General features: G+C 33.5%; 1 protein-coding gene across 1 annotated transcript; it reads left to right on the top strand.

The window, feature by feature from the left end:
* The first annotated feature begins 23002 nt into the window (after positions 1-23002).
* On the top strand, positions 23003-122553 carry LOC147067189 (uncharacterized). Its single transcript, XM_085954896.1, has 18 exons — positions 23003-23057; positions 26412-26560; positions 28118-28260; positions 34393-34494; positions 37819-37953; positions 47532-47654; positions 67616-67759; positions 68142-68285; positions 68447-68578; positions 74144-74338; positions 74835-75020; positions 77098-77274; positions 85048-85282; positions 99667-99829; positions 116195-116355; positions 117549-117624; positions 120506-120673; positions 121221-122553. The coding sequence occupies exons 2-18, from the start codon at positions 26426-26428 to the stop codon at positions 121364-121366; spliced, it is 2565 nt and encodes an 854-aa protein (XP_085811022.1). The 5' UTR covers positions 23003-23057; positions 26412-26425; the 3' UTR covers positions 121367-122553.
* The last annotated feature ends 21626 nt before the right edge of the window (positions 122554-144179 follow it).

Here is a 144179-nt window from a genome sequence, read left to right as displayed (position 1 = left end):
CTTCCCAATTCTGTAAATTATATGATTATTTTTTAATTGTGTTATTTAGTATCATTACCTATATAAAATGTTATCAGACAAATGCTCCCATCCCGTAGCACATTTGGAGCCGAAAACTAGTGTCAGCAAAATGACGTGTGGTCTGACGTATATTTTTTATTTTAGTGGTTTGGAAAGGTGCTACAAATGGCAGGTAATTATTGACACAATGTTTTCATAGGTTGTCAGTGTTTATTATCTATTGAATTTTCTGTGGATTCTACCATAATAATGCTAGAATCAACAGAAAATTCACATTACGTCATGGTAATGTGTTTCAAGCATAATACCCCGTTGACACGTTGATACCGTCTAAACCATGGCATCCTCAGAGGATCCAAGGCCATGAGGCCTGAATCATCATTGGGCTGATTCATGCAAACATGAACAGATCGACTGCGAAGCAAATTTCTAGCCCGTAAGCAAATAGTAATTATTAATATCATTTTTTAATATTATTACCTACATTAGCCTTCATCCAATTTTGACCAATAGGTATTAAAATCGTACACTTACCTACATAAATATTGAAAGCAAAGTTCCCAGCCATACAATGTACCTAGCACCTAGAATATCTGATTTGAGATTACCTACTTTAAAAAAATATGTATTTGTACCTAGTTCAAATAATTCAAAATATGTACCTACCTAGCAAAGACATACAGCCTTTTCAAAGCAGGTACTTAAAAAAGGTCTAGCTGACTATTTCTGTAGTGAGCGAAATTCTCAGAAATAAGCCAGGTACATAATATGCAGAGTGTTTTTGTCATTTTTCAGAGATAGAATTGTGAATTGTTTGTTGGGTATTATTACTACCTACTCTGCCCTACCAACCCCTAATAGGGTCATTCGGGTTTTGGTCTCTGCGGACGTCGGCTGTGGCGCCGCGCTCCCGGCGTCACCGCCATTTTAAATTTAATTATTTTTTTTTTTAAATATTTTTTGTTAAATATTTTGTACGCTGTACTTTATTGTATTTATATTCCGAACAATAAACGCCCTGTTTTCGCCTGTACTTCCGCGTTGTCAATCAACACAAACATGTCCCCGAAAGAAGCAGACGATACCACCGTGACTTGACATGACATTGCATCATCAGGGGGGTCCAGTCCAGCGCATATACCTACCCCCCCCCCCCTTTCGGAGGTGACAATGGCCCCCAAGGCGTGGGGCATACGCCTTCTGATCGTGATCGTCTACGATTAGGAGGTAGGCGGAATTTTTTTCGCCCGAATCCAAGCCCTGAGAAGCGATTGATTGACAACCGGAAGAGAGAGCAGCGTGTGGAATTGTGTGAAACAGTACAGCGTCCAGAGGCTCGACCTCTGGTGGCGCTCAACTTGCAAGCAAGCAGAATCATCAAGCCTTCAAGATGCCGCCTGTCATGGATCCGCCGCAGTTGGGAAACTATCGCCGGCCGACTCATCGCGCATCATCAGTAATCACGCACGAGGATGCTGCCGAATAACAGCACGCCAGACCATTTCAAAACCAAGGACTCTCGATGTTTCCCCGACCAGCTGTATCATCAGTCGACCCTGGCCCACGGACGGATACGTCGAGGAAGTTCCTGGCTCCAACTGTCTGCGAGCCTTGGAATCAGCCCTGGCCCAGACACGGGACACCAAAGTGCGTAGTCGACGCCACCGGCGCGTCATCTACCACACTTCAGAAGAGCCAAGCAGCCTTCTTCAGCAGAGAAAAGCAGCCTCCAGCAGCAAAGCGAGCAGCCTAGCAGCATCCTCAACCAGCCGTAGCATAGCGTCATAGGTTAGGTAGTTTCAAATAGTGTGTGTGTTTGAATGTGGTGTAAAGTCAGTTTAAATATACAACATTTTAGCGTCAGTTTATACCTAGTAACCTAAGCCTGTGTAAAAAAAACTTTAGCCTGTGTAATTACGTGTTAGCATAGTTTTTTTTTTCATGTAAAATTGCCTGTCAGTGTATGTAACTGGAGGCATGGCAAGCAAGCAATCAAAAAGTGGTCGCGTGGTATGCATCTAGGTGAAGTGTCGTTCGATCTTCGGACCGGCGTGAAGACAGGCTGGGCGCAACGCCCTCCTCTTTCAGCATCCTTACGGTAGGTCCGGAAAACTGTGGAGTCACTGACCACGAGGCGTCAAAGTGCTGTATTCCCAGTTTGACCGGCCACCGACGGTTCGGAGGGGCTTCGATCCTTTAACGCAGGAGATGCAACCACCCACATATCAAGCCGCCGCATTGTCCAGTTACACACGCTAAAAACTTTGAATCGTGGTCGATCTTAATCGGCCCAATTACGGTTCAGGGCCTTTCCCAGAGAGGTCGCTTGATACCGTCTAAACCATGGCATCCTCAGAGGATCCAAGGCCATGAGGCCTGAATCATCATTGGGCTGATTCATGCAAACATGAACAGATCGACTGCGAAGCAAATTTCTAGCCCGTAAGCAAATAGTAATTATTAATATCATTTTTTAATATTATTACCTACATTAGCCTTCATCCAATTTTGACCAATAGGTATTAAATTCGTACACTTACCTACATAAATATTGAAAGCAAAGTTCCCAGCCATACAATGTACCTAGCACCTAGAATATCTGATTTGAGATTACCTACTTTAAAAAAATATGTATTTGTACCTAGTTCAAATAATTCAAAATATGTACCTACCTAGCAAAGACATACAGCCTTTTCAAAGCAGGTACCTAAAAAAGGTCTAGCTGACTATTTCTGTAGTGAGCGAAATTCTCAGAAATAAGCCAGGTACATAATATGCAGAGTGTTTTTGTCATTTTTCAGAGATAGAATTGTGAATTGTTTGTTGGGTATTATTACTACCTACTCTGCCCTACCAACCCCTAATAGGGTCATTCGGGTTTTGGTCTCTGCGGACGTCGGCTGTGGCGCCGCGCTCCCGGCGTCACCGCCATTTTAAATTTAATTATTTTTTTTTTAAATATTTTTTGTTAAATATTTTGTACGCTGTACTTTATTGTATTTATATTCCGAACAATAAACGCCCTGTTTTCGCCTGTACTTCCGCGTTGTCAATCAACACAAACATGTCCCCGAAAGAAGCAGACGATACCACCGTGACTTGACATGACATTGCATCATCAGGGGGGTCCAGTCCAGCGCATATACCTACCCCCCCCCCCCCCTTTCGGAGGTGACAACGTGCATGGATTCACTGCTGGCATGACCACGATCACGACCATAACAAGAAAATGTAAGTGTAGGTGAACATGTATTATCCTGCAGTTGCATGCATGAATCAAAAAAGTTCGAAAGCTTATGAATTTTCATGTGACAGTTGGGTTTTCTTCGATCTGCGCCTGCGCAGTAGAACGTTAGTGGCGAACCCGAGAGACTCATTTTGAGGTTAACCGAATTTTACGACCTGTCAAATAGTATCTACTGGAGGTGAGTTAGAAATACTGTCACCAGTTTGTGTACTGAAGTCTCGGCATGTACTACCCATACTCAATATGTGTGGCCCAATAAACTTGTTCGAAGTTCGAACGCATGCAATGAGATCATTGCCGCGACTCGCTAGTTGGTACTGTTGGTAGAATTTCAATACTATTGACATTAAATGCGCACAAGCGAGATAGCATAATATACGTATGTCTAGCTGTGATATACTCAACTGTCATTGCACTCCCTTTCTTCCCAGTTGTAAAGTTGGTATAGTGAAGGACAGAAATGGTGACATGTTCGTTTTATGGTAATAATATGGAGTTAGTTTTAGTTCCAGTTGAGTATGAGACTTATATCGAGTTGACGTCAGTCTCAAGTCCTGGAATAGGTACTAGTGCTCGAGTAAGTATTCACGCGTTTATCTGGTTTCATCATGTCGAGTTTCTCGATTCTTTAGGTAATTGGAACTTATAAACTGAATTAAAATTTTATGCGTGATTGTGTAAATGGATAATAATTATATAAACAATTTGTATAAAAATGGCTTTTAAAAAATCAAGTACGCCAAACACTCTATATAATATCCCAAATACTAGTAAGTATTTTGGAATAAGTTTCGATACAAAGTATTTTTTTATACTTGTAGTTAGTTTACTTAGTCTTTAAAATCGACCAGTTTTCCTACCTCTAGTATCTACCATAAAATGACAACATCGCATCTCACTTACTATTGAAGAATGAGATTAGAGAGAAAGTCAGGACTTTTACATGTAAACAGTTATTGTCACGATAGTTTATACACACTATTGCTGCCAGTAAACCCATGCACTATTAGTAACGTTTTCTCCAGCTTTACTTTTATGAAGGTTTTCTTAAACATCGTTGTATGTTATTAATCTTATGTGAGCGTCCGCCGTAGTAGATCAGTATTAAAAAATGTGAACACGGCATACTTACACATGATTCAACATTCAACACGGTGCATATAGAATTAATGCTGTGTGATAAAAACATGGAAAAAGCTACGATTTTACCATTTAATAATAATTATATTATAAAAAAAATATGATCATCCAATTTTAATTTATGATTAGGATCTACAAAAAATGTTAAAACATATATATAATAGAGGCGTAGAGTTACTAAACCCTCTCTACAGCACTTTTTTGAGTTTTGAGTAAATCACGAAAAACTGTTTTGGGCGTATTATGATGATTTAAGTGTAATTTTAGATGTTATATTTCTTCCGTTACATATGGAAAAGTATAATAAAATGTCAAATCCAATGTATAAGCCGTACTTATTCAAATAAATGCATTTTAATTATCCCAAGAGCGGTTTTTATCAGTCGCTACCTGACAGAGTGGCGTTTGACGTGGAATTTTTTAAAAAGAGCGGTGTTTGGTGCACAGTGATACATTGTTGACAGGAGATGATAGTTCAGTAGCGGTCCGTATTTATTTTAATTATGTAATATATTTTCGAATTTACTTTGTCTAGAAAATATTTTGTAGCCATTCTTACCTACAGCCAGCTGTATAATTTTCGCATTGCACCTACATATTTAGCTGTTATAGATGTTATATTTTTTAAAAATAGTGGTATGTACTTTTTTTGAAAATAAATTGCTTTTTGTTGGTATAAAGCATTAATATTTATTTAGAATAACAATAACACATTTAATAATATAAATACCATAAATGAAAAAACCCAGCGGAATTAAGTATGGCCTTTAACTAACTAATCACCCCATTACTTGTGACTCAAATTCCATGAAAGTGGGAAACCCACCATTACCTACCAACCTATTCATTAAATGTAAAAATAAAATGATAATATTTTTAAGCAATATTATTTAAGTAGGTATAATCTACTTATTAGATATTAGATATTTTATAGAATTAAATTCAGAAAACCAAATCTGACAAAATTTACGATTATTTTTTAAAACAGTTTTTTTTCGATTATCTCAGAATATGACTCAAACCACATAGGAGGTATTTAAAATACAGCGACGTTATTTAGTTCATTAAATGTGCATATCGGATGACAATATAAGATGCTTCTGTTCTAGTCGGTTATTTGGAATACAGCTGCAAACACATTTTGAAAATACCCTATAAACTGGATTATTTGTTAGTTTGGGTTTGGTAAGGTTAGGTTAGGCATGGTTAGGTTAACCCAGGGGTCGGCAAACTCTTGGACCAAAAGAGCCAAATATGAGTAGCTGAATGGTTAAGAAAAAATTCAAGAGCCATACATATAGGCATTTGTATGTAGAAAAATTTTATTTGTCGACTTTTGCAATGGGCGGATTTAAAACAACAACAATCATACCTTTGGGCATCAACCATCACGGAGGAAAAATTAGGCTCGCGATAATGTCATTATATAATATAATAAGTGAACAAATAATGACAAAAAATTCAAATTGTGAATTTTGCAAAAGGTTTTTTAAAAATTGTGATTTGGGAATATGGCAAAGAGCCGCACGCCAATACCTAAAGAGTCGCATGTGGCTCGCGAGCCACGGTTTGCCGACCCCTGGGTTAACCTAACAAATAATCCAGTATATCGGCTATTTTCAAAATGTGTTTGCCACTGTATTCCACATAACGAACCTGTACCGATGCTTCATATTATTAATTCTGTGGCGTTATGGCAGAAGTTGATATGTCCGTTTTTTGTCATTTTGGGTTTATTAGGTATTTAGGTTCGTCGAAAAAAAATAACGATTAAGCGTAAGGAGCAACAAGAATTAAAGTGCCGAGGGAAGCAGTATGTAAACCGGAAAGGGAATATGGTTGCTGCTAAAACATTCAAACCAATAGATGAATGTTGCAGAAAAAAATGTCACATGTTGTGTTCTTCTCGTGATCAAAAACAGATTTTTGACAGTTTTTATACGAAAACTTGGGATGTACAAAATCAGATCATCAGCAGTGGAATAGCAATTGCCAAGAAGAAAGAAGAAAGAAAAGGAAGATCTGTAAATGGCGGAGAGCATTCCCGTAATATTATGGCTACATATTTCGTTCAGGCAAGTGGTAGTCGAATTGTTGTGTGTAAAAAAATGTATCAATGCATTTAAGGAATCTCTCATGGGAAAATAGATATAGCACTCAAAAAGGTTAAGGGTTCAGGTAATATTATACCTGATGGTGACAACCAAGGAAAACACGAACCTTTCAATAAAATGTTAAAATGTATGAATTATTCAAAGATGAAAAATTGAAAGATCAAGATTCAATATTAAATGTGGATCCTATGATTTGTTCAAAATAGTTTTCAAGGAAACTGAATACAAATTCAAGCAACCTAAGCTTGATACTTGTAAAACATGCGACAGTTTTTCTTAAAACTAAAACTATGCAAAGTTCAAGCAGAATGCGAACTTTTGGAAATAGACTTCAATAGTCATAAAATCACGGCAGATTTAGGGTACAATACAAAGAAACAAGATAAAATCTTTGCAGAAGAAAATCAGAACACCAGAGTTTTGGTTTTCGACCTACAGAAGGCATCACCATCACTAACATCGAACGTAGCATTTTACAAACGATTGTTTTCCACATATAATTTAACGATAAGGGACTGCTCTGTCGAAAGCAACACAGAATATTACATGTGGCATGAAGCAATAGGTAAAAGAGGATCCGACGATATTGCGTCATGCTTGTACAAAAAAATTAAAAATTTACCAGTAAGTGTCACCCGAATTGTAAGCTATTCGGATACGTGCGGTGGCCAAAACCGTAACATTAATATGGCTGCGATGTTTAGTCTGGTAACAAGTTGTCACGATTCAATAGAAATAAATTGACCAGAAATTTCTTTTACCTGGCCACACCCACTTGGAATGTGACGTGGATCATTCTCGGATTGAAAGGGCCAAAAAACTTTGTGATATTCCCATTATGATTCCCAGAGACTGGTTTCAACTTGTTCAACAGTGAGAGGAAAAAAATTTTTTACAGTTATTGAGATGACTCAAGATGATTTCTGGGCTTTTTCAAATATTTTCCGATCTTGTCTTATAAAAAAAACTATCGATGTTGACGGCCAAAAAGTTAACTGGATGAAAATAAGGTGGATAAGGTACGAGAAAACATTAATTGGTGTTTTTAGTTTCAAGTACACATTAGATGAGTCTGAGCCATTCAGAACATTAGATTTGCGACGAAGTAAAAGAGGCAGACCTATTAATGTGAATTGGTCTTTAGAAAAGCGTACGTGTTTGAACATGTACCGTTTAAAAAAAAATAAAAAAAATTTCGGTTAGGTACATGTTCAAACACGCGCGTTAACATGATCTTACTCCCAACTTCAATTTTAGTTTATCAATTTATGGCTACGGCCGTATGTTGTAGCTAAACCACTGGAGAATGAGAAAAGAAATGGCGTATTTCAAAAAAACACTACCTTATTCTTAGGTCAATAATTATTATAAAGCAATCATTATTCGTAGTATGTTTATCACACTTGAATGGTCAAAGACAAAGCTTATAATTAGTATATTTAGAATTATCTTCAAATGTGTTAATTTTGCCCATTTTTTGAATAATAAAATGCCTAATAATTGTCAAATTTGGATCACAGAGATTATCAATATAATTTTTTATCGTAAATATTTTACAAAAATAATCTCGTCATAAATTATACTAATGGTTTTATAAATGCGTTTAAAATTTAATAAAGGTAAAAAATCTTAACACCGCATCACATTCATGTACTGAAATATGACTATAATCTAAAAGATTAGAGCGAGAGGATTAAAAGAACACTATTTTATGTAATAAAAATACTTTTTGCAGTCATCAAATGTTTAAAATAATTAATATAAATGATAACAAGGCTTCAAAATTATATAAATAGATTATCTAGAACGTTTAAGGAATGTCCAGGATCATGGTTTGAAAATGCAATAAAAGCTCCATTTTGACTTACGCTGAGCATGTCCGCCCTTAATAATTGCTTAAAGAGGTCAATACAATATTGATAATAATCAATACTGTGGCATAATAACAGCAACTAAGCGATTTTAATATATTTAAAAAATAATACATACATCCATTTTGAAGATATTATAATTAAGTACCTACCTACTCTGATCTTACAAAAAAAGGTTATAAAGGTTACAAAAATAGGCCCGGCGAGGCGAGTTGACCAGATAAGTGAGATAAACACACATCACAAATTTGCTTTCATAGTAAAAAAAAGTCGGCTGCGGCGCTATTTTCATTCAATAATATTATTATTTAAAGTTACATCGTTATACGATACAATTTTTAAAACCAAAGATCCTAGCCTGGGGGCCCGCTTCAAGATGTGGGGCCCATGGTCCAGATGTATCAATATGTCAAAAAGTAACTGTTGCATTAACGCAAACGACATTCACTTTTGTCACGGTGACGCCTAAAACAACTCTCAGAGCCCGGTTGGGAATAACTGATCTATACTATTAATAAAACTGGAGCAGTGCTCGAAATGGAAAATTTCACGAACAGGAACGCTGTATAATTTTCCGAAACTAAGTACTTATGCTAATCCTTTCTTTACGTACGTACGTACTTTTGATATAAAAATGCAACAATAAACTTTAAACTTCTTACGTGGATTTATATTGGGCAGGTTGGTAAGGATTGTCAGCGCCGCAGGCGAAATAATCTTGTTTTAACAAAGTATACCGTCAAAAATTGTATTATTCTTTATTTTTACTTTATCTACCACTATAACCAGTGCATGATACCTCTACCACCACTCGTCACTGATTATAACTTACTGTCTCATTTGGGATAGATAAGTTTGTAATTAATTAGTCATAACAAACAACATATCCACATAAGTACCTTATAGATTCAAATTTAAAAAATATTTACGTACTTATAGAAAATTTTACAAATTCCATTTAAATACGAGCACAGAATATCAAACATCAAGAAATAGTATTAAAATAGTGTTTAAAAAATAAAGAAATAGTATTAGAAAAAACAGTAAGTGCCTACCTATACCAAGAATTTATAAAATAGCGTTCACATAAACTCGTTCTCACGCAGGTGGAATATACGATTATCCGAAGCGATTTGGTTGAACATAGTTATTTCCTGCCCAATTATCATTAGCAATTATTGCACCTTGGCAGAACAAACAACTTAGATTATCAAGAAAGTTATTAAATAATATATAATAAAATCAATACTAAGTACCAATAATTTTCCTCATGCAGAGTTCTCATTTGTACTGGGTAGATATAAGTTGGAAAAACTACGTAGCCAAAATACCTAGCTCTCTTTTTAACTTTCAGAATACAGTATGTAAGCATACGTCTTGAGAAATCAATCGGATAAAACCATGGATAGTATCCACTATCCACACAGCTTTAAAGGATTCTCAAAGATTTATTTTGAACCTTCTCCACTATAAGGGGCATAAGGCCGTACCTACATCTAATAAAAGTTTCAAGTCATCCAAACAACGTAAACATAGCATTATTTGTAATTAAATTACCAATGGTGTGTCATTTTCATTTATATAAGATAAAACATGACGGAAGGTGAAACTCAGGTTGCTAAGCGCGATTCTTATAGAATAATATAAAATTGTCATTAATTAGTACCTACTATATTCAACATTATAAGGACTAATATTGTATTGTATGCATGTTATGTTACAATGGTGATGCTTTGGTTACCATTATTGTAATATACATCTACCACCGTATTTATTTAATAATCTATGACTAACACCACCTAAGATAATTAGATGTCCGCACTGGACACATAGGTACCTAATTTGTTAGTACCTACTTATTCTAAACGATTCAATCTATGTTGTTTGTCCTTCCCTACTCACATTATTATTGCCATGGAAATGATAATAGGTACCTACATACAATACAGATATTATGATAGTCGTACATTTTTATTAAAGGATATTCCTATATTTTTTTTAAACAAATTTACAAACAAAAATTAAGTAAAAGTTCTCTCCACACTACCTATGTATTATTTCTATTATTTTTAAAGTCACAAGCTACAATGCATGTAATAATAATTGTAATACAATAGGAACGTCCCAAATAAATAAACGGCGTGCATTTTTGAAGCAAGTATTAATAGACAATTTTGAAAAGTTTTTAAATAACAACTGTCAGAATTTTAAATGAATGGTAAGTATTTATTTCAAGTATCGGTATAAGTCCGCCAGTTTTAATGTTGAATGTAAAATATTCGTACAGCAAGAAATAATATTCAAAAATCAGTAGTAAAAATAAATAATCATTATTTAAATGACATGGGCCAATAGATAAAACCAACATCCATTATTATTTTGATAGTATGAAAAGTAAAAAACATTCAATGGGGCGTACGGCATTTTAGGGTTACCATTATCGCATATAAAGTATATTAGTCTATGCATTCATGAATATCGGTAAGAACAAACTATTTATGATTACATTATTATTAAAAGAAGATCAACTAAGAAGTCGCACAAGTGCAGAAAAAAGAGCTAGATAGACATTTCACACAATAAATGTGAATAACCTCAAAGCTTAAATTAATAATTGATCAAAAATATAGGTAATCTAGGTAGGTACTACAAATATTACAGAAATCATATTAATAATTGTTTTTAAACTAAGTACCTACATTTTTATTACATATTATTGTCTAATTTTATAAAAAAATGAATCTCAGTTTGGGAACAACAATAATTGATAGTATGATATTAAATTTATCTCAATTAAAATTGTATGCTAAATTAATTAGTTAGGGTTCGTGGATTTTTTATAATTTCACATGTTTTGGACTCATCACTACAAAAAAGGTTTTTTTTGACGTCTTTTAAAATTACTAATTTTAAGTACCTAAGTATATTAATTATTTATATATGTATATTATTATTTTTACTATTAGTGTAAATGCAGAATCAGATAATATTTTAATATTGTCAATTTATTATAGTATGTAATGTAAACAAGACCATGAAATTTATTGCCAGCGCTCCATTAGCGAGCCAAAAGTCCGAGGACAATAAATCGTCCGATTTGTCTTTTCTCTGATACTGATCAACGAACGAATAAAAAAGTCGAGCTGTCAAAAGTCAAATGTTGCGATTATCGGAATGTCTTCCAATAATCCTAAAATTTTGTGTTATTTATATGTAGACTTGCATAAAATAATATAACAGTAAAAACAACACAAATGTTTTCTTTTATGAATTTCATTTTCTAATGTGTGAATTAACAAATTAATCAATAAAAATGTTTAAAACAATAACAATTTTTTTTGTTCCGAATGATTGCGTATTAATGACAAATCGAATTTACGTAGTGATTGACGGACGAATTCTGGCAACTCGGAGAGTAAAATATCAAACATGTTTGAAATCCAACGAGAATTTTCAATAGCCTGGCGACACTGTTTGTTTGTTTACAAGCAAACCGTTCTTGTCCTACGCACTCCTTTCAATTTCAAATTCTTTCTTTCTTTTACCATCCTGCTAGCGACGTGTCGTGTTGTCAATTATTTTGATTGCTGAGTAAAATACTTAGATATACTATTATATATATTCACATTGATCGATAGTGGTCGTTTTTAGTAATATGTTGTATGTAATTGATACGTAGTTGAAGGAAACGTCTTATTCTGTCATATGTTTGTTAGGTACCATTGATTATTATTGTGAATTTATGAACATAAGAAATGTATTTATTGTAAACAACTGAAGTCTGTCTTATTATTTAATTCTGGTATTAAAAATAATATGTAATAAACACTATACAAGTCTGAAGTATGTCTTGTTATTATTGCAAAGTTGAAAATATATATAATAGACACTACAATTATCTCACAAGGTAAGGTTACATATATCTTCTAAGTGCGATTTGATCAAGAACAGCTACCTACAACTGATGGTTCGGAATGTGCAGTTAAGTTACAGCTGATAGTTAAAATGAAATAGTATCTTAAAAGCACTAGAAGCTTGCTCAGGAGACTGACATTGCATCATTGAGCCATTTTATAGATACACAAATGCTGCTACACTGAATGGGCGTAAGGCATGAAATAATAGAGAAATACTATTCTAATAGTACAATCTGTTCTGGAGAGCCAGATAGAAAGAACAATACTATCCTGCTAAATTTATCATAATAAGGAAGCTACTAAATAAGTTATTTCAGTAAAAGAAAAAATCTGTCCAAAATAGATTTTATTCTGACAAATTGATATTAATACTTACCATTAATTATTTAAATAATTCCCGAAAATTATTTAAATAATTCCCTATAATAATTTAAATACTTCCATTGTTATATTATAATACTTACCAATAATCATTTTTTACTTGCTGTTCATATTAAATAGTTCCCACTTTTTTAATAAAATACTTGTTTGTTTTTTTATTAAAATACTTGCTCTTAATGCATATATATACTTACCCAATAATTTGAAGCCTAAATAAACTCTGCAGAAGGCTATTCAATATTTTCTGCCCAAACCATCAATGGCCCAAACACATTTTTGTAGAAAAAATCATTCATTATTCATTGTGAAAATTGGGGTTTACGACTTATCATAAATATTTTTTTAACACAAGTCAAGTTGTTGAGATGATAATAATTATTGAATCACAGAACAGATGTTGCCACTGTATTGTCCACCGGAAAGAATTCCTAATGTTTTAGCAGATTTACACGAAGTACCTACTACGTAATTAAGCCTTCATTATTTTTATAAATATCCACAAAATTATCAAATTGTGCGTGTGGCCAGAATTATCTTAAATCAGTTTGGATACCAGCGACAATAGTATATAGGTATATAATATGTAATAATATAATTATGTAAAAATGGCGAATTTGTATCCCACAGGAAAGTACTTATTAAAAACGATAATTGTAAGGGTGATTATCCACTTAGTGTAACGAAGAAAAAGCGAATTTAACATAATAGACTTTTTAAAATATTATATTATAAAGCCTATTACAAGGAAAGTATTCATCCACAGGTAATTAATAAATAAATGTCAAAGGTTAAAAATTCTCCTCCTGTAATAGTATTTTGGTTAATTCGCCATTTTTACAATACACCGACGATATAAAGGTATTCGTATCGCCTGCTGAGAATTTTAACTAACTTTTAAGAGAACAAATTGTTATTAAAAAATATGTTCAACACAAAGTTAAAATTAAAACACAAAACTTACCAGAAGCAACAAAATTCACTTACAAAAAAGTATACTCATCAAGACCTATGGCAAATAAATGAATGAATGTAGTAGTTATATCACAAGATTTATTGTACTATAGTCGCAATTCAACAATAATGTAAATTACAAAACAAATGTAAACATCGTAAAAAGAGGGGTTTACGACACGTCATAAGCTTTTTTTAACAAAAGTTAATTGTTGAGATGAATACCATCAGTTGCCACTTCAATGGTTATTGGAGTGAATTCCTAATGTAATGTAATGTGGTTTTAGCAGATTTACACGAATTACCTACTACTTTATTATACTCGTACCTTCATTATTTTTATAAATAACCACTCAATATCATTTTTTAAATGATCAAATTGTGTAGGTATGTGGCCAGCGTTACGTTACCTGCGACAAAATATTTTTCAATAGTTTCGGTTAACACGTTTCGCCTGATGACATTTTTGACCAACTTTTAGAACAATTTTTTATTAAAAAATCAAGTTAAACACACAGTTAAAATTAAAACACAAAACTTACTAGAATGTAGCAAAAAAACACCAAACTAATAATATAAACAATTTTGTTTAGAAACGTATTTATATCTTAAATAATACAAAATATTTTAAAAGGCAACTAATAGGAATATTATAGCGGATTGCACGAGTCAAATTATCAAACTTTTTTGTACTAATTTAACCATCGAAAACACAATTCATTCACCCGAAAATAAATGGCGAAGTAATAATTTTTGTCACTCCGAATAAAATAATATAATAAATTAGTAGGTAAGTAAATTAACAATGCGTAAGTCAAAGGCAAGATTGTATTGAGATTTGAAATGTTTCATCCTTTAGAAATTATTAAACAATGTATACTTTATTTTTTAAGAGTTTTCAAATAGTGTCAGGAAGGCACATTTTTTTGGGTAATAAAGTAATTTACGCTTGCAGCTGGTTGTTTCTTGTTATTTAGACAATGCATTTAGGCATGGACATATCGACACAAAATAAGAAGGTTGAAAGAAATTTAGGGATGTCATAATTTTTATTTTTAACCCTTGCACGCCCGGCATAACATAACTTCGTTAATTTTTAATTTTGAGAAAAACTTTAAAAGATACATTCATATATAATTATCTCAATCTAACGAACCGCAACGCAATTTTAAATGAATCCACGAGCCGGAACGGTATATTTTGGAATTCCACGAACCACAACGGCGCTCCGGTGCGTTCCTGTCCATTCCGAGCGCTGAACTGGAGTGTCTGTCAAACTGTTATAATCAGAAAATTTCTGGGCCAGAAATATGATATAATATTGTTACCTCCGAAAGGGGGGGGGGGTGTAGGTAAATGCGCTGGACCCCCCTGATGATGAATGTCACGGTGATATCGTCTGCTTCTTCTTTCGGGAACATGTTTATGTTGATTGACAACGCGGAAGTACAGGCGAAAACAGGGCGTTTATTCTTCGGAATATAAATACAATAAAGTACAGCGTACAAAAATTTTAACAAAAATATTTAAAAAAAAAAAAAAAATTAAAATGGCGGTGACGCCGGCGAGCGCGGCGCCACAGCCGACGTCACGCTCGAGAGTCCGAAAACCGAATGGGGATGAATAATCCCTTTTTGGAGAGCAGGTCAACTCTAGGCAAGAATAAAATAAAACAAATTCTGTCACTCAAAAATGACAAAAACACTCTGCATATTATGTACCTGGCTTATTTCTGAGAATTTCACTCACAACAGAAATAGTCAGTCAGACCTTTTTTAGGTACCTGCTTTGAAAGGGACTGCATTTCTTTGCTAGGTAGGTACATATTTTGAAATATTTGAACTAGGTACAAATACATATTTTTTCAAAGTAATCTCAAATCAGATATTCTAGGTGCTAGGTACATTGTATGGCTGGGAACTTTGCTTTCAATATTTATGTAGGTAAGTGTACGAATTTAATACCTATTGGTCAAAATTGGATGAAGGCTAATGTAGGTAATAATATTAAAAAATGATATTAATAATTACTATTTGCTTACGGGCTAGAAATTTGCCTCGCAGTCGATCTGTTCATGTTTGCATGAATCAGCCCAATGATGATTCAGGCCTCATGGCCTTGGATCCTCTGAGGATGCCATGGTTTAGCTGGTATCAATATAATATAAAATATTTTTTTCACTTATGAATTTCTCATATTCTGTTCAAAATTAAAGTCGAGATCTTTCTAGGTAAATATTTAGAGAAAAATTCCATTCTGGAATTATTTAAAGAATTCTGTCCAAAATCGACAACTTTACATATTTTTAAGCTCTTTACCAGCATATTGTGCAAAAATGCTAGGTCCTCTCCAGCTCTTGAAATGGACCACCGAAGTGCAGCTTCTATTCGTGAAATCTTCGGGATTATCACTACACCTAGTGAAAAACTTAAATATTGCTTTCCGATTCGTGAATTGTTAAAAAGTAATAAAATTAATTTACTTGAAATTTATACAAAACTTTATTAATATTTATGACGAGGACGTCGACAACATTATGCTCTAACTTGCCAACATTATACCACACGTTTAATGACTGCTATTCCATTTGACCATCTAAGCTTGGCAGCCATAACATTATAACAAAACATCAAATCTGTACACTTTATTATATTAATTAATAATTACATATATAAGTAAATATGTTATTATTTTCTTGTATGATTATAATTAAGTTTTGATGTCTTTTTGATCATTTGGTCTATAAATATATATTTAATAATGATGATGAAACCTTATATCTTTTTCTTTAAAGTGGTTTCATCAAAATGCATTTTGTCCCTAATGAGTCATTTCAAAATGTATTTTGTCCACATAGTTAAATCAAAACAAACTTTGTCCATAATAATTATATAATTAATATTTCCTAAAATAAAATAAAATTCACCATTTTGATCTTCTATTATTGTTATGAGACTAATAAGATCATATGGGCCTCCATAGAGTGGAGGTTTGTATTAACAGATTTATGGTTTTTTACGAGAAATGGATGTTAGCCACTTACTCAACCTATTTGGTCCATACTCTGAGTCAAACACAGATTGAAAAACAATATGTGTACCTGCCAGACCCAAGATTCGAACCTGGGACCCACGAAGTTATAAGCCGCTTTTATAGCTAAACAACTTAAGCACGGACCTGTGCGGAAGCACACCTCCTTTCCCGCGCATAGAGTAGGGACCAATAGGGATGGTTACTTAGTACATCCCTGACCTTGGCCATAATAACGTCAGTACGTGTCTTAAACGTAAAAGTCTTTACCTTTACATGATACAATAGTATATTCACAGTTTTACGATGAATAGGTACTCCGTCTCGATCGGGGTATTACAAAAAGCCTTTTCCAAAAACAAGCATGACAAATTATTGCTTTTAATGTGACCGAATATAAAAGTGATGAAAAAACAGTACAATTTGAAATATAATATTGTTAAATCGGCAAACGATGCAACTATACTACCTACCCGTAAATAAAAATAAACAGTGAAACAACACAAGTTTTACGTTTTCTTTTATGAATTTCATAAATACAAATAAAAAAAATAATTCATAAATCTCTCATTTTATAATGTGTAAATTAACAAATTAATCAATAAAAATATTTAAAACAATTACAGATTTTTTTCGGTCCGAATGATTGCGTATTTAAGGGCGACCCACATTGAAGTGCATGTCACAGTGCTTGTCGCCTGCGTCACGGGCTGCCGCTACGGGGAAAAAAGTATGTAATGTTGTTGTTTTTGGTGTTTAAAATGTTATCAGACTGATGCTCCCATCCCGTAACACATTTTGAACCTTTAAACGAACATTGTCAGTTGGCAAAATCTGCCGTAATCACTAAAACAACAATGAGGGCAGTTCACGTTGAACTGCACTGCATCGGCACCTGCATGATTCAATGAACGACAATTGAACGTTTTTACAGTGGTGGCTCGTGGATAATATATCTGGGGGTGCTGCGGTTGAATAAAAAAAAAGTTTATTTCGATTATATTTTACTATTAACATCTAAATCAAATATAAATTATTAATTATATGAAGTAATTAAAATAAAGAACTTGGCATAAATTGCTTGCAAAAATAAATTTTAACAATGTTAATAAACCATTAAAGCTATATTTCTTTCCTCCGCTGTCGTGCGCGTGCTCACGTACGAACGCAGAAACGGCGAAATACTATCGGGCTGCCATTACCAATCAAGCTACCAGCTGTGTGCCTCGCTACCTGCACCCCTACTTCACCCTTTCGAGCATATTCGTTTGAAAACGGTACTGCAGTACCGTGGTGTATGATAATTATTGGATGTATCGGTGCGCGGGCGAGCTTAATTCACGCTTAAATAATATTGATATTTTCATATAATATACATAAATTTATGTATATTATAATATTACATTTTTCTCAATTTGCTTGGGGGTGCTGCAGTTCCGCAGTGCATAAGGACGAGCCGCCACTGCGTTTTTATCATATTATTCCACATGCCAAAACTTTTCGTCTATCACGTCAAACTGATGTTTTTTTTTTTGTTTTTAGCAGTTGGCACGAGGGAATCCAATCCCGAGCCAAATTTTTGATCCTAGGATTTAGGATTACAATTTAACGATCCCGGGATTGGCATTTTTTCGATAGGTAATATAAAATTTTTATATATCCAAAAAACATTGATCAAATCAGTCAAAAATAAATCTAGTATAATTAAATTTATACTATTTAAGATATTATTTATTGTTAATATTGTGCACGTTCACTCTTGGAAATACATAGGTTTAACGGAGTAAATAATATTGTAATATAAATAATATAAATATAAACAGTTTTATTTATAAATCTTTTCCATTTTGATTAATTTATGTGAAAAAATAAAATGAATTGGCAACACATCTTCATTCAAACTCAGTTTATTTCTAATGTAGTTATATGTCATTAAAAGTATTTTTCTGTTATATTTTCGTTTTTATTTTATTTTCCATAAAAAAATGATTAAAAAAATCAATCTCGAAAGTTTCGGGATTATGTTTACCAATCCCGGGATTCATAGGTATCGAAAATAGTCCGGGATCCCGGGATTGGAATCCCTCAAAGAAATTGAAGAGAGGAGTCCAATCTCTTTGGAATCCCAAGTTGGCACTGTGTATTTTCTATAAGAATTTTGTCTATATCCATGATGGGTTCTTTTCAAAGTATTATCTATGAATGTCATGTCGCAGAGTGCTGCCAAATCAAAATTTGAAATTTCAGTAGTATGTGGAAAAAAAGGGGAATATATTCGCACAATTGAAGAGACTGTTTTCACAAAGCGCTGACAACATTTAAAAAGATGTTCGTCACATAGGAAATGGATGGTATTCACAAATCAACTACAACTCTCAAATGATCGATTTGCACTAAGGAAAAAGTAGTCTTCACGTATCAATATACTATTGTAACTAATTAATTGTAAATGAACACAGACACTAAGCAAAATAGGTTTAATGATTTTATACAATATTTTGGCAAAACATAAGTACTTACCTATGTATTAGGTACCTACTTTCAGATTCAAATAATACTATAAGTACCTATTTAAAAAGTGACGTTAATTAAAACTTAGGTAATTGTGCCGCATATGCCGTCATGAGCTTTTATGATTTGTTTTACGAAAACAGTTTATTCCATGTAGACAATTATAATAAATACCTTTTTCTGTCTGGGCATAGGTTTTTCAATCCAATTATTAATAATTGTTAATTTAAAATTTGAAATGCATCATTATCACAAACTAAGATTATATATATATTTTTTTTTAGAATTATTAATAACCATGTCCTTGCTTTTTCGTACAAGGTGGTTGTTGTTAGTAATTTTGAACAATCACAAACACCCAGGCTTTGAGAAAAACACATAAATGTTTTGTCACGACCGGGAATCGAACCCAGGAACTCTCGGGTGGAAGGCGAGCGCCTTACCAATTTCACCACGAGAGCCGCCAACTAAGATTATATTAGGTAATATTAGGTTGGGGTAGGTTAGGTTAGGTTAGGTTGGATTAGGTTGGGTTACCCTCAGGTCCCTAGTTGAAATTGACGTCCCAGCAAACCTCATAAGAATAATTGAGAGCTTCTTCTCCGAGAGAGTTCTTGAATACGAATGCAGTGGCAAGAAGTGCCAGCGAAGTGTATCGGCGGGTGTTCCACAGGGCTCAGTTCTTGGGCCAGCCCTGTGGAATGCAATGTACGATGGCCTGCTGAAGGTGAACATGCCCGAAGAAGCGCGCCTGGTGGCCTTCGCTGATGATGTGGCAATCCTCGTCACAGCCAAGAGGACAGAATCCCTACGTCTCGCCGGAGAAGAAGCCATCAGGCGGGTTAAGGGATGGCTGGACAGCAACGGGTTGCAGCTTGCAGTCCACAAAACGGAAGCCGTTTTCTTCACCAGGCGAAGGAAACTGTTGCCACCCAAACTTGAAGTCGACAACTTTGTGGTGCCGTTTTCCAGGTCACTGCGGTACCTCGGAGTGCAGATCGACGACAAGTTGCGGTTCACCGAGCACGTTGAAAAGGCGGCCTCAAAAGCGACCGCCATAGCAGAAGACCTTGCCAGGCTGATGCCCAACACCGGTGGACCAAAACATAAAAGACGGAAGCTCTACTCCGAGGTGGTCCACTCTGTCCTACTGTACGGCGCCCCAATATGGGCCGACGCCACCAAAAAAGAACGGACAAAACTCACCTGGCAAGGGTGCAAAGACGAAGCGCACTGAGAGTCGCCTCAGCATACCGCACGGTCTCGGGAGATGCCATACTGGTGCTGACTGCCATCCCGCCCATTGACCTGCTCGCTGCCGAAAGGCAGGCGGTGTACAATGGGCAGAAAAGAGTCGATGCCAGGGAACTGACGATGCAAAAATGGCAAGAAAAGTGGGACGCTTCCGCAAAAGGCCGGTGGACGCATCGGCTCATTGGTGAGCTCATGGCTTGGTGCCAGCGGAAACACGGCGAGCTGTGTTACCACCTTACGCAGCTACTCACAGGGCACGGTTGCTTTGGAAGTTATCTTCACAAAATAGGGAAAGAAGTGACCTGCGAGTGCCACCACTGCGGAAGCATTAAAGATGACGCCGAACACACCCTGTTTGCATGCCCTGCATGGGAGGAAGCCAGAAACAGTCTTAAAAGCAAAGTCGGCGAGGAAGCAATGACGCTGACAAAAATGGTTCCTTCCATGCTGGAAAACGCTGCATCATGGTCGGCGTGGGTGGAGTTTGCATCGTCAGTGATGCAGAGCAAGGAAGAGGAGGAAAGATCCTGGCGAGGGGAGAAAGAGTAGCGGCATAATATAATGCAAGGTCATAGCTGCCCTCCTGAAGCAATGCATAAAAGCGGATTCCGGGAGGGCAGCTGGGAAGAGGAGGGGGGTTTTAGTGGGTAAGAATCCCACACTACTACCAGTCAGTCGCCGCTGACTGCTGGTGGTGTCTTAAGAAATTTCCCCCCGCCACAAAAAAAAAGGTTGGATTAGGTTAGTTAGGTTAAGGTAAATTAGGTTACATTAGGTTAGGTTTAGTTAAAAAAATATACTTATACAATTTCATGACGGCATCTGCGCCACATTTACCAAAATTTATATCGATGAACCGAAAAAGATATACCTAGGTGGTGTTATTTGGTTGTAGATTTACATCAAATAATAATTTTATATGAACGATAGCAGCACGAATATATACATATTTATATTACTGCGTTAAACATTAATTATATTGACACCTAACCATCATTTTTGCGATTGCCTTCTAATAAATTGTATTGCTGCTACATCTCTTAGTTTGACATTTGTGAATTTCTACCTTTTCTTTGTGCGATATATTATTTATCGGTGAAAACAATTTTACAAATGTGTGCAGTTGTCAAAATTGAGTGAATTTATATTTACAATGAGTGATTTATGATTTTTGTTTTGTGAAACAAACTATTTTATGTGATTTCATTTATTTATTTGTGAAATCATTTATTTTGTGTGAAAACTACTTTCCAAATGTTAAAGTTATTTTTTTTTGTGAATTTTGATTATTGCATTGTGCGATTAATTCCCACCCAAAAAAAAATCAGTAGATTCGACAAAATATCAGATTTCTGTTTCTCAATAATAATTTTTCTCGTCCTAATTATTTAGACGAGAAAAATTTCGCCGCGGGCCGCAGGTTCCCTATTTTTCATAGATGACTCGTTTTTTCTAGGAGAAATATTTCGCCACGGGCCGCAGGTTGCCAATTTTTCGTAGTCGACTCGTTTTTTAGGAAAAAATTTCCATATTCCAATTGCAGTAGGTACCTGTATGGATTGGTATACATGGCTATTTTTTGAGACTCTTTTGACTGGACCTTCCATACCGATGCGGGTGCTTTTTTCGGGATATTTTGACGGGGTAAATGCGAATGGATAGCAGTGTTGGTGACAAATTGCATCAATGAAAAATTAATTATATTATTGATATATTTGAATGCTCGATACTGAAACGTCAAACAATCGCAGCGCTCCATATTGAACTTTGTAAGATAATAACTTAATTCCCTTCCGAAATCTGTGCGTCGCGAATAATTAGCTGTCGACAGCTTTTCCAATTCTCGCTTCTTCCATTATTCGCTGCAAATTCGCACTCAAGACGCAAGGCGGTCGCGCAAGCGTGCTCTGTCCCGTAAGCGAATACGAGCTTGATTGGCGAATATTCGCTTTGGTGTGTGGACTGCATTAATGTTAAATCCGAATTTACATAGTGATCAACGGACGAAGTCTGGCAACTCGGAAAGTAAAATATCAAACATGTTTGAAATCCAACGAGCCTGGTCTGCGGATTAAAAAGTCTGCAGATCTGGGGTGCTCCACGCGAAAAACAATCTGAAGACTATCGTCTGACTTGCGTGCCAAATGGAGCGCTGGCAATAGACTAATTTTGTCTCTGATGTCACGTGATAGTCAACCAATGCACCAGTGCATCGCGCTCAATTTAAATAATTTACATAGTGATCGACGGACGAAGTCTGGCAACTCGGAGAGTATGCCAGGGCTCCATTGGCGAGCGAAAAGTCCGAGGACAATAAATCGTCTAACTTGCGTGCCAATGGAGCGCCGGCATTAGATTCTATTGTACACAATTTACGATACCTTATTATTACTATACTAGAGTCGAGATTCTCAGAGTAATCGGCTGGCTCTGCTGGGGGAAACAGAGATATAAGATAATTAATTATTGAATTACTGAATTTTTTTTTCAAATTCTACTGAAATTTTGACCTGGCAGCATTGGCTGGTAGCATCAGCATCCATCAACCGACAGCCGCCAACCGCCATTATCAGACTGAGTCAAAACAACCTGGTTGTTTATGTTTGTACACAGCGAATTGGTAAGTCATTTTGTTTTTCATTGTCTATCCATAGTATTTTATTTTTATTGCGTGAGGTGAATGATTCTGATGAGATTCTTCTCAGTTATAGATTATTTATTGTATGTATCCTACCCTGTTAAAAATTTTCATGGTTGCATCTTGATCTTACTAAACAACCTCCACGTGTTTTTGTCTGAATATTCCGTATTTTCAACCCTAATTTCGATATAGAGCCCAATATAGAAGATTTTCCCATTACTTTCATGCCGAAACACAGTTCCCTCGCTGTTTTTTTGGTAAACTTACCACACGCTCCCTTTTGAAGGGACGTCACGAAATGCCGCCAGATTGCCATTTTGTCTGTAATTTTCCCATCATTGTATCTATACTATATTTAAGATAATTTTATAGTACTACTTATCGTCATTTTGGTTTAGATGTTTTGAGATAAAAAAAAACCTAACATCTACTTATTTTTGAGTTCCAGTAGATTGTGTTAGGTTTTGGTTTTTCGTCACACAAACGGCATGGAGTACCTACAATAAAATTAGGTAGGTACCAAAACCTAACAACTCAGGCCAGGCACGCACTGATGACTTTTGTCACGGTGACAGATTCATTGCTGTCTTCCAATTGAGCGCGCGCACAGTGACTAAACTGTCACCCGTCGCGCTTTCATTCTAGCAATGGATTTCGTAGAGGCGGCAATGATTTTGGCTCTTATAATCAGACATAGAAAAAATGCACGAAAGAGACGTTATTGGGTACATCCCATTAGTAATGAGAGGCTAGGTACTCAAGAGAGAGTTTTACACTTTATACTAGGACCTCCGAACCTATCCTGAAAAGTTTTTTTGGATATCTTCGCATGAGTGTCAACAGTTTTGATGAGCTATTACAACTTTTGAGGCCTGGAATAACTTATCAAAATACAAACATGCGTATGGCTACTCCACCAGAGGAACGACTTGTAACTTTAAGTTTAAAAAAAGCTAGAAAATATAATTATAAAACACAAAAATCCTGTTGGCAAATAGGTACCTACTGCATAATATATATTTTTTTAATCATTAATAATCACGTCGTGACTTTTTGTACGCGGTGGTTGTTGGTAGTTTTGAACAATCACAAACACCCAAGCTTTTAAAAAAACACAATTATCCTCACCCGGATTTGAACCCAGAACTCTCGGGTGGAAGGCCAGCGCCTTACGCACTGCACCACGAGAGCCACCTACTGCATAATATTAAGTTAACTGCATAAACACCTAGTTCAATAAAATGCCAGTTACACAACCAACAAATAAATTTGTATTTCAAAATGAAGAGCAAGAGAACACTAAAAGATTCAGACAAATGTATTTTAAAACAAAAATCAATAAGCTTATGTACCTACCGCTATTATTAAATATGGAATTTTCTTAAGTTTATTTGACTGTTTTAGCAATGTTGTGTTTAAAAGGCAAAGTTGTAGCATTTTACAGTATTAGGAACTTTAATGCCATTTGTATGTCCTCCCGTCGCAGCGTAGTGTGTTGAACAGAGCGACGGACACGTTGCTGAGTGATAACTTGTCTCCCGTGTGCGGGCGCCCATATAAAAGTACAGACACGGTGACTTTTTCGTCACTCAAAAGTCGTCGGTTGGAGGAACTAAAAAGTTACCCCAATGTCACGTCGCTTCGTGCGTGCACCTCCATATACTGCAATGTATTTTGACACAGCGACGAAACTGTCACCGTGACAAAAGTCACCCGTGCGCACCTGTGCTTACTGTAACTCAAAAATAAGTAGGTTTTGGTTTGGTTTTTGTTCTCAAAACATCTCAACAGCAATGACAACGTTTCCCAAACTTTCATCTGTGTGCCCCTTCTATAATTTTCGTAGATAGTACCCCTCAACAAAAAAAGTTGTATATAAGTAGCTTACTTTGATAACAGTTAAAATATATTTATTTATTCCCTTTTTAGTACCTACATAAACAAAATAATAATAAACGAAAAATAAAATTCATTCATAATAAAATATAATACCATATTCATCACACAATATCAATATAATCAAAGTTATATAATAAATAACATTCATTATAATCAATGAGAAGGATGAAATTGTTTATGTTAAGATGACATATCGTGTAGTTATTAATTTTAATCTGAGATGCGGTTCTACATCCACAAGCCTGTTCCCTTTTTTTGACTTAATGTTTACAAAATATGCTGAAAAACCAACTTCACTTCTTGTTGCACCAGGCGCAGCTAAAGCCCGGTGCAGCGCGTATCCCCACCATACTCTCCCCGTACCCCAGGGTGTACGCGTACTACTCTTTGGGAACCACTGAGCTATAGTATGCAGTGGTTTTCTGCCAATGAGATTTTATATCATTTTGATGCAGAGTTTTCCAAACTGAAGGTGGGCAATGTACGATTTTCGCTTGTTGGTCTGATTACATAATTATGTCAAACACCATAATGTAGCTTCACAGTAGTCAGTAGTAGTAATATTTCTATCACTAAGCGCTTCCTAAAACTTTCTCTGTTGCATTCATGTGCCAGTTTTATTCAAGCATTTGAAGCATTGCAATCATCAAATTTTCTGTTTTTTCATGTGGATTATCAATAATTGCACAATAATTTCAGTTCCACCGGTGATTGTATTAAGTTTTATAACATTTTATGTTGAAACTGTTTTTCAAACTTCCATCCAAATTCTCTGTTTTTTCAACTGACAAGGTGAATTTGAGTGTTCGTTTCTGGAGTCTCACATTAATTCATACGCCTACATGCATTTCACACGAAATAAATTAATGTACACGTGAAAATTCTGACCTATTTGACATTTTGTTATTCATAAATGAAGACATCAATAAATATGAAATATAGCAAATTAGGGTCTCACTTGCCAGAAATCTTACCTTGAAGATGCAGAAATTGATAGCTTTTTGGATGCTGCATGACACGATCACAGTATTCCAGCTTTCTAGATTGTACTTCTCGATAATTTTTTCATTTTTTCATCCTTGACATTCGTAACTTTGTCTTTCGCTGATAGCGGAGCATGTGTCTATCACCCACATTTTGAAAGCTTATATTTTCTGAGTGTTTCTGTGAGTCCACACCCTAATCCCTATAACAAGACCGTAATTACCAGTGTTTTGTCTAGGTCGTGAAGTGTGTTTTTAAATGTCTTTAAGAATATAAGTTGATATCTGGCGGCTACCAAAAATATTATAATTTATAGTTCCACACCCCTCGAAAGAACGTACACATGATATTCTTGGATTGAAGCACTAATAAGTTTCCATATTATACTGACTGATTATGACTGAATTTCACTCTGCCTATGTGTATTTAGACTACGCTTTGTTTTTACAGGTAAAATAACTAAAATGGCTTCTTTGCAATTAAGCATGATGGACTCTGTAAAAAATATTCTAGATGGGCCCACGTTCGAAGAAAATACCTTAAAGGCTATGAAGTCGTTAATTAATATAATTAATGATTCACAGGATAAAAGCTATGAAGTAAGTACTCGTTGATTAGCAAATAATATTATCTCCATATTTATACATTCAATAATTGCTATAACTAATCTCACGTCTATGTTGGCTTATAATTAGGCTTACCATAATTATGAAACTAAACCGGGACAGGAACGGGGTGGGGTATAGGACAAAGAAACAAATTTGACCACCAAAAATTGTTTACTTACCTATTAAAAGTATGTACAAAAGAAGAATGCAGGTCTGGTGCAGCCGAAATTAAAGTTATTTTATTAATTTATTGTACCAGTCATACTTCTCGTTGCAATGAACTTTTTTTGCACCTTCCCTGCTGTCTCATCACTTATACGCTACTACGGCCAATCATGACAATTTATTATTGACAATCAAACAGCCGGGACAAAATTCCAAACCGGTCGGGACGCCGGGATCAATGTATGAAAGCCTATTTATAATGTCATGGAACCTGGGTATGACAAATTCACATGATCTTCTACATCTGATTGGACCTAATAGGTTAAGCCACGTTGACACGATCCAAGTACACTTGGACCGAGCGCCATCCAAGCGCACTCGTACGGAACATCTTCATACAAATTACTCCATTTTATGATCCTCTTAGTATCAAACATGATGACGCATAATATCACCAATATGTTAATCACCCAGTCTTGCACGTAAGCATATACTGTCGAACAAGTTCTTCTTGGCTACGTGTTACAGCTGTGAACTAACAAGCTCCTCCTATTTAGTTGACGACAGCGCCTTCCGGCTTGTGCCTAAATCTTCTTGTTAGACAGTAGGTAAGAAATGAAACCATTCCACTTTGGACGTGGACACAGTCCTGCACACTCATTCTGAGGCATAACAGAGATTATTATTTTACACATTTATTACCAATTGAATTACAATTTAAGTTTTCGAGTAAAATGGTTATATTATATTTTTCATGTAAACCGTTTTTGATTCACATGTTTGTAAATGGTTTTTTTTTGCTCGCGAATAGTTGACATTTTCGAGTAATTATGTTATTCCATGAGATATAAGAAGATGCTATGAGGTACCTACATTGAGTTGAAATTTATAATTTAATAACGTTTCACCGTATTGTGTTATTATGGCTCTCAATAGTTTTTGTTATTTAAATTATTAAATGAATATTTCTGCATTTTCGGAAAGGTTATTTTTCGATTATATAATTATATCAAAATAATGGTTGCTTTGAAAAAAAAATGAACCGAGAATTAGTTTTAATGGTTCACAATATAATTAATTTAATATTATAGACATTTTGTAATTGTGCACCCTGTGATTAGAAAACATTACTGATGTATTAATTTACCTATACAGTGGTCAGTATATCTGATTAGCTCTGTCACGTAATGAGATGGGGAATACAAAAAAACATGATCATAAATTGTTTACAATTTACATAGATGTGCTAAGAATTTACTGTACTTTATTACTATTTAAAATACTGTACCCAGAGTGATGCAAATTGGCTGGGCATATTATGTAGTTTATGAATCATATTTACAATATTTGTAATCTATCTGTCAATTTGTGTTCAATATCTAGATGTCAATACCCTCCGAAGACTTGATGTCGTGTTCAGTGTGTCAGAATCCTGTCACCAGGCGCTGCGTGAGGTGTGCTATGCCGTATTGCTCGTCTGCCTGCCGAGAGAAAGACTGGATGGGCATACATCACTTTATTTGTTTGTATGTACCATTATAATACAGCCCGTTACTTGAAATGTCAACACTCATCACGAATGATGTATTATTAAAAACTATTTTTAATAGTTCTTAGCATGACATGGTCCGCCATTACTGTATTAGTTGATATAGCAGTCTGAGTTAAGATTAATGGAATACTCACATCATGCTCACTCAAATGTGCTTGGCTAACATAATTTTTTGGAGAGAGTGATTTAGTGGGGCGAGGGGGGCATGCAAATATTTTTTTTGTGACATTAACTGTTTACACACAAAAATGGTGAATGTTGTGTAAATCTCATTTAAGTGTCAGTGAGATGTATTTATTGTTACGTGCATATTTTGTGCGGCGTTGTGTAATTTGTCTATTTTTCTGCCATTATCGTCAATATTGTTCAACGTTGTAGTTTTAACAAGAAATAAATGCATATTTCCTCACCAATTACTATGAAAATATAATCTAAAAGCACTTCACTGTTTCTTATCGGTCAAGACTAAAATAGAAAACTAATATTATTGTCAATTGTTTTTTGACATGTCAGATTATTTTCAAATTTAGAATTTGCGGAAATCCAATAAAACATTGAACAATGATGTGACATTTATATAGTACTAGCAGAGCCAGCTGGAGGTTGCCAGTCTGTCTAGCTAGGTCTTGCAGACGGCTTGGCGGTGTTGGATATTAATATAATTGTGAAGTATGCATAGACGGCGCCAAAGTTTTCCCTTTGGGATGGATTTTTATTCACCTCAGACAGTTTGACATTTCGCTGATTTGTCAGTTTTACGATTTGCAAGTCTTCACTGCCAATATAAATTTGGCCTTCACAATATCATCTGATACCACTTCAGACTGATGGACCTAGCAGAACAGCTGGCAATCGCCGATTGCTACCACTGACATTTTTATAGAATATACCTAATATGTTTATATATTCCACCTTTTCATTCATACTTATTCGTTTTCGTTGAACCAAGAAAACATATTACACATGTTGTTGGTTAGTTTTTTATAATTCATTAAACCCTGCCTCAACCAAACAATAGTAGTAAACAATATTATTCTATCTATATCCAAAATGATGGATGATTTAATGGCATAATTTTAAATATTTTATAGACAGATGCGTATTATGGCTTGCTTTTCCCAGGGTTTAATTGAATTTTAAAAACTAACCAACACCATCTGTAAATTGTAGTCTTAGTTCAATGTAAACAAATACGTATAACTAACAAAGTTTAGTCTTTACTATCTATGGTGGATCCACCCTACCTCCACCCATCGCGACTGCAGGATAGTCTTATTTTTCATACATTTTAGATTATTGCGTTATAATACGTTTTATTTATTCAATGGGGGAAGATCCTAATGGTACGTTTACATTTGACACTAATATCGTCATATTTATGTATGACACCATATTCACCAAGTGTAAACAGTGATTATATTTGTACCAGCCACTTATTTTGCGTGTGTCGACACTCACCTGTCACTTATTCAATCTACTTATATACGCAAATGTAAACACCGCGTATTCGACAATTCCGAACTTGCCGCGATATATCACCGAAGTTGGACTACCGTCTACTTTTATATCAAGTACCTGACACATTATTCGTAGTTTGACAGGTACCTAGTGAATTGCATAGGTATATTTCTAAAACAACGGACAATCAATTATCATAGGTACACCATGAATGTATGCCCAAAGTTTACGTTAATAAATGTACCTACTGTAGCGATCTGTCAAAAATCATAGACAGTGAGAAATAAATCGGATATGCCGTGTTCTATGGATTTTGTTTGAAAATAAAATATCGCTTGTTCTCGGCACATACGATTAATTCTGATGCACTCTGTGAAGAAAAAATGCGCTTCAAATGGTATTACCTAATTCATTTTGGCCCACACCTGCACTTGTATTACGATAATATTATATTGAATATGCATGAATATGCAATGACGATCAAGTGGTAGATATCGCAATGTTACTGTTAATCGTTCTTCTACACTTATTGCATTTCTGAATTGTGTGTCTTGTTTTTTGGCAAAAGGTCCAATCTTGCAAACTAAAGTTCACAAATTGAGTTGGATCTTCGATTTTAAACTCTGACATTAAACGGAAGGCACAAAGTTCTTCTCGTCGCTGAATCCATTCCCGCACCCATCTAGACCATTTTTTCCTCCTTTTTGTTGCCAAAAGACTTAAAATAATAACACTCGCTGCTTTCTTTTTTAACATTCCCATATTGACAACTGACATAACGTTTTTGAGAAGTATACAAAATAAGTGTCCGAATAAATTACAATACCATATGTAAACACCGCATATATTTATTCCAATGTTGCCATTGAATAAAGTGTCGAGACTTTATTTCAACGAGAAGTATACCAGAATTTTATGTCAGATCCATGCAGGTGTAAACAGTAAGTGAATTTTTATGTCAGACACATAAAATAAGTATATCGGTATAAGTGTCAGATGTAAACTTACCATAATAGATTGATAAAAAATGTAAAAACTATTTCTCATAAGTCTTTTAAGATACTCGTAATTACCACTTTGAAGGGGTGTGTCCATATGCTTTGCTTAGGAGCCAAAATGGTATTTTATTTTAAAATTCGTAAGTACTATTACTACTGAATTAATAAATTGCAACATGTTAAATTTATTATTTAACAAATTATCTGGGTGGGTATTTTGTCGAAATCCGACTGCGTGTGTGTATTTGTATAAAAAAACAGACACGACAGTACAAATAAATATATTTTCGAAATTATAGTATAGATATGAGTTTTCTATGTATATTCATTACTTAGATATAGAATAATAGGGATTTTTAATATTACTATCAATAAATTCATAAACTTCAGACTTAATATAAGAAATTACATTATAATGACATATTATATTATACGTCATGCTTCAAATACGGTATCACAAACTTCCATATAAAATAGATAGTTTTCCTGATACAGTAATTGTATTATTTTTACATTTAGGTAGGTAAATGAAATTCATGTGACGTTTAATACAAGTAATTAATAATTCATGGTGTTTATTTTTATTGATAATAACTTTATAAAATTACGGTAACCCATCTCCCTATTTTATATCGTAAGTAACTATTAATACTCAATGGTAATATTTATTAATAATAATTAAATTGCAATAATGTTTCTTCTTTATGGTAAATAATGACTTTACGAATGTTGCTAGCTATTTTATCGTTTATAAGCTCTGAATAAAATACATTGTTATAGGCAAACAATAATACAATAGTCAATTATGACCATTTTACGCCATAATTAGGTACAATAAGTCAGTGACCTACTATTTTTTCCATTTCTGTACGTGCTAAAAATAGTAACATTTTTAATTCCTCAGCCAGATACAGTAAAACCTCATTAGTAAGAACCCTGATAATTTGAAATTTTCGCGAAAAAAAGTCCTTTTAACATTATTTTCATATAAAATCACACCTTTAATTCGAACTGATTTCAGAGTCCTGGCATATAAAAATATTCAATAAATCGTAATATAGTACACTATTTCATGAGTCAGTCATTGAAAATTGTGACAGACTTTTCTTAAAACTTCAAAAATTACTTATTTTATGAAGGTAATAACAACAAGGTAATACACCCACGATGGCCGCGTGGCTTAAGTGCCGGTTTATAGTATCGAGGGTCCCAGGTTCGAATCCTTGGTCTGACAATTACACATATTGTTTTTCAATTTGTGTATGAGTCAGAGTATGGACCTAATAGGTTGAGCAAGTGGCTGACATCCATTTCTCGTAAAAATAAAATCTGTTAATACAAACCTCCACTCTGTGGAGACCCATATGATCATATTAGGATCGGACATGGAATAATAAAAATAAAATAAAAAAATAAAAATAATCCTGACATGGTATTTCCACAGATTTTAATTTGAAAGAATTGTATCTGAAATTTGGTAGGCACATTTATGATCGGAAAAAAAATAAAAATTTTAATATTGTCCCCTTACCTAATTATGTCCGTCCTACATTTCATATTTCGTAATTCGATTTTTTTTTCGATTTTCGGTCCCATGGAATTTGTATTAACGAGGTTTTACTGTAATTTGTCAAATAATACGTTTAGCATGTTGGGATTTATTCTTTAGTATATTATATTAACTCATTTAGTGCTAACGCGATTGGCGCGTTTGCAGTAGTTGGCCATTAGATATAATTAACATGATATTTAAATGTGGTAATTAAATGTAATTAACTGGTCAGCAGTGAATGTATTCAGTAGAGCAGAGCGGGGTCACTTGATCATGATTTTGCTCAAAGCAGTATAGCTTCTAATTAATGAAGAAATAAGAAATGATATCTTTTAAACCAGTTAAGTTGTTTATTTGGTCATGTAACTTCATCAAAAAACTGTAACAAAGACGATGTTTGCAAGACTAAATTTACATTAATGTCACAAATGAGCCACCCAATGGGGTCAGTTGAGCCAGTGGGCGTAGAAAGGTTTTTTTCATCAGAGCAATATAAAATACAAACAAAATCTTTCTTAAATCCTTAATCCAAGTTATTAGAAAACAATAGGAACAATAGGTACTTCTTCTTCTTTTGGAGATTTTTAGTTTTCTTAACAGGTCGTGTCTCTTCATCAGATTCAGAGGAACTCTTCAAAATAGCTTTCTTCACTGTCAGTTTCTTCGACTTTACTATTTTCTTGCTACCCTCACTTTTCCGTTTACTTTGTTCTGCAGCAAGCTGGTCCTTCTCAGGTGTATCTGTTACTTTCAGGTGTACGTTTGTTATGGCTCAAATGACCCCTTCCCCAAATTATTACTAATTGGATTGAGCCACCCAAAGACTATTGAAAATAGATTATTTTTGATACTGTCATCGCATAAACACATTATTTTTAAATCAAAATACATTTACTTGATTGCCGTAACACCACAGACATGTGCTTGAGAGTCTTGAGACCAAAAAGTATGAGGAACTGCTTTCTTTACTTTTGGCGTGAAAATAGTAACATCGCACGTTCACAGTCACATCGAACACCGGACGGTGACTGATGCAATTGCGAATTGGCTGTCTACCCCTCCCGCTTTGTTCGGAATCCACCGCTTGTATTTATAATGCAGCATAAGAGTGATACTAAGGGTGGCTCAGGTGACCCCGTGGCTCAAATGGCTCTGCCCTACTTACTAATTTTAAAATAACATACCATTTTTACTCCTAAACAAAGCATATGAACACACCCCTTCAGAGTGGTAATTAACTTAACCCTTTCAAAGCGTTACAAATACCGGTTTAATGTATAGGTAAACTTCACCACATGAGTATATTATTATCATGTTGAATTAAACAAGTAATTACGATTTTATCAACTGAATACAACATTTGTTTATTGCATCTGATCATTTTAACTTCACCTGAGAAAATACCCATTCGGTACAGCAACAATTAGATGTTGTTATGTAAATAAGCGAGAGTCTTTGTCTCTTCTGATTGGGTTTTTTAATAATTTTCGAACAACTCAATTTTTTTGGCTCCCTGAATAATTTGTTTAGTAATCGTGAATTTAGTTGTCCCACGCTGGACAATCTATTTTTGCATAAAAGGTGGAATGTCCCGCAGAAATCGGTACGTCTGGCAACGCTGTGTACTTCTAGAAATAGTTTTTTTTTAATTGTCTTAATTAACGCAATATTTGTTGATCGTTAACTTGTCTATCGGCTCACTTGGTATATTGAGTAGATCGCGGAATATTTTCAAGATATTAAAAATAGCATATGATATATTATGAATGTACAAACATGATTTTTAAAACCTTTCTATGTTTTTGAAAGCAATAGCTACTAAAAAAAGGCTGATTCTGAATGAAATTTTCTGGATTAATAAGAAAAAAAGTTGGAAGGATGACTAAAAAAAATTGAAAGGAAAGAAAAAGTGTTCAGATTGTTCGAAAATCATCCCAGGTACCCAGGATCACTGCACTGGAAAGATAGGGTTAAAATTCAATGGATTAACGCAGAACAATGTATACGAGTAAAAGTATACATTTAGTTAATGTCCTTTTCACACAGTATTGTCTAATGGGAATAAATATTTATTCATAATATGTTGTATTAATTTCAGTCCTGAGAAGACAGATGCCAAACTTAATACTTTAAGTCCTTCGCAGAGGGAAAAATTTCATGTCTTACTGAATACCAATGTTATGCCGTCTCTTCATGCCCGGTAAGTGAAATTTTACAATATTTTAATTGTCCGTCCCAGGAAACATAAAATGAATGGGAACTGGCTTACCCTACTGGGTAGGGATTCCAATCCCGGGATTGGTAAACATAATCCTGAAACTTTAGACATTGATTTTTTTTTATCAATTTTTATGGAAAATAAAATAAAAACGAAAATATAACAGAAAAGATACTTTTAATAACATATAACTACATTAGAAATAAACTGAGTTTGAATGAAGTTTGATTTATTACCCATGTGTTGCCAATTCATTTTATTTTTCACATAAATTAATAAAAATGAGAAAGATTGAAAAAACAATGCTTCGCACTTTTAACAAAGTGATTCCATCATGATTTCATACGTTTTACGACAGTTTCATATTTGGCTGACTAATTAGATTTATGAATCAGAAAGGCCATCAACCATGAATTACTTTACTATTTTTAATCTCATTAACCCATTCATAAGTCTTTACTATCAGAAACGGCAATCTCATATAATAAATGTAAACACTAAACACAATATTGATTCTATGAAATTTTATAAATGAAAATCGTTTAGATTTGTACAGTATAACCTCGTTAATAAGAACACGGGTAATTCGAAATTCGCCGTACTTCGAAATTACACGTACACGAAAAAAAAGTCCCTTGGAACATTATTTTCATATAAAACCATACCTTTAATTGGAATTTCATAATTCGAATTGGCATATAAAAATATTCAATAAATCGTAAAAAAGTACACTATTTCATGAGCCAGTCATTGAAAATTGTGACAGACTTTTCTTAACCTTTTTATCGCGACGTAATTTCGCTCATGTACTTGTTCGGGCGCGCTGCGATTTTTACGATTCATAAGTCTTACCGAAACGTCATTAAAAATGTACCTAAAAATCCACTGAGTGGCTCTAGCTATTATAAAACATTCCTTTTAATTTTACAGCATGTGAAAATAAACAAAAAGATCGTAAATTAAGCAACAGAGCTTTAAGAAATTCTGTCATACATAATAAAGCATGCTTGGAGTACATACCGCAGAGTGAAGCGGCCTCTTATGATACCCGATAAGTGGTAGACACTTGCGCCAATGATTATTGTTCACACTTTTTTAACACCAACACAGAACGCACACAATCGTTATTGTTATTTTATTTCCTTACATCTTGGTCTCATATTTCAGTCACACCTAATTAATGTTTATGGCTTAACTATATTTCAAAAATTGATTTTGTCATGGTAGTCATAAAAACAGGGCACAGAGCATAAAGCGACATCACATGCTTCACACATAATGTTCGTCATTTTTCTTTTTTTATCTTTAGTAGTTGAAGCAATACACACACACGACATCTTCGATATGGTTTTGGTTTATTTACTGTTGGAGGAATTTTACGGGGTAAATGTTTTAGGAGTTCTGTTTTTAAAATTCTTTTTGGGTTATTAGCTACTCGAGTGGTTTGTGATGTCGATGGTCTTGAGGCACTGCCATATGTTTCGATTAATTGTCGGATTACGTTTAATTGAAATTCAGCTAAACTAATTTTTTTACCGGTGATTACTTTGTAAAGAATGCTACTATTTAATAAAAATAACTCTATGATGTGGAATCCAACCTTTTTATACCACTTAATAATGGATCAGCACTCTAATGTTCTTCAATTGTGAGATGGCGATTTCTTGTCATCAACATTGATACAGCATAAAATACATACATCTCTTCTGGGCATGTATCATACCAGGCATGGATCCTTGCATTCGGAGTGTGGGCCTGTGTGTTGAGCATATGGTTGTGGTAATTATTTGTGTGGTTAACTATGGTATTCATTATTGTTTTGTTAAGAAAATGACGAAAAAATTCCATTTCTGTGGAATTTTCATTGAGCTGTACACTAGGGTTAACGCCTGAGTTGAAACTATCAAAATCGTATGTGATCGGCACGAAGGGACCCGCAGTCCACGATTGGAGTAAACTATCTGGTGCTGCACTGGTAGACGGTTCAGCCACTCCTTCATCACTGTCTACATTGGAAGGTTCGTCAACATCGTCGGGATGTTCTACTAGCGCAGCTTCTTCATTATCACTTTCCATCTCATAGTCCGAATCCAAGCATTCAACATCAGGGATAGACATTTTTATTTAAACACTAAATATACTATTATAACTTAACAGTTTTGAGGAAAGTTTTAATTCACTACACAATAATATTAAATTTTAATCTTAGTTCTTTATTCGACTGAAATAAAAAGAATTTTAATCATCACTTTCCTTGAAATAAAAATGAGTGGCCGTGAATTTTGAAAATCTATTTTACAGTTTTTAATTTAAATTTAAATATTTTACTGATTATTATTTACCTATTCTCAATTTTTCGTATGTATTTCCATACAGTACAAAAGATTTATTATAGGAATTTTAAATTATTTATGTGTTAATAATTTCGTTTTCACTTCACAGCCACTGATTTTATTCATAAAATCACGTTTCATTTAAAGAATTAACGCACATAATTAATTAATAACAGAATGGCGCATCAATAATAATTTTATAGAAAACCGTAAAAAACTTTGAAATTTATCAATCACGACACGAAAGCAATCGACTGTCGAAAATTATCACCGCACTAGCCGATTTCATGTATGAGATCATTAACATCAATTCGCGCCGGCGCAAATTGCGCAAAGCAACTAGCGGTAAATTTTGAAACCAATCATTGGAAATCTGTTTTACTCCAATATCGACAGGGTATGTGTCTTTGCTTAATTTCGAATTATCTAAAAAGTCTTATTGAAAAAAAATCACAGATGTCAGTAAAGGAATAACCCAGCTAGTTTTTCAAACAAATTTCGACTGTATTACTCGCCGAATTACGAAAATACGGAGGTAGAAACTTATGGGCACTTCTGGATGCCCTTAGCGGCGAACGGTTTAACTATCATGGGCATTTCTAGATGCCGTTAGCGGGAGGAGGGTTAAAACATAAATTACTTATTTTAAGAAGGTAATAAAAATAATCCTGACATTTTATGACCCATTAACACACACAGAACGGAAATTTGGTAGGCACATCTATGATCGTAAACAATATTAATGAAAATAAAAAAATTTTAATTTTAATATTTTTCCCCATGCATTTTATAATTTGTAATTCGAATTTTTTTTCGATTTTCGTTCCCATTGAATTTGTATTAACTAGGTTTTACTGTATCTAGATTGATAACATTTTTTGATTATTTGAATCTAAGCACCTTTTATAATTTTCACAAAATGTTTATCAACCTTTGTGGTGACCTAGTGTAGAACCTCTCTTCTTCTTTTCAGCTCTGAAGTGAAAGGAAACGATCATGACTTTTCATCAATGAACAGTAAACCGCAGATGTCGACCGATAGCGGTATCTCTCCTGAACCAGAAAATTATGCATCTTCGAAATGCAAAAAAACCATCAAAAAAGACTTGTAAGTATTTCTTAGGACTATTTAACCGGATAACTGCCGCCAGCGTCTTAGCATGCTTTTCTATTTCGAGAACAGTGGGCCAGCCAGGCAAAATGCGCATGCAAAGACGCTCCACTTGAAACGCAATATATCGGCCAAGGTCAATGTTTTGAATAATTCAATCACTTTGCCCACACAGCGACATCTCTTAGGATCATGGTGTAATACTTACATTTGACATTTTCTATAGGTATTACCATCAACGAAACGTCAATTTTAAATAAAGCTTTCTTGGGTTACCGAAACGCGTCGCTAGTAGGGTTGTGCCATGGATCCGATATTTATCAAATCACACGCTGGGATTCCCATTTACTTATAGTAGATGCAATCGAAATTATGGTTCGCTTATGCATACGAGAAACGGGGAATTCTGTGATTCCTGAATATACCCTGCTATGTACTCAATAGGAGTGACACATCTTGGAATACATACCAGTTGAATATTCGTAGTCGTATTTGACGTATCTAATTCGGTTTTGCGGCTGAAATATTTTCATTTTACAATTCATTTCTTTTATGATAGTTTTATAATAATTACTGTTGGACTTTTGGCATTTTTATTCGTAATTTTCATGTACGATTTCATAAGTTTTAAACCTTCGTAATCTGTGTTGTGTGTAAGTAATTGTTTATTTTACATGATATTATTGTCAGGACTTATTTTGTTCGCATAGTGTTTAACTTATTTGACTTTTTTGTGTTATATACGAGGGTGGGTCAATAATTCCTCAGAAAAAAGCATTAACAGTTTTTTTTTTTTTTTTTTTTTTTTTTTTTTTTTTTTTTTTTTTTTTATTTCTCAACATAATCTCCTTGGAGCTCAATACACTTGGTTAGACGTTTCTCAATATTTTTAAACCGTCAGAAAAATAAGTTTTCGGAAGGTCCTCAAAATAAGCATTTGTCCGATCGATGACTTCTTCATTAAAAAAAAAACTTTGTCCACTTAGCCATTTTTTTAAGTTTGGGAAAAGGAAAAAGTCACTGGGGGCTAAATCTGGCGAATACGGTGGGTGGTCGACCAATTCGAACTTCAATTCTTCAATTTTAGCCATTGATCGTAAACATGTGTGAACACGGGCATTGTCCTGATAAAAGAGGATTTTTTTCCTGTTTAACCTATTCCTCGCGCGCGTCATGTAGAGATGCCGGTGATCGCCGTATACGTGAGCCGCGAGCGTCGCCTAGAGGTGACAGTATGTTTCTACTGCTGTATTTTCGTTATTTGGTAAGCAACAGAGACGAAATTTGTTTTACGAACATGCTTCATTATTATTCTACTGACATCTGTTGATTTCTGTCATCCAAACATTATGAAATAGTTCGTAATATAGCAAAGACTCGACCCATATCGACTTCCTTCAAAATACAAATAATTAGTTTTGTCGATTCAAATATCTCCGCTAGTTGGTTGCGTAATATGCGCAGGCGCGTGATATCATTTCCGAATCCGGCTTTGTTTGGAATAGTGCGGTGATACTATTTCAACAGTGTGTGTCTGGTTTCGTACGGTTATCGATACCATTCAGTTTCGGCTTTTATAAAATTACTTTGAATACGCGATTCTGTGATTAAGTGTAATTATTTTAATCATAATATTGGAGATTTCATGCATTTTACCCATTGAAATTAGTGTAAAATGTGATTAAGTAGTATTTTAAATTTCAATAATATAATTTCGAGTTCACAGATTCTTCATATATATTTTTATATACATTTGCAATAGTGACAATAAGTTCGTGTAGGTACATTGTGTAGTGAAATATTTAAAGTTAATTTTTGTACATTGCGATCAAAATGTCTGCGCGTGATAGTGTATCCGATGAGGAAGCCCAAGAATCCATTGAATACTTGGATTCCGATTATGAAATGGAAACTGATGATGAAGGAGAAACAGGGCTGGCAGAACCACACAATATTGACGACCCTTCTGATGTTGACCATAATGTGGGAGAGGCTTCCACTTCCACCTCTGGACATGAAGCACCAGAGGCTTCCACTTCCACCTCTGGACATGAAGCACTAGAGGCTTCCACTTCCACCTCTGGACATGAAGCACCAGAGGCTCCACGTCAACCGTGGACCGCGGGACAATTTGTGCCAATTGTGTATGACTTTGACAGTTTTAACACTGGTGTTAATCCAAGTGTAGGCTTGAATGAGAATTCAAGTGAAATGGAGTTTTTCACACACTTTTTAAATGAAGATATAATGGGTAAAATAGTGAACTTTACCAACGGCTATCACGATCATCTGACCAACACACAAGTCCACACACCTAACGCCCGAATTCATAACTGGTATGATACTTCCATAAGCGAATTGTACATATTTTACGCTGTTACCCTATTGATGACGAGAAACCGCCGTCTTACAATAGAGGAACACTGGAGTACCGACCCTTTGTTAAATGCAAAAATTTTTAGCCAAACGATGGTCAGAGATCGTTATGAGCTAATTTTGCAAATGCTTCACTACTCTGACAGTGAAACCCCTGCCGGTGATAGACTTTACAAAATTAGAACACTTCTCGACCACTGCAGAAATTTGTTCAAAGACTCGATGTTGCCGAATGAAAACCTCTGTATAGATGAAAGTATTATAGTATTTAAAGGACGACTTATATTTAAGCAGTTTATACCTTCAAAAAGACATAGGTTTGGGATTAAGTTATTTGTGATTTGTGATGTTGAAACTGGATATATTTTAGATTTTATAATTTATTGTGGCGACGGAACGGAAATTACCGATAGTGAAAAGTTGGGTGTGTCTGGGGCTGTTGTGACCACATTGATGAGGGACTATTTTGGCAAAGGCCATAAACTTTTTTGCGACAATTGGTACAGCAGCCCAGAATTATTTGAACATTTGTTTAAACAAAAAACAAATGCGTGCGGGACAGTTCGCAGCAATCGGAAGCAAATGCCGAAAATTCAAAAATTAAAAAAGGGTGAAATAAAATCTTTAAACCGACACCCTTTGCTTGTGTTGAAATGGCATGACAAAAGGGAGGTACACATGATAACTACCATGCACGACGACTCAATGGTGCCCACACATAAAACCAATAGAGCCACAGGACTACCCATTATAAAACCGAAGTGCGTTGTTGATTACAACAAAAACATGGGTTCTGTCGATAAAGTTGACATGATGTTGAGTAGTCTGTCGTGCATGCGAAAAACAATTAAGTGGTACAAAAAAGTTGGTTTCCACATCATTGATTTATTTTTATTAAATGCTAGTATTATTTACACAGTCATAACCGGTAAAAAAACTTCTTTGGCCGATTTTCAGATTAAAGTAATTCGTCAATTAATAGAAAAATATGGTAGTGCCTCAAAACCTTCAACATCATTAAATATACTTCTTCCAGCAATAATCCAAAAAGAATGTTAAAAACCGAACTTTTAAAACATTTGCCACGTCAAGTTCCCCCAACTGAGAAAAAAGTCAAAGCATTTAGGCGGTGTCGGGTATGTTCCCAATCTACCATTAAAAATACAAAAAGAAAAATGACAAATATTATGTGTCGAGAATGTGATGTAGCTTTGTGCCCTCAGCCCTGTTTTTACGATTACCATGAAACTATTAAATTTTAAATTCTTGTCCGATAAAATTTTATGTTAAGTGTTTTGAAATAACCCCTCAATAATAAATAAAGTGATTTCGTAATATTTTTTATGTGCTCTGTAAAATATTAATGTGTTCTGTGTTTGAAGTGGGGTTCCCACATATCGTGCCCTAATAAACTTGTCATCGGCGCAAGTGTCCATGCCACTTGAAGTACGACAGTGGCCACCTGGTATGTACCTATGCATGGTTTTTTTACTATGGGACGTGTTTGTTCAAGCTCTATCGCCTCATTTAAGTCGTATTTGTTTATTTTTAGATGTTGTAAAATTATTAGGAATGTATATTTATCGGTTCTACTGCTTCTCGAATTTTTAATGACAGTTTTTAACGAGTTATGATATGATTTATGATTCGTAAAAATCACGCCGCCGACAAATGATATACATTGGGGCGACCATTGGCGCGACGAAAAGGTTAAATGAGGCCGTTTTTCTTCAATTTTGTTTTTTAGCTGGTCCAATAAAGATGCATAATAATCCCCTGTTATTGTTTTTCCTTTTTCCAAATAGTCAACGAAAATAATTCCACGTGCATCCCAAAATACAGTAGCCATAACCTTACCAGCTGATTTTACGGTTTTCGCCTTCTTTGGACATGGTTCGCCTTTCGCAATCCACTGCTTTGACTGTTCTTTCGTCTCGGGAGTATAGTGGTGTATCCATGTTTCATCTACAGTCACAAAGCGACGAAAAAATTCATCCGGATTGCGTTGCATGAGCGACAACAGGGCTTTAGAGGCCACCACCCTATTGCGTTTATTGTCGACTGTGAGCAAACGCGGCACCACCCATCTTGCAGAAATTTTTTTCATGCCCAATTTGTCATGTAAAATAGAAATGACGCTACCTTTTGAGATCCCTGTAACCTCAATTATCTCACTCAACTTTAATCTTCGGTCACTTAACACCATATCGTGGATTTTATTGATCATTTCTGGTGTAGTCACCTCTACAGGACGTCCTGAGCGTGGTTCATCCTTTGTTGATGAACGACCACGTTTAAATTCATTTAACCAGTTATAAATAGTTGCAAGTGAAGGAGCAGATGTGCCGTGAACTAAATCCAACTCATTTTTTATTTCCTTTGCTGTTAACCCTTTTATATTAAAATGTTTAATAACAGCTCTAAACTCTATTTTCTCCATTTTTGTAAACAAGCAAATTTTTTTTTTTAAATGTACGAGAAACACAACAATCCAACCAATCTGATTGAAACTTCGCAGCATACTGAATCGGTAGTGCCGCTGCATGAAAACAAACCGCTTACAGTACTAGTCGCGCCACCTGTCGGCTTTTCTAAGGACTTATTGACCCACCCTCGTATTTTTATAATAAGTCAGTTTCTGGGATATTTGAAATTTTTTACATATAGGCAAATCTTTTGATCATCTTCCTAATGAAAAAGGAAGGAACACAAAGTATGAGTGCAAACAGTGTAAAGTGGCGCTCTGCGTTGAACCTTTTTTTGAGACATACCACACGATAGAAGACTATTAATTTTTTTTTTAATTCGTTATATTTTTATATGGTTTTAAGATTAAAGTAGCATATTATTGTGGAATTACTTCTCATACATTGTCACGTTCTCATCTTTACTGTGTAAGTGTTGTGACAACCCTGACGTTTTGTGAAACATTAAGTTTGATTTATTTGGATAAATGGCGGCAATTTGGTAAGTCTATATGATATAGTATTAAGGTTTATTTTTTCAAAGAAAATCGTGACCCTCCGTATATGGCCATACTAATACCTCTTGGCATAGAATAGGTTATTAAAATATGGGACAATGTTTAACACGTTCACTGCAAATAAAATATCTGCATATTGACGGTTTTTGGCATTTGGCAAGTTCAATCTTTGGCCATCATATAGGTCAGTGCTCCGCAACCGGTGTGCCGTGAGACAATGCTAGGTGTGCCGCAGTGCATTGCTCAAAAAAAATACAAATAATTTTGTATATTATACAATACAGGAGGACCTCGACTTTCGTACATAATTGGTTCCTGAAAGTGTGTGCGAATGTTAAATGTTCGAAAGTAGAGGGAAGTAAAAAAAAAATTAAATTGTGTGTATTTTAAAATATTTATTTATCAAGTAAATATAAGATGTTTAGGAGACATGTCGAGTGCTTAAAGTCAGACAACGTTATCTACAAAAAGTGTTTTTTTTTTTTTGAGATAACGTTATTTTACATTTAACCCGGCCGCCGCGTCAGTTTCAATATGAAAGAAGCCCGCTCTGCGGTAAGGTTTTTCTAAATGCTGTGCTTCGCTGTATTATGATAAATACGGCAATTAAAAATAGCTGGTATAACTGTTATCATGCCTAGATACATAAGGTTCGAAGTGCCACAATAAAAAATAGAATCGATTGTTGAATTTAGCTGTGTTTACTTCAATAAAATCATTGATAGTCCCTTGTATTGAAAAATCAAGGAGCCATGTTTGATGACGTAGACACGCTTGTGCGCCCATAAAAATTAATAAATCACTCACTATAATATTTTACTCATGTTAGAAACACTTAAAAATGCCATTAAAAATATTGAAAATAATAGCTTTTATGTGTGTGTCGCATATTATTACATGTTTTATGGTTCGCGTAAAGTTGAGTCCACACTGGTTGAAATATTATAATGTCTTTTGTTATTTTTTGAGTCAAATTTGGATTTTTACTAGATTAAACTTTTCAGTTTTATTGAGCATTGTGTTATGTTAGTGATTGTCGTTTTATGTTTTATAAAAAAAACAATATTTATTTTGTAAAATCTGCGTAATTTTTTCTAAGTGCTATAAAAACATTTTTTGCGTGAGGTTTTAAAATTTTATAAACATTAAATTGCATGCAAAGATAGTATGTAATATAGTTGAAAAGTCAATATTCCATGATTTGTATTTTATATTATGTTGTATACCCGTGTGTTTTTTTTATACTTACGTTTATTTATACGTTTTATATATTCCTTCATAGTAATTCGTAATTTATTGGTAAAACTCGCAATCGTCCTAACTAAAATATAATAATATATTATATTTTTTCATTCCGTGTGGACGCATCTTTACAAATATTTACGACTTTCAATAATGAGCTCGATTTATGACTTTCAAACAATTGGGGTGACACATGATGACATGACCATGAGTAATAAAAATAAATGACATAATCCAGAACACAAGTTCAAGTACATATTTAGAAATATTTCGACGACACATTATTTATTGTTGGCGCACACTCAACTCGAATGAAAATATTTTGTATGCCTAGTGCGCAGGCGCTGTAAAATACCGCGTAGATTTGAACTGATGCAATCGTACCGGCGAATCTCAATAGATCGAGAGGGTTCGAAAGATCGATGATTATGAACATATTTTTGACAAAGTTATATAGGTGGAAGTAGGCGGATGGATCGCGCTATTTTTTAATAAAATTCTCAATGCCGCATGAAAAATATTTCTTGCGTTATCCACAGGTCAAGGTTTGCGTATCTGACTGCTATACGGTCGCCCATGTGTTACGTACTAGCCGTATCCTACTGGAATACGGTCGCCGGGAAAGGGTTAAGGCTACATGATAGTCAAACAACGTTATGTCAATCTTTTCTAATTTCTTATTAAATCGTCAGTAAAGTTTAACGCTAACTACATAAGTTACCCTTGTTTTCATATTTTTTTAAAAACTATCCCTATAAATTTTAACATCATTATAAGCAAGATAAATGTACAATACACAATAAATTATAAAATATTAACATTAGGTTTTAAATAAACATTTCCCTTGTTGAGTTGCAAGAATCTAAAATAACGATTTTTGGCTCTCCTGTAAAGTTGCACTTTTGTAGATAGTGTTGTTTGACACTAAGCCCTCGATGTTTAAGTGGGGTTTGCGGAAGTTTCCCTTAGACAGTTATCAAGAATTAACTGTTTGCCACTCTTCTTTTTCTTATTTTAAATAAAATATTTTTAATGGTAAATTATTAACTTTACAATATTGCTTAACTGCTGACACAAAATGTTAAGTGAACCATTCCCGAAATATTAACGCAGTAACCAGGCTTTTTATTTGATTACCAAATGACTGGAAGCAATTCTTTATCTTTCCCTTTCAATGCAATTAACATTGGCATCAATTTTAAATCACCAGCTAAGTTTCCACCAAGAAGCAATGTCAATCGGTTTTTATGCCCAGGGGCAACTGATTCTTCCTTAGATAAGAATGTATGACTAGGCATTTTTTTCCATAATAAACCTGTCTCATCTACATTAAATATTTGGCTAGAGGAATATTCTCCATCTTCAATAATTTTGGATTATGAGGAAATAAATTCTTTTGCAGCATCTTTATCCGCATCAGCCGATTCTCCAGTGAATTTAATATAAACCAACCGTTACTTGCTTGAAAAATCATGTTAGAATCTTCTTTTAATCTAGCCTTCCAATCTTTGTGCAAACTAAGAGCCTTCGCTTGAATAATTGAAATACTTAGGACATCTTTTTGATGTTGGTCATCGACCCATGATGACAAAGATTTTTCCATTTCATCCATAACTATGCCGTGTCTTTTGGAAACAATCTTTAAAGATATGTTTCCACAATTATCACGACATATTATCGTAGACCTGTTTGTATCATACGAACGTCCGATTGATTCATTGATATACTACTGGATGAATCATATGCTTCTTAAAATGACGCCCGATTTTCAGCGACTCGGCCAGTGTTAAAACTTACTGTTTTAATATCAGCGGACTTAACTCGATATAAACTCACTTAATATTTGTCTCGAAAACGACCGGGCAATAATTATGAGTAAGCCCGATCTAGCTTGCATCTTATTCTAACTAATAGTCAGTGCATGACGATTTGCTCTGTCCGCTCAGACATGAATTTTTGGTAGCTTGCAAGCTTTGGGTTGCAGACACCCTTAGGGTCACTATTCCAAGAACGCAAATTAAGTTTTACAGCCAGGGCAATACGGGTGAAATTCGGGAATCTATTTAAACGGTCTTAACGCATTATACCTACAAGGAAATATTATAAAACGATATTCGTAATATCTTCTTTTGTGGTACATTTTTAAAATGACACTTGTATGGGAACTCCTCATCTAGTAGTATATCAATGGATTGATGCAAAAGATTCATCGCTATCAGAACGTCTAATAATTTCCATCTTTGTCTCGATTGTGTGAAGTAAGAGTCCTTGATTTCTTTTTGTTTGTGTCAACACTGCAGTTTTTCCGTTTCTCACTCTCTAAACCTATCCTAGCTAGCTCACAAGCAAAGTGACGGGTGTGAGCAGGATGCAAGAAATGCACTTGCTTGTGAGCGAGCAAGAGAGATGGGGATATCTTTACCCAACAGCGCGACGTTTTAAAAAAACGATTTTTTTTAAATGTGCGAAATAGTGAATTGTGTGATAGTCAAACGTCCGAAAGTCGAGGTCCGCCTGTACTTACTTAATAGTGAAATTTGCGTGCATGGCTGGTAATATATTTGAGCACCTGCATGAACTTAATAAAACAATGCACGGTCAGAATGAAAATATATTGACTTGCTGCAAAAGAAATTTCATCATTACTTTAATACAATCAATACGACTGGCCTGGGGTCCTCCTTCAGGATGTGGGGTCCATGTTTGGGTGTACAAATTGTTTTATCTGAGGTGTGCCGTGGGTGAGAAAAGGTTGCAGAGCACTAATATAGGTAACTAAAATATCCATGTAAATACATATTATCTAATGCAAAAATTTTCAAAAACCGTTTTAGGGGGATTTGAAACCAGGCGCTTCATATCTGAACTGATAACATTTTTTGATTATTTGAATCTAAGCACCTTTTATAATTTTCACAAATTGTTTATCAACCTTTGTGATGACCTAGTGTAGAACCTCTTTTCTTCTTTTCAGCTCTAAAGGGAAAGGAAACAATCATTTCACCAGTAAACCGCAGATGTCGACCGATGGTGGTACCTCTCATGAACCGGAAAATCATGCATCTTCGAAAGGCAAAAAAACCTTCAATAATGACTTGTAAGTATTGATTAGGACTATTTAAAATATGGCACAATGTTTAACACATTCACTGCGAATAAAATATCTCTGCGTATTGATGGTTTTTGGGTTTTTTTAAAGTTCAATCTTTGGCCATCATATAGGTAACAAAAATATCCATCTGAATTTTTTAAAAAATTTTCAAAAACCGTTTATGGGGAATTTGAAACCATGCGCTTCATATCTAGATTCAGTGGTGGCTCAATGACTTTCTAGGTGGTGGGGTTTAGCCATTATTACTAAATATACATACCTACCTACTGTACAACAAGATCTTCTTGGCTTCATGTTAAAACTGTGAACTAACAAGCTCCTCCTATTTAGTTGACGACAGCGACTTCCGGCTATTGCCTAAATCTTTGTGTTGGACAGTACTTTCTCATATTATACATTATGTACCAAGCTACTTATAATAATATTATAATTTTATAAATTAGGAAATGAGTAATTTTTCAGAATAAATAATATCGTCAGTATAGTGGCAAAAGGCGTTAGTCAAAAAACCTTGTTTGGAGATAATCGTCTTTTTCTAAATTCAAGAAATTGAAACCTCTCTATTTAAATAGTTTAAACATTTTTACCTAAACTTGCTACTTTATGATATTCGGTAATCATTTATGAATTCGATTTGAGTATTGTCAAGTCTTTTTTATAGTAATAATAATTAGTTTTTTGAGTTTATTTACAAAAAGGTGAATTAACGTTTTTTGCCACAACGATTTTTGAGTTAATAGAATAGTCAAACATAAAATGTTATAGTTGAGTAGTAATACATTGGACTCTAATAACAATAGAAACTGGCCAATTTAAAACAGAAATAATATTAGGTAGGTGGATACTATTAGGTAATAATATTAGGTAGGTATAGAAGTAATTTGATATTTTTGTAAGTAAGATTAGTAATAATCTTGTTTCAAATTATGATACTTTTCATCTTTATTAAATTATTAAACATAAATTTGTGTAGCTAAGTACTAGGTAAAAATAATAAAAAGAATACATTTTTATTTAATTTATTCATCAGAACATTGGATTAGAGGTGGATAAACGGTATGGGGATGATGATTACACAAAAATAATTTATGAAAACAATTAAAATTAACAATCACCCTATAAAATTAATTAAGAAAACTTAAAATATAATTAAGAGATCATTTCCGCTTCATCATAGCCAACCTCGAAGGGTTCGAGAACAGTATTTAATTTATTTATTAGAAACATCAGATAACAGGTGGATAAACGGTATGGAGATTTAAGAAAGAAATTTGGCAAATACTTTCTTTTAATTCAATTTGATAAAAGTGGTATGATTTTGAGTCCTTGCGCAGTTTGCAGTCAGCAATTCGTACCCTTTGGGTTTTTGGAGCAGCACTGTCTGCATTCCTTAAAATAAAATCCTCTTTGCGCTCAAAGCTCTTTCTTCGTATTCTTTGGCCATATCCGGCCCTTAATTGGAGCATATTGACACCACGCGGCGCCTCCAAGAATCCTTGTCGCTCGCCAGTCTTTTTGCTCCGTTCCAGGTCAAACCAGCATCCAGTAGCTCCGCCGTAAACACTCTATAGATAGTATTTAGCGGCCTTCCAGGACGCCGGAGTCAGGTCGCCTTGAAGAACAGGCAAGCCAAGTTGAGGTTCTCTTCTGGCATCCGCAGCACGTGGCCGACCCAGGTCCAACGTCGTCTCTTCACTCTCAGCGTGATGAGAAGCTGTTTGGTGCATTCTCTTATCTCCTCGATCCTAAAGTCATACCACCCACACACCCAGTATTCATCGCAAACATCTGTTTTCGAAGCTCAGTATACGGTTGCTCTGAGCCTTCGTAAGGTGCCATGATTCGCTACCGTAAAGCAGCACCTTCAGAATGCAAGCGTCAAATAGGCGGCATTTGGTTTTGACCGAGTACAATCGTGAGTCCCAGACATTATTAATATTGTCTCCATCCACAACATCACTTTGGTGTGCATCATCTAAAATATAAATAAAACATATGCATTAGTAAGACATAAAAATACGCCATAGAAACGTGATATCAGTACACAAATAATCAATAATTGTAGAGCAAACTTAATTTTGAGGTTATGTTGAATTAAGATGCTTACCTTTTACATGCTCCCTTATTTTATTCTGTTGCCCATACAGAAACATAATATTTTCCAATCTTAAATTATACACGTCGATAAAAACGATTATACAACAGATTACAAGCACAATTGTAGAAGATATGAGATATATAAATACGCGCGAAACGTCAACATTCAGAACCAACTGTCAAATGGTTGCAAGCTGTGTGTGGCATAAACAATAAGTCAATATAAATAACGGACAAGTGACTAGAAGCTTGAAGCCAAATAACGTTAAGTCATCTTATTGTTATTTGCCACTATAAAGTATGAAAGAAAGTGACTTAATACGTATTGAATTCTTTAAATTATGTCACAACTACATGGACTTTGGCGGAGCTTGTTTTTTCAGACGATAGAGCGTGTTAAACTTTATCATTCTGCATTCATAACTCAAATCAGCCAATTTTTGACTTATCGTCTTCTGCCACTATACCGACGATATGATTATCTGAGTCGTTACTTAATCACATCTAAACAGCGTGCTTAAAATTTTAAACTTAAATAAGAATTATTAACCCAATGCTTACGGGCCCTTTTCATTAATTTTTTAATTAACATGTTTATTTGCATTTGAAAAGCAATTAGAAAAAACACAATTTTGTGCGGCCCGTAAGCATTGGGTTAATATAGATAATAAATTAATTTAGAACAATGACACATAGAGAGCGTTTTTACTCATATAGGGGTTATTTGATTTGCTCCCCAGTATGCGTACACTAACATTCACATCCTTTGTAGAACGAGATTTGTACCGCGGTGACGGCATGGAACTGAATGACCCCGCTCAGCAAAAAATAGATGCCATAGCTTTCTTAATTTGTACATAGCAACGTAAAATAGGGCATATTTAATTTAATTAATTATTTTAATAATGTGTATTTATCATTATGCTATTACATAATTTACAATCATTGGTTTATTTTTTTGTATAATAATAATGAATATCTCATGAAATTGCGATGTGTTTAGATTGATAAAATTAATTTAATAGTTCATTTAACATGTTGTATACGGGGAAGTTCCTTAAAAATTGTTGACTGCCGCAGGCACGAAATAACGGATTGCATCAACCACAAGTGGGTAATGTCAATAAACTTCAAGCTATGGAATGCATACAAATAAAATAAAAGTTTTTACATCAAAATAATTTATAGAGGAAAGGAAAGTGTGGTGACTATACTGTTTATTTACAATGTCATAAAATATTTGCGTCGGGAGATGGAGATGCTTCACAGAAGCTTTTTCAACCATAAATCATGAATAAAAATGTGATTAAAACACTCACCCAGTCAAAATTAGCTCCCAATGATGATATACACTCAATATATTACGAAATTCACATTTTCGTTATATTGTTCTATAGCTTTTTTATGATACTAATTAATTTTATATGCCTTCTAATATAATAAGTTGTAAAATTTGTTAAATCTATACATTCAATAATTTTTCATTCAAAACATTTAACAACATGAAGCGGAATTTTGCATTGTTTGCACATGAACGCACTTAGTTTTCGTATTTTTAGTTTCGTACAAACCCGACAATTATGTCTCACTAAGAGCGCGATGCTCAATCGTCTGTCATAAATAAAATTTATTTACAACAAAACACTATCCAGAAAGCGTTTCATAGTTATATCGAGTTGTCTATGGTCCACCAGATCTGCAATAGCTTCGTTCTGTTTTTCTATTGAAAATAATACCATATATAAAAATTCTCTTTTTCATAATTTAGGTAAATTATTTTGTAATAATTGTTAAATGATGACAAAAATATGAAAAATATACAAAATAAATTCAATAACTATAAATACACAATTAATATTTAATTAAAATGATTAAATGTCTCCGCAATTAGTGAATAATATAAGTTATTTTTTGACCCATGTTTTTCCCGATACGGTAACACTTGCCCTTGAAATGTCAGATGGTGTCATTTACAATTATTACAAATATGCTATGATGTGAATAATTATATAGAACTAGCTGAGCCAGCTGGCTCTCGCCAGTCTGTCTCGCTAAGTCTTGGAGACAGTTTTTCGTCATAATGACTTGGTGTTTGATTTTAATATAATAATTGTAAAGTGTGTAGACGGCGCCATAGTTTTCCCTTCGGGATGGATTTTCATTCACGTCAGACAGTTGAAAATTTAGCTGATTGCTACCACTGTCATTTTAATTTTAATACAATATATGTGTAGGTGTGCATTTAAATATGATAAATAATTATACATCTCAATCGTGATTATCATAAATAGCGATCCAATATAACGCGAATATTAATCTTTTCGGGTCCCATTTACATAATAGAAAAAGGCAGCATAAAAAATAAATTTAAACATTATTTTGTTTCATTGTCTATAAATACTTGGAGCCATAGAAATAATATTTTAAAAATCATATTTTGATTTAAAAATTAACCTTAACCCGGCACCTGCCTCAAAAATCGTATGACGCACCATAACTACGCATGAATTTCATTATCGTCTTTGTTCTATACTAAAAAAAGCAATAAAAAATATGTCACAGCTCCAGTCGAGAACCCAAAACCATTAAAATAATTTCGACACACTAAAAAACCGTAATAAATCAGTTATAATATCAGAAACACTCGAACAAACGAATGCTATCCAAATTTGAAAGAACTCACCGTAAGACGCCATTTTGTAGCCAATAGTTAGAGCTCTGCGCGGTGTGTACTATTTCGACACTTGTGCATTACGTTCCCACGAATTGAAGTGTTACTAATTTTCAAGTGCATATCGATAAATCACATATTAATGTCTTCGGGTTGAGTCGTAAACAAATATAAAGGGGACCCTTTTAATATATTTAAACTTTATTGAATATTATTGATAAATTAACACGAACTCAGATATTAAAAAAAAAACAAATACAATAATAAACCTATTTTAAAATTCTTTTGACGTGTGATATATTTTAAAGCAAGGTGACAGACATAACGCAACATCACACGTTGGGCACATATAGCGAGAGAGTTTTGTTTTTTTCGGATTTTTTTTAGAATTCCCGCATACGAAACATCTCCTTCTAGGCTTATCGGTATTTTGTGTCGGTAAAATGTATTCTGGCAAATGTCCCGTTGCACTTTTGGGCAATAATCGTACGGGATTATCGCTAGTTGACGCTGTCGGCTTGGGCAGGGGTGCATTTGAAATTCTCACACAATGTTCACTAATTGTTTTATTACACAGAGTTGAAAATCGCCCAATGTTTTTTTGTCACATTTAATAAATTTATATAAATAAAAAGCATTTAATAAATATAAGTCGATCATGTGGAATGCGACCTTTTTATACCACTTGATCGACTTTCTCATACACGACAAGTTGCTAAGCATCATGTCGGACTTATCTACCGTACCCATATTTTTGTTATAATCTATAACACATTTTGGTTTTTCGATGTTTTCGCCAGTTCTATAGTTCACTTTTCCCGTTGGTCCAAATGATGCATCGTGGAGGGTGGATAGCATGTGAACATCCCTCCTATCGTGCCATTTCAGAGCCAAAAGTGGACTATTGTACTTAGACTCGGTATCTCCCTTTTTCAGTTTGCTGAACTCTGGCATATCTTTACGATTTTTTCTCACTGTACCGCAAGCATTCGTTTTGTGAGAGTGAAGGTATTTAAAAAGCGCCGGACTCGAATACCAGTTATCACACCATAAGGTGTGACCTTTCCCGATGTAGTCTTTCATTAGCGTTGTCACTACCGCACCGGAAATACCGAGATTTTCATTGTCTTGTATGTCAGTCCCTTCCCCACAATAAATTATAAAGTCAATAATATATCCTGTCATTACGTCACACATCACAAACATTTTTATTCCAAATCGATGTCTTTTGGAAGGAATGAATTGTTTAAAAATTAATCTACCCTTAAACACGATTATGCTCTCATCTATGCAAAGATTCTGATACGGTATCATCGTTTCCCTAAAAATTGTTCTTGTGTGTTCTAACAGTAATCTAATTTTAGCTAGTCTATCATTTGAGGCGGTCACACTAGGATCAGAAAAATGAAGCATTTGTAAAATAAGTTGGTATCGATTTCTAGCCATTATTTTCCCAAAAATGTCTGCATGCAGGTAAGGATCGGTACTCCAATGTTCCTCTATCGACGTGTGCTTATTTCGAGTCATCAGCATTGATACGGCAAAAAATGTATACAACTCCGGCACTGACGTGTCTGTCCAATTGTGTGATCGCGATTTCGGTCCAAGGTCTCCCGCACTGTACGAATGGTTAAAAAATGTATTCGTTTGGTTCACTATTTCCGACATTATATTTTTATTCAAAAAATGTTCAAAGAAAAGACATTCGGGAGAGGATTCGTTCAAGTCGTTCGATGTCACGCCAGATCGACAATCATTGAATTCGTGAACTATTGGAATATACGGGCCAGTTCTCCACGACCGCAAAAATTCAATTGGCTCGTCAGAGTCCGTATCGTCGACGTCATGATCAGTCTCATGCTGTTCCAATTCCTCTTCCGACATATCATAATCTGAGTCCAATTCCTCATTAGTACGCACATTTTCTTCCTCCATATTTACGCACTATAAAACTATGAAATGTTTTTAAAATGTTTAACTACAGTATTAGGGAACGCCAAATCACAGAAACCATTAAACTCACACACAATAGTTATTGATATCAGTATTAATTTTCACATTCACTAAAATGGGACACGGTAGACAGTACAAAAAGTATTTTAAAAATCGCGGTAAAATAAAATCATACGTTCAATAGTTAATCATGCCAGTTTTAATGTGATAAGTACACCAGACAGCAAAAAAAGTATTTATCAACGATTGCGGTAAATATTCAACTTGTATGCGATAAATACAATCCCGCGCAATGGCCCGCTCGGTTGAAAGTCTGTCGTATACTGCGCAGTCGCGGCGCGCAGTTCAAACTGATTTCTGTCGACCGGCAAAACTTGGCCGTACGAATTGGTTCGAAACTTTGGTGATTATTTTATATTTAGAACCAATGCTTTTAAAATATGTCATAGGTGGCAGGAGAAGGACAAATCAGGCCAAATTTACGTGAAAAAATCAGTCCCGTATGATAAATATGGACGCGGTGACATCGATTTATACACATGCGCATTGCGAATTTGGCCGATTTGTACAAGGTGTGTGACATCGGCGCCGGCCGGGTTAAACAATACAGTTTCCCGGTGCGGGACATTCATATCAAGACAAATGTTGATAAATAATGAAGCAATACATATAATATCTGAGTCTATTCTAGACCAATTCTGATAAGAATAGGAATTTATAAGACCTAAAGATATGGAATCAGCTTTAAGAGGCCTTCATCCAGCAGTCGATTGATACAGGTTGATGACGATAATGACGATATAAATGGGTAGGTATATAAAATCACAAATTAAAAAAAAATATAGCAGTTTACATTACCAAGACGAGTAGAATTATGTTGGGATAACCTTTATCCAGCAGTGGATTGATCTTGGTTTATGATGATAATGACGATATTATGAATGGGTAAATATAATATCAGCAATTTTGATAAATACAGCAATTCAAATGACAGAAAGGAGTAGAATCAGGCTAGGGAGGCCTTTATCTTTATGATGATAATGATGCCGATATGAATATGTAGATAAATATAATATCACTGATTTTGATAAATACGGCAATTCAAATGACAGAAAGGAGTATAATCAGGCTATGCGAGGCCTTTATCCAGCAGTGGATTGGTTCAGGTCGAATATGATAAGGATGATAGAAATATATCGTCGCTTAAGAAACAACACCGCGGAAGGAAGTCAATTAATTAAAATTTTCAGGGGAAACAAAAGTCTCAAAAAATTGACAATTGATACCTTTTAACTTTTTTTTTTTTTGTGTTTAGTTAAAAAAATGTTTCTTTTAACTAAACATAAAAAAAAATAAGTTAAAAGGTATCAATTTTCAAATAATCGTACGTTTCGTACAAACCCGACAATTATGTCTCACTAAGAGCGCGATGCTCAATCGTCAATAAATAAAAAAAAAAATCAGTTCCATTTGTCAATAAAGGATTAAGGAAGGTATTAAGCGACGAACATGTGATTTTGTTAGGCATCAACAGTAAATATGGCGATCGTATACTGTATGTAAGAAAATATCGGATATAAACATCACGTACCTGTAAAATCATGGAAAATTTCTGAAATGTGTTCAATTCAATCGGTAGCGCACATTTCGAAGTGAAGATGTAAAAATAACAATAAAATGTCGCTTAAATGAGCTGTTGGTGCGTTTTCAAAAATCTCTTAGGATAATAATATTATATAGGAGATGATAGGAGAAAACTAATATTACCATGTTGGTGTGTAGGTAACTAAGTACTTATATATTTCAACTACCTATCTATTGGTTTAATATTACATAAATATCTAAATCCGAATAAGAAAAGTTAATTCATAATTCATTGACACTGACATTTCAATTCGATAATCGGTTTTACTAAATTAAGACATGTATAGAATCAACGAAAGTAAAGGAAAATATGTCGTATTAAATGTCACAGATATTTAATAGTTGTTCAAAAGTTTAATTTGCAATAGGTAATTAAAATATCGTGTATCTACCATCGTACCTAGGCACCTAATCTTTTACAATGGCTTTTTTGTCGACATGTTATGAAATTTTACCTACCTACTCATAACATTATAATAATAATATATACTACCTACCTAATAATGAGTAATGAATGAGTTAAGTTGTTTCAATCGAAAACAAAAAATTCTCTATTTTCGAGATTGTCCATTATCGGCATTTTGCGCGAATTCTACCATGCGTACATCATTGTTTGCAATAACTGCAAACTCCAATATGCAATATCCATATTGAGATCAATTGTTAAATGAATTTGAGTGTATGGGCTGTTTTATAGACACGTAAATTTATTTTGACAGCAGCTGTCAGTGGTAAATGTTAATACAGAAGGGGGCGAGTTCATAACAAAAGTAGTCTATGGTTAAGGATTCCTTAACTCTATAATCTATAGTTAACAGATGGATTTCGGCTACTTACCAATTTTACTGTACGTTTATGGTAAGTACGAATTGAGGATTACTCCCTAAGGTTTTTGTTTTCTCACTAAATGTTTTTACTAATACCCTGTCCATCCAATATTTTCGAATGCGATTTTACGCCAGATGGCGTGCAAAACGTATAATTGCGTTCATCCAGATTTTGTATATAAGCATCTCGCCGAATCCGTACACAGAATGCCCTTCTTCACAGTTTAGCGAACCGATTGCAAAATTTGCCAGAGTCGGTGTTTGACAGATTGCAACTGACAGAAGGGTGATTCACGATTGAAGCACTATGACCGGTTGCACAACGTAAGCGCAAGCCTAATTCAACGAATTATATTAAAAGTCGACCGGTAGCGTCGAGTACAGTATGCAATTGAAGTATACACGCTTTGACGGTAGAGGCGCTAGCAACTCTCCGTTTGACATTTATTAAACGTCAGAAATTTGTACGTAGTATAGAAGAGGCTGTCATTCTATTTTTTCTATCTTTTACATAACTATTACCGCTGAAAGTATTATTTTGTGTTTAAATTAAATAAATATTTATTGTGATTTTGTAATACAGAAACACACATGTTTGTTTGCAAAATACAACGGAAATTCCGTGTTGTGATATTGTTATATTGGAGACGTAACCAGCTTGTTTAAAGATTAATTGGCTACGTACTTCAACAATGAATGGTTTAATAATGCAACGTTAACGGTAAGTACTGATTAAATATGAAGTCATTACCAAAATGGATAAAAATGTTATTTAATTTCCATGAAATTCAGAAGAGTTCCGTCATAACATGTTTACTTTCTATCTTACTCTAACGCATGGACATGAGGTATAAGCATGCTGAATGCTTTCTCACTCGCACTTAGCCATTTCGTTCGAAGCCCTATACACACAATATCTCCTGTAAAACTAAAAATTTTACGTACTTCAGTTAAAGCGGTTCGGTGACGTGTTTTGTAGTGCTTCATTCGTGAATTGCCCTTCAGCCCGTGTTTGTTGATAATTGTCATAGGTACTTGTTTTCTTCTGTATTTCATTATGATTCTGTGAATTATTTTATTATTATCTAATGGTATTATCTATTTTACAATTGATCCTATAATTGGTGCTCCATTTTATTCAATCATGACTGCTTAAAGCGTCAATTACATTGAGCTTTTTTACGAGCTGTTTATTGGCGAATTTAAAAGCGGGCGATACAGCTACTGCGATTTGATGATTACACACAAAACTTTCCATTCGCTGAAAAGCCACAAGACAGGCCCCTATTTTGACGGAACGTAGTTCGTTTTTTTACCGGGAGGTTGGTACTGCGCAGACGCAGTAGGCCCACACGCCGCGTGTAGCTTATAAAGTTGACCGGCTTTCAACTTTTCTCGGTAGAGTGTTTACAACCTGCTTATTAGCTTGTTCGATGATTACACTGGGTTACAGGCAGATTATAAATTCGCCAATAAACAGCTCGTAAAAAAGCTCAATGTAATTGACGCTTTATTTATACTAAACTTTGCTTTCGTTGATGAAGCTAATCTACAATGCCGCAAATTTCGTAAAAGCGGCGACTAATAAATATATTATATTTTTAACAACTCAATTCACATGATTGTGTTGGAATCGTTTTATGCATAATAATTATATGGTAGGTACCTATACTATCACGATAACCATTTACTATTTGTTTACCCTCCACGTTAAGAGATTTCCTATAAATAAATATTGTAATTATTTTATATTTATTCAATAACGTAACATAATGTATTAAATCTAAAAATAAAAGAAATATGAAAGTATGTAATAGCGAGTTCAACATATAGAGACTACTAGGGATATCTAGCGGCAAAATGTGAAAATTTTTCGTTTATTTGACAGTTAAGGTGATGTCTCTAGGTAAAGTTGTTATCGAAAAATAGCTAGAAAAGTTTATTAATCGGTAAATATATATTCAAAAGTAATGAGAAAAATAAAATAAAAAATAATAAAGCATCATGGAGTTCTGTATTCCAAAAATACGTGTCAAATTCGGTACATTTATATCGGGTGGCAAGAATGAATGACTTAAGATTTATCATCAAAATTACGATAAAAATGTACGTAAATCTATTACCTAGGAAAACGCTAAACGAAAATTGGAATTTATTATATCCTTATATCTTTTTTTTCAAATTTAAAAAACATCGTTTTAGAGGTTAGAAAGCATGTAATTAAAATCAAAAAAACTCGGTTTGTACGCAATAAATGAGAAAAAACGTTTAGCGTTTCTATTAAAAATACTATTTATTAATTTTTAGGGTAGTTATTTAAATTTAATCTTGTATTTGGGTATATTAACGAATAGATTGTTGTGATAATTGCCCAAATTGGGCCGAAATATCAACAGTTGTTCGTGAGGTGCTGCCAGCTCTGAAATAAATGGAACACAAAATACACACACATACATTGAAAATAAAGGTTCGTCAGGTATGAAGGCAAGCACTCTGTTAATAATTCTGCTCTGTCAATAATATTTTCTGTTTGCGATATTGGAGCATATGTCAATGGACTACATATATTAACCTCCACTTTTTGAAATAGTGTTGTGTAATTATTTCAGATATTTATTACTGTTTTGACGTACCTACCTTTTATAAAGCAATTTTAAAATACGTATAGTTTCATAATAATATAAAGAAAGCATACGAGCGAAAATGCCTCAGATTACTTCTGACACACATCAAATTTAATCTTTGTCTAGTGACTGTACAATTTATCCCTATTTATGTGTAAGTGTTTAAAATGTTATAAGTAAATAAAATTCGTCTATTCACGCGGTAGTTGCAAAAATTATGAACAATATACAATGTTAAAAATAATGAGAATTGTTAAAATTTCTAGTCAAAATATTATTCAAAGACAAATTAACCCAATCAAAACAGTCTAACAAACTAACAAATAATCCAGTATATCGGCTATTTTCAAAATGTGTTTGCCGCTGTATCCAGGATAACCGACTTGTACCCTAACTTTAATTACATACATACTATTGTACTATATTTGGGCCATCAAACGTTCATTCCTGTCTACGGCCTTAAAATTATTATCTACGTGCCTATATAACTGTATGCCGTCTTGTCAAAAAGTGGAGGTTGATAATTTAGTATGTTGAAAATAGACGTTATTATTAGTCTCCGTAAAAGATAGGGTAAACAATTCAGTGAATGAACACATAAGAGGTGAATTTGAAAATAAATTAAATTAAAAACGATTAAATGAACTAAGAAAATTATAACAATAGGTAGGTACAATAAATTGTGTATAACCGTGGTATTACTAATTTTATACCGTGATGCTTTGATAGTTGGACTTTTCATAATATTTGGATCACTATTTAGTTGCTCATTTATCTGCCACATCATAAAGTCGTAAATATTGTTTTTTTATGAAGCAATCATAAATACAAAAAATTAAGATCTACTTTTCAATCATAGTAGATACCTAGGAATATGGTATAGGTGTTGATAATTTTTAATTATTTATTCGAGATCTTCAGGGGATTACAAAAGTCCACACCTAGAAACCACTGGGCCAAAAAGGTTTCTTTTTATATCTCCAAATCCATTTCATATTTATAGGTAAAATAAATATAACTATCTTTTATTTTATCTTGCACTGTTCGTTAAAATCGACATTAGATTTTTTCAAAGAAATAACGTTCTGTCTTTTTCTTAGAATATTATGTAATCAGTGGTGCACTTACCTCAAATTCTAAATTTTTTTCTTACATTTTACAATTTTTTTTTTTAATTTGTCACTTTATTTTGTTTTTGGGTTTGCTTATCAAGATTTGTTCGCATGTTTATTTACGTTTTTTCTTACCTCCAACTTCTTTTTTATTCAATTTGTTGCGTGTCTTACTTTATTCTTATCTCAAATATAGTTAGTTAGTTAATACAAACGTCCACTCTGTGGAGGCCCATATGAACCCATTAGGATCGGACATGGTTGAAACGAAACGAATTGGGATGTCTATATATCGACTATGTCATAATTATAACTACAGTCGAACTCGGTTATTACAATCTCGGACATAGCGAGATTCCGGATGTAATGAGGAAACAATCATTGACATTTGGTATATGATTTTCTCCATACATTTTTATTCACTGTTATAACGAGATACTTATCGGATATACCGAGCTAAAATACTGTTAATGTGTTGATCGTTTAAAGACATTTCGACCCTAAGCAATAAAATCCGATCGGACAGGATGCCGCCGGGGACGGATTACGTTTATGACACTTTAAGTGTCTAATTGTTGTTTTCGCCAACAATAAAAATACCTATTCTCTGATATAACGGTACCGCTTATAACGAGCAAATTCAGCCGGTCCAACCTTCCTATTATAACCAAGTACAACTTTATATTCCTTATTTTGTTTAATAATAATTCGAATGGCATTTGTTTTGCTATTCATTTAATATCATTTTTTTATTCCACCTCTAGAAATTCGATGTAATTGTCAATTGTTCAAGATTAAACTCAATCTCATAAACATTTGTACTTAAATGTTCATTTACTACTATAAATGAACTTTACTGTAGAAAAATATTTATATTAATTAGTATTGACAACGTAAAAAAATCTGGTTCATTGACTGGACAGGTTACCCTTCCACTGTAAAAAAACTACGGTAAACAAAATGTAAAAATCATAAACACTTTAAATCAAATCAAATAGACATGTCAGAATTGTAAATATTTTATGGGGTTAATATTAATTGTAAATATTTTTACATAGGTAAGTAAATATATAATAAATTTAAATGCATTTTTATCAAGCTTATGATTTTTAATATGTGGCGACGCTCAATATTTTATTTTATATTTTAATGCCATCTGGTTGCGATCGACCAAAGTTTTTAGTAATAATTTTTAGAAATTCATGCTAAGATGCCTTTAGATGGCGTTGAAGTCACATTTCATCGTAAATTGAGCCAAAGACCTCGCCTTATGCGCCCATAGACATCAAAAAGTGGCCATAGAGGAAAATATTTTTCAGTTTATGTATAAAGAATACTTGTTTCAAATAGACGTGCATGTACAAACACCGTTATTTGAATGGAGCATTATAGAACACGAAGCGATTTCTGTATACAGTTTCGCAAGCACCTCCATGAACACTCGACTAGTTAGTACATGGTAAAACGGATACATGGGTAAACAGAAACAGCGTAAGTTTTGAGGGTAACAAACGATTCGGTTTGGCTTATTCCATGGATGGGCTTGTAATTCATGGTTTTTTAAAACGTCAGATAGTCGTCTGGGTTGAAACTGGGAGTTCTCATCGCGGTAGAAATAGAAGGTGCATTTATTTGCAAATAATGTGTGTTATTCAGCCATTTTCAAGCCAGGTCTCTGCGACTTGTAGTAAGAACTCGTGAAAGTGAAGATTGTTGCATTTAATTATTTGAAAAGCATTGAAGATGCTACAATTTATGAGATATAAAGAGGCTTTCTTGGTCCACTTTAATGATTTCCTATATATGGGGTTATAAGATTAAAATTGATCTGCTGGATCAACACCATTCATAAAACTATTGTAATCCACAACACATCTTGGTTTTCTGATGGGTTCTGTCAGTTTTTCCAGTTTCCACTAAATTCGCCTGATGTATCGTGGAAATCATCCGGACGTCCCTTTTCTTATTGGTTTTCCACATTTGAATGAAAACATCCCCTTTTCGTCGAAATATAGTTTCCTGGAGTCGAAAGCGAATATTTTTTAGGCTTCTAATTATTCGGTAAGTATAAATATTCAAAAATAGGAAGTATCATAATAAAAGTATTATATTAATCTTTGGGAATAATTTAAAAACTGTAGCAAGTAAAAAATGCTCAATGGTAAGTATTCAAATAATATATGAGAAAGTATTTAAATAAGCAAAGGGAATTATTAAAATGTTTAATGTCAAGTATAAATATTTGTGTGTCAGAATAGATTAAAATTTGGGCAGAAATAATTTAATTGGCCGCTTTTTTAAATTTAATAAGATAGTATTCTTCTGTCATTCCAACCAGGGTTATACCATTGACTAATATTCGAGTTAGTGTTGTATCATAGACTAATACCATAATTGTCTATGGTTATGTAGTACCTTGACAGATGACAGTTGACTTCCTCAGCACTAGAAATCTAGAATAGTATTTTTTATTTATATTATAATGAATGTATCTAAAGAAATGGCTCCACAATTCAATGTGAATCTTCTGAGCAGCTTTCTTAAAAAAATCGTTCTAGCCATCAGCTATAACTGTTGGTTCTATGTTCTGGGTACAACAGAATTAGTTTGTAATCAATTATTAATGTTTATTAGAAACTGTTTTCAGTAGGTATCTACACTGGGCTAAGGACCATTGAAAATATATGCTCCATTATAGAATTATGTTGTATGCCTAGTGTGTATTATAATATATTTTTCAACGTTTAAGAAAATTAGAAGACAGGTAGGTAGGTACACCAGATGTGTTTATTATATGCTTATTTTTGACATAAGAATAGGTAAAGAATAAGGTAGACTTCAGTTGTTTACAAAAAAAAATACATGGCAACTTGAAGGGACGCTTGTCTTGTAAACATATCAACGGTGAACGGTGTGACCAGGTTATTGTAAATTTTATAAAAATATATCAATATTTTATAGGATATAGGTTAAAATAGTCCATAACTATCATTTAACTTTAAGCTACTTAGTTATTTTGCACGTAATTTCAGTTGAAGACAAATTATTCATAATCGTTTCAATAGAATTAGTTTATGAAACAGGTTTATAGTTTAATAGGTATATTTTTAATTTTCATAATATTTATAAACCATCAACTATCACTAAATTATTATATTTTGGGTTTAAAGTTATCAGAATTCAGGTTATCTTCTGTCCTCTATGTGTGATGTGCTCATATTATAATTATAGCTCTTTTTGCAGCACCTTCGATTACTTCCTAGTTGGTGTTCTTTTAATAATCGCAATAATGGTTATTTGTTGGGAATATTCATGAATTTGGCGTGCGAGCATAGACAAATATCCTTTACGTGCGAGGATGGTAACCCTAAATTGCTATGCGTCCCATATAAAATTGTTTACTTGTCAAATTATCATAATAATAATGAATATTATCGTCACTGTTCTGGCAGAAGACACTAATTCGAAAAAATGACATATTTTGTTAGTTATACCAAAATGTTCCTTATTTCAAACTTTACCGTCTGGAAACCTGAATAAATAAACAGTCTTTATTTTAAAGTCATCCTTTTTACGATTACTTAACCCTTTTACTCCCAGCTGATTTAGCCTAGCATATGTGAAAACTCCCAAGCGTTTTTTGCCAAAAAAATCGTCGATTTAGTTTTTTTTTAATAAATAATTCTACACATGTTTTAAAAATTTGAAACTTTTTTTGTGTGTTCTCAATGGTGTATAAAGCAAAAATAAGTAATAATATTGATAATTTACATCAATAAAACAAAAGAAAATAATAATGTATCAATATTTATTTAAAAATGAACAGATAAAACTATGTTTGAACTACAAAACAAGTGTGACATTTTTTTATTTATAATTGATATATCAAATTTTATAATATAATCTATTCTTATCTAGTAACAGAAAAAAAAATAAACATATTATTTCTCTATGAAATAGAATTTTTATAAAGTAATCAAAAAAAATCGTGTAGTGACAAGGTATTCAAGAATATTATTCAATTCACGAAATCGCAAGAGAATTCGATACAGTATCGAGGACTAACTGATATGGGAATGAAGTAATTTCAAAAAATAAGTTTCAAAGCACTAAATCATTTATAATAATATTTATTCATGTATCTTTTCACCATCCTACCAAAAGTACAGTGGGCATCCATTGTTTGTTCGGTCAGTTCATAAAAATTACAAAATTCATATTGTAATGTGATATATGAATCATAAAACAACTAAAAGAAATATTAGAATTTAAAATGTGTCATAAAAATAATGTTTTATTATTTTTATGATCCTCTTTGGTTCAACAATTCGACAGCAGAGCAATTATGACTTATGAGTTATTAGGGTATGACATAATTATAAACAAGTGCTGACACTAAAATAAATGTTATTCACACCCAACACACAGTGAATATAGTGCTTTGTCTACACCAGAAGAAATATGACAGGAAAAAATTTGGAATAAATCGTAAATTTCGGCCGATGGATCGGCCCAGATGGAGTTTTCGCATAGGTATGATGGGCCGAATGGGAGTAAAAGGGTTAATAAACTCACATGATAGACAATTTCAAATATTTTAACAACTTCAAAGTCAAATTACTCAAAACTAGTATTCTCCAGTTAGTGTGTTCTGCCAGAACAGAGACGATATGTTTTATCTACTGACACGCGTAATTTAAATAATGATTTAGTTTTACAACCGATATTTTAATATTATTACTTGCTTAAACATTATTTTACCCTCCACATTAAAACTGGCGTCCTTATTCTGACACTTCGAAATAAATACTTACCAATGATTAAAAATTCTGACACTTGAAATTTAAAAACTTTTCAAAATTGTCTATTAATTCTTGGTATGCCACGATTTTTTCGAATTGTCCGGCAGATTCTAGTTTTTAGCCCCATCAGATAATTAGCCAAATGAACACTATTATAATAGGTGTCAACATAAACATTGTACCATTTATTTATGTATGGTGACCAGTGGTGGCTGGTGGTCTTCAGAATAGCATTTTCCGGTAGTGCGCAATGGTTTACCTACTATAAAGAGAAGATCTTCTTCTTTCACCCTGTCACGAACCGGCATTGGGGGCATAGAGCAAGCACAAGTTCGCACCACTTCCCTCAGTCCATCACCCACTCTTGCGCCCATGTCAGACCTGCAGCACCTAGGTCGCTTTTGTGGCACCGCTGCAGGGTGAGGGAGGGCCGGCCATGGTGACGGAACCCTTGACGCTGTGCCATAAGGGTACGAAGTGTCACACTCTTTGGCGGCATCTGGAACACGTATCCTAGCCACGTAAGGTTGTATAGCGTCTTTTCATGATTACCCCAATCACCGAAGGCTGCCGTGTTCTCTTACCGACTTCTCAGGAGGTAAATTAAATATGTCTTTGTTTATTTAAACTATTTCTCAAAAAAGTTTGAACAGCTAGAATGATTTAATATCAATATAGAAATATAAATGTCACAGTTTATGGCTTTACGCTCCCAGTGAACAATGCTTCAGCCAAATAAATAACCGCTGATGTGTTTTTTTTATTATTTTGAATGTGTTTGAGTGGTTTAGAAATAAACGCAGCAGTTTGTATTTTCGTGAAATGTTGGCGATTCATTAACTATGTTGACTGTAAAATTGTTAAAAATTAACTCGCCAACATTGTTATAAAACGGAAACTGGCGTTTTTGTTTCTAGAGTCCTTCGTTTCGTGCGCTGATCTAAAAGTGTGTATAAAATTCTACACAAAACGCCATTACAGGAACATTCAACCACCGTTTAAGTAGTATACAATGACCTCATTGTAATCCTGTGTAAACTGAAAATCTATTTGGACGTTATCGCTTTGCGTTCATGAATGGAGTATTGTTCATAATACTTGTACATGTTCTACTTCGCGAAGTGAGTGATACACATATGAATAACAATGAAAAGTTGAGCGATGTCTTCAAAAATGCAGGAAGTGCGTAGCACTTGCATGGTATTAGAGGAGCCGCCGCTGATGGTGACAACAATTCAGAAATGGTGGTATCTAATGGAGTGCTGATACCCGAATACAATTTGAAATTTCAGATGTAGCTACTTTTCGATTCACAAATCATCTATTCTATCTTCTATTCGTATGTGTTCTTATATCATTCATCCGATTGCAATGAAACTTTGGTAAGTTGTTGTGCGTACACCTGCGAAGGTTTCTGAATTACTACAATCATCTTCTTCTATTTGTATCCGTTCCTATACCATTCATCCAATTGCAATGTAACTTTGGTGAGTTGCTTGCACTCCCGCAAAGGTATAAATATTTTTAAAAATATCGATTTTTATAAAAATATAAATGTGTATAACTTGAAATCATTTTTATTTATGTTTTTTAATTGAATTAGTCAAAAATCTTTTATTTAATTATTGAAGAATATATTTGGATATTTGTATGTACTGTCCTGGCGTCGGTTTTTCTTTATACAAATTTGACAAAATTTGGAGGGTAGACGGAGGCCGACGAGCCGGAGTGCGTGGTCGGGGTCTCGAATTTCAGATTTAACGGACAGTTTTACGGTTTTTGCGGAAAAGGGCCGCCGCGTACAGGTCCTTGAAATGCGGAAGTTAATGCTGCAACCCCGATTTTTTATTGAAAATGTCGCTAGAATGGTGATACTGCTAGTACTGTATATGAGTAAATCATAAAAAACGCTTGCAAGCGACCGATTAGCACAAAATATCGATATATTATACTAAAGGGTATTTTAGTCACGCTGATAATATTTATCAACTTTAGTAGCCAAGTTGTAATATTTTCATTCGAATGCATGGTAATAATGACAGAAACACTGCTGCCGTGTCCAACTTGTGGCTACAAAGTTGAATGGATATGGGAGCCGTGTTCGTCGCACAGAACGTGTTGAAAGCTATGGGTGGATGTTCAACATATTCTCTGTAATAAAAATGTAAGCACTCAGTGTAGCTGTAGACTTTTAATCAATTATCATCTTTTGTTAGATCTGACGCTAATGGAAAAAACTGTGACCTTGGATCAATGAACATTACACCGCAGAAGCCGGTTTATGATGGAATTTTGCGTACACCAGAAAATTTTGCATCTCCAATGAGCAAGAAGACACACATGCCCTATAATAAATACTCGTGAGTATCATTTGGAACTATTTAGGTAAAATATTTAAAACGTGTTTCAAAATTATTACATTGACTGGATTTTGCCACTCAACATAATATCATTCTCTGATGATGATAGATTTATTAAAAAAATCTAATGAGCACAAAATATTATATAATATTATACTTTGGTAGCAAAGTTGTAAAATTTTCATTCAAATGCATGGTAATAATGACGGGAACACTGCTGCCGTGTCCAACTTGTGGCTACAAAATTTGTATGGGACACAGGAGCCGTGTTCGTCACACAGAACGTGTTATAAAACTATGCGTAGATTTTAACATATTCTCTGTGAAAATGTAAGCACTCAGTGTAGCTGTAGACTTTTAATCAGTCATCACCTTTTGTCAGGTCTGACGCTAATGGAACAAACCGTGACTTAGGAGCAATGAACATTACACCGCAGAAGCCGGTTTATGATGGAATTTTACGTACACCAGAAAATTATGTATCTCCAATGGGCAACAAGACACACGTGCCCTATAATAAATACTCGTGAGTATCGTTTGGAACTATTTAGGTAAAATATTTAAAACGTGTTTCAAAATTACATTATCTGGATTTTGCCACTCGCCATATCATTCTCTGAGGATGATTGATTTATTAAAAAAGAAGGACTTTATGTAAATTTATAATCACTTTTGTTCTTTTGTCAGCTCTGGAGTGAAAGAAGCCAATCGTAGCCTTGCATCGATGAACATTACACTGCAGGAGTCAACTGATGGTATCCTCCCTGTACCAGAGAATTATGTTTCTCCAAAAGACAAAAAACCCTTCAATAAAGGCTTGTGAGTATTCATTGGGGACTACTTGGGTTAAATATTAAAAACATGGCAGTGTTTCAAAATTACTTAGGGTGGGTTTTGCCACTTAACCCTTTTACTCCCAGGTGATTTAGCCTAGCATATGTGAAAACTCCCAAGCGTTTTTTGCCAAAAAATCGTCGATTTAGTTTTTTTTAAATAAATAATTCTACACATGTTTTAAAAATTTTAAACTTTTTTTTTGTGTTCTCAATGGTGTATAAAGCAATAATAAGTAATAATATTGATAATTTACATCAATAAAACAAAATAAAATAATAATGTATCAATATTTATGTAGAAATGAATGGATAAAACTATGTTTGAACTACAAAACAAGTGTGACATTTTTTTATTTATAATTGATATATCAAATTTTATAATATAATCTATTCTTATCTAGTAACAGAAAAAAAAATAAACATATTATTTCTCTATGAAATAGAATTTTTATAAAGTAATCAAAAAAAATCGTGTAGTGACAAGGTATTCAAGAATATTATTCAATTCACGAAATCGCACGAGAATTCGATACAGTATCGAGGACCAACTGATATGGGAATGAAGTAATTTCAAAAAATAAGTTTCAAAGCACTAAATCTATTATAATAATATTTATTCATGTATTTTTTCACCATCCTACCAAAAAAACAGTGGGCATTCATTGTTCCCTCAGTCAGAGTTCATAAAAATTACAAAATTCATAATTATGTGATATATGAATCATAAAACAACTAAAAGAAATCTCAGAACTTAAAATGTGACAAAAATAATGTTTTATTATTTTTATGACCCTCTTTGGTTTCGAGTTCGACAGCAAGAGCAATTATGACTTGTGAGTTATTAGGGTATGACATAATTATAAGCAAGTGCCATACTAAAATAAATATTAGTCACACCTAACACAGACCGAATATAATGCTATGTCTACATGAGACGAAATATGACGGGAAAAAAATTGGAATAAATCGTAAATTTGGATCCAAATTTTCGGCCGATGGATCCGCCCAGATGGAGTTTTCGCATAGGTATGGTGGGCCGAAATATCGGCTGAATGGGAGTAAAAGGGTTAATATTCTCTGACCACTCTTTATTTGGAAATTGTCAAAATTGATCTTGGTGCTTTAAATCATGTTTTGACAAAATTTTCAATGGATTTTTTTGTAATTTATATATTTGGTTGGTAAGCTCGATTTCTTAAATTTACCAATATGGCGACTGAGACAGCGGATATGAGGCGGTGAGTCCCTGAACTAGCTCCTGGCAATTTTTCAATAAAATTAGTATTGAATATGTACATACAGTAAAACCTTGTTAATACGAATTCCATGGGACCGAAAATCGAAAAAAAAATTCAAATTACGATATGTATGGGGAGAAAATATTAAAATTTTGAAGAAAAAAAAATTTAATTTCGTTTCTGATCATAGATGTGCCTACCGAATTGAATCATAAAATGTAAGGATTATTTTTATTACCATCATAAAATAAGTAATTTTTGATGTTTTAAAAAAAGTCAGTCACATTTTCAATGACTGGCTCATGAAATAGTGTACTTTATTACGATTTATTAAATATTTTTATATGCCTGGGGGGACTCTGAAATCATTTTGAATTACGAAATTCGAATTAAAGGTATGGTTTTATATGAAAATAATGTTTTACGGACTTTTTTCGGGAAAATTTCAAATTACGGCGAATTTCGAATTATCAGTATTCTTACTAACGAGGTTTTACTGTATTAAATGTGTTATTGTTATTCTAAATAAATATTAATGCTTTGTACCAACAAAAAGCATTTTATTTTCAAGACAACTGCATACCACTATTTTTAAAAAATATTACGTTCCAATATAACAGCGAAATATGTAGGTGCAATGCGAAAATTATACAGCTGCCTGTAGGTAAGAATGGCTACAAAATATTTTCTAGACAATAGATTCGAAAATATATTACATAATTAAAATAAATACGAACCGTTACTGAACTATCATCTCCTGTCGACAATGTAACACTGTGCACCAAACACCGCTCTTTTAAAAAAAATCCGCGTCGTCACAAAGACCGCTCTTGGGATTATTAAAATGTATTTATTTTTATAAATACGGCTTATACATAGGATTTGACATTTATTTATACTTTTCCGTATGTAACGGAAGAAATAACATTATATCTTTCGCGATAAGGTAACTTCTTGTACTGTGCAGACGCGTTATTTGCGCGCGGGATTTCGAATCGATTTTTACTTCTGGCTGCGACATCGATCGATGCAAGGGTTCAGAAATTAGATGTATGTGTTTCAGTATCGTGGCGCCAGTCACTGTCTGGCCTTTTATTCGGAAATGCTAAGCTTAACACGGACAGCCTAAAGATTGTATGGAAATGTTTATTGTCTATGGCTGCCACTTTAACCTTTTCGTCGCACCAATGGTCGCCCCAATGTATATCATTTGTTGGCGGCGTGATTTCTTATCATAACTCGTTAAAAACTGTCATTAAAAATCCGAGAAGCGAACCGATAAATATACATTCCTAATAATTTTACGACATCTAAAAATAAACAAATACGACTTAAATGAGGCGATAGAGCTTGAACAAACACGTCCCATAGTAAAAAAAACCATGCATAGGTACATACCAGGCGGCCACTGTCTACTTCAAGTGGCATGGACACTTGCGCCGATGACAAGTTTATTAGGGCACAATATGTGGGAGCCCCACTTCAAACACAGAACACATTAATATTTTACAGAGCACATAAAAAATGTTACGAAATCACTTTATTTATTATTGAGGGGTTATTTCAAAACACTTAACATAAAATATTATCTACAAGAATTTAAAATTTAATAGTTTCATGGTAATCGTAAAAACAGGGCTGAGGGCACAAAGCTACATCATATTCTCGACACATAATATTTGTTATTTTTCTTATTGTATTTTTAATGGTAGATTGGGAACATATTGAAAGTTCTGTTTTTAACATTCTTTTTGGATTATTACTGGAAGAAGCAAGGCCTGAACAAAAACGATGCATGAGTGCGAGTGAGAAAGTATTCGGCACCCTTATAATCTCTGCGACACGCGCTAGAGTAAGATAAAAGGTCTACATATTTTTAAGTTGGTTTCCAAAAATATCGCCGGTAAATCGTGCTGCCCTTGAACTGTATTTGTTATAAAAAAAAGTTATGTTATAACAAGTCGTAAATTATAAATTTTTCCACAGTACTTAAGACATTGAAAACATTCAAGTGGTTTTGTGAATGAAGGCCCTTGTAAGATGCTTGAAAATATTATAATGTTATGCAATTTATTTTATGGATTTTTTATGGCCTGAGATAACATTTACGGTCCCTAATTGATTTTATGAGATTTGGTGTTCACCTTGTTATGAAAAGTATCAAATTTCAAAGCAACCACTTAAGTAACACTAATATGAAGACCAATTAATATTTTCGTGGAACAGTGGCATGCTTGACTAAAAAACTTTTTATCTTTATAAAATCATACTGAAAAATATTCTAAATAACCTAATGCTGCCACTGCCGAACATGCGATAAGTGATAATGATAAGTGGTATGTAGGTAGGACCTTATAAAACACAGTGCCGAAAAATATCTATAAAAAAATTAATCAAAAACCAACTAGCGAAAAATATCGGTAACGTATTCATCTACGATGCCAGCTAAGAAATAAATCACTCAATGGTAGTGCCAGTGAAATAATGACAATTTCGTGATTACTATACAGGCGGCTCCGATCGGATACGGCGGCACCGACTATGAGTGATGACGCGGCTCCGATCGGAGCCGGAGGCAGCGATGCTGTTGAACAAATGTTCAAATAATTCTGGGCTGCTGTGCCAATTGTCGCAAAAAAGTTTATGGCCTTTACCAAAATAGTCCCTCAGCAATGTAGTCACAACAGCCCCAGACACACCCAACTTTTCACTATCGGTAATTTCCGTCCCGTCGCCACAATAAATTATAAAATCTAAAATATATCCAGTTTCAACATCACAAATAACTTAATCCCAAACCTATGTCTTTTTGAAGGTATAAACTGCTTAAATATAAGTCGTCCTTTAAATACTATAATACTTTCATCTATACAGAGGTTTTCATTCGGCAACATCGAGTCTTTGAACAAATTTCTGCAGTGGTCGAGAAGTGTTCTAATTTTGTAAAGTCTATCACCGGCAGGGGTTTCACTGTCAGAGTAGTGAAGCATTTGCAAAATTAGCTCATAACGATCTCTGACCATCGTTTGGCTAAAAAATTTTGCATTTAACAAAGGGTCGGTACTCCAGTGTTCCTCTATTGTAAGACAGCGGTTTCTCGTCATCAATAGGGTAACAGCGTAAAATATGTACAATTCGCTTATGGAAGTATCATACCAGTTATGAATTCGCGTGTTAAGTGTGTGGACTTGTGTGTTGGTCAGATGATCGTGATAGCCGTCGGTAAAGTTCACTATTTTACCCATTATGTCTTCATTTAAAAAGTGTGTGAAAAACTCCATTTTACTTGAATTCTCATTCAAGCCTACACTTGGATTAACACCAGTGTTAAAACTGTCAAAGTCATACACAATTGGCACAAATGGACCCGCAGTCCACGGTTGACGTGGAGCCTCTGGTGCTTCATGTCCAGAGGTGGAAGTGGAAGCCTCTCCCACATTATGGTCAACATCAGAAGGGTCGTCAATATTGTGTGGTTCTGCCAGCCCTGTTTCATAACAGACTTGACTATTACATGAATTAGCCAAAATTTTGCCCATTTCATGTAAGTAATAGTTAATTTCGCACATTCGGTGTAACATATGCATTACTACGGCTACGCAGTGTCAGTCACTCCTGTTTGTGAAAGTTCGCCAGCTGAAAATATAGGAAATACAAGACACGATTTTGAAATCCCTACCATAATTTGCCTTGTTTCTCAACCGCTGGTGTATGTCATCTAAACTAAATTATTTTGTTGCAATGCTGTTGACGTCACTTCTACCGGCTATCAATTGTCGCTCATTTTATATTGGTTTAAAACATTGTGTCTCTTTTACTGCAATTGCGTAGTATAACATGATACCATCGCATGAAAGGACTGGAATTTCTATTTTTGTTTAACCGATTTTCGCTAATTCAAAATCAAAATTTCAGGGACTTTGAATTATTGAAGTTTTACTGTATTGTATTCCATTATTTATTTTAGTTAAGGGACAGCCATAGTAGATATTAGCCAAAACTTTGCAATTTCTCGAACTGTTTCAACAACGGTGCTAACTGAGTATATGTGTAAAGGACATTCATCGTGGTCCGATAACCAATTCACTGGGTCTACAATTATTCAGGGATCTTCATGAAAACAAAACTAATGCGTATGGGAAATGTGTTTCAAAAACTTAAAAGAAAAGGGTGAACACTAAAAAAATCACTCTAGGCATTATATTATGTATATTATACATTGATAGTAAATTTTACTTCGTGGATGGCTATCGTAATTAATATTTATAGCCTTAAAGATTGTCAACAACTCATGCCAACAATGTTTTCAGACCCCGTCAGAATGGCAACAAATTTAAAAAACGAAACTCTTCGGACAATGGAACACAACATTTCTCAAAATCAACGCTTCCGAACAACATGCAGTATAATTTAAACGCAAAAGACAACAAATCCAGTAACCCGGACACCTATGATAACCATTCTGGACAGCAGCAGCACAAACCGAAGTTTAACAACCGGGATAAGTGAGTCATTTTATTTTTTTGTTTTCATACATCGAAACTGCTAGGTTTCTTTTAAAATTGTAAATAAGCAGCATTTTGTAGTTTCGGAAGCTATTAAGTCAATATATAACTTGGGCCATCTCCGCTCCTTAGGTGAAGCATATGAACAGTGCACAGTGCCTCGGAGAATCCATGCCTCTTGCCAGTCTCTCGCCGATGTTATGTATTTTTCCATAATGTGCCATAATTTACACTAGCTGGTCTTACTATTTCGATTTTTATGTTGCAAACTTTCAACACATGAATGTTTGAACTGTATATATGAGAATTATTATGACAATCCAGGTGCATGACAGCAATCATGGAAAGTCTAATCTCATCTGAAAATCAGTGAAACATTCAATATTGAGCTCACTATTCTATTTACACTTTCTTTTGAAGAGGGTAAACCGCCATGTTAAGTAGTATTATAGATTGACTTTTAAATTAATATTAATTTCATTACAATTTCATGTAGATTTACCAATGATGATTGCCATGCCAAAAAGGAAGACAGTGATTGGCCTAATTCTGTTGGTGAAAATAAATCAGGACAATCGTGCCGTAAGAATTTCCCCAGTAAGAATACTGACAGGATTTCGGTTACCAGCGATGCGACAGAAACGTCCAATAATTTTATTATTCCTGAGAATCCAGGAAATGCGTAAGTATCACTGTTTTTGAAGTTATACTTTTTTTGGCACGTTTGGGAAATCAGATCAGAGTGTATTTTTGGCGTGCGACATGTAACACATAATTTATTTTTTCACATGAAAAAAAAACGCACTCGATTGGATTCGAACCACCGATTGTTCGATTATCAGCCGAACGCACTACCTTTACGCCACAATATGATACTGCAATCGTGATGATTATACAGTATAATATTATAGTTTAGAATTTTCCATTGCCTAGGCAGCGAATTTATTATTGTCGGCCAATTGCAATTCCTTACGTAGACAAACGATTAAATGTCAGATTGACAGTTGGTACTTTAAAAATAAAAACAACCAGAAACCATAATAATATAATTTAGTAATATAAGTTAAAGTGTATAGAAATAAACCAATGGCATTCCAATAAGCGGTCCTTTTTCTTGAGTGTGTAATTTAACAAGATAATTACTAAGAACTAGTCAAAGAATCTAAGTTTGTTCTCAAGTTAACAAGTTTGGTTTTTGTTTTGTGACGTCAAAGAAGTATAACTTCCAATACTCATACATAAGTACATACACCGATTTTTTTATTTGTATTTCGGATTTGATTTGCGTATACAAAGTGTTTTATTTACGAGTTTAGTTTTACAAATTTTATTATTCAAAATGGATGAGATCGACGATTATGTCGTGATATACATTGTACGTTACGGGCGTGTGAATTGCGGCCGACCATGACGTATTCCTTACGTTACGGGCAGCTATCAGGTTACAGTAAATCAGCGATTTCCAAACTAGAGGGCGCGTCACCCTGGGGAGGCGCGGAGAGTTGCAAAGGGAGGCGCAAACAATTTAACACAATTAATGTAGCCACAGGTTTGCAGTTTGCAAATGCATAGTTTATAAAATGGCCACTAGTTATAAACTACATTAAAAAACAGTCGTATAAAAGGTTGCTTGCAAACTTGTCTGAAAATATGGAGAATAATTTTATAATACCTCAATTTTATACTATTGTGAAGCGCGCTGGCTATCCTGTGAAAAAATTAAATAAAAGGGTCAAATCATAATGTTGAAAATTGTTTAGGAACGATAATTTTGTTGTTAAACTCTATTTGGTAAAGATTTTAAAAAAATTGAGTGAATAAATCAATGCAAGGATCACTAATGCATTCACTGTTTTAAAAAAACAAAGTGAAGGCATTCATAAAAAAATGGAACTTTGGAAATCAAAATTACAAAAAATAAGTTTGCCATTTTTAAATGATCTCTGCAGCAGATATATTGAAGCAAACAAAAATCTATTTACTGATTTCTTGGATAGTTTGCTAATGCACTATTCACATTATTTTATTAATAGTAAAAATTTCGCCAGCGACGCTGCTTTGTTTTAGGGCTATTATATATTATAAATATCTGGTTGTGCGTTGGAATTTGATGTGATACCTAAATGATGATTGATATACTTAAATGATAACTCCCATGTATAATTTAGGATACCCTATATTAGAGCACCACACTGCCCTTAACCTCAGCAATAGATAGGCCCGGCAAAAATCCTGGCCTGATGGCCCGTTTCAGGATGTGGGGCCCATGATAGAATCCATTTGTCAATTAACTATGATGAATGTGGATTGACTACTACATATTGAAATTGATTGTGCTAATAAACGAGCACATTCATCGCATGAAAAACAAATTAATTTAAAAATGAATATAATATAAGTAGTGAAACCTTTTTTATTTAATGAAATAAAGGGGGGGAGGCGCCAAGATTAGATTTTTTTAAAAGGGAGGCGTGATAACATAAAGCTTGGAAACCACTGCAGTAATTTGAGTACATATGAATTTTGTTTTTAATTAAGTAGGTTCTATATTATTTTATACAATGAAGTCTTTAAATTTCAGTGATAAAAAACAAACAAAATCGTTTTTCTCAAAAAGAGCAAAATGAAATAAGGCCAATTTTGGAACTGGACGCCTCAATTCTTTTCTATGCCCCTGGACTAAATATGGTTACAGTATTATAGTATTCAGGTGGTGAAAGTATAAAAGATCTAATATTATTAGGACGATTTTGTTTCAGGGGTTTTGCAGCACTATATTGTAAAGCAGGTGACGTGTTATATATCACGCTGAAATATTGCAAAAAGCCGTCGTCGTTCATTTGCATTGCCTCACCGGACACCATGGCAGACCGCTACACCGGCTTGACTGATGGGGGACTCGACAAATTAGTGATCAATAATCGGCAATCCCACACGTAAGTAACTAGGTACTCGGGAATTATTTTTTTCACGCCATATTAGTGCACCTATTGAAGAAATTTTTTATTAACCCCTTTACGGTGACCGTATTCCAGTAGGATACAGCTAGTACGTAATCAAATGGGCGACCGTATAGCGGTCATATATGCAAACCTTGACCTGTGGATAATGCAAGAAATATTTTTCATACGACACTGAGAATTTTATTAAAAAATAGCCCTATCCATCAATCAGCCTACTTCCACCTATATAACTTTGTCAAAAATATGTTGTTTTAATTTCATAAACATCGATCTTTCGAACCCCCTTGATCTATTGAGATTCGCCAGTACGATTGCATCAGTTCAAATCTATGCGGTATTTTTCTGCGGCTGCGCAGTAGGTATACAAAATATATTTCATTCGAGTTGAGTGTCATGTAGTAAAATGCGGCCGCACGGAATGAAAAAATATATATTATTATATGTTAGAGGATTGCAAGTTTTACCAATAAATTGCGAATTACTTCTTCCACGGCGCTTCATCTAGGGGTGGGATTTGGCCTCCTCCACAACTGCTCTCCACTCACTCCGGTCTCTCGCCACACTTCTCCAGTTACCAAGTCTTCCTATATGAAGCCAGTCCACTTCTACGGCGTCAGCCCATCTCCTTCTTGGACGGCCTCTAGGTCTCTTCCGTTGGGGTAGCCACTTCGTCATGAACCTTGGCGCTCTAACTTCAGGCATTCTCTCCACATGTCCCGCCCATCGTAGTCTTTGGGACTTACAGTATTTTATGATTGTTTGCTGTTCAATCAGTTCTTCCAACTCGTGGTTCATTTTTATTCTGTAGTTCCCATTTTCCAACGTGGGTCCAAAGATTTTGCGGAGTATTTTGCGCTCGAAGACAGCTAATTTGTTTTCCTCGTTTTGAGTTAAGCACCAAGTCTCACAGCCATAAGTGATCACTGCACTGGCCTTATAATTGTTTTATAAATTAGAAGTTTACTTCTTCGGCCTAGAATTTTTGACCCCACCAGTCGCTTGCAGGCATGCCAGCATTTATTCCTGGAGATAAGGCGGATTTTTATCTCCTCTGCTGTCTTATTTTGGGTATTTAGGCTGGATCCGAGATACGTGAACTTGTCCACCCCTTCATATGCATGCTGTCCTATGTCTATATTCTGCAGCGGTACCTGATCGCGTGTGCTGACCGAATTACGAATTTCTATGAAGGAATATATAAAACGTATAAATTTTTGATGAAAAAAACACACGGTTAGTGTTATAATATAAAATATAAATCATGGAATATTGACTTTTCAACTATATTATATATTATCTTCGCGTGCAATTTAATGCTTATAAATTTTTAAAACCTCACGCAAAAAATGTTTTTATGGCACTTGTAAATATTGTTTTTTTTATAAAACATAAAATGAAGCGCCTAGTTTCAAAAGCCCCTAAAACGATTTGAAGTAGTTTTGAGAAAAATGAGAAAAAATGATATCTATTAAATCTGTGAAATTTATGTATTTATTTTTTAATTCGTTATATTCTAAAGAGTATTTTGGCTTTCCATTTTAGAGATATTTGAAAAGCACACCCTACCATTTTAGCGGGTTTTGCAATCTACCCTTATTTATGATCATACGTATTGACGGTTTTCGGCATTTTTTAAAGATTAATTTTTGGCCATCATATAGGTAACAAAATCTAAATACATATATAACTCAAAAACCGTTTTAGGGGCTTTTGAAACTAGGCACTTCAAATGACAATCACTAACATGACACAATGCTCAATAAAACTGAAAAGTAATATATTAAAAATCCAAATTTCACAAAAAAAAAAAAAAAAGAAGAAATTATTATAATATTTTCAACCAGCTTTACGCTTAAATTAGTATGGCCCATAAAACATGTAATATGCTGATATAGTTATAATTAGATAGGTACATAATATAAATAAAATTATAATATTATAATAAATAGAAATATTAATTCCTCTGTTTATTTTTTAATATCGCTTATTTTGAAACACTCGTGGGTGGATTACTATATTATTTTTTAAAAGATGTCGTCGGTGTTTTGTAAAAAGGGCGAATTACCCAAAATGCTATTTTACAGGAGGAGGATTTTTAACTATTGACATTTATTTGTTTATGACCTGTGGATGATTATAAATATCTAACAAGTTTATAATAAAGCTTAGAAAGAATACAGTCATTATTATATAATATTTTAAAAGGCCAATATGTCACATTCGCTTTTTATTCGTAATTTTAATTAATTTAATTTTAGTCGATTATCGTTTTTAAGTACTTTCCTGTGAAGATACAAATTCGCCGTTTTTACACAACAAAGCTAGTGGGGTACATTATTGTATTTTCATTAAAATCTTGACTTCCCCAAAATGGTTGATTCGCCCTTTTTACAAAACACCGACGATGTAAGATCTTATGCCAGCGCTGCATTGGCACGCAAATCAAACGATTTAAAGTCTTCGGACTTTTTTTTTCGCGTGGAGCACCTCAGATCTGTGGACTTTTTAATCCGCAGACCAGGCTCGTTGGATTTCAAACATGTTTGATATTTTATAGGTCATCCATGGACTGAAACCGTATACGGTTTCGAACCGTGTGCCATACTTAGCCAATCTTTTCTGTTCATGGAAATATATTTTCACAAAGTATATTATAAGATCGTATCCGTTTATACCATACACTTCCACTTACAAATATAATATTTTCATGAACGAAAATCATAAGTTTAGTATGACACACGGATCTAAACCGCATACAGTTTCAGTCCATGGATGGCCTCTTACTCTCCGAGTTGCCAGAATTCGTCCGTCAATCACTACTTAAATTCGACTTATAATTAATACGCAATCAATCTGAACTAAAAAAAATTATTGTTGTTTTAAACATTTTTATTGAATAATTTGTTAATTCACACATTAGAAAATGAGAGATTTATCAATTATTTTATTTATTTGTATTTATGAAATTCATGAAAGAAAAAATTTGTGTTGTTTTTACTGTTATATTATTTTATGCAAGTCTACATATAAATAACACAAAATTTTAGGATTATCGGAAGACATTCCGATAATCGCAACTTTTGACAGTTCGACTTTTTTATTCGTTCGTTGATCAGTATCAGAGCATAGACAAATCGGACGACTTATTGTCCTCCGACTTTTGGCTGGCATTAAGTTTCAAGGTCTTGTTTACATTACATACTTTGTTATTACAATAAATTGATAATATTAAATTATTATCTGATTCGGCATTTACATTAATAGTAAAAATAATAATCTACATACATAAATAATTAATATACAGTAGAACCTCGGTATTTCGAACGCCGTTAAATCGAAATTCGCTCTAAATCGAGTATTTTCCCAATTTTTAACCCCCAAAATTGTTTAATCATACAAAAAGTTCATTATAAATCGAATATTCGTTATTTCGTAATTCGAAATGAATTTTGGTCCGCACAAGCGTTGTTTACTGAAAATATTTTGAAATTCATACATATTCCCGCCGGCTGTGGGCGAATCGGCGATTAGTTATTATTATTATACATTTACCGTTATAGTGATGACGCATCGGCGCGCGAGTAACAGGCACACAGCTGAGCATCAGCTGAGTTCGTTTCATTCGTTATCAACTCACGGCCGCGCGCCGCGTGCAGTACATAATATTATCATACGAAATTATCGATACAATAGAAAACAAATAAACGTGTGTATTCGTAATACCCGTGTATTTATATTAGCAGTTAGTCTCTTTTTTATATGTGGCTACAGACATTTTTTTATATTGTATACCTGTATTTATTGTTTAGTGTTTCGGACTGGCGTTTTTCTCGTATTTTACTTATTTACGACATTTATTTATCGATAGTGTTTCGGACTGGCATTTTTGTGACTTGTGTTTTTCTCGTGTGTTCTCATTTACGACATTTGTTTATCGATAGTGTTTCGGACTGGCGTTCTTGTGACTGTTTTTCTCGTATTTTGTTTATTTACGACATTAATTTAGTGTTATTAACTCAAGACAGACTTTATTTTATATTTGTAACAATGGCTGATGTAGTTAAAACATATAAGGCTCTTACGATCACCGAAAAAATGAATTTGATTCGTGATGTCGACAATAAAGTTTACAGTAAAGGAAAGCTGGCAATTAAATACGGCATACCGAACTCATTGTTGTCCACCATCTTGAAAAATCGGGAAAAGGTAGAAATGGCATTTCACCAATTCAAGATGAATGGTGATAATTTTCGATTGCGACACGCGAGTCACGAAGAATTAGAGTCTAAGCTATTTGAATATTTTTCAAATATACGATCGGCTAATATTCCGATATCGGTCCCGTTGTTAGTTGAAAAGGCGAAATCGTTAGCCAATCATATGAACATTGTCGATTTTACGGCGTCATCCGGTTGGTTGACTCGATTTAAAATAATTTAAAAATAAAAAATGGATGAGATCGACGATTATGTCGTGATATACATTGTACGTTACGGGCGTGTGAATTGCGGCCGACCATGACGTATTCCTTACGTTACGGGCAGCTATCAGGTTACAGTAAATCAGCGATTTCCAAACTAGTGGCGCGTCACCCTGGGGAGGCGCGGAGAGTTGCAAAGGGAGGCGCAAACAATTTAACACAATTAATGTAGCCACAGGTTTGCAGTTTGCAAATGCATAGTTTATAAAATGGCCACTAGTTATAAACTACATAAAAAAACAGTCGTATAAAAGGTTGCTTGCAAACTTGTCTGAAAATATGGAGAATAATTTTATAATACCTGTTAGTTGAAAAGGCGAAATCGTTAGCCAATCATATGAACATTGTCGATTTTACGGCGTCATCCGGTTGGTTGACTCGATTTAAAAAACGTTTCAACATTGTATGTTTGGCTGTGTCTGGCGATGCTCAGAAGGTCGACGAGACAGAGGTCTCAAATTGGTTGCAGACCAACAAACATATGATTGATGGATATTAGCCAAGAGACATATATAATATGCATGAGTCGGGTGTTTTTTATAATTTGTTACCAGACCGGACGTTGGCTATAAAAGGCGAAAAATGCCACGGAGGCAAAAGAAGTAAGGAGAGATTGACAGTTTTGTGTACAAACATGGACGGATCCGAAAAGACGAAATTAACTATAATTGGAAAATACAAGCGACCGAGATGTTTTAAAGGTGTTAATATGGCTAGTTTATCAATACACTATGAGTACAATGGAAAAGCGTGGATGACGAGGGAAATTTTTAAATTATTCGTTATACGACTACAGAGAAAGATGGTCGCATTGAATCGAAAAATTTTATTACTGCTCGACAACTGTACAGCTCACTTTGTGCCCGAGCTGTACAGTTTTTATTTTTGCCTCCGAATACCACTAGTATTTTACAGCCACTCGACCAGGGCATAATAAATAGTTTTAAGTGCCATTTCCGAAAAATATTATTAAACTCTTGTATCATTCAATTAAATAAGGGCTGCTCCCCGAATAGTTTGCGGAAGTGGACAGTTTTGGATGCATGTCGGGCAATGTCGACCGCCTGGCAATCAATCAGTCACCAGAGAGACAATTTCAAATTGTTTTAAAAAATCGGGAATATCGTGCCACCCGGTCGATCCGATTCCGGAAGTTGAGGAGGACTCAATACCGGAAAATGTCTTATTAAACCCGGCTAATTTTAGTGATTTTGTTTCGTGCGACGACGGATTGGTGACATCTGCTGTGCATGACACAGGGACCGCGTCAGTTGCGGCGGAGCGTGAACGTGATGACGTAGTGGATGATGCAATTTCGGAAGATGAAGGAGATGCCGATGAAACACCACCTTTGTGTCTCCCCTCAAAAGTTGAATTATTTAACGCTCTTGACATCATGCAGATGCACGTCCTGTCGGGAACATCAAATATGCCGAAAAATATATTAGATTGTTACGACCAAATATCTAGACATTTGATAAGGGAAAGTGAATTAAATTGTAAAAAGAGACAAGGAAAAATTGTGGATACTTAAATGATTTATTTTAGTATTTTAATTAGTGTTTTATTTGAAGTGTTTTATTGTGCACCTATGTAACTATACCTATTGTCATGTTGAACAATGTGTTCATACAAAATTATTGCGGGTTTGTTTAATTAGCTACTTTCAATGAATTTAGTATTTTATTGTTTGTCCCATTAAAAATATTATCACGACTGGCAATACACAATATTGTAATTAGTCTATGGTACTGACGTCTATGGTACTGACAAAAGGTAAATAGATTGTCACTTTGTTTTGATTTGCAATGTCAAAAGTACTAAAAGTAAAATTTCTTGTGGTAATTGTAGGTATGTTTTTCTCTCCTGATTATTTTTTGTTGTTTTTTTTAATCAGAATGTTTTGTATGTAACTTAACCTATCAATGTAAAATACACAAACAAGTTATCATTTCATTAAATGTTTTACAGTTCATTTTAATAGGTATCGTTGATATTGTGATTAATTTGGCGTTTGCATAAATAAACAATGAATTTCAATACTAAATACCACTCTAATTTTGCCTACCAAAATTGCATTTGAGACATTTGGAGTTTTCGCGCCTTTTTTCGAAAATTTCGATTTATAGCGAATTTTGCTAATTCGAAATCAAATTTTCAGGGTCCCTTGGATTTCGAATTACCGAGGTTCTACTGTACTTACTTAAATTAGTAATTTTAAAAGACGTTGAAAAAAACCTTTTTTGTAGTGATGAGTCCAAAACATGTGAAATTATAAAAAAATCCACGAACCCTAACTAATTAATTTAGCATACAATTTTAATTGAGATAAATTTAATATCATACTATTAATTATTGTTGTACCCAAACTGAGATTCATTTTTTTTATAAAATTAGACAATAATAGGTAATTAGTTAAAAAAAAAAAAAATGATTTCTGTAATATTTGTAGTACCTACCTAGATTACCTATATTTTTGATCAATTATTAATTTAATCTTTGAGGTTATTCGCATTTCTTGTGTGAAATGTCCATCTAGCTCTTTTTTCTGCACCTGTGCGACTTCTTAGTTGAACTTCTTTTAATAATAATGTAACCATAAATAGTTTGTTCCTACCGATATTCATGAATGCATAGACTAATATATTTTATATGCGATAATGGTAACCCTAAAATGCCGTGCGCCCCATTGAATGTCTTTTACTTTTCATACTATCGAAATAATAATGGATATTGGTTTTATCTATTGGCCCATGTCATTTAAATAATGATTATTTATTTTTACTACTGATTTTTGAATATTATTTCTTACTGTACCAATATTTTACATTCAACATTAAAACTGGCGGGCTTATACCACCGATACTTTGAAATAAATACTTACCATTCATTTAAAATTCTGACAGTTATTTAAAAACTTTTCAAAATTGTCTATTAATACTTATTTCGATTTATATGGATAAAAATGGCCTTTGGGACCAAATTCCATTTCGAATTATGAAATAACGAATATTTCGATTTATAACGAATTTTTTGTATGAAAAATGATTCTGGGGGGTTAAAATTGACGAAAAATTCGAAAAACGGCGAAATTCGATTTATCGTTTTATGAATCATCGAGGTTCTACTGTATATTCAGCCTTGCCCTGCCCTTATAATTGCAATGAAACCACCACTGCTGAATAAGAATCTGAACTAGAGAGGTTAACTACTGTCATTTGATAAGTGTATCTTTTTCAGTAGCTCGCATGCCTCTCGTTTTTCAGGAGAGTCATGGACCACACGACATTATTGGCAGTGGTAAAGGACAAGAATCAGAATACTTCGTGGAAGAGGGCGCTGTCCTCTAGGTCCACAGGCTGGAATCTCATCGATGAAGGCACGTTCCTGAAGAGAGATGACATGGTCGATATCGTCTGGTCCATCTGCCCTTCTGACTATGCCATGGTGCCGCATCGCTCATGTTTACTCAGCGTTACCAACTATCACGCTCCCCTGGAGGTACTTTTATTTTCCTGACTATAATAAATTACACTGCCTCAAAGATTGAGGTTGAGATTTTTTTCACCTTTACTTGTGTAGGTAATGTGCAGATTCAAATATTGTATGAGTGCTGTTCAAAAATATATGATGATGACATAAGCAGCAATATTTTATCAAATTTAGCATCAAGCTTAAGAGGACGCTCTACAGAATCGGCCTTGAGAATTGAAAATATGATTTTTTTACATGTGGTCCATAATAACTGGTCTACTAGTTAATATAAAAAGGTTGCAGCCAATGTTAGTCTCAATAAACTCCCTCCAAGTGAAGCTTGTGAAGTGAAGCTATGGGGTGACCAAAAAATAGTACTTTCTAATAAATGTTACTAAATTCAATATTTTTATCAGTTCTTTGGTGTGAAGTATTGCAACTGATATGATGGATATGATAACTTTTTTGATTATGTGTTAGCCACGATATAAACTTAATAATATAATATTAATAACTTTTTAACCTGAAATTGTCCGAGAACTAAATATACGAAGGATGTTGACATACATATCTACCTACATTTTTATTTCATGTGCTATCCAAAAAACATTACTAATGAATAGTGCTTATTTGTAATGTTTAGGACCTACATATTAAAAATAATAGGTATTGTTTAATTCTAATGCATATTTTTTAAAACGTAGAATTTAGTGTCTGCCTATTATAAAAAGAAAGTGACTTTTTATTGCCTGCGCAACTTCACTTTTATACTAGTGAAACAAGTGGTAGGTAAAGCCAATGGGCGAAATAATTTTTATCATGAGTGCCTAAAAATAATTATTAACATACAGTCACTAGACACATTATTTTTTTATTAATCCATCACTGGCAAAAAATGACTGTCACTATAAAAAATGTCTAACAGGGCTGCAGACGCAATTAATTACATTGTACTTTTTAAATTTAATTTATAATATATTTTATTTAAGTTTTGTGCATCTAATGCCGGGTCCACACTGGCGCAAAACAATGTCGCGCGACAACCTCGATAAATTTTACGATAATTATCATAATGGCTTAAAAAAATTTACGATAATTATCATACTTATCTTAAAATTTAACGAGGTTGCCGGCGACATGTTGCCAATTTGGACCCGGCATAATATCCACTGTGGTTCACGTAGTGGCATTACCTGTTTTTCTGGGGTCAACTAATTCAAAAAGTAAACACCCATAATAGAATTTTTCCAGTTTTGGTTGCATTATATTCCAACTCATTTCCGATTTTAACAAACCTACGAATAAAAAAAGACAGTAAGGAACACAGTGATTCATCGCAGTAAAAACTGGCAACCAAATTCGCCATTTTGGAAAGCGACGATTTTGCGTAAACAAATATCACGTGGTCTGCACGTGTGCGATAAACTTCGTATGTGTTTGTAATTTTGTGTATTTTATGTTTGTGTATCATGCATTGTCGGCCATATTTTCCGGCCTTTCTGATTGCCGTGATTGTAGAAACAAACAGCATTTTCTATTAGTTATAAAAAATCAACTTTGAACTTTAAGCCATGCTCACTCGTGAATGTAATTCTTCATTTAAGTAAGTATATATAAATTTTGATGTTATCTTGCAGAGAAAACAGTTATCTGACCTTTTTTTTCACTATATTATATACATGCAAATATAATGTTTTCAAACAATTGATATGGATTATATAATATATTCCATCTTATTATTTTCTCGAAATCATAAAGATACGAGGGTGGGTCAATAATTCCTTAGAAAAAAGCATTAAAACAGTTTTTATTTTTGTATTTTTTTTTTATTTCTCAACATAATCTCCTTGGAGCTCAATACACTTGGTTAGACGTTTCTCAATTTTTTTTAAACCGTCAGAAAAATAAGTTTTCGGAAGGTCCTCAAAATAAGCATTTGTCCGATCGATGACTTCTTCATTTGAAAAAAAACGTTGTCCACTTAGCCATTTTTTTAAGTTTGGGAAAAGGAAAAAGTCACTGGGGGCTAAATCTGGCGAATACGGTGGGTGGTCGACCAATTCGAACTTCAATTCTTCAATTTTAGCCATTGATCGTAAACATGTGTGAACACGGGTATTGTCCTGATGAAAGAGGATTTTTTTCCTGTTTAAATGAGGCCATTTTTCTTCAATTTCGTTTTTTAGCTGGTCCAATAAAGATGCATAATAATTCCCTGTTATTGTTTTTCCTTTTTCCAAATAGTCAACGAAAATAATTTCACGTGCATCCCAAAATACAGTAGCCATAACCTTACCAGCTGATTTTACGGTTTTCGCCTTCTTTGGACATGGTTTGTCTTCGCAATCCACTGCTTTGACTGTTCTTTCGTCTCGGGAGTATAGTGGTGTATCCATGTTTCATCTACAGTCACAAAGCGATGAAAAAATTCATCCGGATTGCGTTGCATGAGCGACAACAGGGCTTTAGAGGCCACCACCCTATTGTGTTTATTGTCGACTGTGAGCAAACGCGGCACCCATCTTGCAGAAATATTTTTCATGCCCAATTTGTCATGTAAAATAGAAATGACGCTACCTTTTGAGATCCCTGTAACCTCAATTATCTCACTCAACTTTAATCTTCGGTCACTTAACACCATATCGTGGATTTTATTGATCATTTCTGGTGTAGTCACCTCTACAGGACGTCCTGAGCGTGGTTCATCCTTTTGACGTTCACCCCGGTCCGGGAATAGTCCTAAAGGTACTTTATCTGCAACCGGTCCTGCCCTCGGACCGATTAAGAACCTTTGTTTGGCTAGCTCGATACTATTCGGGGAGAGGGTGATCAACTAAAGTTCTCGATTGACACCTTTGGAATGCACTTGATCATTATTATTTAACTTTATATTATTTAGGGCCACTACCTAGTGATAGGTTAGCACCTAGATCATTAGTTATCCGATAGTCTTTCAGATCGAACTTATTTTTTTATAAATGTTTACGTAAGCGTCAAAGACAGCTGACTATCTGTCACTTCTCTTAGTATTAGATACTTTTCACGAAATGTTTCGTTGATTATTTTTCAAAATGAAAATGAAAACTCCTTTTAGTAATTCAATTCAAATTATTTATTAAATTATTCTCGATAACAAATTTAATTCCTTTTCTTAATTAATTATCATCGACAATTATACACTTTAGTTTAATTTCGAATAATTACATAATTATTTTATACTCTTATTTAAATTAATTATTAAATAAAGTTAATCAATTATAATTATTTTATGTTTAATTAATGTGCGATTACACACTTATAACTAAGAGTTGCCGACCGCAAACTTTAAGAAACTATGCTCCTTTTATATATATAATAGATCGCGAATAGATGACGTGTACTATGACGATATGTTTACTATATCATCTGACAGCTCGAGCCACGTGTCGTTCACGATGACGTTTCAACTCGTGACACACCGTGACGTCAGATTGCGACGCGACCGAAATATCTCCCGAATGAATATCGGAGAAATATCCAAAAACTAAGCGAATTCAGGTCGCCTCCGGGCACAACCTTCCGGGAATACTGAAAAACCGACTGCTTACGGTACATAAAATACGGATCGTTATATAGACTCCCGGCGGGAAAAACCCGAGATTTTGACGTCATTCGAAATATGGACCAATGGGAGATCGTTCTACCTCCTCCACAGAGCTAATGGCCAGAGTATCGGACCAATCATAGAAAAGCTGTTTATTTCCCGGCTTTTCCGGAAAATTATGATCATTCAATAGAATAAAAATATATAATTAATTAATACCTATAGGCGGTACAAGTTTGATAACAATCGCGAAAGTCCTTATAGGGCTTTAGGCACAAATTGTCCAAATATCTGTTAGTTCATTTATCGAGCTAACGGAAAAGAAAAATGAAAATATTTTCGCTAAAAATTATACGCAACAGAGGCGTGAATCATTAAGACTACCGACTGGCTACGTGTTTGCAAAGAGAATGGCAGCGGGCTAATTATGGATGATCGGAAAGGGTTGCGATTAAAATTTATTCAATTATATTTATGGAACACTCCAACTTAAGGGTATAACATTAGTTTCAATCAAAATTTCTATGACAAGTCTTTATTTATTGAGTTTGAAAATTACCTATTTTGGGTAATTTAATATTGATCTGTCGAGGTTAATCGACAGATCTAAAGAATAATTTTTATTCGTAAATTAAGAGAGCAACCGAGTCCTCAGACTTACATTATCAGAATTTCTATTTTCGAAATTCCTTCATTTAACTTTTACAAAAGTAGGTACTTAAATTGGTACCCTTTTTATTACGATTCGAAATATTAATTTATTATTTAAATTAAGTGTGCGTAATCAGTACTTACAAAACGTAATCATTAGATTTTAAATACGACAATATTTGATATCATAATTTATTTATTTAAGTTATTTTACTTTGGCCGCGGGGAAAACATCGCGACTCAATTTAGAAAAATAAAATTTATTTTTATATAATTCAAAATCAGATTAAATAGAAATGGACATTTATTTACAATGTTTAGCAAATGATATCTCATAAGTCGTTTACAATTTATTATCTATTTTTAACCTTAATCCTATACATTTCAATTACTTACATTCCACCTTATAAGACCATTTTTTGGTCCCCTAAAAAAAATTCATCCGTAGTTCATTCTGAGGGGCTATATGTCACTCAGACTGCACTACGGGACTCAATACACAATAACTATAGCTTTGTTTAGAGATTGGGCACAAAATCGACATTCACGACGAAAAGTTATTGCTGAGGGCCTACATTTTGGGGCCTTGTCACTTTGTTGATGTACGACCACGTTTAAATTCATTTAACCAGTTATAAATAGTTGCAAGTGAAGGAGCAGATATGCCGTGAACTAAATCCAACTCATTTTTTATTTCCTTTGCTGTTAACCCTTTTATATTAAAATGTTTAATAACAGCTCTAAACTCAATTTTCTCCATTTTCCATTTTCCACAAGCAAATTTTTTTTTTAAATGTACGAAAAACACACTACAACCCGACCAATCTGATTGAAACTTCGCAGCATACTGAATCGGTAGTGCCGCTGCATGAAAACAAACCGCTTACAGTACTAGTCGCGCCACTTGTCGGCTTTTCTAAGGACTTATTGACCCACCCTCGTACTATAATAGTATTTGAGTATCAACCTATGTTCAATTTGAATTGGGTTATAATAATAATATACCCGTAGATATATCAATAGTATGTTTGCCACGATATCCACCCAAGTTATCAGTATGTACTTGCACAGGTTTGATTAAAAACTATGATGAAATTAACATTTTACAAATATTATATTATTTTGACAGCCCTGTTTTCTGATCAGTGGACATGTGCAGGTGTTTATCAAATAATAATGTAAGATTGTCCACAATAATAATAATATAGAAGGTCAACAATAGTAATAATAATGTTTTTATTTAGCATATGCATCTCAGGAGTGAGTTAATTTTGAAGATTTTCTTTTATTAAGTATTTTTTTTTGGGTTAATTTATAAGTTTTTAGAATATTTTTTTTATTATGTACCTACGATTACTATTTTTATTTCACAATACATTATAGCAGTGCTTCCCAGTCTGCTTACCAGTGCAGCAACAGCACAGTATAGTAAAAGCAAGGTCAGTTGTTCTCAACATTTTATAAAAATATATTTTTATAAAACTATATTACTACTTGGATAGTAAATTATAGTCAAGTAAATTCAGTGGTTCTCAACATTTCATAAAAAGTTTTTTTTTTCTAAATAATTTTACCTCAGACTTTCCTCGAATGATTATTATTACACCTTTTATAATTATTTTGATGGCATAATAAATTTAATTTTTTATAATTCTAATTTTGGTTGGACAGTAAAATATTGTAAAATAAATTCAGTGGTTCTCAAGATTTTATAAAAAGATATTTTTTTCTAAATTCACCTCTTATATTTTGTTCCAGCGATTGTTATTTTACTATAATTTATTATTTCGATTATATAGTACACTATAGCAAACCAGCGGTTCCCATTTTTTTTTGTACTTATAAGAAATTTCTTTTTTTTCAAATGATTAGATATTATTATACTGTTCTTAGTTTGATTGGATACTAATAAATAATGAAATAAATTTAGCGGTTCTCAACATTTTATAACAAGAAATCTTTTTCTCAGTTTATCTCACAATTTTTTTCAAGCATTATTATTTTGCCTTGCTAAGTAAAAAGACAGTATTTGCGGTAATATACTATGATTATATTTCGATTACATAATAAAAATCAATTTCAGTGAACATTTTATAAAAAGATTTTTTTCTAAGTTTATCTTGCACTTATTCCGATGGTAATTATTATATTATATAGTAGTTATTTCGAATGCGTTATAAACTATATAGTAAATCAATCAGCGGTTCTCAACAATTTATATAAAAAGATTTGTTTTCTAAATTTATCCCGCACTTTTCCCAATGGTAATTAGGTCTCATAAAAATTATTTTTATTGTGTAACTATATTAAATCAATTGCAGTACATTTTATAAAAAAAAAATTTATGTAAATTTATCTCACATTTGCTACTCTTGTTTTTCTTACATAGTAAAATATAGTAAAACATATAACCGACATCAAAAAGAATATTTTTATATTGCAAAAGAAAGTAGGTATAGATAAAGTCTTATTATATAAGCTTACCTAGGTAGGTACTTGGAATATATCAGTCAATTCAACAGTTTCTGTCTTGCACGAGTACACTATTTATCATTGTTATGCATTTATTGTTTACACTTTATCATAATTTATTAAACATAAAGGTTTTTGAAATGACAGGAACAACTTTTTTATAATTGAAATTTAGCAGTGCAAAATAACAATCAATGAAAAAAACATGTGAGATACACTGAGAAGAAGATTTCTTGTTATAACATGTTGAGAACCGCTAAATTCATTTCATTATATCCAATCAAAATTAGAACATAATAATAATAAACATTTGAAAAAAAATTAAATAAAGTACAAAAAATGGGAACCGCTGGTTTGCTATAGTCTACTATATAATCGGAATAATTATAGTAGAATATCAATCGCTGGAACAAAATATATGAGGTGAATTTAGAAAAAAATATCTTTTTATAAAATCTTGAGAACCACTGAATTTATTTTACAATATTTTACTATCCAATCAAAATAAGAATAGTAAGTTTAATAATAATAATTGTAGAAAATTAAATTTATTATACAATCAAAATAATTATAATAGGTGTAATAATAATCATTCGAAAAAAGTCTGAGGTAAAATTATTTAGAAAAAAAACATTTTATGAAATGTTGAGAATCACTGAATTTATTTGACTATAATTTACTATGCAAGTAGTAATATAGTTATATTTATTTTTATAATAAAAATTTATATTTTTATAAAATGTTGAGAACAACTAACCTTGCTTTTACTATACTTTAATACTATAATATCGTCACCGTTCAGGCAAAAGTCACCAACCCTGAAAATGGCAGTTTTGAGTTGAGTATGTCACCCGAAGCGTAAAATTATGTTCTTGGGGATGCAAAACTCACCTCGGTATATTAGTTAGTAAAATTTTGCTTAAATCCGAATTATTTGTTTTTCACTAAATGACTTTCGATAAAATCTTAACAAGCAAAAGTCATTATAGGTGAATAGACATTATTGACTCTATAAAAAAAAAATCCTTCGTTATAAATATACAAGCAAAAGTCACTATACTATGGATGGTGAGTTTTACTGATGCTTCTTTTGGCTAACATTGTTCAGATTATTAACAAACAAAAGTCACCAAACCATAATTTGAGCTACCTTGCCTCCTTTAAAACCTTCCAGATGTTTTAATTAGCATCAAAAAGTAAAAGTACCTTAAAGAAATTATTAAGAAGACATGAGAAAATAATGTAATGTAGATAAAACCTTAAAAACATTAAAATCTGATTTTCCCTGCATTTTCAAACTTTCAAATTGCGATATCTCAAAACTATGTTTTTAGGGTTGGTGACTTTTGCCTGAACGGTGACGATATATTGTGTAATAAAAATAGTAAAAAATAGATATAAAATGGCAAAATCACAAAATAAATAATATTGAATAATTATTATCGCGATCCAATTTCAATGCATGCAATCTGACTTAAGCAAAAAACTAAATAATATCCAAATATTTTGCTAAGGGTTGTGCAGAGGGTGAGGTTTACCTAAAATCGGCATAATATTCGAATCTCTCTTGAGTGACTGAAACAACGATACCTGGTTATCTAAATGTAAACAAAATAGAGCTGTATTGGAAACTTTTGAAAATAATATTTTTTATAATAATTTGTAGACATTATATGTATAAATGAATTTCTACATATTTGGGATCCAAACAGAACTGAAAACTGAAATTGCTATGCATAAAAAAATATTTTCGTAATAATTTATGAAATTTTGAACACATAGTTGTTTCCAATTTGGGCCTGGAATCTTCGACAGAACATCTGTTTCTGATAGTAGAATTCAAAATGTTTTTCAAAAGAGAATAAAAGGGGATGTAGGAATTTTACGGAATTGTAATATTTGCGTTTATTTACGTATTTTTTTCTCACTAGAAACAAATATTTATTTTATAATAACATCTAAAAATTGATGATAAATGTATTTGTGTTGTCTGTAGATAATAATTACATCGAAATTATTAACTTGGCATAGAAAATTTCGAATGAAATGGTGTCGCCGCACATACGCGGCGATACTAATCAAAGGGTTAAGCAAGGGGATACCCAACCCAAGTGGAAACCATTTAGAAAGTTCAATAGGCTTTCGGCAATGTTAATGTTTTAGTAGTAGACCATTGACCATCTGCGGGTTTTAGTCACGCAGCACTGTTGTGTCACCTTCCAGGAACTTGAGACATAAGCAATGGTTCTGTACATTCCTCATCAGTCAAACCTCATTGTTATTATTTGAGGATGTGGGAAATTGATAGTGGAAATCAGATGCTGCGGCTTTGGAGCTAGTTATAATTTTAGGCACACTTAAAACCCCATTAATTTGAAATCGATGGAACTGAAAACCACAAAATGTATAGCAAAGAAAAGTTTTTTTTTTTAGTTTAGTTCTATTAATCCTTTCTATGCCGCAATTAGTTAATTGATAGTAATTAACATAAGAATCGGTGTAATTAAGGCGTCCAAAGACGCTCTGGGCACTTAACCGGTTGAACCAGCGCTGACTATTTTGATTGATTCATTCATCATCATCAAAATTAGTGGAAATCTCACTAGGTATAAATTTTTTGAATTTCGATTTACGGCGAATTTTGAATTAACCGTGTTCGTATTAACAGAATTTTACTATAATGCTAATTTCAACCTTTGATTTTTAATCAATTCGATCAAATACAGGTTATTCCTTGACTTTCGCACTTGCAACCATTAAATTGACAAAGAAAATTGTTATTTATTGATTGCCAAAGGCCGGCTGGCATATGACAATGACTGAACTAAGCAATCATCCAGCTGGAAGGACTTAATAAACCTTAAAATAATCATACAATAAAAAGATAAATTGTGAACTACAATATCTAAAAATATATATAACATTTCAAAAGACGTAGCTGGCCAACAGAAAACAATGGGTTTATTTATTATTGTAAACCATCAGTTGTCGAAACGTTCAAGGTAATAGAATTTCTTGTCAGAGAAAGTAATAGACATAAAAAATAATAATATTTAATGAAAATGACCCAGTAGCCATTTCAATCCCCACAATATTGGATTTGGAAAAACTTGGATCATTGGAACCCATTATGTATTACTGTGTGTTAACCCGATTGCCGCGACCGTATTCCAGTAGAATACAGCTAGTATGTAAGAAATGCGCGACCGTATAGCAGTCAGATACGAAAATCTTGACCTGTAAATAACGCAAGAAATATTTTTCATATGGCACTGAAAATTTTATGAAATCCATCCGCCTACTTCCACCTATATAACTTTGTCAAAAATATGTTGTTTTAATTTCACAAACATCGATCTTTCGAACCCTCTCGATCTATTGAGATTCGTAGGTACAATTGCATCAGTTCAAATCTACGCAGTATTTTTCAACGGCTACACAGTAGGTATACAAATCATTTTCATTCGAAAATGTCAAATAAAGAAACAGAAATGTGTCAAAATATTTCTAAAAATATACTTGAACTTGTGTTCTGGATTATGTCATTTATTACACATGTGTTACCCCAACGTTGGGATTGAAAAGTTGAGATTGTTGAGAATCGATGTTTATAATAATTGAAAAGTAAGTAAGTATCCTAGTAAATATATACCCACAGTCAAGTTTTCTAATAACGTTTTGTGTTAAAATACTATTCATACAATTACACATAGGTGTGGTGTGTATCAATTGCTGAGTGAAGGTTCCTCCAAGATTCTCTATTTTTCGAAAGCAAAGTCAATCTCTGAAATGCATTGTTCGCGGTTATTGCTGAAAATATTGTATGCATTTTTATTAATTCAAAAGAAATTGATTGATTATCTAATCAGAGAGAAATTTTCAATCAGAACAATAATAGGATAAACGAATTGATGGTTTTCGTATCATCAACATCAGCCAAGGTCGTTCTACTGATTGACTAAGGTCTCCACTAGTTCCTATTACTCTTCTCGGTTCCTAATTAATCACTGCAGCGTCCATTCGTGCAACATAATGACTTTGTCAATCCAGTGTACCCAGTTGTACTGCGGCCCTGTGGTCTTTTATAGCTCCCTGGGTACTACGGTATGACATTTTACGCGATGAAGTCATTATACTATTTAATAACCATCAGAATGGCCCCACAAGGGGAGGCTGACAGGGCTCTAGCCTGGGGCTCATCACTGTTTCAACCAATCTTCCCGCATTTCCAGTGTATAATTTGAAATTACAAATATAACCGGTGTCTGACTCGCAAACCATTCTATTCAATATTCCATATTTAGTTATTTTCATAGGATTGAAAACCCGAAAAATAAGTCGGCCTAACCATGGAATCATTCCTTCATCCAAAGACAGGTTTTGTTTAGGCTTATAAACATTATTGAATTTGCCTAGAAAGTAGTCTAGGATTGGTTTTACCTTGGACAGTCTATCGGTGCTGTTTGCAATTGTTAAATTATTGACAAAATGCAGAAAAGTTAAAATTTGCCTAAATCTATTCCTAGGCATAGTTTTGCTAAAAATCGGTGTCTCAATTAGAGGTCTGTTGACCAATAGTCGTTTAAACACCCCTTGTGAACTATACCCATTATGATGACTAAACCAAACCACTTTTTTAGTTCACACACTGTAACATCACGCCATTTTGCTGTCTTATCTACATTTTTATATTTGTGGGATGTTTGTTGATGGTATAAATTTGTTTCCGAAATTATCGTATCGAACAAATCATCGCCAATAAATAACTCGGTCACTTCTTCAATGCTTTCAACATTGTTAGGAAAAATTTGCACCCCTGAGACACCTTCAAAGGCTTGATTATCCCTCGGTGGGTCAAACTCACTCCAATCTGCCGAGATATTGTCATTATCACTCTCACTTTCACTGGATGAAAGTAAATTCATTGCGCGCGGTCTAACTGTACATACACTTGAATCAGTATCACTATCGTCCGCGTCATCTCGTTCACAATCACTGGGAACCTCCGACAATGCATCCTCAAAATTTTCTAAATATGTTTCAACTCCTCTGTCCATTTTGAGGTGATTAAAAATAAAATTTATATATGAAAATTATAATCATAAAAGATTAGCAATAGAAGAGCAATTTTCACGACGTTTTGACCGATAGATAGTTCAGAAGAGACTGAATACAATTTACTTGTATAGATTGTATAAAAACTTATAAGACACTACCCAGATTTCTTTAATACCTACTAATAAGAGTAATATGAACCTATGATTTCTCAGAATGACTGAAAAAAAAAGGAAACAAACTTACATGGGGATGGGGTCGATCTGCAACAGGGATGATTTGAGAAGCAGAGATTTTTAAACATTGGGTATTTATAATATGATATAACATTATCATATTTGTTCGATAATGTTTGTAGCATGATTTTATCGTCGTTCTTATATTTTTATTAGATATTATTGTGGGTCTATAAGGGCAGATAATACTCACAAAAGATACAGTATGGGTAGGAAAAGCTTTTTTTTTCCACTTCCTCATCAAAACAAATATGGTTTCAAGTAAAATAATCTATTTACAGCTAAATTCTTGAGAATAGTGTACTTTTTCATGGTTTAAATCGTTCTAACCATCTGGGTTTCACCTTTCGGCATCTTCAGATTCAGTATAGGTCTATCGATGACGTAAACATAAGTTGCAATTGTGTATTTACCAATCAACCCATAAATGATAGGTGGAATTTGTTAATATCCATAATATATTTTTTTATGATTTTCTAAAATATTTGTATTCTACAATTGTATTTAAAGAGTTCATCCAATTAAATTCTCACACATATGAACATAAAAGCAAAGAAAACAATGTGAAAAAGTAGATTTTACATATTTAAAAAAAAGACCTTTTAGTAGATTTAAGTTTTTTTCACTACACATAAGTATGCAACCCACAGATATAGAACCACTGCTCAAATGGCATTGATTTATGCGGCGAAGTATCTGGAAGCCATCAAATCAAATTTGGTTAAGATATCTCAATTGGTTTACAAGTTATAGTGAATTTAGTGAAATGACAGTTTTTTGCGAATTTTTTGCAAAATCGCACGGCCGCCAGGTGTAGTTCAATAAAAAAACATGCGGACATTAAGCTGTTAACTAACCCCTTTTTACATACCTTAATTATTTCCTAAATTAGTTCCAAAAATGAATTCTGTTAATGTGGTTAATAATAATTGGTTACTGCCTATACGGAAATTATAAAAAAATTGCATTAGTGCTTTTAGTTTTCGAGATAGTGGCGGTAAAGCTGTTTTGCTTATGTCTATGACGCAATATTTTTTCCGGACATGTTGCTTACACTATTTGGCGTAGTTGTTTTTATTTAAATAAATTTATCATGACCAGCGGCGGCTTCTCTAATACCATGCATGTGCGCTGCACTCCTTTTTCCTAAACATCTCTCAATGTGCAACAATGTTATTCAAAAGTCATCACTCGTTTATCGCAATTTAATCCATGTAAATTACCAAAAGCATGCACCCACTGAACAGTCATCGAAAACGAGCGCCCTAATATCGATCTTGGTTTGCCATTCATATTAAATTGTATAATTACAGTTCAACCCGACACGTGAAACCCATAAACAAGTCATAAATACACAAAATATTATTGGCCTTTTGGGACGCAGCACAAAATTCGACACAGAAAAAAAAACAGTATACGCGGAAAAATGTAGTAACTGAGATTTAGCAGGATTGATAAAAAAATAGATTTAATCTATAAATTCATTGAAAATAGGCTGATATTGAATACAAATTGATTATCACCATAAATATTATGGATACGATCCTTAAATCGTTCTATATTTGAATATAATTTATAAAAAATTAATTTCTTAGTTACCATGTTCTTTCTCAAAGTGAGTGAATTATTATAACATGTCATATTTTTAACAATGCAGGCATTTTGCCGGAGTGGCTGGCGCGGTGTTTTATTGCTTTTTGTAGACGAAGGAACTGACGCCTTGTCGAGAGTCGAAAAATACATACCTACTTATTCAAAACAATCGATAGTTATACATTTTTTTTTTTAATATTTTATTTACTTACAATACAATTCAGTATGTTTCTGTCGTTGCGATCTATAGTCGGCGTTTTTTGGGTGTTTTGTCACGTTATTTTGATAATTTTGTACATAAAAATAAATTTTGAATAAAAGATTCCTAATAATACATATAATTATAGTGTATGTGTTTTAAAATGATGTGGGTAAACGTAGACTTTATCAATAATAATAAGAATTCCTTCGAAGAGAGTCAGAATAAAAAAGGATGGTCCGATGACATCTGTGTAAAGTGAAAATTCTTTTTCAACCATTAAAAGAATTTAAGTCTTAAGTTTTAAAAGTCTTTAAGAAATACTTACCATGAATCAGGACAGACTTAACTGTCTACTTGTGTTAAGCATTGAGAACTGTAACATGCGTTAGAAAAGGACAAACTGCAGCAAAAAAAGCATATATTATTTTTTTAAATCGCGTAAGTACGAATTCGCGTAAGTCAAGGACTTACTGTAGTTGAATATATTATGAAATTATACAACAATGATTAAAAATGATCGATAACCTTGTTTTTTCTTTATTTTTTACGAAGTCTATGATTAGATAACTATGTTCTCATATGATCCTTTATAATAGTATGTCAAATTTGTTATTGTTAGGTTGGGAAGACGTACACCTGCAGCGTGGCATCGGTGGATGAGTCAGCTGGAGAAGTTCTTCTACTAGTCAGATGTGGCTACAACAACTACGAAGGGAAACTCACGCAGTGGATGGGAGCCGATGCTAAACAAACGAGTCCTTCCAGCAAAACATCTATTGATGGTAAATCTTCCGGTGTGTTTATGATTAACAATAAAAATAAAAAAACAAATGAATTTCACACTCATTTTGCTGCAAAAATGAACCAACCTTGTCACAAAATGAGTTGCAAGTATACATAAAGGCATGTACTCATTCTTCATTACATCATAATTAAAAATATTGGAGATGATATAAAATACAATTACATATATATGTTGTAGAGCGCGTAAACACGCTTGTGGCATACGTCCGGTAAAATCTGATTACCTAAAAATTGTTCTGCCATCATAAGCTTAACTAAATTTAAAATTAAAGTTGCAAAAATATAATTGTTTACCATATTATTATCTTATATTGATAATCATTTGACTCTAATCGTCACCCACAAGTCAAAGAGACCCAAGTCAATATATGCCTGATCTGAGTTCTGAATAGGGAAATATAACTTCCGTAACCCTCGAATATGTGTCAAAACACTATATCTCAATTCACTCTTATCAAAACTTATTATAGCAAAACATGGATTTGAGGTTTTGTAAATTCACTACCTGACAAATTGGCAGTAATAATATTTGGTGATCCTACTGTTAGCTGGTGGGAGCACATTAGTTAGGTACCCAATACAAGTTATTGTTATCGTAGATAGTCAGTCAAAGAAAAAAGTTTTGTCAAGCAAGTAACTACAGTGTTATGGTTATCTGGACTAGTTACTTGTAGTTTATGAAACGATACCTAGATACAAAGTGGGTCCACAATTCCAGGCAATTGAACAAGTTTCTTTTGTCTTATCGTAACAAAATATCCATATTTAAAGGACATAATATGTCTTTGAATTGTATTGTATATTGGATGTACGTAATTTGGTTAATGTTCATTTCCTCACGTGAAACTTGTTAAATTCATTAAACATCAAACACATTTGGCAGATGGTCATCTTGATATATGTTTGCATTTTGCTACTATTAAACACAAAGTTAATCAAGGAAAGTAATTTCTGACGCCAAATATTTTTCGGCAGTATTATTTTCTAAAATTAATTGCAGTGAGATGGTGTCACCAGACGAAAAAACCCCTGGCCCGCAGTTTCAAATCACAAATCCGCAACCTAATCAAACGCCTTCTAATTAGGGTTCACCACCCCTGATTTACGAAATAACATCATCACGGCACATTTCAACAGCGGCAAAAAGGGCGAGTACCTAAGCCCAGCTACTAGGAAATGGTAACTTGCCGAGAGACAAACAAAAATTTACCGTAATTTTGTTTCATCCCTTTGCCCCTCCCTCCTGTCTCATCACCCATAGATCCGTCGGAGATAATTGCAGGCAGTACAAATTCTCCCGGGAGAGTGGTAGGTGTCTAGGACCACGCGCTCAGCGTGGCCCGGTCGGCCCACCTCAACGCGAAGTGCAAAGCCACGCTTGCCCCAATATGATAAATTAGTGAATCTCTTTCCCCGTTATTGTGTTAATAATAATCCCTATAACCACCTCAAAACCACGCGCCGCATCCTCGATAAAACGTTTTCGCGCCAGTTTGGCCAATGTGTTCAAACACGTGCTCCCACATAGTGACTGTGCGATAGCTAAATCTAAGACTCCTGTGCAAGTGTAATTAATGATGTAATCCAACCAATGTCTGAAAAGTTAATGTAATTAAACGTCCCTGCGCAGGGAAATTGTCAAATCAAAGACGTGTTTTATCTTGAATTATATGTCCTGATGTCCACACAACCCTCAATCAAGGTGATACTCGTGAAGAATGCTGCCAGCATACATGTGAGTTCTCCACCCATTCTTCTCGGTATCAATGGATATTGCAATTAGGTATTGAGACATCTAAACCAATTCGAAAATAAACTGAACAGTCAAATAGAGTTGTAGAAATGTTGAATAATTAATAGTGTATGTACGCCTTAAATCATGTGAATGTGGTAGTGATTGATTACCATCACCTGATAAAATCCAAAAAATCTTGAATGCTCTCAATGTTTTCATGAACTTACCAACTTTCTCTGATACTCTGATACACCAAAGGAGTGTCCAAATAGTAAGAAAGAAAAAAAATCAATTCAAACATGGCAAAAGAGTTCAGGCACAGAAAAAAATTGGCGACTAAAAATATTGAATAATTTTCAATTTTAAGAAGAATATACATACAATATAGATACAATGCCAAAAAATCGGTAACAATATGTGGATTGTTTACAGATAGCGCTTACTTAATATTAGTTAATAAAACATCTTCATTTAATATTAAAATGCAATTAAAATATTAGGTAAAGTATACAGAAATAAAAAGAAAATTATTTTAAATAAGATATCATATCTGCCCGATGCAATTATTCATCAGTAACTGAATAAAATTCATTTTTATTTTTCATTAAAATCAATGTTTTTAAATCGAAATAAAAAAGTAAGTACCATTAATTGACAAAACCGTATGAGGATCTCGAGAAAATTATTAGATAACATTAAATTGATAATTTTGTTTGAAAAACTACATGGAACAATAAAAAATTACATACAGTTGAACCCTTATTTTTAGCTGTTTAGTCACTTTCTCTTTGAAATAAAAAATAATTTTTGTTTTTCCCGTTGAATTAATAAATAATAAATATTTGATGCTTCAATTTGACAAAAATTCTATGCTTTCTCCCCTTTGATAACCAACAACTTTATTTAAAGTATAAAAACTTGATGTCATTAAATATTGCATTTGCTCATGATACCAATAAAGAAATCGTTTTGACTGTCGAAAATATGTGAATTAAAGTAAAAGAATTAATTGATCTCACTGTGACGGAGAAACATGAACAATAAGAAATTCAGACGTTGCCAAGTTGTTATAGTACATTGACCCGTTAAAATTTAAAGATTCACCTTCTAAAATCCCCTTATTAGATATATAATTAACCTTTTCACCGCGTAATGGTCACCCCAGTTTACCACATTTGTCTGCAGCATGACAATATACATTCCTAATAATTTTACAACATGACTTGAAATATTTCACTACACTGAATTACCAACATGAACTTATTGTATTACTTACTATTAAAAATATATATATTATATATATATATATTATATATATATATATAAGGGCAGGCGGAAAGAAAAGATTCACAAAAATCGCAATCGAAAAAAAAAATAGAAAACATTGTTCAAACTGTAATCTCAGACAGAAAACTATAAATTAAACTAGAGTGAATTGTGATTGTAATTAATATTAACTAACATGTAAGAACTTTCAATTTCGAGTTTAATAAATTAATGATATTCTTTCCACCTTTTTATGTTTCAAGCTTCAATTATTTGTTTTAACATGAGATTATTTTTTCCGTTGCATTCTATGTCGAAATTAGCACCAAATGGCAATTTGTTTCGGCTGATAAACTCTTAAATGCAATAAATATAGGCAAAATAAAATTGGACGTGGGACTATTTGTATCTCACTTTTTAATTTACTCCGTATAAGGTACATATTTCCGTGGCACTGTCATGAGTTAACCAGATGCTACAGCATGGGAGACGCCCTTTTCAATATTGAACGTTCCCTTATTGGTTGACTTAAACACGCACGAAATCAACCAAGCTTTAAATAATATGAAACACAGAGTTGGCGCTTTTTGTAATAAATCGAGACTTAAAATATTTTTTTTCACAGGGTTATGTCGCGTTTTGGAATTCATAGATCAATACATATTGTGTAAAATTATACAAAGAATACGTGCGTATTTTTTTCTCTATTTTGACCAAATGTGGACTTATCGCTTTTTGGAATTAGACGCCTCATATACCTGCTCACCATGACATGATAGAAAGGGTTGAAATAAAAAAAACTTGGATGTACAATGATTTTTTTTATTTATTATAAAACAATTTATGTCAGGAATACATTCATAATTGCTCATATTTTTATAGACCATTTTTTTTATATAAGTAGGTAATGAAATGTATAGATTAATTCACCTCATTACAATTTCCGTGATTTGCCATTATTTCTGACTATCGCACTCAGTAATATTTTTGTCTATAATTATGCATAATGTATTTATATTATGCCAATAATTATTAATCTATTCAGTTCTTCATACAGAATACAATAACATAGTATCTTACTTCTTACTACAATAGTGCTATATAAACAGTATTTTGGCAATCTCACTTATGCGATGATTGCAAATCAGTGTGATGATCGAACAAGTCAAATCCTTGTGAATGACAAATAAAATTAGCTTCTTCAGTCACTGTCCGCACTTTTGGATAACTTTCTTGAGATTTCATTGCTGTTTTTGTAGTGTAGGTGAATTTCAAAACGGTGAAACGCAATTTTTATCCAGTACTTATTCCACTTTTACATATAAATTGTGTTTTATTAAATAAAAACAACAATACAATGCAGTTCCACCATGAATTGACAGTTAACAAAATAAAAGTATAGGTGAATATTAGTCGGCTCTCAGTCGTCTCGTGTGCCGCACAGCCATAAATCAAACCTTCACGAGAATGGCGGTCCAGTGTTGCTTGTGGAGACCACACACACCTACCTACGACGTATTCGACACGTACGCGAGACGAGTTTTGATGTCAGAATCGGCTTAGAGCCAGAGGTATGTTGTCTAAGCCAATGCTGCGTCGGTATTCAAGATTGGCGACTTTGGAATCTGCTACCTTCAATAGCCACCCCTGGATTGGGGAGACGAAGAAATGCAGTTCGCAATGTGATCCATGTATTTACATCTTCCATTGACTATTGTCTACCTACGTATAACAGTCTTGTACATAGTCTATTATGCGATTGATGATTTTGCACCCTTCATCAATCTTTCCCATATTCTCCACAGTGAGATGTATGATTTACTCCCAGGAATGGTAGAGGGCATCATAAGCATAGGTAGAATGACATTTTGTTGGCTATACAACATCTATTACTCGGCTCGCACATCAGAATTCGCCTCATGCGCCGCATGTCGAAATCATCGATGTGACGTCATCGTTATCGTCATAACACATGCTGTCAAATGGAGCTTCTCAGATTGGCCGAATGCGACAGGTCGACTATCGACTCTTTTAACATGTTGGATGTCGCGAGCACCGAGAAAATGCCAGACCGCTCCTGCGCAAAGCTCTCGATGCGGCCATTTTTAAATCTAGACGTCAGTGCGCGCACGCCGGTCACTGGGTGCTTTTTGAGTTTTGCTGCAATAAATGATCCACTGTGCATGGATATTATGCCTAATAATTGACGGATGAATCCAATATTTTCGCCTTCTGCTTAAAATTCTGCGGTACCAATACATATTAATCGCTGTTTCAGCGTCCGATGACATATTTGCGTAATGGCGCTGGGCAGCGTACTTATTATTTTGACGTTTCGAGTCGCTAGTGACGCTAATAGGCATGCGCGTCCGTCACGTGCAACAGTGTTTTGCGCGGCTCGGAACTCGGTCGCGTCAAACAAGGCGAGTTTTGACATGAGAGCCGCCTGCCTCTCGGTGTCCATGGCATCAGGGATCTGATATGACTGACTTAGGATAGGGACGTGTACTGCAAGTTGGTAACCAACCTTCGATAGAAGACAGTTTGACAAAACATCAGTCTCAGTGTTGCCATATTTTTCTATGCTGATTATAGTACAAAGGCGTAAAAAATATATAGTACAGGAACATTTTTCGTCTTGAATCCTTTAAAATTATAGTATTTTGGTATATTTGGCGTAAAATTATAGTATTTTACATTTTTCATGAAAAAAAATTTTAATATTGTATTATAATTATAGTACGGTTGGCATCACTGATCAGTCTCTTCTTTAGATAAAATATTTCTAAAGCTTATGACATATGAGGCGTCTATTTCCAATACCCGCTAAATCCATAATCACGAAAAAATCATGTTTTGGTTGTTTCGTGTCTATGAATAAGAATCAGTGCGGCCTGTGTATTTATTTTGTTCCTAAATACGTTATATCCCTAGGAAAAATGACTCTAAAGTTTCAAGTTATTTCCTATATCCGCCATCTCCAGACGGCAAATCGTTCCCATATCCGCCAAATCCTTCATCAGCCAATGAATGCTATGCATTGCGCGGTAATGCAAGATGGCGGTCTAGCTCTCAAACAGTGAATATCGTGTCCATTTCGTCTGTGTTTTTACCAAGTTATAATGTCGGAATTATTGAAAAATGTACAAAAAAGTTCTCTAAATAAAGGATGGAAGCATATCCAGTAATGATTTTTATGGAAAAAAGAAATACAATGCAATGAAAGGTAAATGAAGTTCTTAATATTTCCCTCTAATTTTTCAGAACGACTGGGTGTTTAACAAATTGTGTTGAAATATTGTTTTGTGTTAAATTATTAATTTATAATATTATGATTATATATACATGGCAGTTTTCAAGAATGCAACATCTCTTTGTAAAATGAATTATAAGTACTTAATTATCGAAAGACCTAGTGAAGACTAGTGAATAAAAAACGTTTATTGATGGGTTAACATTGTATCAGTCATTTGGCCCCCGAGAATAATTCAATGCAAATGACATAAACAAACAAATTAAGAGGACTTCTACAGAATTGGCCTTGAGAATTGAAAATATGATTTTTTAACATGTGGTCCATAATATCTGGTCTACTAGTTAATATAAAAAGGTCGTGTCAAAGTTGTTTGTGTTAATAAATTTGCTCTGTGACTGATCCGACTCATATTTCACATTTATTTCATAAGACATAAATCATAATATATATTTATAATTTTAAATTTTTATTTATAATATATATTATTTAAGTTTTGTGCATCTAATGCCGGGTCCACACTGGCAACAAGTTAATTTGCTGGCAACCTCGTTAGATTTTACGATAATTATTGTAAAATTTCTTAAGCAATTATGGTAAGTATCGTAAAATTTAATGAGGTTGCCAGCAACTTGTTGCCAGTGTGGAAATGGCTTAATATCCACATCCTGGGGTTAGCTAATTCAGGAAGTCAACACCCATGATAGAATTTTTTCCAGTTTTGGTTGCATTATATTCCAAAACTCTTCTGTAAAAATCGTTTCCGAGTTTATAAATGGAAATTTCTCGGTGTACATAGTAAACAAACCTACGAATAAAAAAAGACAAAAAGGAACATACTGATTCATCGCAGTAAAATCTGGTTATTCAAATTTGCCATTTTGAAAAGCGACGATTTTGCGTAAACAAATATCACGTGGTCTGTACGTGTGCGGCAAACTTCGAATGTGTTTGTAATTTTGTGCAAAGTGCGAATGTAATGTTTTCAAATAATTGATATGGATTAATTATACCATCGTATTATTTTCTCGAATTCATAAACATACTATAATAGTATTTGAGTATCAACCTATGTTCAATTTGAATTGGGTTATTATAATAATATACCCGTATATATATCAATAGTATGTTTGCTACAAAATCCACCCAAGTTATCAGTACGTACTTGCACAGGTTTGATTAAAAACCATGATGAAATTAACATTTAAAAAATATGAATGCTTAATATTATTTTGACAGCCCTGTTTTCTGATCAGCTTCATCTCGCAGGTGTCCATAAAATAATAATAATTCTCTGCACTGCAGAAATTATCAGTAATAATAATAATATTTCTTGAAATAAAATCTCTGATGATTAGTGATTTTTGCTATTTAAATTGACATAGTTACGAAGCCGAGGTCCTTTTTATACTGAATTATATTTGAACAAGATTTTTACACATATCTTGAGTTTCTTGAGTGTGTACGTACCTACTAATAATTATTAGGTCAATTTAAAAAAAAAAATTTTAATATAAATTTTACTTGTAGCAAATCCACAAGCCAGTGAAAAATGTTATTTACACACTATTCATCTTCAAATAATAACCTACATAATAATTTAATTGTGGACAATGCCTATTTTTTGGTCAATTATTATGTAGGTACTTCATGTAAATTATATTTAAGTAGCTTTTAATTTAAAAAAAATAGATTGTAAATTACAAAGGACATAATAAAATAACATGCAAACACTGTCTTATCTAGAATTATTCTTATGTATAAATATTCTAGATGCTAATGCTCGTGAAGCATGTTTGCCATAAAAAGTATTTCAAATTTGAATAGGTATAACAAATTCCTATAAGAATAATTTTGACTATAACGAACGTATTAATAACACCTTGTAAATGTGAATCAAAACAAAGTTTTTTTTTTCCAATAGAGTAATAAAATGTATGATTGAAAGTGATGTGAACATAAACATTTTTAGAACACGCGACAATTATTTTGTGTGATTTTTTTTACTTATGTTATATTGTTAAAATGCTGTGGTTTTTTTTATTTTATGTGATTGTTTACGTTTTTTTGTAAGCTTTAAAAGTGAAACAATACACGTTTACGGCGCGAATATTCTGCTGCTGCTGTAGAGTCAAGTTGACAGCAATAGTGATTGCTAATAATTGGTTGGTGATAAAGAAACCCATTGTTTATTGCGACTGCCTGCTTCCTTGACATTTTTATTATGTTTTGTTGATCATTTTAATGTGTAACACAGTCAAACAGTATTTTTAATTGTAGGTATCTTTACTTCAAATTCTTTTTTATTTAAAATTTAATCGAATACCTACAAAACGTAATATGCAGGTACCTAGGTATTTTTTATTATTGGTGACGGCATATCGAAGTAATTACGTAATTTAAGAATATACCTACACAAATTTTTACTTTAGACAAATACCTTCCATTTGTGGAACCTATGCAGATAAAATGTTTTAAACAATAAACCTGTAAATATGTAAACATCAAGTAGCTTAAAGTTTCAAGTAGAATGGCGTATAATTAATGTACCTAACTACATATCTGTTTGAAAATTACCTACTAAGTACCTACTTAATTTTGCATTTTTTTTAAATAATGGACGATTTTTAAATAATATGCACCTATAAATTAATATTATATACCTACTAAATATTCTACCTGCATGCTAGTATTGTCTATAGCAGAGATTTCTCTCGATTGATCGCGCGCGCAAGTGCGGCAGCGGACACATTCGTGTGCGCAATGAAAAATGATAAGGAATCTAATTAGTATAATATTCTTTTTTTTATTTTTGTGAAAACCTGTTTTTTTCGAATTAACTGTTATTTTGTATACATTTTCAAAAAGGCGGTAACAATTTCCTTGTTTTCCAGTTGAGAACCCCTGTAGCTATAGCTCTACTCTATAGTTTTTATTATTTTATGTCATTATTTTTATTATGGAATCAATTTTATTCAATAAAAATATTTAAAACTAAACTTGCACTTACATAATTATTGCTGGTAACTCTGTATCATGCTGAAACAAATGTTAATTTATTACCATCGAACGACGCCAAATCCAACAGTGATTACTTACTAACTCCGCCAAATCCTGTGATAACAATCAAACTCCGCTACCTCCAAACGGGTTTTGCATTTTTTATACTATAAAACGAAAATATTTCGGCAATTTATTGTTTAATCCTAAAGATTCATACTTCTTAACATACGTGCATTTTTATTTGTTAAATTTAAGCATGTAATTTCCTTATACAGAAAATGTCCATTTGCCAAAATTGCTTGCGTGTGGATTTGGCGGGTATTGGAAATAGACGCCTCATATGACATATCCACTCGAATGTGTATTCTTGGAGCTCTTCAAGTCTTGCAGGATTTTTTTCTCATGTTACATTAGGCATTGGTTGTACAGAATACAATAACATAATATCTTACTATAGTAGCGATTGTGCTATAAAAACAGTATTTTGGCAATCTGACTTATGCGATGATTGCAAATCAAGTAGGCGATGATCGAACAAGTCTTATCTACAATATCTATACTTACTATCAGTACTTATAGACCACTAAAGTGATAAATATTATCAAACTTAGGGTAGGCTTGTATCAAAATATTTGCACTTATTGTAACCATTACAATAAGTTGGTTTTTATTGTTGCAATAAGTCCTATATTTTAACAGCACCTATCTTGCTGCTATAAGATTTAAGAGAGTGAAAAGTAAGCATGCCTTGTATAAAGGCATTCGGAAAATAATCATTTGACGAATCGTCGAATGGAAAATAGTTATATGTCTTAAAATAAAGACATCGAAGAAATTTCTTCTGGACGCGTTCTAAAATAAGCTTATAAGAAACCCCATAAGGACTCCAGATAATCGACCCATATTCAAGAATGCTACGCACTAATGAGACATAGAGTGTATGTAAGACATTGGGTTCTTGAATGGTTTGGATTGTCGCATAATGAATCCTAGAAGCTTACTCGCACGTAGAGCTGCAGAAGTCCTATGCGAATGAGAAGATAATGAAGAATCTAAAATTATCTTTCGCCTCAGATTGACACTTTAATATACTTTTTGACATTATATAATTATATTGTTCTTGACCTAGAAAAAGTAATATAGAAACATTTTTCAGTATTAAATTCTAATTTATTATTTTTTAACTGTCAAGTGAACCAATGACAATATTGAAGTGAACTGGGATTTCGCTGCAATATGCAACAGTCCAATTCATTGCGAATCGGTGCATATCATTTTAAATCATCTGCAAAAAGTAAAAATTCAATTCCATCCAAAACTTAACTGAAACTAAGGATTGAGTTCAAAGAGTTTTTACACAAAATCATTTGTTTACATGCCATTTTACAAAATTTATGATTCGTCAATGTAAACAAACACAATTATAACAGTTAATATCAGTAATCAGACGAATTAAATAAAAATTTATTAGCCGCGTACTGACTGAGCGAGCAGCCTCGTGTGCTCGTCAGGCAGTCTTGCCATAGATTAATATATGTAAAAGCCTCGCGAAGCAAATACCCAGTCAGTCAGTACGCGACTCGCCCGAGCGTTGTCGTGACCGATCCAATCATTGTCAGTTTATTGATGCTCAAAGGGGCTGCGCGCGGTTGCCTCGGGTAGCGTTCATTTCATTGCAAGCTGGCTCGCGAGCTACCTCGCGCACCGATTTTCGCAAAGCGAATGCCCGAGGCTGCTCACTCAGTCAGTATGTGTCTATTTGAAAATGAGTTTTGTAATTATGAAATAAGGATTTTATATCACAGCGTTTAACCCTTTTACTCCCATTCGACCGATATTTCGGCCCACCATACCTATGCGAAAACTCCTGGGCTATCTGGGCCGACCCATCGGCCGAAAGTTTGGCACCAAATTCACGATTTATTCCTAATTTTTTCCCATCATATTTCATCTGGTGTAGACAAAGTACTATATTCACTTTGTGTTGGGTGTGACTAACATTTATTTTAGTGTCAGCACTTGTTTATAATTATGTCACACCCTAATAACTCACAAGTCATAATTGCTCTGCTGTGGAACTTGAGACCAAAGAGGGTCATAAAAATAATAAAACATTATTTTTATGACACATTTTAAATTCTGATATTTCTTTTAGTTGTTTTATGATTCATATATCACATTACAAAATGAATTTTGTAAGTTTTATGAACTGACCAAACAAACAATGGATGCCCACTGTACTTTTGGTAGGATGGTGAAAAAATATATGAATTAATATTATTATAAATGATTTAGTGCTTTGAAACTTATTTTTTGAAATTACTTCATTCCCATATCAGTTAGTCCTCGATACTGTATCGAATTCTCTTGCGATTTCGAGAATTGAATAATATTCTTGAATACCTTGACACTACGATTTTTTTTGATTACTTTATAAAAATTTTATTTCATAGAGAAATAATATGTTTATTTTTTTTTCTGTACTAGATAAGAATAGATTATATTATAAAATTTGATATATCAATTTTAAATAAAAAAAATGTTGTCACACTTGTTTTGTAGTTCAAACATAGTTTTATCCGTTCATTTCTAAATAAATATTGATCATTATTTTTTTTTTTTTATTGGTGTAAACTATCAATATTATTACTTATTGCTTTATATACGAGGGTGGGTCAATAATTCCTTAGAAAAAAGCATTAAAACAGTTTTTATTTTTGTATTTTTTTTTTATTTCTCAACATAATCTCCTTGGAGCTCAATACACTTGGTTAGATGTTTCTCAATTTTTTTTAAACCGTCAGAAAAATAAGTTTTCGGAAGGTCCTCAAAATAAGCATTTGTCCGATCGATGACTTCATAATACTCATGATTCATAATATTTTTAAAATAGATAAACATGTCAATACGGCAGTTAAATATAATGTCACCGATCGGAGCCGGGGGGGGGGATGCAATGAGATTTCTTTAATCTGTTGGATAAAATATGCAATGTCAACAATGCGTCTTCCGGAAGGTGTGTATTTCTGAATGACTTTGTTGGTTCGCTCGAAGATCAACGGTGGCAAATCGTCGTTGTCATCAGTCATCGTAATATCTAAATCCTCTTCATACAACACTGGTTTCTGTACCATGGACGCTCCTGGCTTACTCGATTTGGAATACGTTTGCAACACGGGATTCGTAGAAATGTTCATAAAACGACGAAGATTCGCAAACGTTATTTTCCATGGTTACATCAAATTCGTAGACGTCATTTGCCATGCTGACTTTTGATTTGAAGGTTATATCGGCATCTATTGCCAACGATGCATTATTTAAGTTCTTGTAATTTCTCGCGGTTGGCATGTAATTTCTGCACCAACTTAGACTGGTTGGACATCTTTCTTTTTATAATTTTTCTTCTGGCTTTTAACCTCATAGCTGCCCGTAACGTAACGAATACGTCATGCACGGCGGCGATTCAGGCGCCCATGCCGTACGATATACGTCGAGCCGTTCTACGCGCTTGTATGAATCAAATATTTATTTATTTAATTTTAAAACGTGTAACTACATTTCTGATCAGACCTTGCAAGCAAAAAACATTTGTACGGCGCATACATCGCGAGAATAAGGGAATTTCCCGAGAGGCCAAATCAGGGTTAGCTCAAAATTCCCCTGCACACTAGGATATCTTGTACAATAGGCAGTTGTTATGATTCGATAGTGATGCGTCAGTTGACGCCGGAATATCATTTAGTCGGGATGCTAATTCGGAATGCTTTCTTATTCAGATTTGCGTTATAATTGGAATGTTTTCAATGTTTTTATATTGAAATTTAATTTCTGTTGAGTGACCAAGTGTTTTTATTTATATTTCACATACAATTTGCATATAAAAAAGTGTTATATTTACGAGTTTTGTTTTAGATTTTACCTACTAAACTTGAATGAAAAGAAAGATTTTCAATGTTTTAGATAGAAATTGACTAAGGACTAAGTGTTGTGACTATTTTTTATTTGTATTTCGGATTCGGTTTGCGTATACAAAGTGTTTTATTTACGAGTTTAGTTTTACAAATTTTATTATTCAAAATGGATGAGATCGACGAATTTGGTGAAATCGATAACCTTATCGAAACAGTTGAATCTGAAGACGATGTGATGATTCGGATGTCGAACTTGAGGAAACTTTGGAAGTCGATGAAAGTGAAATTATCACACCGGAATCCACTGAAAGACCGACAATTGAGTGGAAATCGGATATGTTTGAGCCACGCGCATTTTCCTTCGATGCTAACGTTTCGGGATGCAAAGCTGATAATTTGACTTCGGATGCACTCGAAATGGACTATTTCAAATGTTTCATCGATATTTCTTTTGTTGAAATGTTAGTCCGAGAGACCAACAGACAATTTGTATTTGCCACAAAAAATATCACAGTTTTGAGTGATCGTCTACGGCGATGGGTAGACTGCACAATTGATGATATGTACACATTTTTGGGGCTGTGTATGCTAATGTCAAGGAATTCACAGAATAAAATATCTGAACACTGGTCTATCAACAGATTGTTATTTTCACCATGTTATTCCGAAACCATGTCCAGGAATCGTTTCGAACTGATGCATCGAATGTTGCATTTTTGTGACAATGAAACGCAGGTTCCCGGAGATCGACTATATAAAATTAGACAGGTCCTGAAGGAACTGAAAATTTCTTTCAAGCAGTACATGTGTCCATATCAGAACATATGTATTGATGAGAGTCTTCTCCTTTTCAAAGGCAGACTTTTATTCCGCCAATTCATCAGGACGAAGGCTAGTCGTTTCGGAATAAAATTTTTTGTAATGGCTGATTGCAAAACTGGTTTTGTCTTAGATGTAATCATTTATACCGGAAAACAAATTGAAATTGAGAAAAATAATTACATCGGTATATCGGGCAACGTTGTACATTGTACATTGACAACTGGTACAGCAGCCCAACGTTATTCAAGTATCTTTATGATCACCGGACGAATGCCTGTGGAACCGTAAGGAGAAACAGAATTGGGATGCCCAAATTTACTAAGAAATTGAAAAAAGGGGAAACCGATACATTCTATACTGACGAAATTATGGCTTTGGCGTGGAAGGATAAAAAGGATGTTACAATGTTGTCCACAATTCACAACAATACTTTCAAACCTACTGGAAAAGTAGACTATAAGACTAAAATTCCGATTTCCAAGCCGGAATGCATTGTTGATTACAATAAAAACATGGGTGCTGTGGATCGTAATGATATGATAATTTCTTCTGTAAATTCGACAAGAAAAACTGTCAAATGGTACAATAAACTTTTTTTCCATTTGATAGATTTATCTCTGCTGAATGCCCATGTATTGTTCCAACAAAAAACTGGAAAAAAACAACCGCTGGGTGAATTTCAATTGAAAGTCATCGGACAACTGATCGAAAAACATAAGTTAGAACCAAAAACTCTTTTGAAGCGAAAAGCACCCTTACCCTCTAGGCTAACAGAAAGACATTTTTTGGGTAAAATACCACCTACTAACAATAAAATTAATGCGGCAAGAAGATGTTACGTATGTGCCAATACAAAAAATCAGAAAAGACGGAAAGAAACTAGGTATTTGTGCAAGCAGTGCGACATTGCTCTGTGTTTTGAACCGTGCTTAGAAATTTTCCATACACAAGAAAGTTTTTAGTGATTTTAATGTGTTTAGTATACTTCTTAGTGCTATAAGTATTTATGGTGACATTTTACAAAAATACTATAAAATTTATTTTTCAAAATACTTATATTAAAAAAAAAAAAAAAAATTCAACTAATTCTTGTAAGTGCAGTGTTGTGACAACCCTACCATACCTGAAAATTTTCAGACGTTTTCACGAAATTGTGTATGAAAAACTTTTTCGCCGAACTTCAATTGAGGTCTCATATATGTAAGTGCATTATATTAAACTTTTCACTATTCTTTTAATTTTTTTATAATATAATTAATTCCTGGGCCCTGGGGAGTATACCTAGTACTTTCAGCTGGGCTGTTTAAAGGTTAAGGATTTAGTTACCTCCATAGTGAAAAACCTATCTCTACCTAGGAAAACTGAAAACAAATATGCACTGAATTCACGTTATACCTAACACTAAAATTCGGGACACTGTTACAGGCAGATTAATACCAATCTAAAAGCGATTCTGTATTAATTTAATGCTGTCACAAATTCGCGATTGAATGGGTACCTAATTACTCAAACACAGTACCTATCAAAACTTACACACGTTCAGTAACTTTGAAAGCAAAGCAAACTGTAAAATCAAACGAAATCAAAACGCGACTGCCACATATGACAGTTCCTCGAGGGCGCGATTGGCAGCGTTATGACGTATGTATACTCAGCGCGTAGCTGATGCGTATACAATCCAACAAGAATCTATATTATGCCCAATAATGCCAATTCTCTCCACCATGGCGCCACTTCCTGGGTAGGTAAATGTTAGTTATGAATGGCTCAACTTTTAATATTAAAACGTAATTAAATAATAACGTAAAATATATCAAAAAATTAACAAAAATATGTTCATAAGATCACCATTCTTGCTTGATACATTTATTCAAAAATAACCGAATAAAATCTATTTTTATTTTTCCTAAAAATAGATGTTTTTTAGATTGAAAAAAAACATTAAAACTATAATTAATTGACAAATGAGACACAGGAGTTCCAAGAAAACTTATTCAACAATATTAAATTGTTAATTTTGTTTCAAGAAACTACTTAAACTATTCAAAAGCTCTGGCAGTAGAGCCCTTATATTTAGCCGTTTTTTTCTGGTTTGTCTTTGAAATAAAAAAATATATTTTATTTTTCCCATTGTATTTACTTAGATAGGTATTGATCGATTAAAATATGGTTAAAGCTTTAATTTGACAATGAATTTCTATGCCTCTCCCCCTTAAGGTCTTGTTTCTGCTCTCCTGAAAAACTAAAATTTTCAGTTTACACCCCCTTATGACTTGTGCGTGATGAAATGTTGACCAGTCAGCTAGTATTTTCATAAATAGCATAAAAGCGGTCTTGAATTGTGTTGTTGCAGCTATGATGCCTGTTTACATGATGGAGATGATGGAGTACCAAAAGCTGAGCAAGTCTGACATGTTAGTCATCACCGATAATACCGACTTGCAATCTGGTGCTATATATTGCGTCCGCTGCGATCCTCAATCCATGGAAAAGATGGATGCACTCAATGAACAGGTATCAAGTAATCTATTTGAGTAGACTGAAAATTTTGTAAAAATCAATGAAAGGATTCAATAAATTTTAAATGGAATGCACTTCAAAATCTATGTTACCAAGGTTGTTGACCTTTTTTTATCAGGGTTGAGAACGAACACCTGTTAAAATATTTGTAAACCTTTGAAGCGATTTTAAATGCAGGATAATACAGTTTTATTAAAAATTATCACTTCAATTTCAATGTATAGGAACAAAAAATTATAACTTGTCAAACATAGAAATAAGTTCGTGGAGTTAAGCTTATTGCTAGAAACGCAAAAGGTACAACATTTGTCAATATTTTTCAGGACGTAATTTATTTTTGATTTTGCACTAAACTCTAAATTCTGGAGAAAAATAAACGAAAGTTTTTAATCCTTTCCACGCAGACGGTACACCTGTTGTACACTAGTTAATTGGCCATTCGATATAATTAGCATGTTATTTAAATGCGGTAATTAAATAGTAATTAAATGCTCCGCAGTCAACAAGTTAATTAACACAATCACTGCTGAAGTTTAAATTACATTTTAATTACCACATTTAAATAACACGTTAATTATATTGAATGACCAACTGCTACAAACGCGCCAGTCGCGGTGTTAGCACTAAATGAGTTATTAATGCACTTTGAACCTTTCATCTCCCTCAAATATTTTTGTTTTCTTTTCTGACTCTTTATACATATGAAAGCATCCATTTTTTATTTATGTTCAAAAAATCAAATGATTTCAATACATACTTTTTGAGTTATTAATATTTGGTTTTTGGAAATCAATTTAATATTCTATATACAAAAATAAATTCGGTAGCCAATGGGTTAATCTTATTTCATATTTCCACATTGTTCAAAGCTAATGGTTTGGTCATAAGAACATAAATAAAGAAGTAAATTACATATTCAATCCTGAACAGAGCATATGAACTTTCTTATAATGGAGGTTGTATAAATGTATGTACAGATTTATTCATAAGGAATAGTTGTTGGGCCGTTCGGCCAACCCATCGACTCCTTTCACTGGATTAAAATATATACACTGAGAAAACAACATGCATTTTTTGATCAGCCGCAAGTTGGAAACTACGACCCTCTAATATCTAACTATGATAATGCATATAAACTGAAAAATACAATAATATTAATATTGTTCTTGATTAATTTTCTTCTTCAGATAGCTGCTTACTGCAATGAGACAAGTAAACCATACAAGCCGGTTTCGAAGGAAGTATGCATCGCCAAGTTTGAAGGTAATGAACATTCCCATATTCCCCATAATACGTGACAATGACAATAATATATCAAGCATGCAGACTGTTTTGGGTTAAACACATTCACTGCAAATTATTTTACGTGACAATGGTTCATGTCATTAAAATGACTTAGTCAGTACTATTAGATTGTTGTGTAATTTAATAAAAAAAAATTTGCAGTACTTATTCCACTTTTAATCAATAAATTAGGACCGGTTTCGTCCGCCTCAGAGGGACATTTTCAATTAGTACTATTAGACTTTAAGTGTTTTTTTATGTAAATGGTAGAGATTTTAGAGGTATAGATATATAAAATGCGAAATTCTGTGTTTATCGAATGTTTCCTTCAATAAATTGATTGTGGCGCATGCTGTGTGGCATGTTGCGCCATCTAGTTGAAACCACAGCTCCACATTAATGCCATTGAATAAGAGAACAAAAAAGTCGGTAATCGTGGATCTATATCGCTCTCCATTGAATGTAACGTTCTGGCCGTCTACATTTTTGAAGAAATATGGACCAATGGTTCCACCAGCCCATAAAGCACACCAAACAGTGACTTTTTGTGGATGTAACGGCGTCTCAATAATGGCTTGTGGATTTTCTTTACTCCGAATGTGGCAATTTTGCTTATTGATGTAGCCATTCAACCAAAAATGTGCCTCATCGCTGAACAAAATTTTGTGGACGTAGCAGCGCACGGTAAGTTTTGCAAACTGAACCATGATTTTTCGAAATAAATTTGCACAATTTGCAAGTGTTGTTGGTGAAATGGCAAACCAAACTGATTACAAATCAGCTGTCAGCTAGCTGTCCGATTGGTTGTCACCTATACTTGTTTGTGCCGGTTATGAGTGGATAGCCTTCATAATGACCCAAGAACACTATTGTAATTGTTATCCATATGAAGACTGTGGCCGACTCCAGTTTTGCCATCAATAAGTTTTTGGACAACTTTTCTGGTGTGATCCTTACACCCACTTCCGTGTCAGGTGCACCGCTAGGGAATCCAATCCCGAGCCAAAATTAGATCCCAAGATTTCGGGATTACAATTTGTCGATCCCACAACTGGTCCCGGGTACCATATTTTGCTTTCTTGCCCTTCATATACTTTCCTCTCAACAAAACTAACAACTCATCAATGGTAAACTGTTTATTGGGAGCATAAATAATATCCACCGTTTGGTTGGAAAAATTTATAAGTTGATTTATTTTCCTTAAGCTCGAAGCAACTTCTTCATTATTATTGAAGTGTAGCATTCAGAAAATCAATAAAAATCTATCTCTGGACATGTATTGAGAAAATATTGTAAGTAGCTTCGGAAGTAGCTAACACTTCCACTGCATTTTAATTTGTTTCTTTTACAATTAGACTTTAACCCTTTTACTCCCAGCTGATTTATCCTAGCATATGTGAAAACTCCCAAGCGTTTTTTGCGTGTGTTCTCAATGGTGTATAAAGCAATAATAAGTAATAATATTGATAGTTTACACCAATAAAACAAAAGAAAAAAATAATGTATCAATATTTATTTAGAAATGAACGGATAAAACTATGTTTGAACTACAAAACAAGTGTGACAACATTTTTTTATTTATAATTGATATATCAAATTTTATAATATAATGTATTCTTATCTAGTAACAGAAAAAAAAATAAACATATTATTTCTCTATGAAATAGAATTTTTATAAAGTAATCAAAAAAAATCGTATAGTGTCAAGGTATTCAAGAATATTATTCAATTCATGAAATCGCAAGAGAATTCGATACAGTATCGAGGACTAACTGATATGGGAATGAAGTAATTTCAAAAAATAAGTTTCAAAGCACTAAATCATATTTTATAATAATATTTATTCATGTATTTTTTCACCATCCTACCAAAAGAACAGTGGGCATCCATTGTTTGTTCAGTCACTTCATAAAAATTACAAAATTCATTTTGTAATGTGATAAATGAATCATAAAACAACTAAAAGAAATATCAGAATTTAAAATGTGTCATAAAAATGTTTTATTATTTTTATGACCCTCTTTGGTCTCAAGTTTGACAGCAGAGCAATAATGACTTGTGAGTTATTAGGGTATGACATAATTATAAACAATGCTGACACTAAAATAAATGTTACTCACACCCAACACACAGTGAATATAGTGCTTTGTCTACACCAGTCGAAATATGATAGGAAAAAATTTGGAATAAATCGTAAATTTGGTTCCAAACTTTCGGCCGATGGATCGGCCCAGATGGAGTTGTCGCATAGGTATGGTGGGCCGAATGGGAGTAAAAGGGTTAAAATTCCTCATCAGGTATCGCATTGAAAAAATCAATGGGCTCTTTATCAAGCATATTAATTTTCATACCTAATATTTCACAAAATGGAATGATCATCGGACATTTTGGAGTAAACGTGAAAGTTGATGATTGGTTTATTGGTACCACTGGAGGCATTGCTAGAATTGTAATAGGGAAAGACTCGTCCTCACTATTTGTTCGATTTAGTATCGGCACACTCGCCGGTGTCATGAGGGTTACACTGTACAATAAAAGCTTTCAATTCTACACAAATACAAGATTACATTTTAAAAAATCTGAACATCATTTTACAAATTAAATGATCAAATGTTATCTGTTAGTGACTTGTTATGAATCAAAAAAAATCATAGGGGCCATCTCATTTAACGAAGATTTGATCATTAGAGTTGTAAGGTCATTTAGATAATCAATGAAATTTTCAAACTCCTCAACACAGTTCCAGTTTTTGATAGAACCTACAAATATTAAAAAAATTAAAAAATCAGTATTGTTAACGGGGCTTTACAGCAGTTAAAAATATAAGTATGTAGTTATTGAAATGTGTGTTTAATGTTAGATGGCAGCTGGTATCGAGCCTTAGTGGCAGGTATTGCAGGCGATATAGTCCACGTGATGTTCTTGGACTTTGGCAACGGCTCATCCTGCCACTTCAGCAACATTCGGAGGATGCCGCCCAACTTCATGGAAGAGATGCCTGCGCAAGCATGCTTTTGTCATTTTAAAGGTACCTGCTACTTTATTTAAACGTTTAGTTGGCACACTAGATTGGATTACTTGTGATCAGTTAGAATAATTAATTCTAAATGATCATATTGTTGTCATATTATGGTTGGTACAACATAGGGCATTGTTACATCACAGCCTCAGCTCATTTGAAACTTCAGTAAATTGGGATTTCAAAACTCCACAAAAAGTGGATGCTACTTATCATTGTTTGTAAAATAATTTTGTTTTTTTTTTATTATTTGCAATATAACCCAAGGCAAACGTTGTCACAACTCAACTTAAAAAAAAAGTGTTGTTTTGCCCGTGGGTGCATCAAATATGTTCCATGAATCAGAAAAGTGACGACTTACCCATTCAACTTAATTTTGTTAGCTGCATATTATGATTAAATAAAATTACTAAAAAATTGGTATTAATTCATTTTAATACCGATTACGTCATCATTACGTAGTCGGCGAACGAATGGGTTGCCTTAAATTCTAGGCACATTGTCATAATGGGTTAATGTACCGATTTTGCTGTATTAACTATTCCATTTTATGCAGATTTTTCCAAGAACCCCACCAAATATACGGATCATGCCGATGACCTCTTCAACACGTCGAGCTTTCTGAAACTCGACTCGCTGGAGTTCATCAAGAACGGTGAATACCGTATCACCCTCTCTTCCAGTGTTTTCGATCAGAAATGATAGCTGACCATAATTCACGAAGACTGCAAGATGTGATTATATTTTATCATATGTTCTGATGTTATATACAATATCAATTTTATCAAGAATGACAATGACCTCAAATTTATGGATGCATGAAAAATGAACCATAACATATGTTTTAAGTCAACTAAATATAGCTGAATAGTTAAAAGACGTGTCGTGGATTGTTCATGTGCAAGTTGCATCATGTTCGATTGCACCATTTCGGCAGTAGAGTAAAAGTTCATTTTGCCCCACTGCCATTTTGTACACCTTTCCCCTACATCCAGATTTACCAATAATGTACCAATAGTGATAAATAAGATTAGCTCGTTTGTTTATATTAAAAACTGCCACTCTTCCTTCTGTAAGCATTTTTATATCTTTTTTACTTTAAAATTGTTTTTAATACATACAGTTCTTATTACATTTACATGATGTATACTTTCTTCATCTTAATGATAACTAATCTTAACAATGATATCTTTTTAAACTTCAATAATTTTAAGATGGAATAATTTAATAATAAGTATTTAGTTTTGCTTACAATATAATTATACATATTAGGCGTCAGTGGCGAAGGGTGACTTTTTGAAAGAGGTAGGCTGTGGGAGTAACCATGCATGTTAAATATATTTGCGGGAAATAAGAAGATAACCCAATATTACTACTGATGAATAGGTACGCTAAAACGAAGAAATTTCAAAAGCTTAATTGGTTTGTTATAATTAGTTCATAAAAATAAGCAATTAGCTTGAATTACTTATGTGTTTTCCTAAACATTTATAAACGTAACATTTACACTCAAAATATATTACCTCATCTATGAAAATATCCGTTGCTGTATTGTATGTATTATGTTCAATAACAATTTATAATTTAACCCGTAAAACTAGACATTTTAAAATACTTTTATATTTAAAACACAGACTTAGGTAGGTACAATATCAGATATCTTAATTGTCTAACGAGTGAACTAATAAATAAATAAAAATCACGAGATAAATTATTTTATATTTTTAACAACAATCAATACATATTTATGTGATTTAATCCCATAAAAATATTTTTTTAAAATTATCTTTTTATTAATTATTTTGAATAAATGCGCTCTCGTGACGTAAGCGCTAACGAAACAGCTTGTACATTTGTATGCGGGACGCCAGACATTTTGAAATAATGAGAAAAAAACTTCATATTGAAAAACCCGTCGTTTCACGCGAAAATAATCCTATACAATATGTGAAGCGAAACGCGGTGTGTTCTATTTTTTTTAAACTTTCTAGAGATGCCATAGATGGTGCTTATTAAAATATGGGAAAAGATCGTAAAATTATGTCAATTTTACGATAGATGTCTTTGGGCATATTGAATGTATTATTATTTGTGATTATATAAATACGTCGACATGAAAATAAAAATTATTTTTCTTAAGAAGGTAGGCTTTAAATAATCGCCTAGTATGGAGTCTTCGCCACTGTTAGGCGTAGGTATACTTTGATATTCTGACTCACTCACTGATCACTGCTGGTCTGGCGTATAAGTAAGCTCGGACGCGAGCTCTTGCGAATCTATTCTATACACAAGGTGGCTATCGACAGTAGTTTATCAAATTTATGTATTGAGGCTGTTAATTGTTACAATAAGTTAACCGTCTAAACTGTCAAAAAGTGCTATGTCTTAACTGCCCCTCTCTTGACTGTGATAACTTTTAGAGCGAGATAGACAGTTAAGACCAGTGGTTCCCACATAAAATTTAACTGTGGCCGCACAATTCACATTTCTATGGAAACGTCTGGTGGCCGTACCAAATTTCACTTTTGTTGTGATTGAAAAAATTAAAGCTAAATTTTATTTACTAAAAAAATGGATCAGTTTATTTATAGACAAGTCCATTTAATAAATGACATTTGAACATTTTAGTAAATATCGTCGCCACGCTTGCAAAATCCGCTATGTAAAAAAACAACTTTTCATGAGAAGGATAAAACTGATATAGTCAACAATGCCTCACGTTTTTTACAAAGTAAATAAACTGAAAATTAGATCCTTACATCGGATTCAGTATAAATGATATTTTATAATACAATATTTAACACTTTAGTCGTTATAATTTTTTTTGTGGGTAAAAGGCATATAGCTGGTTTTATTTGGGTTTTTAAATCCACTTTGTGGTTGAGGGAGCAGATAGCGGATTTAAATTAACGCGTATTTTAGACAGCAGATTTTGCACCGGGTAAGAAATGATAATTGCATTATTTAATGATATTAACTGTATGCGTAAAATATATTTAACCAAACCAATACATAGTCAGTTTCGAACAAACCTTTATCTTCCTAGCCAAAATTTGACATATAAATAAGTAATAATTATCGAGTGAAGGGGAAATAAAAATATGAAAAGTTATTAAACAAATTTATTATACGTGACGTTTTATTTATCGAAATAAATATTATTCTTAAGCAACAGATACATAATAATACAATAATAATCATCTTCATTTTTACAAAACAAATCAACCTCTTAATAATGCCTATTAATAAACAGTCATAATGCCTGCTAGTAAACTAAACTTTCTTCTTATAATTATTGATATCTTTAAAAAAAAAAAGAAGGTAAGTAGGTACCTAAGTAATCAACAAAATCAGAATTGGAGATTATCGTAAAAGAAATGATAATCTCGATGCATATATATATATAACTTTAAGGATTGTAATTGCTCAAACTTAGACTTGTCAATTTTTTTCGGTTCTGTGTAAATTGGTAGTATTATTGTGTATATATCCCGCATCCTCCATTGAGGCAGTAGTGTCCAGTTATCAATGTCGGAGTTTGTACATGACCTCCCCGTGTTTGTAGAGCAACCCTCTGATCTGTGTTACGGTAGGATCTCCAACTTTTTTCCCGGTCGAATGGTGCTGTAATTGCTGGGGAGTGTATCGGAAGCATTACAAAAATTATAATCTAGATGCTTTATGATTTAAGGTTTAGATGGTCTAGCTTTCCTGATACGGTTCATGTAATCCGTAGGGGAGTATAATGGAGGAGTGCACAGTTTTTCCAAGGTCGAGTGGACACTATCTACCTCCATCATCGTGTGCCCTTTTTCTAAAATAAGTTGCTCTAATTTATTATGTATTCCTATTTTTTTATATATCTGGCAGAGCGCTGCAGATGGGTATATTTTTATTTTGGTGAGCGCAGCCGTTCGATATTAAAGTGATTTTTTTTAAATCCTTTACGAATTTTTTCTTTTATAAAGTCAATAATGCAAGAAATAAACTGATTCGCTTAAACCTCCATCGTATTCATGCCAAAAATGAAAAACATCTTTCGTATTGTTTTTATAGATGGTGACATCATATAATTGAAGTTTTTCTTATAGTATTGAGAAGAAACTAAAAGTTTTGGACAAAGGCAAAGTACCCTGAAGCTTCTTTGTTGCGACTAAACAGTGGTCAGAGCATTCTACAAAATAATCCGGTACAGTACCTAACGAGGACTGCTGATAATGGAATTAAGTACAGTAAAACCTCGTTAATACGAATTCCAAGGGACCAAAAATCGAAAAAAAATTCGAATTATGAATTGTATGGGGGAAAATATTAAAATTTAAAATTATTTATTTTTATCATACGATCATAGATATGCTTACCAAATTTCTGGTTCCGTTTGTGTTAATGGGTCATAAAATGTCAGGATTATTTTTATTACCTTCTTAAAATAAGCAATTTATGATGTTTTACGAAGAGTCTGTCACAATTTTCAATGACTGGCTCATGAAATAGTGTACTTTATTACGATTTATTGAATATTTTTATATCCCAGTGGGTCTATTCTATACTTATCGAACACTAAAGTGATAAATAGTATCAAACTTAGGGTAGGTTTGTATCAAAATATTAGCATTTATTGTAACAATTACACGAAGTTGGTTTTTATTGTTGCAATAAGTGCGATATTTTAACAGCAGCAAGATAGGTTCTGTTAAAATATAGCACTTATTGCAACAATAAAAACCAACTTCGTGTAATTGTTACAATACGTGCTAATATTTTGATACAAACCTACCCTAAGTTTGATAATATTTATCACTTTATCACTTTAGCGGTAGACTCTGAAATAATTTCGAATTATGAAATTTGTATTGAAGGTATGGTTTTATTTGGTATGGTATGTCTTTAAGTGGTGGTGTTGAGTTCAAATTATTACTCAGTTTAAGAATTAGTGTGGTCACAAATAATTACAAGATAAAAAAAACTTTTTACATACCACGTTTTTAAATTTTGTTGAACCATATGAACTTGACAATTCTATGTATTAATAAATACTTTTTTAAAAAATTTTTGATGAATTATCCCATCAACTTGAAAGAAAATGATCAAATGCGTAATAAAGAGAGCAATTATAAGAAATTTTCAAACATTTATTAATTAAATAACATGAAATTTTTAAAACTTGTACTTGATATGAAGTAAAAAAGAAGAAAAAAAACAAGAAAGCGAGTTCATTCTTTTTTCAAAATCGTCTAACGCCATTACGCAAAAGTGCAAGCATTGAATTCGATCGAAGCGTCACCTTGCGGATTTTTTCCGGACTAACTTTCCATACAAAACAGAATTAACTGAAAATGAATTCAATTCTCCTTAGAGATGGCTAAAAGTATTAAAAAAATGCATTGTCATCATGTTCTGATATATTCTAAGATTGCAAGATTTGTACTGGACAAACAAGAAAACGAGCTAATAAAAACGTGGTAAAATAGAATCAGGAAAAGGGGTCTAACTAAAAATTATATAATATATCCATTGGGGTAAAAAGAGCCAAGTAAATTTTGTAACAAAAACAAAATAAGGAAAAGGGGTCTGAATAAAAAATTCAAAAACATTGGATCCATCAATTATTAGGCATAATATCCATGCACAGTGGATCATTTATTGCAGCAGAACTTATCAAGCACCCAGTGATCGGCGTGCACGTACTGACGTCTAGATAAAAATGGCTGCATTGAGCGCTTTGCGCAAGCGCGAGCTGGCGTGTTCTCGGCGCTCGCGACATCCAACATGTTTGAAGAGTCGACCTGTCGAATTTGTTGTTCAGTTACAATTCACCAATCTGCGAAGCTCCATTTGACGGCATGTGTTATGACGATAACGATGACGTCACATCGACGAATTCGACATGAGGCGAGTTCTGATGTGCGAGCCGGCTTATGAGTAAGTGAGTTATGGGTGTTATGACATAAATTATTAACAAGTGCAAGCTAAAATAAATATTAGTCATACATATTACAGAGCAAATATAGTGGTGTGTCTACATCGGACGAAATATGACCAATAAAAAATTGAACAAGTCGTAAATTTGGTTCCAAACTACCGGCCGATTCATCCAGGCCCAGTGGGAGTTTTTACATAGGTAGGGTGAGCTGAAATATCGGCCGGATAGTAGTAAAAGGGTTAAACACACACACATTGCCAAAATTTTGGATATCGATATGAATCTATGCATTAATGAATATCTTGTACATCCTTGGAATTTTTTTAAATTTTTAGACAAGTAATATATTTTGTTACACCCTTTCAAACATAGTATTAAGTTACGCGTTTGACAAATATAATGATTGCATTTTTTAGAGTTACCACAAACTTTGGCATCGACTTCGACGGTATTTTTTTGTTGGCGGAATTAACTCTGTCATATTATATCTTGTGGTTTTGGGTAATAGTCTTACGTCTTACTAAAGGAGCATGCATAGAACATCAAATTACCTTCAATCTAAATAATGCCAATTTGCATGCATGAACGTAAATATTAGTCACGTCACACATCGGTATTATGACCAATTTTTTAAATATTTATTGCCTTATAATAATTTTAAAAAATTGTCAAGAAGTATGGTATCCGAACTGCACAATATAAATTGAATAATTTTAAATGAATAGTTACATAATATAAACTATAAATAATTTATATTATTATTTTTCAGTGTTTTTATAATAGAATTGAATATCAGACAAAGTATACCCAATAAATATTTCATTAGTAATTGCACAGTAAAAATGAGAACGTGATAATGTATAAGTAATTCTACAATATGCTACTTTAATCTTAAAACCGTATAAAAATGTAATGAATAGTGATAGATCAGTTGTCAATAAAGAGAAACAATTTGACCCGATGATAATAGTTCGTTTCTCTAACTGATTTTAGTAAATTGTAATAAAAAAGCCTTAAAAATTTTTTGCCCATGGGTTTAACTTGATGTACACACATTAAGAATTAAACATGGCATTAAACTTTTTCATATTTCGGTAAATGGAGTAATACGAAACATTGATCTGCTCGAAAGACTCCCTTCATATATTTATTATAGTCTAAAATACAATTCGGTTTATTGGTCGGCAAAACTGATGGAAACCCCCTGGATTTCGAAGGAGCCATTTTCGCATCATGGATTGTTATAATCATCCTCACATCTCTAACTTTTTTTTCCATATTTGGATTAAAACTTCTGCAGCGAAATATTGTCTCAAGCAGTTTCAGCTTACATTTCTTTAAAGTATCTGGTAGACCATGATTTTTTCTGATGGCACTGCACATACACAAACTCCAAATTTATCAATAAACAAGTCTTGAGCCATTTTAAATTTATTGTAAAAATTATCCATGTATATATGGTGCCATATACCTCGACAGTGTCTCACGAGGTTTGACACAGTCCTCAGTTAATACATACTTTCAGCATACATCATAAAATTGGATATATTCCCGGATCGCGCTTCGCATAACATTCATAGCGTAATTTTTTTTCAATCATACTATGAATTGCATCCACTTCTTGAATATTACCATGCCCCCTGGTTCGGAAAATTTCGGTTCCATTGATTCGATTTCAGGATGTTCTATTAACCTGTTCTATGCCAGGAGGTATTAGTATGGCCATATACGTAGGGCCGTGATTTTCTTTGAAAAAATAAACCATAGTAAATATACTTTTTTAGGCATTATATTAATACTATATCATATAAACTTACCAAATTAATACACGATGTGTGATGTGTCCATTTACGCCTTCATTTATCAAAATAAATCAAACTTAATGTTTCACAAAACGTCAGGGTTGTCACAACACTTAGACAGTAGAGATGAGAATGTGATTATGTATGAGAAATAATTCCACAATATGTAGCTTCATATGCACTGGGAATCAAAACATCTTGTTCCTCTTCATCAAAATCACTGTCATCCGATTCAACAGTGAGGCATTTTCTGATGTACTTTGTGTCCTTCCATTTTGATTAGACAGAAGAAAATTTTATATGTAAAAAAGTTCAAATATCCCAGAAACTTGACATATTATAAAACACTATGCGAATAAAATAAGTCCCGACACTAATATCTTATAAAATAAACAATTACCGACACAACACAGATTACAAAGGTTTAAAAATTACGAAATCGTACCCGTAAATTACGAATAAAAATGCAAAAAGTTTAAAAGTAATTATTATAAAACTATCATAAAAGAAATGAATTATAAAGTGAAAATATTTCAGCTGCGAAACCGAATTAGATACGTCAAATACGACTACGAATATTCAACTGGTATGTATTCCAAGATGTGTCACTCCAATTGAGTATTAGTGTATATTCAGGAATCACATTATTCCCCGTTTCTCGTATGCATAAGCGAAACATAATTTCGATTGCATCTACTATAAGTAAACGGGAATCCCGGCGTGTGATTTGATAAATATCGGATCCGTGGCACAACCCTACTAGCGACGCGTTTCGGTAACCCAAGAAAGCTTTGTTTAAAATTGACATTTCGTTGATGATAATATAGAAATAGTCAAATGTAAGTATTACACCATGATCCTAAGAGATGTCGCTGTGTGGGCAATGTGATTGAATTATTCAAAACATTGACCTCGGCCGATATATTGCGTTTCAAGTGGAGTGTCTTTGCACGCGCATTTTGCTTGGCCGGCCCTCTGTTCTCGGAATAGAAAAGCGTGCTAAGACGCTGGCGGCAGTTATCCGGTTAAGAAGTTTAGCAATTCAAATGACATAATGGACGCAAGAATCTGGCCATAAAAATTATCATTTTTATGCCAACATGAGATTCAACAATGCTTTTTAATATTTTGCACCTATCGGTTGCTCTTGCCAAAATATTGGCATGCCATATCGCATAGTATGTTTTACTATTTAGCGAGCAATGTCCAGTCAAATTGTACATTTTGTAAATCAAATAAAACAATTTTTTATTATTAATACAATTATATTTAGATTTTGCGTTTCTCTCTTGTTAGAATTTTGCTATTCTTTACATTCATTTTTTTCTATATACATAATTATGAGTCGACATGTTTCTTCTGATATTTCGTTTGGTCTATTCTTGTGCGTTCCGTGTGTCTCTTGTGGATTTTCTCCTGCCAATATTAATTTTTGGACAACTCGAAGACGCATTTCAGTTATTTGTGATACCATTAAAGTCAGTGCAGGTAATTGCGGCATATAATAATAATTAATCTATGAAAATCCACATTTGTGATAAATGTGTAAAGTATTGAGTAACTGTTTAGATACTAATGTATTGTAAATTAATTTCTTTCAAGCTCTGCTAATAAAATTTCAAAATCTTAACAATTGTCTTCACTTTTCAAAAAAAGAAGAAACAAGTGAACTAGGCGCACTTTCCCACCATATTGGGGTAAGTGCGTCTATGGGATGAAATCAGTGTTGCCATCTTTTTCTATGTTGATTATAGTATAGGAACATTTTTCGTCTCGAATCCTTCAAAATTATAGTATTTTTGGTATACTTACCTAAAATTATAGTATTTTACATTTTTCGCGGATTATAGTACGGTTGGCAACACTGGGTGTAATACTGTATTCTGTCCTCTATGGTCAGTTTCTTTCAATTTTTATGAGAATATTTGACGTGAAATTTGAAAATGTTCTCTTATACCAAAGAAATACGGCGCACAATAATTGAGAACAACTGAATATGAGGTAAGTGCGTCGTATACATGGTAATCAGTGGTAGTAAACCAGAAAAAAATAAAGAAGAAGATCAAACAAAATAACGAAAAATAATGTATTTCAACAAAAATGAAGTTTGTAGACATTAGTAATATTATTATATAATGTAAACCAACAAATGAATGTTTAAAAATAATTTGTCTCCTTCCGATCTGCGGTTGAGGAAATTCTTATACTATATCTTCTCTATGTCTCTCTGTTCTCTATCTATGTCCACTTTTTTCAATTAATATTTAATAATAAAGAAATCCCGAGAAAAGATTCTCAGGATCCGGGATTTCCCGAAATGTTAAAAATTTCAATTCTCGAGATTCAGGATGGAAAATCTCGAGAATCCCCGAAACCCAACTCTACTCACACTTCCGTACATATTTAACTGTGGGTAGAGTATACGCTTCATAACTTTGCACTCCGGCTCTAGGATGAAAATGATGTAATATATTCTAAAAATATGTTTTTTACATATCGTCACAGTTTTAGCAAAACCATCTATGTGCACTTTCTCAAATTGTGCAGGAGAAGGATAAAACTGAATAAAAAAATAATGTTACATTTAAACATTAAAATTATGAAGAATGCTTTATTATAATCAGAAAATGGTCTAAGATTATTATTTTGTTTACAAAAATCTTTTATTTTTAATACAAAAATAATAAAAATACAGTTTGTGATGTCACATAAGTTGTTTTGACCGTTTTGTAAATACACATACTTTAATTTATTCATCAAAATGTGAATAATAATAAATTCATGAAAAACTGTTACATAAATAATAGTTGAGATATACATAGTGCGTTAGTGATAAATTGCAATATCATTGTATTAATTATTAATGCAATAGTGAGATGATATTATATTTATAAGTTCGTTTACTTTCTATTAGCAGGTTTAAATGTTAGGTTATCGTAGAAATAGTGGTGATCTTTCTCTATTACACTTTTTAATTCCTGAAGATGTATGTATTTCGACTGCGATATTGGCAATGATTCATTATATATATTACAAAGGCAGTCAAACGGTTGCACTGATAAAGTTGAGTTTGGAAAAGATTGTTCCATCTGGTAGATACTGTAACATTTTAATATCATATACAACAGGATCTCCGATTCGTTTTTCTGGTCTGATTGAACTTAATCCAGATTTAATCTTATCCATAATTCTTAAAAATTTAAAATCAATGACATTAATTTTATAAGGTTGTTTTGGTCTTGCTAGCCGCATACGTGCTATATAATCAGATGGTGAATATATTGGAGGCTTAAAATACTTTTCTTAGTTGGCATGTGCACTATCGGCCTCTATCATGGTGTGGCCTTTTTCCAGAAAAAGCTGTTGAATCTCGATGTTTTTTCTCTCTAAAGATATAACTTAGAGCAGTAGCGAATAATTTATTTCGGTTTTGATATCCACGCCCATCCGATATTAGAATTATTTCATTGTATTGTCCTGCTTTCGATGAGATGAGACAAATTCATTAAAAGATACATTATGAAGAATGTATATGGTGAAATTGTGTAGTTGCAGCTTTTGTTTATAATACATTTGTGCCTGTGTTTTGGACATAGCAGCACACTTTGGAGATCCATTGTGATTACTAACCGTCCAGTAATACTTCTGGTACTCTCCTTCATCTCATTTTTGGTCTTCTAGCATCTTTTTTTTTTTTTTAATAATGTGGCTATTGTATTTCATTTCTGAAACATTCTTCATTTTATAACTACAGCAGATGGCAGTGATGGCACACTGATCTTTACGTGGTTGGTGGATACTGATTTTTTGGTGGTAAATATACTGGAGTATATTCTGCTGCTTTATGACCATTTTCCAGAGACCATTTTTTATATTCATCATGCATTTGTATTTTGGATCGGAAACACGATTCCACATACACCCTGGAGGTATTTTCTCTGCAATAATGGCTGGGAACTCTGGAATTAGATCCAACCATAATGTAACATTTTTCCACAAATCTCTCCGTTTTGATTTTTGGTTGCACTACCAATTATTTATCTTCAGTCAGATTTTTATTACCTGTCATTGTTGCTTTTAATTGGCCACTGTCATCGAGACGTTTGTAGTTGTTTATCCAACTTTTAAATTAATTCTCGCCTATACCCTATTGACCATGTAGGCATCTTCCAGAAATTATTGAATATTTCCTGTCTCTCTTTTTGAGAAAGCATCTTTCAAACCGTTGTGCAAGACCATAATGCATATCATATAACATAGAAACAAACAATGTGTAGCCAAACTGTAAAAAAACATTACACTCTCGATATCAAAATACCATCTATATGTTACTATAATATACATATAGTTGTTTTTGTGAACCGTGGTTTTTGAACCTTACACATAGCTGTTTTTTATTTTTTGAAATAACTTCGGAGCGAGTTTACCCAACACATAGATCATTATACTGGCCTATAGAGAAAAAAATAAGGAATGACTTGGTATTTAAAAGTCATTTTTGATAAAAGTGACACATAGATGGTTTTGCTAAAACGGTGACGAATTATCGTCTCTGTTCTGGCAGAACACACTAACTGGAGAATACTAGTTTTGAGTAATTTGACTTTCAAGTTGTTAAAATGTTTGAAATAATGGTCTATCATGTGAGTTTATTAAGTAATCGTAAAAAGGATGACTTTAAGATAAAGACAAGATTAAGAAGGTTTCCAGACGGTAAAGTTTGAAATAAGGAACATTTTGGTACGAACTCAATGTTATTTTTTCGAATTAGTGTTTTCTGCCAGAACAGTGACGATATATTATCTATGTATTTATTTATGACTACATATATTAATACAAATGCATATTATTTGATCTAATTTTATGCGAGGTCATCAGGCAAAGAGGCGTATTAGTGTAGTAAAAAAAGGGCAAAGTTATAAAACGTATACTCTAATCCAGAATCTGAAAATTTGATTATTTTTCCCACAAAATGCTTAGTTGAAAATTTCACTATGATCCAGGACATCATTTGCCAAGTAGATTGTACAGTATCAGTTGTTATTTCATTGAAAACGACATTTTCATCCGCGGAATTTTGTGTGATGCTTGATGTTTATGATGATGAAAATTGAACATCTGTTGTAGCACAATGGTGCAAATTATATGTTCAAGTGTTATCAAACCGCTTGATGGGATTATTCACATTGCGACATTGAATACTTTTAATTCGATAGCAACTTTGCTCGTTGCTTATCCTTTTTACTCCTAAATATTTCATTAATATCTTTACCACAAGACTTGCGGTATAAGAGCCAGGCCACACCGGGCGACTCTGGTCTCTTCCATGCGATTTACTCGGGCGACCAGGGAGGCAGCCAATAATAATAATAGTAATGAATGTACACGCAAGTATGCAAAAAAATACGTTCTCTCCGCGGCGTGGCTACCGGCGACTGGTCGCCTAGTGTGGCAGCGCTCAATACATAGCTATATGTTTTCATACATCGCTACCGATCGCCCGACCAGAGAGACCGGGAGACCAGACCGAGCGCACGAATGAGATTTTACTGATCGCCCGACTTTATTGCTTGGGCGACCAGGTGTGGCATGGTCCATATAACTGCATGCATCGGTCTGGTCTCAGCGACTGGTCTCGAGACCAGAGTCGCCCGGTGTGGCTCGGCTCTAAGTGTCATATAGGGCATCAGGCAGAATGTTACCTATATGCCCTTCATTTATATAAATGGCGTGAGAGGGGAGTTTTATCCCTGTGTATGTCATGGGGTGGTCGGTCTATTTTGGTGATTGAAGACTTATGTTGAATAGAAAGTGTCAGATTTCAGCATTAATCGTGACGGCGGCGTTGAATATATGGGTCAGCATATCCGGTCGGCAGTTTTCAAATCTGGTAGGAAGGAATCACTTCCTACTTAGTTTGTAAAACCATACTGGCTCGGGCGATGTTGTCTTTTATCTCAGGACAATATCGCAGATTGTGTCATTGTCTGCATGTGGAGTAAGATTCGGTTTGTATGCGGCCGATCTGTGCGTTGTAGACCCGGCCAGTTTCAGGTTTATCAAGGTCTGCACCCGGGCAGGGCGGGGGTCATACTGAATTTACCCTTGATTTTTAAGCTAGCTTATCTGTGTAGGCGTATCGGGCATGTTTTGGCATTCCCTTTCGGCTGCTTACAGTACAAGCATTTGTTTTCCAGTCGTTAGTTTTTGAAATAAACTTGGCCTAGTATACCGCATGGTCTACATACAATGTATGTCCTCAATCCAAATATAGTTCCATGAGTGTCATAACTACACATGCTGAAATACCTATATGTGAATGTGTTACATATTCTGTTGTTTTTCCAGTAGCAGTCCCATATTATGAAAAATTTTATGCCAATACGGCTAGCTACATTCATGTAAGGAGATATAAATTGCACGAAAAAATGAAATATTCTACAAGGAATCTAATTTTAAACATCTTGCCTCCACCTATTTGCTGCATGTTGTCACAGAAGTGCAGCATGTGAAGAATTATTTGAAATCTGTTACCAGGACATTGTATCAGAGTATATAGGTGCAAATAATAATATATCTGTAGACCGGTGATCTGTATTTTATTCCTGGAATTACAGGCCATCAAAAGACGTAATACAAGAAAGAGATATAATTCTCCTACTATTACATCTATCCATTGCTTTAGTGTCCAAATCAATTCATTAGAATGCTTGTTTACGTATTGGTACTGCTTATTTGTTTCATTGGTAATGAAATTCATGACTGGTCATAAACACCTTGAGAAAATCCGATTCACTGTTTTCAACATTTTCTGTATCCGCTCCTGACTTATTGCCTGCTTATTCTGTGCACCTATGTAAGTACTTCTGGATAAGTATTAATAATTTTTGGTGCTACAGATGTCGTAACGAATCATTAAATGAATGGCAGTCCATTGGTTGAACTGTTGTCAGTTCTTATAAAACGCTTCCATTTGCTATGAGTAATTTTACAATAAAATTGTACAGTGTTGCGTAGTGATCTAGGGGCGGCATGGTATATGAAAGTATGGTGAAGCCGACAAGTATGGTGAAACAGGCTGGTAATCAATTTGCGGCTAAATTTCCATGTTAACATTATATTATATGGGTACGTTATAATGACCAAAGTAAATCCTCCGTGATGCCCTGCATTTTTTTTATCGCGTCGCCATTTCTCGTGAGTTATCGGCTGTTGTCAGCATGCTTCATTCAGTTGTATGAGGAAGCCAAATCGTTGCCTATCTACTTTTAATACATCTATGGTATTGATAAATGGGAGCCATTAAGTTGGGTCATGATGGAAGATCCATCCACTCTTCGTCAAAATGAAGCTTAACCTGATTTTATCCTTCGGTATATATGAATAATGCATTTTATGTCTGTCACTATAGGAGCAATTGTTTTCCTTCCGGGGCGTATAGATTTGTAACGAAGAATAGATGACCCGGCATAATTTAAAAAAAAGATTGATCCAGATGCTTCATTTATACTCATTAGGATTTTTACGTGCTTCTTTAGCTAGGAAGACGAATCTCCTTGTTCTTTAATTTCTTCTCTATGCAACTGGACTGAATCGCATTCCATCTGCTTATACCCCGGCTCGAGAAACTTGTATTAAAAAAATATTTTTAATTGCAGAATTTAACAATGCATTATTTGACAACACATTGTTTCTATTCTGAAAATATGACAATTGGTGTTTTTAATTCAGCCATGCACTGATTAGCAAAATGGTCTTATTGTACAAGATGTAAATGTTGATGCAAGGAGTAAACCAGTAACACACGACATCTCGAGATTTTAGGTCATAAAATGTAAAACTGTGACAGCACAATTTCGTTTTACAATAGAATGCATTTGCATTCGTGAATGAGGCAAGTTTTACTGCTTGAAGATCCGTTGTGAGGACAATGCATTTTCCATTTATAGCTGATGCCTTTCTTTTCTTGGCATGCTTTTTTCCATATTTCCTCTGAAAATTTCCCCGCATTGTAGCAACAGCAAATAATATTAATATATAGATGTGTGTTCTTATGGGAAAATATGGAACTGAATTCTTTGAATCCCAAAAACTTCACCGGATCGTGCTCTTTTTTTTATATAGATTACGTCTTTTAATCTATTAAATATGGGCTCCAAATATAATTTGCTTGAATATTTTCTACCATAGTGAGATGGCAACTTTGGCTGAGAATCTAAAAATTCAAATAAATTTGGTTGTCGCATATCACATTGTTTTTTAATATGAGTATCTTTGTAAAGTTTTTGGATTAATAAACAAATGTAAATTATAATAATATAAACATTACTTTACGTATTTGTCTTCTTTGACTCCCATGCCTCTCACAACCATCTTATTGGTGATATAAAGAAAATTTTCTTTTCCTGTGGTTTTTTGCTCATTCTGGGAGGCTCATTTGTAAATATCACATGATTGACGTTGGTCCTTCTTCAGTTTGAGGAAATCTATATTAAAATATGTCCCTGTATTGTCTGACTTCCTGACGTCCTGACTTGCCAAAGCTTCAGTTGATGTATTTTCTTTCATCCATTTTTCGTATAGCTCATACAGTTTCGGAAAGCTTGTTTGAAAAATTATTCATCGAAATATTTTTTGGAGGACTTACTTCTGACATTATGGGAATCAACTGTTGGAATAAGTGAATGTGTAGTCTTATCGAAGATTTTTCAAGTTCAGGTATACTATTTTTTCTGGTCTTATTACCGTCCACGCTTCTTCTAAAATTGGGCAGGCGTTGCCTTGAATATCTATTTTCTTAAATAGTGTTGACAACCATTTATCAGTTATATCCAGCGTATAGTTTTGCATACTCGAATTTGCTTACTGCACACATAAAATGAATACTGATATATCCAATTAGGCGGCCCTCGTGGTGCAGTGCGTAAAGCGCTGGCCTTCTCTCCGGGAGCTCTGACTTTGATTCCCGGTGAGGACACAATATATTTATGTGATTTTCTCAAAACCTGGGTGTTTGCGATTGTTCAAAATTACTAACAACCACCTTGTACGAAAAAGCAGTCAAGTGGATTTATTAGTAATTTAAAAAAAAAAGATATATCCAATTACGTCTTGAAATGCTAATTTTAGATGGCAAAACATGCTTGCGGGGAACTCAAGGTACCCATTTACTTACAGATTCCACTTGACAATTATGGTCTCCTAAATCCCAGAAGTCACGGAAAATAGCACTTCTGACATCAAACGTTACATTCTCTTGACATTTACAAATACATTTTGGAACGCAGCCGGGACTAATCTCCTTTTTTTTTAATATTCTTTCTTAGTTTATTTGTGAAACCTTCGATCTCTCCAAGTTTCGAAATTCATTTCTGTTTCCTGCCTGGGTTTGACTTTGGGTATATCCTTTTCTTACTTGGAATATTGGAAGTTGAAGCATTGTTAACTGCGTTGCTCAGTGAAATTTCAGATTGATTAATACTTGTTTGATATGAAAATTATTATACAATTTCATGAATACTTAATTACATTAAAACAAATTAAGAAAATTTGTAATCGAATAAATGTTCAAATTTCAACAAACCTCTTTCAAATGATAGCAAAATATACTACAAAAACATCTGGAAAGAATAATTTCTGTTCTTTGTTGGAAAAGTCTTCGAGCACGTGAAAGGTTTCTTTTTGTATAGGCCTCAAATTCTTGAATTTTATCAGGTCTACACCTAAACAGATAACAAAATTAAACTGATGTAATGAATGCTGTGATGACCAAATAATGTAGGGGAATATATTATGTATTTGAAACCAGACCAGCAAAAGTGGTGAAAGAAAAGTGTAATTATTTTGAAGATGGAATTGTTTTGAAATATATATATATATTTTTTAACCATGTCCAATGCTAAGAAGATTATATGGGCCTCCACAACAGTGTTGAGTCAGGTTGTATTAAGAGATTTTTGTTTTTACGAGAAATGGATGTTAGCCCGTTGCCAGAGCCAACCTAATAGGTTCAAACACGTTGAAAAACGTGTGATTTTTTTGTTGCCAGACCCGGGATCTGAACCCGAAACCCACGACATTATAGGGCGATATGTTATCCGCTCAGCTATCATGGGTGTAATATTAAAATATTGTCTTGCATTGTAAAAATATTGTAATTTCTTAAGACTAGTATTTATAGTGATTATCTATCCTTGTTTTGCTTATATATTATAAGATTTAAATCTGCCACTTTTAATGTAAGAAATAGTGTTTAATAAAATTATGAGTTATACCTATATATTATTATCTCTCCTAATTCCTAGTACCCATCTACCTGTCTTAAACTTAGATTTTATATTTTAATTTTAACTGAATCCATTCTAATATGTTATTTCTTTACTTGCCTCTTTATATTAAATCTGATGATAAATAATTAATATTTAGGATACTATATTATTGCATTTTCATTTCTTACCGAACACATATAATAATAAATTGCTATTTCAAAATATGCAGACTTTTTTCTTTTGACCATGTCCAATCCTAATATGATATGAGCCTCCACAGAGTGCAGGCCAGACCCAGGATTCGAACCTGGGACCCACATGTATAAGCCGCTCGTGCATCGTAAAAAATTATGGTGGCAGCGAAATTCATTTTCAGATAAATTCGAAGGTCATCTAGATCAGCGGCCGGCAACCTATGCACGCGAAAGGATTTTTAGAGGCACGCCTCGAAAATGACGATTTTATTAAAATTTTCGGTAGGTACTGTAATGGATTATTTATCAACTTTGCAGAAGTATTTCGTAAACAGATTTAACAATTTACAAAAACACTCATGTTTAAATATATTTTGTAGCCTGACATTAAACAAAATTTATAAAGAATATTTTTTTGAACATTGAGTATGTTGATTTAGAGTTAATCGAATTTAACAATTCTGAAATTTGGAAATTAAACTTTAAAACTTCCAGAGATGAAATGATGAAAAACGAAGACAATCATCTTGACATGATAACCAAAACGTGGAATGAACTCCCAGATAGATTTCATTGTATGAAGAAAGTCTCATTCGCTCTTAAGTGTTTTCAGTACAACGTACTACTGTGGGCAGACTATTCTCAATTATGAAATATTTATTATAAACCCGTATCGAAATCGTTTAACTGAAGAAAATTTGGAAATGTCCATAAAATTAAAAACTTCAAACTATGAACCAAATATTGAGAGCTTCCAAAATTGAACCTCAAAGGAGTCACTAATGTTTAAACATTGTAATTTTTATGAAGGTTTTATGTAGCGTGTATTATTATAGTCAAATAAAATAGATTTACTAGTTTTATTTCAGTGGCACGCTGAGTGTCCAGTACTTTGAATTACCTATTTTGTGGCACACCAATGCATTTGGGTTGCCGACCACTGGTCTAGATCATAGTTTCTTAACCGGTGGTCCGCGAAGAATTTTGGGTGGGCCCCAAAAATTGCATATATGGTGAACGTGTTTGGTTTTCTGCCAAAGCGAACTAGTTCGCGGATATGACCGGGTGTACAGTGCCGGCCATTCAAAAACACGAACTTATTCGCCTGTCTTTGAAGACAGAATGCCAGTCTGAGGCGTTTGTTTTGAATAATTTAAAATTCGGAAGAATACTGGTCCAATAATGAGACATTTAGCATATGATTGGTAAGCGTTTATGATAAACTTTCAATATATTTAAAAAAAAAAAAAAAAAAAAGTTTATTTTTGCTAAAAAAATCGCGGCCTCTCACTTTCCGCTATACAAAACCTTCCGGCACAGATCAGGACTTAAGAGAAGAAGAAAGAAAAACGGAAGAAAACTTAATCTTTTTCTCCAAGGATTTTAAGAAATATAATAGATGGATTTAAAAAAGCTGATTTATTGGAGAAGTCGCATACAAGATGAAAACATTGAAATGTTTCCGCTTTTGGAAGAATTTTTGAAAGTTATTGATGTAAGCCGAAAATTTATATTAAAAATAATTAATGAACATTTAAGATTTTAAATTTTTTTGACATTTAAAATTAATGAACATTTTTTTTCAAAAATTTTAATCATTACCCCGATAAATAAGATCCTCATAATGGAAATTTGTGGATTCATAACCCCTTCATAGAAGACGTTAATTCATGCTCACTTAGTAATCAAGAAAAGGAAAAGCTTATCGATTTGTCTTCTGATGCCACTCTAGTGTTAAGATATAAAACAAAAACTTTGTCTCAATTTTGGATTTCCCTGAAAGAAGAATATCCCACTTTAAGTTGTAAAGCTATAAAACTATTTGCATTTTCGACAACATATTCGTGTGAGAAGGCTTTTTCGACTATGACGCTAAACAAAACAACAAAGAAACCGTATGGATGTGAATGCAATGCTTTGTCTTGCTGAAACTACGCTGAAGCCGCAGTTATCAATTAATATTATATCAAGTCACATTAACTCTTATTCCAGAGATTGCTTTTTAAAATTCTGGAAGATCTATAAATAATACTGAAAAGTCATATAATAATTGATTTTTATTATTTCGATAAACAATCGAATTTTATGTTGTATTTTTTGAATTTATAAATTAGGTAGGTATAGTTTTTTATTACTGTCTGTTTTAATATACTTACATATTGTTATGTCAGCATACTGTGTTGCAAAATTAATTGTTTTGAATAAAAACTCAATTATATAAATATTTATTATTTTATTCCAATGTTGATGGTCCGCAAAACATTTTTTGATTTTTTTGTGGTCCGCAGATGTAAAAAGGTTAAGAAACATTGGTCTAGATTACTGTTTAACAACCTTTTTAGTCTTTTGGACCCATTCTGAGTTAATATTTTTCTGTGAATAATAAATAATTGCTCGGAAGAAAATGGAAAATGAAAAAATAAACATTAAAAAAACCCCAGGTTCGGATTGTTTTGTTCTAACATGGAGAATAAAACCTATAAACGATTTATCTAGTCAAGAATTTCTTGTAGAAGCTTTACAATAAGTCAAGAATTCAAAACTATTATTATTTTGAAACAACAAGATAAAGATAACTTTACTAACATAAAATATCAAAAATCTAGACAATATTATAATTGACATTAAAGGTACTATCACGTTAAATGAAGAAGCATTAGAACAAGAACGAAATGTTGATCATGGCGACAAAAATAAATATGAAAACATACAAAATAATACAATGATCCCTCTTCCGTGGTATTATTAATGAAAAAAAAGTGATAAACTTAGAAAATGCAAAGCAGGAGAAAAAATATTTGAATATGAGACAAGTACCTATTCTGGATACATCTGAAAATTCAGTCTCTGAATAGAATAAAATAGCTTGAAAATAAAAAATTTGAAGAAAAGGTTGTTGTCTAAAAATATCCTACGAAAATGACTGAACGTTATTTCGTTGGAAAAGTCTGTATGTACGACGGAAGCAAAAAATATAAAGTTGATTTTTTGAGGAAAAAGAAGAAGACAATAATATTTATATTGCCTATAAAGATGTAAGTGAAGTGGATCTGGCAGATATAAAAAGAATCCTTTTTGACCCAGTGGTTTCTAGGCGTGGACTTTTGAAATTACCTGAAGATCTCAGTATTGCAGATTAAATAGTAATTAAAATTATTAACATCTGAGTATACCATATTCCTAGGTATCATACCTTATTTGTGCCATGCCCCACTTCACTTCAAAAATCTCCAATCATCCCCCCCCCCTATCAAAATTTTATAGCTACCTAATAAATTCTGGAAAAAGATGAATTGCTTCAAATAAAAAATGCACACAGGCAATACTATTTTTAATTTAACTTCCGTAAGTAAATAACATATATTATATTATGTTACGTTACGAGTACATGTACAACTTAGAAGAAAATTTGTGCGATCCTTGTGCTATGATGCTTCATCTGCAAATGAGTTTCAAGACAACCTTTTTGCCCCCCAAAACATTCAAATTTCCCACATTGGGAAACACTGGTTTATACTGTATAAGTACACCTTAACTTTTTGTATCTATGATTCCTTCACAAAAATACAATATGTACAGTACAACAGTGTTGCAATTTTTTTGTCATCGAATTATAGTACGCGGTCCAAGAAATTGTAGTATTTAGCGGTATTTCGGCAAAAATTATAGTACGCGTCGTTATATTGAAAATGTATAGGTATGGTTTTGATTTCTCTCAAAAAAATAACGGAGAATTTAAGAAATTCCTAGGCGCTAAATTTCATTGTCAAAATCGATGACTTTTTTTACCTCTTTCGAGAAACTTTTTTTCTCAGCTCGTCAAATTTTCTTCTATTACGAAATTATAGTACTTTGCACGAATTTTATGGTAGATACGGAAATATCGAAATTTTAGTACTTTTGGCGTAAAGTCGAAATTAAATCTTCAAGATAAAAATACATTGTTCTCCGATATTCAAAATTATAGTATTTTGGACATAAGTACACTTTTTTAATATCGTACATAGTACGCGGACCAAAAACATAGTACAAATACTACGGTTGGCAACACTGCAGTACAATAACAATATATTTTTTTAAAAATCCTGTTTTTATAAGAAAAAATATCTTCCAGAAATATCCATAACTTAACAATACAACATTTTTTTATACCAAGGAACACACAATTAATGGGAACTGGCTTATCCTACCGGGGGTGGTATGACAGGGTATAGATCTTGAGTGTGGAAAAATATGGGCTAAACTTAAACGCGTGTCAAAGAATATGTTATTTGCAATAGTTACGTATATCTATGTTATAGTAGGTGTGCATAAAAGTTCGTCACGTAAACATAACGCCCCTTTGATATTTGATGACAGTCGGCGCGTTTTGTGTCCATTGGTGTTAAGTAAAAATAATAAAGCGAACCCTGCTTCAAACTGCTACCACACCAGCCAGTACCCATTAATTTTCTGTTTCCTGGTATACCTATATGCTTTTATTTAAAGTGGCTTTTATCAAATTGAAAAACATTATGCACTGTTTCTGCTTCCGTCAAGTTTTCTCCGGGTGAGAACGTAAAATCAAAACTATCTTTGTTGGTGTCAGAAGAATCCATATGAACTGGGATCGGTTCTTCCCCGATTCCTAGAACTGAGAATGAATTACCTGAGTCGTTGTCTTCTCTCAAAATAGTGCAAGGGTAAAAAGTATTTGAAATTATTGGTGTACTAGAATCTGACTGAGAACAATTTATCTGACCTGGCTGTGGCTCCAGCGTTTTGATCAAGTCCTCCAAGCGGTCACAAGGTAAATTCTTGCGCCGTAATTGGCCTTGCATGCGCCACGTAACTGAACAATTAACTTCATCCCTGGTCGGCACATAGTTAAATGGTAGTGGATTGTGCTTCATCAGTTTACGAAAATAATGATAGATTAGTTCACAAGGTAAAGGGAACGTATCAGTTTGTCGTTTCGCCGATTCAGACAATTGATAGGAACGATATGGAATTGGTGATAGCACCGTAATAGAACAATTTGTAACCAAATTTTTATCAACAATATTTCTCGTCATTGACTCCTTTATTCTATTTAGTACATTACCAGTATTTGATTTTGACCCTGCTTTCCGACTTCGATCGGTTTCTTTGGTGCTATGGGACAGCGCTCCTAAGATCGCCATAACGTTATCAAACTTCGTTTCTCTTTTAGTTTTGTGATTCACTTGTAAATTCTGTTCTTCTTTCCCCACAACTGAAATCGAAGGCATTTTCTGTCGATCAATGTCCATAATAGTACAAGGGTAGAATTTATTTTGAATATTTTTAGTAAATCCTTCTGGCTGAGAA

This window comes from Rhyacophila brunnea, unplaced genomic scaffold (genome assembly GCF_057557595.1).
Source record: "Rhyacophila brunnea isolate RB1 unplaced genomic scaffold, BYU_Rbru_1.0 scaffold_4, whole genome shotgun sequence".
Lineage (NCBI taxonomy): Eukaryota > Metazoa > Arthropoda > Insecta > Trichoptera > Rhyacophilidae > Rhyacophila > Rhyacophila brunnea.
Note: the sequence above shows the minus strand (reverse complement) of the source record. Positions and strands in the feature narration are given on the sequence as shown.

What these genes read in the sequence shown, in the direction of transcription:
- LOC147067189 (XM_085954896.1), top strand. Translation starts at nt 26,426, where the DNA reads ATGGCTTCTTTGCAATTAAGCATGATGGACTCTGTAAAAAATATTCTA. An exon ending in AAACCCTTCAATAAAGGCTT is followed by an intron (nt 68,579 to 74,143) that starts GTGAGTATTCAT and finishes CAATGTTTTCAG; the next exon opens with ACCCCGTCAGAATGGCAACA. An exon ending in TGGATGCACTCAATGAACAG is followed by an intron (nt 116,356 to 117,548) that starts GTATCAAGTAAT and finishes TTTCTTCTTCAG; the next exon opens with ATAGCTGCTTACTGCAATGA.